Genomic DNA, 144,179 nt, shown 5'->3' with positions numbered 1-144,179 from the left:
TTGCAAATGCTGGAGGTCAGAGTCAAGAGTGTGATGCTGGAAAAGCACAGCAGGTCAGGCAGCATCCAAGGAGCAGGTGAATCGATGTTTCGGGCAAAAGCTCTTCACCAGAAATGAGGGCTGATAAGTGTCTGGATTCTCAGGAACTTCATCTTAAAAGGTGTGGTATGTGAGATAGTTGATGCATTGGCCTTAATTTTCCAAACTTCTTTGATTCAGGCAACATCCGGGAAGATAGAAGATGCCACTCCTTTATTAAAAAAGGGAGGGAGACAGAGAGCTGGAAACTACAAGCCTTTCAGCATAACATCTGTCGTAGGAAAAATGTTTGAAGCTGTTATAACAGGGATAATCAAAGTAAGCCATATTTCTATCTATCAGTGATAACCTTTCACCCCCTCACTTAACACAAATCTATTCAACTTTGCCTTAAAAATATTCAGTCCTCACTTGCACCTCCTTTTCAAGAAGAGAGTTCCAAAGGCTCATGATCCTTTGTAAGAAAATAAATTGCCTCATTTCTGTATTAAATGGGTGATCCCTGATTTTTGAACATAGAAGCCTAGATCTATATTCTCCCAAAAGAGGAACATTTCTCCAAATCTACCCTTTTCAGACCCCTCAGGAATTTACATATTTCAACCAAGTCACCTGTTCTGATCGCCAGGAAATACAAATCCAGCCTGTTCAATCCTTCCTCATAAGACAACCCTCCCACCTCAGATATTAGTCTGGTAAACTTTCTCTGACTCATATTCATCATTCCTTAAATAAAGAGACCAGAATTGTACACGATACTCTAGATGGGGTCTCCCAGTCATCTGCAGAACTGAAGCATAATCTCCATACTTTTGAATTTAATTCCCTTATGTTAACTGATAGCATTCTCTTGGATTTTTCAAATTACTTGCTGTACCTGTGAAATAACACCTTGTGATTCATGCACCAAGACTCCCAGATCTGTAATCTCTCACCACTGAGTGATTTTCTTTTTAAATCAAGGGGTCAATGTTAAAAAATTAGGAGATACCATTTATCATAGAATCCCTATAGTGTGGAAACAGGCCATTTGGCCCAGTGAGTCCACACCGACCCTCCAAAGACCATCCCAACCAGACTTCCCCCCCTCTACCCTATCCCTGCATTTCCCCATGGCCAAACCACCTATCCTGCACGTCCCTGGACACTATGGGCAATTGAGCATGCCCAATCCACCTAATCTGCACATCTTTGGACTATGGGAGGAAACCAGAGCACCCCCAGAGAAAATCTAGGCAGACATGGGGAGAACGTGCAAATTTCACAGAGTCTCCTGAGGCTAGAATTGAAGGCTGGTCCCTGGTGCTGTGAGGCAGCAGTGCTAACCACTGAGCCACCATGCTGCCCAAAAGGTGATTTAATTCAGAACTTTTTTGTCACATTCCTATTCATATTTCTTAGTGAACTCTCCTATTCTTTGAAATTTCAATGGATACGGGCATAACATGTACAAACTCAAAAGACAACATCTTTCTCTGAATTTCTTCTGCTGAATATTATGTAATTCTTAATTAAGGAAACAAAAAGCTGCACAGAGTATTCCAGATAGGACTTCACCAATGCCATGTAGCATAATTTCCCTGCATTTATATTCTCATAAATGACAACATTCACAATGCTTTCCGAATCACTTGTTATCTCTACATACTCACTCTTTATGATTCAGGTACCAGGAAACCCGGATCCTTGGAATGTGTTTTGCAATCTCTCTCCATTTAAGGAAGAATTTATATATTCTTCCTGCCACAATGGACAAGTTCATATCTTCCCATCCATCAGTTTTCTGGCCCAATCCCTTATCCTATCTATATCTATTTGCACACTTCTCAAGTCCTCTTCACAGCTATAGTCTCCTACCTTTCTTGAACAGAAGAGTTCATTCATGGTTTTCCAGTCTGGTGTTACCCTCCCCCAGAGCTTTGGAAAATTTATACCAATGCATCTATCATCTCAGCAAACATTTCCTTTCAGATCCTACTACGCAATCGATTACAACCTGAGAACTCATTCGCATTTAGTTCTTAATACAAAATATCATCTGTGTCATGTCAATACTCCCCATTATAATTTCTTTCATCTCAGTCTAACTTAGAGTCACAGCACAGAACAGATCCTTCGGTCCAACTCATCCATGCCGACCGGATACTCTACATTAATCTAGTTCCATTTGCCAGCATTTGGCCCATACGCCTTTAAATGCTTCCTATTCACTTACCCATCCTGATGCCTTTTAAATGTATTACCGTACCAACCACCACCACGTTCTCTGGCAGCTCATTCACCTCTGCATGGAAATATTGCCACTTAGGTCCCTTTTAAATCTTTCCCCCCTCACCTTAAATCTCTAGTTTCAGACTCCCCCACCCTGGGAAAAAACCTTGGCTATTCACCTTCTCCATGCCCCTCATAATGGCCAATTGACCTCACTTGCACATCTTTGGACTGTGGGAGTAAACCAGAGCATCTGGAGGAAACCCACCCAGACATGGGGAGAATGTGCAAACTCCACACAGACAGTTGCCCAAGGCAGGAATTGAACCTAGGTCCCTGGTGCTGTGAGGCAGCAGTGCTAACCACTGAGCCACCATGCCGCCCCAAATGGGTCAGTTTTTGTCCAGTATGTGCAGGTGGGTTTCCTGACACTGTATGTAGACAAGCCAACAAGAGACAAAGCCACACTGGATTTGGAACTGGGTAATGAACCAGGCCAGGTGTTAGATTCAGAGATAGGTAAGCACTTTGGTGACAGTGACCACAATTCAGTTTTTAAGATTAGATTACTTACAATGTAGAAACAGGCCCTTCGGCCCAACAAGACCACACCGACCCACCGAAGCACAACTCACCCAGACCCATTCCCCTACATTTACACCTTCACCTAACACTACGGGCAATTTAGCATGGCCAATTCACCTAACCTGCACATTTTTGGACTGTGGGAGGAAACCGGAGCACCCGGAGGAAACCCACGCAAACACAGGGAGAATGTGCAAACTCCACACAGACAGTCGCCTGAGGCGGGAATTGAACCCGGGTCTCTGGAGCTGTGAGGCAGCAGTGCTAACCACTGTGCCACCATTATGTTTACTTTAGTGATGGAAAGGGATAGGTGTAATTCCGCAAGGCATGAATTATAGCTGGGAAATTAGGCAGTATCTAGAATGCAATTTCTTCTCTAGCCTCTTGCAGTGTTCTTGGATATATCTGGTCAGGACAAGAAGATTTCTCGACTTTCTAATACGGCTAACTGCTCCTCTTCTGTGATATGTATTGTCCCAAGATATTACCACTAACTTCCCCAAGTTCCCAAATCTCCACAGTAAACACAGGAGAAATATTCAATGAGGACCTTGCCCATCTCCTGCAATACCACATATACACATCCACTTTGGTCCTTCAAGGGTCCTATTCTCTCTCTAGTTATTCTTTTCCTTTAATATACTTAAATAACCTCTTTAGGTTCACCCTAATTTTCTCAGCCAAGGCTATCTCGTGCCCCCTTTTCACCCTCCTGATTTCCATCTTCAGTAAATTCCTCTATTCCCTATATACCTCCAGAGATTCCCTACATCCCAACTGCCTATATCAAGCCATACCTACTTTTTTCGGGTCAAAGCCTCATTATCTCTTGTCATCCAAGGTTCCCTATTCCTGCCAACCTTCTCAGGAACATATAGACCTTGAATTCTAGCTGTCCCACTTTTAAAGGTCTCCTACTTGCTGGCAGTCCCTTTGCCTGCAAACAAACTACTCCAATCAACCCCTGCAAGCTCCTGTCTAATTCCATCAAAATTTGCCTTGCCCCAATTTAGAACTTGAACCTGTGGACCACTTGTTTTTCTCCAGAACTATTTTAAAATTAATAGAACTGGTCCCAAACTGCTCCCCCACTGTCACTTCAGTCATCTGTACTGCCCTATTTCCCAAGAGTGACAATAAAATCTCAGTGTAAAACCTACGTCTTCCTTGAAAAGATTCAAAATACTCAAATATTCACTGGGGAAGAAAATTCCAGACAAAACAAAATCTCCTCATCTCTGTATGTCCTGAGGACTGATCTCGAAACGTTAACTCTGATTTTTCTCCACAGATGCTGCCAGACCGGCAGAACTTTTCCAGCAATTTCTGGGATTTTTTTCATCATTTCATCTCCTTTTGAAATGGCAAACCTCTTATTTTTAAAGTGTCTTCTAATTCTAATCTCTGTAACAGATGTGGGGGAGTGGGGGGAACATTGCCTCAGATTTGAGTCTGTCAAGTCCCCTTGTCATGTGAGTTTTAAAATAAAGATGTCACTTGATTGGGGTAAGTGGAAGGCAGGGGAGTGACAGGAAATGGGACTTACTGCCAATTTAGTCCCAAACATCAGCGGAGAGGACAATCCCAAGCTTGCAGGATATGAGGTGTCAGCCTGAAATCTCCTGAAATAGTCAGATCTGGAAGGTTTCAGCAAAGAATCAGTCAAGCTATCTGCCAGAGGAAACTGTGGATATGGGTACAGTACAACATTTAAAAGACATTTGGAAAATTCATGAATAAGAAAGGTTTGGAGGGATATGGGCCAGCACAGGTAGGTAGGACTAGCTTAGTTTGGGAACCATGGTCAGCATGTACTAGTTGGATCGAAGGGTCTGTTTCTGCGTTGTATGACTGTGTGAAGTTGGGTGAGGTTACACAGGTGGAATTGGGTGGTCAGAGTCAAGGTCTTTGGAAGTTTCCCTTTGACAAAATGTAACACAATGATTGTGAACAGACACGTTAACTGACACACTTGCTGACACACACATTGACGCATTCACTGGCAAGGTCATTGACACTCACAGATACACTGGCTGACACACTCTCTGACACATTCATTGGCACACTCATTGACATATTCGCTGGCATACTCACTGATACACAATCTGACACATTCACTGACAAATTCACTGATACACACGGGCACACTCGCTGACAAACTGACACGCAATCTGACACATTCACTGCACAGTCGCTGATACACTCACTGACACATTCACACTAACACACACACACACTGACACACTCGCTGACACTCACTGACATGTACACAGGCATACCTCCTGCCACACTCACTGCTACATTTGCTGACACTGACTGTTCATTGATACACTCACTGGCATACTGTCATCACACTCACTGGCACACTCATTGGCACACAGATTGACACACAAGCTGACATATTCCCTGGCACACTCAGTGACACACTTGCTGACACATTCCCTGACACTCACTGGGTCCTGCACGCTGCTCTGTAACAGCATTCCTGGCCGAGCTTTTGCAAACAAATCCTTTTCCAACACAAACAGGGAAAGCCATCCATAAGCCAACAACTCCAAAAGAACTGGGACTAGTTCTCATGTGTCACTTGAGTTTATTGCCTGTGTGGCTTAAAAGGGCAATGCACACCAATGTGGGCCCCGGTTTAAAAACCAATTTGAAAGAAATGTCTTTCCTGAGGAACTTTACAGCTAATTCATTTCTTTTTCTCGAGTGCAATGTTGCAATGTAGGAAACAATGAGAGCCAATCTGTGCACAGTATCAATGATCAGATAATACCGGTTCAGTCAAGAGATAAATATATATCAAAAAAACAGTCCTTCTTCTAAATCATGTGATCTTTTAAATTCTCTCTTGGGTTTTTAACTGATTTAAACATCATACAACACCAGGTCACAGTAAACAGGGTTATTTGGAAGTGAAAAATGTGGTGCTGGAAAAACACAACAGGCCAGGCAGCATCCGAGGAGCAGGAGAATCGACGTTTCGGGCATAAGCCCTTCATCAGGAATGAGGCTGGTGTGCCAAGCATCTGCAGTCCTCACTTTCTCAGCCTTATTTGGAAGTACTAGCTTTCAGAGGGCTACTCCTTCATCAGGTAACTAGTAGGGCAGGATCATAAGGTACAGAATTTATAGCAAAAGATTACAGTGTCATGCAATTAAAATGATATATTGAATAAACCCAGATTGCTGTTCAGTCTTTCATCTTAGAATGGGTTGCAGGTTTCGGTTCATTAATATGTAAATTCAAGAACTTCTTTTAAGTCACATTCTCAAGATAATTTAAGGTTTTATAAAAAACAGTGACATCTCAGTTCAGACAATGTCTTGAAGGTATGCAGTTAGAGTCTGTCTGTATTCCAATTTGAGCCAGACTGGTTCTATTTTCAAATTAGGAATTTATAAAATGTTTTATAGATTGACTGCCTGCAGATTGTGTGCTTTTTGAGCAAACATATAATGTGTCTGCAAATACGATGCTGCAAATGCAAATCCACCCCATAGACCTATATCTATGTATGTGCATGTGAGGAAGGAAGAGAGAGAGAGAGAGTATGAGTGGTGTGAGACAGTGTGTGTTTGTGTGTGCTTGGTAGAGTGTGTAGCGGAGCGTGAAGGTTTATAAGCCTGTGAGAGGTTGTGTGCATGGGTGTGTGAGTGCAGAATGTATGTGCGTGATTCTGAGGGAAAGCTTGTGTCTGAGAATGTGTGAGTGTGCAAGAAAGTGTGTGCATGAGAGTGTATAGTGTAGTGGGGTCACCTGTAGTGTGTAGCCAAGTTCAGCATCTATGAGGACAGCCTCAACCAGGACCTTGGGTTCACATCATACCATGGCTGACCCCCACTGCACTACACACATACACACACACACACTGAGACACTCACGCAGACCCTGTCTCATATACACACACATACACCCCCATGCTCACACCCTCTCACAGTCTTATACTCCAACACACTCAACCAAGCACACATTCACACAAACACACACTCTCTCAATCACACTCACATTCACATGCATGCACTCACTGTCTTTCTCTTTTGCTCTCTCTCTCTCTCTCTCCCTCACATGCATGTGCGCACTCACGCAAGTCTATGGGATGAATTTGCATTTGCAGAATTGTATTTGCAGATACATTCTGTTTTTGCTCAAAAAGCACACAATCAGCAGGCAGTCAGTCCATTTAACATTTTATAAATTCCTACTATGGAAATAGAACCAGTCTGACTCAAGGATGGGATACAGACAGACTCTAACCTCACACCTCAATACATTGTCTGAGCTGAGATGTCACCTTTTTTTAATCAAACCTTAAGTTATCTCAAGAATGTGACTTAAAAGAAGTTCTGGGATTTGCATATTAATGAACCAAAATCCGCAACCCATTCTAAAACATGAAAGAGTTAACAGCAATCTAGGTTTATTCAATATGTCATTTTAATTGCAAGACATTTTGATCTTTTGCTATAAATTCTTATCTTATAATCCTGCCCTGAAAATGTGTTGCTGGAAAAGCGCAGCAGGTCAGGCAGCATCCAAGGAGCAGGAGAATCGACGTTTCGGGCTTGAGTCCTTCTCAGGAATCATACAATCCTGAATAATTATAATCCTGCCCCATTAGTTATGTGATGAAGGAGCAGTACTCTGAAAGCTAGTGCTTCCAAATAAACCTGTTGGGCTATACTAGACTTACAGTGTGGAAACAGGCCCTTCGGCCCAACAAGTCCACACCGACCCGCCGAAGCGAAACCCACCCATACCCCTACATTTACCCCTTACCTAACACTACGGGCAATTTAGCATGGCCAATTCACCTGACCCGCACATCTTTGGACTGTGGGAGGAAACAGGAGCACCCGGAGGAAACCCACGCTGACACGGGGAGAACGTGCAAACTCCACACAGTCAGTCGCCTGAGTCGGGAAATGAACCCGGATCTCAGGCGCTGTGAGGCAGCAGTGCTAACCACTGTGCCACCGTGCCGCCCACCAATAACCTGGTGCATAAATTTTAAACTTTGTTCACTCCGGTCCAACACCAGCAGCATCACGTCATGGTTTTTATCTGACTATCTGTGCAGCCCTAACTACATGAGAGTGTTGACCTACTTTCTGCTCATGTTCCTGCTGTTGGTCTTGAGTCTATAACCTTTGGTAACTCACAAGTGAGTCAGTTACTTAACCACATTCCGCACACGTTTGACATAAGCACTTTGAGCAGTTTAGTTTTATTTTCTCTTCTGCCTGACATGTCCTCTTTAAAGGACAGGGGCTCTGGTTACCTCTGGGCTGGGGTTAGTGCTGAGTAGATTGTGGGATCTACACCGTTGATGTAGGGTCAGGGTCTGTGGGCAGTGGAAAGAGGGGGCTGAGGGAACTGGCTTTGGGCAAGCGGTCCAAGAGCCAGAACCCAGCCACAAACTTGTTATTTCCTGTCAGGGAGGCAGTGGTGAAGGTACATTTAGTCGCAGAATACAAATGCAGCAATGTTTCACCGAGACAGAGTGAGAGACAAAACACACACAGATCTGTAGCGAGAGCCCTGCTTGGAAAACACTCCCTGCCAACAGATCTGGGGCTTGGGGTGGGGGGTGGAGAAGAGGGGCAAATAGTAGTCAGACCCACAAGGCTGTCCAACTCTGGGCTCTTGCTGTTCCTTTCCTGCCTAATCCAGCCTCCCCTTTCATTCCCAGGCCAGGAGGTTAGGAAAAATGAGACATCCCATGATATGTGGTCCAAAGATGTGCAGGTTAGGTGGATTGGCCATGCTAAATTGTCTGTAGTGTACAGGGATGTGCAGGTTAGGTGGGCTAGCCATGTGAAATACAGGGTTACAGGGATAGAGTGGGTCTGGATGGGATGCTCTTCAGAGAGTCACCGCAGACTGAATGGGCTGGACGGTCTCTTTCCACACTATTGTGATTCTGTGATTCTATGTATCAACAGCACATCCAATTCGACGTTTGCAGTTTTGAGTCTCATGTTCGATATCAGGTCACTTCTGTTGCAGCTGGGGCTGGAAGGGTTAATACTGAGGAGCCTAAAGCTCCGTCCTATATGACGGATTTGAAAGTAGAACAGTTTAGGATCTGGAAGGAGTGAGCGCTAATATCTGACCTCCCACAAAGTCTCTGTAAACAATGTCAATCACATCAACATAACCTGTGCGGCACAGTGGCCCAGAGCATCAGGGTCCCATGTTCGTCTCCACCCTCGGGCGACTGTCTGTGTGGAGTTTGCACATTCTCCCTCTGTGTGCATGGGTTTCCTGCGGGTGCTCCATTTTCCTCCCACAGTCCAAAGATGTGCAGTTCAGATGAATTGGCCATGCTACATTACCCATAGTGTTAGGTGCATTAGTCAGAGGGAAACAGTCTGGGTGGGTTACTCTTTGTCGGGTGGGTGTGGACTTGATAGGCTGAAGGGCCTGTTTCCACACTGTAGGGAAGGGAATCTAATCTAATCTGTTTTAAACTGTACATTAATAATAACATGAGACTCTTCTAGTTCGACCCCAGGAGTGGTTCTTCACATCAGCAGGGTCTGAACTTTCCTACATCAAAGTGGATGGTGACAGGAACCGTCACTGCGAGCTGCAGCTCTTACAGAGCACCAAGCTGGCCCTGCCCATACACCAGTATCCAGGAATGTGTCCACAGACACTCTCTCTTACACAAACACAGCAGGAGGCAATGGCCTAGTGCTATTATTGCTGGACTATTAATCTAGGGCACCTGGGTACGAATCTCACCAATGCAGACGGTGGTATTTGCAGTCAATAGAAAATAATTTGGAATTAAGAGTCTAATGATGACCATGAACCAAATGTTGAAAAATCCCATCTAGTTCACCTTTGCCCTTGAGGGAAGGAAATGGCCATCCTTACCTGGTTTGGCCTACACGTGACTCCAGACTCGCAGTAATGTGGTTGACTCTAAACTGCCCTCTGGGCAAGATCAGAAGTCACATGAGACCAGGTTATAGTCTAACAGGTTTATTTATTTACTGTTTGAAATCACAAGCTGCTCCTTCATCAGGTGAAGTGAGAGTGAAGCACACAGGCAGGTACTCGTGTGACTTGGCCAACATTGTCTATCTCATATGCTGCAGGCAAGGATGCCCCGAGGCATGGTACATTGGTGAGACCATGCAGATGCTATGACAATGGATGAATGGACCACCGTGCAACAATCGCCAGACAGGAGTGTTCCCTCCCAATCGGGGAACACTTCAACAGTCAAGGACATTCAGCCTCTGATCTTTGGGTAAGCACCCTCCAAGGTGGCCTTTGAGATACACAAAAATGCAGAATCGCTGAGCAGAAACTGATAGCCAAGTTCCATACCCATGAGGATGTCCTCAACAATGATCTTGGGTTCATGTCACATTACAGATAACCTCACCACACTTCTGTATTTGTAAAACCTTCCTTACTTTCCTGTTTTGACATCATCACCTTGATAACTTGTTATGATCTCTCTCAACCTTAACTAGTTAGTACAGTTTTGGATTACTTGTTACTTTAGTTAGACTCTTGACATGTGACTCTTATACATAGGATGTTATTTCCAGCCATTCCGTTTGTCTCCAGTACCACTTTATTTTTAATTATTTTGTAATTATCTCTCTGCCTCAATTAATCAGATTATGGTCATCCCTTCACTTGATATTCAGCTGTTGATACTTTTCTCACACAGTCTGACACTTTTACTCACCTGCAGAGACTTGCTATTCAGCCTATGGACATGCCACTCACACCATTTGTATAATCTTTTGATCTCTTTGCGTATAAATTCTGTTAAAAATCGCAACACCAGGTTATAGTCCAACAGGTTTATTTGGAAGCACTAGTTTTCGAGGCACTGCCTCTTTGCCAAGTAGTTGTGACGGTTGCCTGATGAAGGAGCAGCGCTCCGAAAGCTAGTACAGTGCTGACCCTGGAATCTGAATACCCTATTGTTCAAACAAGTCAGAATTCGAACAATTATTTCGAGAAAATTTTGACCTAAAATCTGAACACATTTTCAGAATCCAAACACCACGTACCATTCAGGTACGCACATTATTTGTTCAGTTCGTCCCCAAAGTAGTCTTGAAAGCATCTCTTGAGTGTCCATCACTAGTGTACCTCGTGATTTGTGCTGGTTTTTTAAATTATCATCCTTATGCATTCACCATTGTACCCAAGAAGAGCAGTGAAGCAAATAAGTGCATTCACCATTAACACTCCTCACTAAGGCAAATGAAGTTATTTTCATGTTAGTACATTCATTTCTTGCTTTTATTAAAAGTGTCTTGAAAATGTTTTTTTTTGGGTCCAGAAATGGATTAATTCACTTTCCGTTATTTCTTCTGGGGAAAATGGTTTCGGAATCCGAAGTTTTCGCAATCCGAACAGCCTCCTGGAATGAATTAAATTCGGATTCCGAGGCACCACTGTACTTCCAAATAAACCTGCTGGACTATAATATGCTGTTGTATGATTTTTTAACTTTGTACACCCCAGTGCAACACCAGTCTGGGTGCTTCCCTACATTTCACCTGGTGAAGGGGCTACACTCTGAAAGCTTGTGATTTCAAACAAACCTGTTGGACTTCGTTAGAGAGAAGGTGGTTGAGAGGTGACTTAATTGAGATGTAAGATAATCAGAGGGTTAGATCGGGTGGACATTGGCAGCCTTTATCCAAGGATGGTGATGGCTAGCATGAGGGGACATAGCTTCACATTGATGGGAGATAGATATAGGACAGACGTCAGATATAGTTTATTTACTCAGTGTGTATTAGGGGCATGGAACGCAGTGCCTGCAACAGTTGTGGACTCGCCAACTTTACGGGCATTTAAATGGTCATTGGATAGGCATATGGATGAGAATGGAATAGTGTAGTTTAGATGGGCTTCAGATTGGTTTCACAAGTTGGCACAACATTGAGGGCCAAAGGCGCTGTACTAAGCTGTAATGTTCTATGACTATAACCGGTGGAATGTGACTTCTGACCTTGCCCAACACAGGCACCTCGACATCATAGCCCTATGGGCAATTAGAGATGGGCAATAAATGCTGGCCTTACTTGTGATGCCCGCATCCTGTGAAGGAATTAGGAAAAATATACACCTCGTATATTTTATATACGAGGGGTATAGCTCCTTGAAAGTGGAGTCGCAGGTAGATAGGATAGTGAAAAAGGCCAATGGTATGCTTTCCTTTAATGCTCAGAGTATTGACTACAGGAGTTGGGAGGTCATGTTGCAGCTGTACAGGACAGTAATTAGGCCACTGTTGGAATATTGCATGCAATTCTGGTCTCCTTCCTATTGGAAAGATGTTGTGAAACCTGAAAGGGTTCAGAAAAGATTTACAAGGATGTTGCCAGGGTTGGAAGACCTGAGCTATAGGGAGAGCCTGAACAGGCTGGGGCTGTTTTCCCTGGAGCATCGGAGGCTGAGGGGTGACCTTATAGAGGTTTACAAAATTATGAGGGGCATGGATAGGATAAATAGACAAAGTCTGTTCCCTGGGGTCAGGGAGTCCAGAACCAGAGGGCATAGGTTTAGGGTGAGAGGGGAAAGATATAAAAGAGACCTAAGGGGCAACTTTTTCACGCAGAGCGTGGTACATGTATGGAATGAGCTGCCAGAGGATGTGGTGGAAGCTGGTACAATTGCAACATTTAAGAGGCATTTGGATGGGTATATGAATAGGAAGGATTTGGAGCGATATGGGCCGGGTGCTGGCAGGTGGGACTAGATTGGGTTGGGATATCTGGTTGGCATGGACGTGTTGGACCGAAGGGTCTGTTTCCATGCTGTACATCTCTATGACTCTATGATTTTATTATTCTGTGATTTATAAATAGGAGCGCTTTAAACTGCATGACTGTCTTTTTAAAGATGCCCTATTGTATGCTCCTCTAATGGATCAGCCAGCAACTGAACAATGTTAATGAGTTGAGTTTTCTGTCACTGACTTCAAGTGAACCCTTATAGCCCATTTTCTAAATAATGTCACTCCTACCACCTCCCCCTCTAACTTTCACAATCAAGTTTAATAGTTTCTCCTTTTGGCTTTGGGGTTGAAAAGCTGTGTTTTCCCTCTCCTCAGAACCAAGATCTGTAGAAAGAATGGCAGTGCAGAAGAGTCCATCATGTTCCTACTGGTTGGTGTACTGATCTTCAGCCAAATCCCACTTCCCAGCTCTTGGCCATAGCCCTTTCGCTTACAGCATCTCAAGTGAACTGAAGGTGCCCTTATCAGCATTATAGGCAGTGACTTCCTGATACCTGCCCATCCTCTGGGTGAAAAGGGTTCTCCTCAACTCCTGCTTCATCCTTCCTCTGATACACTTTTACCAATCAGTTTTAAAACAAGGTTAGGGTTAATCGAAACTCTACCACATCTGGAAGGAGGGGCAGATGGAAAAATACCCCAAGAGGGCCAGCACAGAAATGATGGGTGAAATGGTCTGTAAAAGATCAATAACTCTACTTTAAATCTATGACTCTTGGTTATTGCCCTCTGTGCCAGAGAACATTCCAGTTTCTATTTCCTCACTGTTTTATATAGTTCAATTAAATCTCCCACCGGTTACAATGATAAAAGCTATGCGAACCACGCTTGCCTCATCACTAACGTTAGCCGTTACTAATGACAACTTTTAGAAAATCTTTTCTGTAATCTCTCTGGTATGATCACATCCTTTTTCTAATAAGATGTTCACAACTCTCGGTAATCTCGCTAGGAACTCATTGGCTGACACATCTTCTGCACACAGTGTACCCTTCCTCTTTTCATGGGCAGTGCAGACAAAGAGGGTATTGAAAGTGTCAGTACTGCTCTTTCAGAATATTACGAGTCACCTTCTGCAAGACAGCAGAGATTGGGGCCTGTATTGTTGGAAACCAGGTACATTTGTTGTCAATCAACATGGTCTCACTTCTTCAAGCCTCAGTCAGTCACTGTCTCTATGTAATTCACTCAGCTGTCTTTATTTTCTTGCTTATGCAAACATTTCCAAGGCTGACCCCTTTTCTCAGAAGTTGATGTAAAGGTGCCAGGATGGACGCCAGTATGAACTTTCCATAATAATTTCCCAGCCCAAGAAATGATCTAAGCTCCTAGATAAACATGAGAGCTGAGTCACCTCTAATCTTCCAATGGGTGTAACCCGGTCTTGTCAGGTCTGTAGCCCAAGTAGGTCACTTAGGGCACCTGGAACACATTTCTTCCCTTCTTAGGTGTACGTCTGCCTTTGAAAAATGCCTCAGTATCAGCATGTTGTTTATGAGCCACAGACAGAGTGAGAGAGATTTTCAGCACAGAAACAGACCGTTTGGTCCAACTCATCCATGCCAATCAAATATCCAAATTGATCTAGTCCCATTTTGAAGATGACACCAAAATTGGAGGTGTAGTGGATAGCGAAGAGGGTTACCTCAGATTACAACAGGATCTTGACCAGATGGGCCAATGGGCTGAGAAGTGGCAGATGGAGTTTAATTCAGATAAATGTGAGGTGCTGCATTTTGGGAAAGCAAATCTTAGCAGGACTCATACACTTAATGGTAAGGTCCGAGGGAGTGTTGCTGAACAAAGACACCTTGGAGTGAAGTTCATAGCTCCTTGAAAGTGGAGTCGCAGGTAGATAGGATAGTGAAGAAGGTATTTGGTATGCTTTCCTTTATTGGTCAGAGTAGTGAGTACAAAAGTTGGGAGGTTATGTTGCAGCTGTACAGGACATTGGTAAGGCTACTGTTGGAATATTGCATGCAATTCTGGTCTCCTTCCTATCGGAAAGATGTTGTGAAGCTTGAAAGGGTTCAGAAAAGATTTACAAGGATGTTGCCAGGGTTGGAGGATTTGGGGCTGTTTTCCCTGGAGTGTTGGAGGCTGAGGGATGACGTTATAGAGGTTTACAAAATTATGAGGGGCATGGAGAGGGTAAATAGACAAAGTCTTTTTTCTGGGGTCGGGGAGTCCAGAACTAGAGGGCATATGTTTAGGGTGAGAGGGGAAAGATAAAAAAGAGACCTAAGGGGCAACTTTTTCATGCAGAGGGTGGTACATGTATGGAATGAGCTGCCAAAGGAAGTGGTGGAGGCTGGTAAAATTGCAACATTTAAGAGGCATTTGGATTGGTATACGAATAGGAAGGGTCGCTATCTCAATTAAATAAAAGCCCTTGTTAGAATGGCCGAAATCTCTGTACTTGTGTAATTCAAGAAGGGCTGCCATATTTTATGGAATAATTCAGTTTTTTGGTGCACCATGTTTGTAAGGAAGTCAAGGGGAATATATTCCATGATTAATCTGTGTCAATTCGAAAGTCCAGGAGGGCCCTCAGCCTCCCAGTTTACCAAAATATTTTTCCTTGCACAGAGAGAATGGAAAATAATCTCTTCCCATGCATATCCAGGAAGGGTAAGCTCGAAAAGCCCAAAAGGAGAGATACTGGATCCACTCTAATTTCCGTTCCCAAGATTTCTGTCAGAGCATTTGCTACTTTAGTCCAATGTCTATGGATCTTATGACAGGTCCATAAGCAATGTACAAGAGTGCCCACCTCTATTTTACATTTTGGGATACATTGGCGATGCTCCTGCCTTAAATTTTGCCAATCGGTCCGGTGCTATATGGGCCCTGTGAAGTATCTTCAACTGAATGGCCTGAGTTCTGTTGTAGATGGAGATTTTTCTGGCATTTTTCCAGATGTCATTCCACATTTCTATAGAGATTTCCAGCCCTAAATCCTGATCCAATGTTTTAAGTAGATTGTCCATATCTTCCGATACTTTATCATGTAATAAATGATAAAGCGTGCTGACCGAAGATACCCTCATTGGCCATAACACTCTATGTTCTCTGTCTGATCTATAAAGACTATCTAAAACATAGTTTTCTTCTGTATGTAATGTCGAATTTGGAAGTATCGAAAGAGATCACCATTAGGTAATCCAAATTTCTGATGCAGCTGTTCAAAAGACATCAGGACCCCTTCCTTAAACAGATCCCCTAAACAGGAGATACCCCTGGATCTCCAGAGTTTGAAAATGGCATCTGTAAGCCCCAGTTGAAACCCCCATGCCCTCACTATTGGAGTATAAGGGCATGTTTTATGTGAATTGCCTTCATTTTGCCGTATTATATTCCAAACTTTAATTATATTTAGTATTATAGGGTTTTTACATTGATCCGTGATGATTTTCCTCTTGTCTGAAAATAAGAGGTCAATAAGTGGGCATTTTATTTGAGAAGCCTCGATGTCCAGCCAGATTGATTGGAGGTCAGACAAGCCCCAATCGACTATGTAGCTTAATAGGGAACTGAACTGATATTTCCTAAAATCTGGAAAATCCAGTCCTCCCCTTGCCTGTGGAAGCTGTAGCTTCTTCAGCTTGATGAGGGGCCATTCTATGATTCCAGATGAAGGAACCCAGCCAGCCATATAATTTACGTAGTTCCAGCCTTGGCAGCATCATCAGAAGCATTCTCATAGGGTATAGAAGACGGGGCAGGATATTCATTTTACTTAGTGCGATTCTGCCTAACCAGGAAATTGGAAGGTCTCCCCATCGCTGGAGGCCCTGCCTTATCCTTTCCAGTAAATGCACATAGTTAGCCTTGTATAGCTGGCCAAATACTGGGGTGATAAAAATGCCTAAATATAAGAAACCCTCCAGGGACCACCGAAAGGGAAAGTAGGATCCGTTCGATAGGTAGAATATACTAGTGAGGCCGTCCATTGGCATAGCGTCAGATTTCGAAAACTTAATTTTATAGCCTGAAAATGAACTAAATACATTAATAACTTGGATTAAGCGAGGCATGGACAGCAGGGGATTACTGAGGAATAGGAGAACATCATCTGCATAAAGGGTAATTTTATGTTTACCTGTACCAATCCTCAGGGCTGTTATATTAGGGTCAGCCCATATAGCTTCTGCTAGTGGCTCGATTATCAGCGTAAATAGCAATGGTGAGAGACATCTCTGACGGCAGCCCCTATTCACACTGAAGCTATCCAAGCATAATCCATTGGTAATCGCAATTGCTTTTGGATCATTATACAGTGTTGAGACCCATTTGGCAAACACCTGTCCAACGCCAAATTTTTCCTATGTGTAAAACAAATATGACCATTCAACCCTATCAAATGCCTTTTCCGCGTCTAATGAGACTACTACTCCTGGTATCTTTCCCTGATGGCAGGCTTTAATCTCATTCAAAACCCTTCTAACATTATTGGATGATCTATGGCCCTTAATAAACCCCATCTGATCCACTTTCTAGCCTCAATGTTTTAGTAAGGATTTTAAAATCTACATTTAGCAAGGATATTGGTCTGTATGATGCGTAATCTTTTGGGTCCTTTCCTTTTTTGAGAATAAGAGAGATATTCGCCTCTCTCAAGTGAAGGCAGGAGACAGCTCTGACTGTATGAGTATTTATGCATGTCCATAAGTGGACCAGCCAATATTCCTGTAAATTCTTTACAGAATTCAGGTTGAAAGCCATCTGGGCCAGGTGCCTTACCGCTCTGAAGTTGCCTGATTGCGTCAAGTATTTCTTGGACTGTTAGGGGAACATTCAGGACCGATGCCTGTTCCGGAGTTAGGTCCGGAAAGGTCAAGTTTTTAAAAAATGACTGCATCCTCCTAGCTCTATCTTTGCAATCCTGCGATTTATATAAATCAGAATAAAATTTTCTAAAGATTATGTTAATCCTTTTATGATCATGAGTCAGAGTACCCGCATTTTCTTTGATAGATGTAATAGTTTAAGGGGCCTTTTTGTTTCTTTGCGAGAAATGGTAAGTATCTACCAGGTTTATCGCCAAACTTATATAACTTTTGTTTTGCAAATAATATTTCCCTCTTAGCCATTTGGGTAAGCGTGGTGTTCAGAGCTGTCCTAAGGGCCATAATCCTTTGTAACTTGATAATAGAAGGTCTGCCAGCATATGCTGTTTCAGCTGCTTTTAAGCGGAGCTTCAAGCAGACGCTGTTGTTCTCCCTTTAATTTTTTCTGGGTTGCCGAGTATGAAATGATCAAACCTCGTGCGGTTTGATGGTCTCCTACATCATTGATGGGTTGCTAGCCGTACCTGAGTTAATTCCTAAAAAAGTTTTAAATTCTTGAGAATTTCTTTACAAATTTACTATCTTTCATCAGGAAAGAATCCATACGCCAATGGCAGGGGGATGTCTCATTGGTCCTCGCCTTGATTTCCATATATACAGCAGCGTGATTAGGAATTGTTATATCTATTTTACAGGATGGTATGGAATTTTAAAAAATCAAGGGGGCAAAAAACATATCAATTCTGATGTGACATTTATGTGGATTGCAGTAAAAAGAAAAATCTGCCCTGTGGATGAAGACATCTCCATACATCTACTAGTGCTAATTCTTTGTTCAAACCCACCAATTGTCTGGATCTGGGGGATACTCCTGCAGTACTCTTGGGAATCCTATCTACTTCTGGGTCCACAATACAAACTATAGGGGGAAATTTTCATTGTATGACAAAGCACCGAGAGCCATCAATTTGGAGAAGGCTTCCATTATAAATTTAAAAGGATGTGGCGGGGTCAATACAGATTTAAGATCCCATATTCCTCTCCATTTATAAGGGCTTTAATCAGAATAAATCATCCAGATTTGTCTTTTATCTGATTTAGGATTTCGAAAGGGAGATTCTTCCGAATAAGGAGGACAACTCCCCTTCTGTTTGAGCTGAAGGAAGAAAAGAAAGCCTGATCAAATCCACCCTGTCATAATTTCAAGTGTTCTTTATCCAATAAGTGTGTCTCCTGCAGGAGAGCTATATCAACCCTTTCTTCCTCAAGGTTTGATAATATTTTCTTCCTTTTGATTGGTGAATTAGTCTCCTTGACATTCCAGGTACACCATTTAATTGACTGATTAACCATAATCGTTCGAGAAGAAATATCCCGAGCATAGAACATATAAAATTCACAAAAATAAAAGTTCTTTAATACACTCACATCAATATAATAAAAAAAACTATTTCTAAATTAAAAAAATATAAAACGCATTTAAACTGAGATTTTCCCCCTTGTTCGCAGGGAGCATCACTTCCTTTCCAAAAGCCCATCATATCCTCTCCCAACCAGTGCCCCACCCTTGACCTCGGCCCCCACGATAGAATAAAGAAAATTCAAATATACTACGAAGCTAGAGAGTTAACAGTGAGTACCCTCCCCCTCCCCGCCCCCACAGCCCCCACCTAGATATATTTGGTAATGTTAATACCATGTATGAACATATAACTATAAAATTACAGTCTCAACAAATAATAATTAAATATAGTATTATAAAATAACAGGGGAAAACAGCCCCGCTCTTAATTACAGAGATAAAATAGGATAAGGTAACCACCTCCCCCCACCTGCATTAACTAGACCTCCTGGTTTTATATATAAAATATGTATAAAAATAAAAAAAGGGGGAGAAAAATCGCCAACTGAAGAACAAATAAATAAACCCCTCTCCCCACACCTTGGAGATAATATTAAACAGTAAGGTGATGAAAGGAAAAAAAGGGGGGTAAACCAGGGTGAGGGGAGGGCATAACAACATCATTCACCACTCGAATTAACTCTAAGATAAATTGTGAGAGTGTCCAAAAACTCCTTGGCCTTCTCCGGCGATCCGAAGTTGTACGCGGACCGTTCATGGCTAAAGCATAGCGTCGCTGGGTAGCACAGGGAGTTCTGAATGTTTAAGTCCCTTAAACGTTTCTTCACTTCATCAAACGCCTTCCTCTTTCAGACCAAAGCTGGGAAAAAGTCCTGGAATAGCATTATCTTGAATCCTTTATAAATCATGGCTTGTGGGGATCTTTCCCAAGATTTCTGGAAGCTTCTAAGAGTATCTGCCTCTCCTTGTAGCTCTGCAGCCGGAACATGACTGGGTGGGGTGCTGGTTTGAGCTGGGCCCACGCACTGCAACCCAGTAGGCCCATTCCACCTCTACCTGGCCTGATCTAGCCTCCAGTTTTAACAGCTGTGGAAGCTCGAGGAATGCTGTAAGCTGGCCTTCCATTTCCCTTTCGGGAAGGCCCAGCAAATGAATATTTTTTCGAGGTCGTCGATGTAATTTTCTAAGGACTCAATGTTCGAATGTCCGGACCCGACCCACGGCCGATTCTGCTATAGTCTCGGCCTTTAGCTCCACCCCTCCGACTCGGCGCTCTATTTCCTCGATGTCTCGGTTGTGCTTTTGTAGCGCGGCCGAGAGTGAATTCCATCTGCTCCGTGACCCTTCGATGAAGGCGTCGATCTTCACGTTAAGTTTGGAAATTACTTCCACGAGGCTCGCCACCGTAGGTAAGTTCCCCGGGGCGGCTGCAGATGCCTCTGCTGCAGCTGGGGAGGATGGAGGAGGGGTTCCTGTGTGCTGAGAACTGTGGTAAGTGTGGTGGAGGCAGGTGGCCCACTTTGCCCAAGTCTTGGGAGGAGCACTATAGGCTCAGACTTGCTGGGTCACCACCATCTTGGATCTCCCCTCAATCCTGTTCTTGATAATCTCCAAATGCAGATTAACTCTCACTCAGAATTCCTTTCAATCATTTCTAACAGAGGTTAGACTGTAGTGGACAGTGAAGAAGGTTACCTCAGAGTACAACAGGATCTTGATCAGATGGGCCAATGGGCCGAGGGATGACACATGGAGTTAGATTAGATTAGATTACTTACAGTGTGGAAACAGGCCCTTCAGCCCAACAAGTCCACACGGACCCGCCGAAGCGTATACCACCCAGACCCATACTCCTACATTTACCCCTTCACCTAACACTACAGGAAATTTAGCATGGCCAATTCACCTAACCGGCACATTTTTGGATGGAGGGAGGAAACCGGAGCACCCGGAGGAAACCCACGCAGGCACGGGGAGAATGTGCAAACTCGACACAGAGTCGCCTGAGACAGGAGTTGAATTTAAATAAAGGTGAGGTGCTACATTTTGGAAAGGCAAATCATAGCAGGACATGTACACTTAATGGTAAGACCCTGGAGAGTGTTGGTGAACAAAGTGACCGGTGGAGTGCAAGTTGATAGTTCCTTGAAAGTGATGTCACAGATAAATAGGATAGTGAAGAAGGCAAATGGCATCCTTGCATTTATTGGTTAAAGCATTGAGTATGGGATTGGGAGGTTTTGTTGTGAATTTATAAGGCATTAGTTAGGCCACTATTGGAATACTGGGTTAGTGGTGCTGGAAGAGCACAGCAGTTCAGGCAGCATCCAAAGTGCAGCGAAATTGACGTTTCAGGCAAAAGCCCTTCATCAGGAATAAATTGCAAGCAATCCTGGTCTTCCTGCGAAACTTGAAAGGGTTCAGAAAAGGGTATATTGTGAAACTTGAAAGGGTTCAGAAAAGATTTACAAGGATGTTACCAGGGTTGGAGGGTTTGAGCTAGAGGGAGAGACCAAATAGGCTGGGGTTATTTTCCCTGGAGCGTCACAAGCTGAGGGGTGAACTTATAGAGGTTTATAAAATCACATGGAGCATGGATAGTGTGAATAGCCAAGGTCTTTACCCCACAGCCAGGGGAGGCCAAAACTAGATGGCAGAGATTTAAGGTGAGAGGGGAAAGATTTAAAAGGGACATAAGGACAACTTTTTCACGCAGAGGGTGGTGCATGTATGGAACAAGTTTTTGTTTTGAAGAGAAATTGGACAGACTGGGATTGTTTTCCTTAGAGCAGAGGAGATTGAGAGGGAACATGATTAAGATATAAAATATTATAAGGGGCATATAGACAGGAAGGATTTTTCCCTTTGATGAAAGATCAAGACCAAGACTATAGGTAAGGACAGAATGAGATGGGAGGGAGAAGATTTTTCATCCAAAGCTAGTAAGAATCTGGAACTCATTACCTGTGAGGGGGGAATAGAGGCAGAGACCTTAGCAATGTTTTAATTATTGAACTTACTGCAATAATTCATAAACTCAGAACATTTTAGTCCTTAGAGTACACTTGTGATGCTAAACACACAAAACAATGGGCCAAGTGTTGGAAAACGGGACGAGAATGGTTAGTTTGAGCGGCTTTTTCCTGTGCTGTAGATCTCTATTACTGTTTAACTCTACTGCAGCTCAGTGACAGAGGTTGATAACAACTCTGTGCTGAAAGTGATGCAGCTCCAATAGTTCCCACTGTTCCCAGTGCACATGTTATTGAGAATCATGGATTGCACAACAATTTAAGAGGAATGTCACAGCATTTGGAGCATGGCCCAGGGCAGTCTTGCCTGGCCCATCCATTTCTCTCACTTGTTGCAGGGGCTGGCAGGCTGTGGCTGAGATCAGCTGCATCAGTGAATATTCAAATCAGTGAATATCAGTTAGCTATTCAACCAAATGGACCATCACACCAATCTCTGATCTTTTATCACTCCTGCACCTCACACTACAGGCAGCACCAGGCAGTTTTAGGATCAGAGAGGGAACACCAATTGACATTTCTTACCTCAGTCAGAAGGTCCTGAGGGACAGGAAAATTGACATTTCGGGCAAAAGCACTTCATCAGGAATACAGGCAGAGAGCCTGAAGGGTGGAGAGATAAATGAGAAGAGGGTGGGGAGAAAGTAGCATAGAGTACAATAAGTGAAGGTGGGGATGAAGGTGATAGGTCAGAGAGGAGGGTGGGGTGGATAGGTGGAAAAGCAGATGGGCAGTAGGACAGGTCATCAGGACAGTGTTGAGCTAGAAGTTTGGAACTGGGGTGAGGTGGGGGAAAGGGGAAATGGGGAAATGAGGAAACTGGTGAAGTCCACATTGATGCCCTGGGGTTAAAGGGTTCAGAGGCGGAAGATGAGGCGTTCTTCCTCCAGGCGTCTGGTGGTGAGGGAGCGGCAGTGAAGAAGGCCCAGGACCTCCATGCCCTCAGCAAACTGGGAGGGGGAGTTGAAATGTTGGGCCACAGATTGGTTGATTGGTGCGGGCATCCCAGAGATGTTCCCTAAAAAGCGCTCTGCTAGGAGGCGTCCAGTCTCCCCAATCGCCAGCATGTGGCCCATATTGGGCAGCACGGTGGCACAGTAGTTACCACAGCTGCCTCACAGTGCCAGAGACCCGGGTTCAATTCCTTCCTCAGGCGATTGACTGTGTGGAGTTTGCACGTTCTCCCTGTGTCTGCGTGGGTTTCCTTTGGGTTTCTTCCCACAATCCAAAGATGTGCGGGTCAGGTGAATTGGCTACGCTAAATTGCCCATAGTTATGGGTGGGTTGCGCTTCGGTGGGTCGGTGTGGACTTGTCGGGCTGAAGGGCCTGTTTCCACACTGTTAGTAATCTAATCTCTAATCCAATGTACAGGAGACGGTATCGGGAGCAACGGATACAATAAATAGAACATAGAAGGATACAGCGCAGTACAGGCCCTTCGGCCCTCGATGTTGCGCCGACCGAATCCTACCTAACCTATACTAGCCCAATAACTTCCAAATGCCTATCCAATGCCCGCTTAAATGACCATAAAGAAGGAGAGTTCACCACTGATACGGGCAGGGCATTCCATGAACTCACAACCCGCTGTGTGAAGAATCTACCCCTAACATCTGTCCTATACCTACCACCCCTTAATTTAAAGCTATGTCCCCTAGTAACCCCTGACTCCATTAGCGGTAAAAGGTTCTTAGTATCTACCCTATCTAAACCCCTAATCATCTTATACACTTCTATCAGATCTCCCCTAAACCTTCTCTTCTCCAATGAGAACAGCCCCAAGTGCCTCAGCCTTTCCTCATAAGATTTTCCTACCATTCCAGGCAACATCCTGGTAAACCTCCTCTGCACTCGCTCTAAAGCTTCCACATCCTTCCTATAGTATGGCGACCAAAACTGCACACAATACTCCAGATGAGGCCGCACCAGAGTCTTATACAACTGCAACATGACCTCAGGACTCCGGAACTCAATTCCTCTGCCAATAAAGCCCAGTACACCATATGCCTTCCTCACAGCACTATTTACCTGGGTGGCAACTTTCAGAGATCTGTGTACATGGACACCAAGATCCCTCTGCTCATCCACACTACCAAGTAGCCTACCATTAGCCCAGTAATCCATCATCTTGTTATTCCTACCAAAGTGAACGACTTCGCACTTAGCTACATTGAATTCCATTTGCCACATTTCCGCCCAGCTCTGCAACTTATCTATATCCCGCTGTAACCTACCACTTCCTTCCTCACTATCCACAACTCCACCGACTTTTGTGTCATCCGCAAACTTGCTTACCCAGCTTTCAAGTCCTTCCTCTAGATCATTTATAAAGATAACAAAAAGCAATGGTCCCAAAACAGATCCTTGTGGTACACCGCTAGTAACTGCGCTCCAAGATGAACATAATCCATCAACCACTACCCTCTGTCTCCTTCCAGCCAGCCAATTCCTAATCCAAACCTCTAATGTATCCTCAATGCCATACCTCCGAAGTTTTAGCATTAGCCTACCATGGGGAACCTTATCGAACGCCTTACTAAAATCCATATACACAACATCTACTGCTTTACCCTCATCCACTTCCTTGGTCACCTTCTCAAAGAACTCAATAAGGTTTGTGAGGCACGACCTGCCCTTCACAAAACCATGCTGGCTATCCCTGATCACGTTATTCCTACCCAGATGTTCATAAATCTTATCCCTTACCATTCTCTCTAAGACTTTGCCCACCACTGAAGTCAGACTCACTGGCCTATAGTTGCTAGGGCTATCCCTACTCCCTTTCTTGAACAATGGGACCACATTCGCTATCCTCCAGTCCTCTGGTACTATTCCTGTTGACAACGACGACATAAAAATCCAGGCCAATGGCTCTGCTATCTCCTCCCTAGCTTCCCATAGGATCCTGGGGTAAATGCCATCAGGCCCAGGAGACTTATCTATATTCATCCTTTCCAATATTCCCAAAACCTCTTCCCTGCATATTTCCAGGGCATCCATTCTAATTATTTGTGATTCCATATTCACATCAGCAACAGTGTCCTGTTCCTGAGTGAATACTGAGGAAAAGTACTGATTTAATGTCTCTCCAATCTCCTCCGCCTCCACACACAACTTCCCACTACTATCCTTGACTGGACCGATACCTACCCTAGTCATCCTTTTATTCTTGACATACCTATAGAAAGCCTTTGGGTTTTCCCTAATCCTACCAGCTAAAGACTTTTCATGTCCCCTTCTCGCTTCTCTTAGCTCCCTCTTTAGCTCCTTCCTGGCTACCTTATAACACTCAATCGCCCCTACTGAACCTTCACGCCTCATCTTTACATATGCCGCCTTCTTCCCTTTCACAAGGGACTCCAATTCCTTACTAAACCACGGCTGCCTCACAAGGCCCTTTACACCATGCCTGACTGGTACATACCTATCGAGGACACGCAGTAGCTGCTCCTTGAACACTCCCCACATCTCATTAGTGTTCTTCTCTTGAAGCCTGTTTTTCCAATCCACACATCCTAAGTCATGCCTCACTGCATCATAATTTCCCTGCCCCCAGCTATAGCTCTTGCCCTGCGGCACACGATTATTGGTGGATGTGCAGGTAAAACTTTGATGGATGTGGAAAGCTCCTTTAGGGCTTTGGAGGTGAGGGGAGAGGTGTGGGTGCAGGTTTTGCAATTCCTGCGGTGGCAGGGGGAAGATACCAGGATTGGGAGGGGGGGGGGTGCGGTTGTTGGGGGGCATGGACCTGACCAGGTAGTCACGGAGGAAATGGTTTCCAGCATCTGCAGTCATTGTTTTCACCCAGAAGGTCCTGAGGCCAGGTCAGTTCTGAGTGAGTCCACACAGTGTTGTACCATCCTACAGTATTGAAATTCCTCAAATAAGCATGGCTCGGTAACAAAAACTGTAGGTACTTAGAAAATTGGGAGAGGCAAGGAGAACGTCCCAAAGCTGCCCCTCACACAAAGATCTATTGACCCAGAGTCAACTGCAGAAGCTTCAGACTGTGCTTGGATTTTATATGAGAAATGCTTCCCACTAGTGGCATGTTGAACCCACTCAATTCTGCCTCAGAAGGTTGCGGGTTCAAGTCTGACTTCATACAGGAGAAAGTGAGGACTGCAGATGCTGGAGATCAGAGCTTAAAAATGTGTTGCTGGAAAAGCACAGCAGGTCAGGCAGCATCAAAGGAACAGGAGAATCGACATTTCTGGCATAAGCCCTTCTTCAGGAAACCATACAGACTTGATCGCAGAGCATCAGACTGACACCTCAGTGCCTTACTGAGAGAGTTCTATGCTGTCAGAGGTGCCATCTAAGACATTAAACTGATGTGGTTTCTGCTCAATCAGGCTTGTGGAGTAGTATTTGAGGAACAGGTATGCTACAATTGCATTAAAAAACACCCTCTGGCAGCAGCTGTGGAGAAAGGAGCCGACCTAACAGCTCAAGACCAATTTCAGATCAGGTTTGAATCCTCCAGCACCCACAGTATTCTTTCTTCAAAGTATACCTATAGGAGACTCCGTGTTAAACTTGAAAGGGTTCAGAAAAGATTTACAAAAAGGACGTTGTCAGGGTTGGAGGGTTTGAGCTATAGGGAAAGGCTGAATAGTCCGGGAATATTTTCTCTGGGTGACCTTATAGAGGTTTGTAAAATCATGAGAAGAATGAATAAGTTGAACAGCCAAGGTCCTTTCCCCAGGGTAGGGGAGTGCAAAATTAAAGGGCATAAGTTTAAGGTGAGAGGGAAAAGATTTAAAAGGGACCTTAAATTATGCAGAGAGTGGTGTGTGTATGGAATGAGGAAGTGGTGAAGGCTGCTACAGTTACAACATTTAAAAGGTATCTGGATGGGTATATGAATAGGAAGGTTTTAGAGGGATATGGACCAAATGCTGGCGATGGGACTACATGAATTTAGGATATCTGGTCAGCATGGACAAGTTGGACTTGAAGGGTCTGTTCATATGGTATATCTCTCTATGGCTCCCAATCTTTTTGATATTTGACATCAAGGCTGAGTATCCTTTAATCTAGTCCTCTGGTTGGCACGTCACGGCTTTCTGGATTCCTGCTGTGTACAAATTGCCCATCATGATTCATGCCTTATGACATGGACTACATGTGAAAGAAGCCTCATGGGTGACCTAATGCTTTGGGAGATCTCATGAAACAACCAACTTGTACAGAGGTGTGCCCAGTGTGGTTTAACCTGGGAGAGCAACTCTTGGCACCTGTCTGGTTGGGACTCCAAGATCAATCACCAGCACTGACCCTCCCTTACGTACCCCCCAAACCAATCCCTGATCTAACCTAGCCCTAGGGGAGCCAAAGGGATATTAACACTGGCCCCACAACCACTGAGGGAAAGCAATCACCTCATTCCACCATTCAGTGATGCCTTATGAGAGTAATACAAGACATAGGGCAATGACCAAACATCATGAGGCGAGAATAGTGAGGCAAAGTGCAGACAAGTCTAACAGGTCAGGGCTCAGGTAGGAGGACAAAGAGTAGTGGTGTGGGTAAAGTGGAAAGATCAGGGTAAACCAAAAGGGTGAGGAACAAGGAGAGGAGACTCCAATGTTGCCCCATCTCATTCTTTTTACCTATATCCAAAACGCCAATGCCCTGTGCAGTACAATGGGCATATACGTTCACCTACCAATGGCCAAACATCCACGTGCCCTGAACTCCTCACCCTCCTGCAGCTCCTGGAACAAGCCTTACTCAACTTAACACAGCCTGAATCAGTGCCAATCGATGCCCAATTGCACTCATGCCACAACCCTTGAGACATTGTACAAATGTTCAGAGATGCTACACAAATGCAGAGGGCCGCCTTCTATTGTTTGCTTTAGCTGCTAGACCTGGCTCCTCGTTGACGTAAAAATTGTCATCATGTCTGTGTAGGGTGAAGTTTAGTCTCGGTTGCTGAGAATAATGGTCACTCTCCTTTACCAGTTGGTGTTCCATGGGAAGCTGGAGACCAGCTGTCTGCTGGCAGCTCAGCATAATGCAATGATGTGTCACAGCCTCCAAGAACAGTGTGTCCATTGGTAATGAGCATCTGAGTCATGCAGGGCCAGCTTCCAGACTCTCTGTGCAAATCCACCCATGTTGGCTAGTTTCAATGTGAATTTCTGTTAACACAGTCGCTGGGCAGAAGAATACGATAGCAAACACATTGGTTACACCCCATATCAGGTGACAGGTATTGACCAGAACAATGAGAGCACTTGGGATGGTTGAGGTCATCCTGTTCCCTTGTGATAATAATTGCTCAGCAGCTAAACCATCAAAGATGCTCTTTATGTTAGGTCTGGGAGGTTGTGTACACAGGAAATTGTGTTAATATCCAGTCTGCAAATCATCTGATATACCTCTCACAGAAAGGGGAATAAGACAGTCGGAAGTCCAACGTCTATAGAGGCCAAGTTTGATCATCCTAGGTCTACAGATGGTTGTATCAGTCTATTGTATAACTGGAACAGTCACCGTACTGTTTGGTAATAAACTGGCTTTTCAACAACTTGATCCTGAATCGTGAGAAATTATTTAACCATGTTTAAAAAAAATTCTTACCACACGCTCGCCAGACCATTCTGAATTTGTGACCTCCATGCACTTGTAATCTTTGCCATGAACCAAAAGAAATAAAATCAGCTCCGAATCACTCAATCCAAGTGACAACACGTGTGGTCATTAACACTATATCATTCAAACAAAGACACCAGCAGCACAAACAAGCCATTCACCCCCTTCAAGCTTTCTCTGCCACTCAGTATCATATAATCCCCTATCTCAATGCCACATTCACACTGTCTCCCCCTACCCTTGATGCCTTTAAAATCTAAAAAAAAATCCCATGTCTTTTCTGAATATTCAGTGATATGGCCTTTCTGTGGTAGCAACATCCCACAGGCTCACGGCCCTATGAGTGAAGGAATCTTTCCTCATCTCAGTCCTTATCCCATATCCCAAGACAATGTCGCCTGGTTTGAGACTCCCCTCACTCAGGGGACTCATCCTCCCTGTGTCCAGTAATATTGATAAATATTTCCTGTAAACTCTCAACCAGCCAAGAGCCTGATGAAAGGTCACCAACCTGAAACATTCACTCGGGTTCTCTCTCCAGAGTTTTTCTAGCATTTTCTGTGCTGTTTATTTCAGATTTGCAGTATCTGCACTATGTTGCCTTTCTACCATACAGACCACTCTCGCTGACCAGTACCATAGCCCACCAATCCCACTGAGCACAGCCAGGGACTGCCCACCAATCCCACTGAACAGTGCCACAGCCCACCCACCAATTCCATTGACCAGAGCCACTGCCTGCCCACCAATCCCACTGATCAATGACAGAGCCTGCCCACCAATCCCACTGATCAATGACAGAGCCCACCCACCTATCCCACTGATCACTGACCACAGCCACACCCGGTCCACCAAACCCACTGACCACAGCCAGGGCCCACCCATCACAGCCATCACCCACCCACCAATCCCACTGACCACAGCCAGGGCCTACCCATCACAGCCATCACCAACCCACCAATCCCACTGACCACAGCCACCACCCACCCACGAATCCCACTGACCACAGCCACCACCCACCCATCAATTCCACTGACCACAGCAACCACCCGCCCAATCCCACTGATCTGTGCCATAGCCCACCCACCAGAGCTACTGTTAGAGGTGAAACCAACTGGCCAAAGGAAAAGCAATTTAGCCAATCCCGCAACAAACCAGCCACTAATGGCGGAGTGGACTCGATGATCCGAATGGCCTTACTTCCACTCCTATGTCTTATGGTCTTAATCCCACACGGAATGAGCCGCTGATCTCTTGGGGGGCAGTTCAGATCAGGTGCTGGGAATTCCAACCTCAAAAGGGACATTCTGGAACATGGACTCCAAACTGAGAAGAGTGGGAAATGAGACAGGCCAAAACACCCAGTGCTACAATGTCAGGGGTACAGCCTTTCATAGAACATACAGCAGAGTACAGTACAGGCCCTTTGGCCCTTGATGTTATGCCAACCTTTTATCCTACTCTAAAGTATGTACCCTACATTTTACTATCATTCATGTGCCTACCCAAAAAAGAGTCGCTCAAATGTCCATAATGTCTCTGACTCTACTACCGCTGCTGGCAGAGCATTCCATGCATCCACCACACTGTGCAAAGAACCTACCTCTGACATCTCCCCTATACCTTCCTCCAATCACCTTAAAATTATGCCCCCTCAGGATAGCCATTTCTGCCCTAGGGAAAAGTCTCTGGCTATTTACTCTATCTATGCCTTTCATCAACTTGTACACCTCTACCAAGTCACCTCTCATCCTTCTTCACTCTAATAAGAAAAGCCCTAGCTCCCTCATAAAACTTGCCCTTCAGTCCAGGCAGCATCCTGGTAAATCTCCTCTGCACCCTCTCTAAAGCTTCCACATCCTTTCGATAATGAGGTGACCAAAACTAAAACACAATATTCCAAGTTTAGTCTAACCAGGGCTATACAGAGTTGCAGCATAACCTCACAACTCTTAAACACAATCCCCCTGCGAATGAAAGCCTATATACCATACACCTTCTGAATAACCCTACAATTTGGGTAGCAACTTTGAGGGATCTATTGACGTGGACTGCAAGATCCCTCTGTTCCTCCACACTGCCAAGAATCCTGCCTTTAACCCTATAATCTGCATTCAAATTTAACCTTCCAAAATGAATCACTTCACATTTTTCCAGATCGAACTCCATCTGCCACTTCTCAGCTCAGCTCTGCATCCTGTCAATGTCCTGTTGCAACTTACAACTGCCTTCCACACTATTTACCATGCCACCAACCTATGCATCATCAGCAAACTTACTAACCCACGCTTTCACTTCCTTATCCAAATTGCTTATAAAAATCAAAAAGAGCAGAGGTCCCAGAACACATCCCTGAGGAACACCACTGGTCACCGAGCTCCAGACTAAATACTTTCCACCTACTACCACCACCCTCTGTCTTCTATGAGCCAGCCAGCCAATTCTGTATCTAGACAGCCAAATTTCCCTGTATCTCATGCCTCCTTACTTTCTGAATGAGCCTACCATGGGGAATCTTATCAAACACTGTGCTAAAATTCACATACACCACATCTACTCTGTTTTGCCACATCCTCAAAGAATTCAATAAGGCTTGTGAGACATAACCTGCCCTTCACAAAGCCATGCCGACTAACTGTCTCTAATCAAGTTATACTTTGAAATAATCATAAATCCTGTGTCTCAGAATCCTCTCCAATAATGTGGTCACCACCATTGTAAGACTAACTGGTCTGTAATTCCCAGGATTATCCCTATTCCCTTTCTTGAACAATTTGTCATCTTCCAATCATCTGGTACTACTCCAGTGCACAGTGAGGACTCAAAGATCATTGCCCAAAGGCACAAGTAATCTCTTCCCTCTATTCCCGTAGTGACCTTGGATATATCCTGTCTGGCCCAGGGACTTACCTATCATGTTTTCAAAATTTCCAGCACATCCTTCTTCTTAACACCAACCTGCTCGAGCATAAAAAGCCTGTTTCACACTGTCCTCCCCCCCTCACTAGTGAAGCAAAGCATGCATTAAAGGAGCTCCCCTACCTCCTCTGACTCCAGGCACAAGTTTGATTCACTACCCCTATTCAGCCTAATCCTCACTCTGGTCATCCACTTGTTCCTACATAAGTTGTATAACACCTTGGAGTTTTTCTTAATGCTACCCACCAAGATATTTTCACATCCCCTCCATCTTTCTTAAGTCCTAAGTTTCAGATAAGATGTTCAACAGAGATCTAGTCTGCTTGAGGTGTATGTGAAAGAACCTAAAAATAATTTTCAGAGCAGGGAGTTCCCAATAACCTGGCCAATATTTATCCCTCAGACAACACTTACTTGTTGTTTAGCTGTGGGAGTTTGCTCTGTTGAACTTGGCTGCTATATCACACATGAGAACATGGACTACAGTTCAAACAACACTTCAATGGTTACAGCATCTGAACACATCCGGAGGTCGTGAAAGGCACTATATAGAACATCCTGAGGACTGGTTACCATCAGCAGAAACTGAACTGGAAACAATTGTGGCTACAAGAGGTCAGAAATTCTGCAGGGGAAAATTCAATTCCTGACTCCCTGGAGCCTGCCCCCTCCCCCTCCCCATTCAGAAGACACAAGTTAAGAGTGAGATGGAGTACGCCTCACTGGATGAAATTAGCTCTAACACAGAGCTAGAAGGATAAGGGCAGCAGATATGTAGGAACACCATCTCCTGCAAATTTCCCTTCAAACTACTTACCATTCTTACTTGGAAATATATCACCATCCCTTCACTGTTGCGGAGTCAAATCCTGGAATTCACTGCCTAAGGGCACTGTGGGTCAACTGACAGCATGTGGACTGCAACTGGTTCAAGATGGCAACTCACCCCATCTTCTCAAGGGGCAACTAGGGATGGGCAATAAATGCTGGCCCAACAAGTAACGCATACAGAACATTAACAGAAATTATAAAAAGCACTTTCTGCTTTTTATAATAACTTAAATACAACATGATATTCAGGGGGCAAAGTCAGGAAGAAATTCTTCACAGAAAAAGAGTGGTGGATGGTTTGAGCTGCCAGACGGATTCGGCCCACAGAGGTCTGGTCTTGTTCTACAGTGTAAAGGCTGCTCTCAGGTTAGGTTATCCCTATTCTGAGTCTGCCACACCTCTGTCCCTGCCTTATCTAAGAGTGATTACTGTCAAACTCCCAGGAGCTCCAACTAACTTTATTTTTAAAACACCGATGCATAGAACAGTGATCTCTGTAATGTAGTTTGTTAGTACCTCTCTCCCCAGAACAGTGATAGTATGCGATGCTGACGTCAGAATTATATTACTACCATTGGCACATTCATTCGCATTCTACTGCAGAGGAAAATGGCACTTCTCCTGCCCCACACCATCCCCGCCAATCTCCAACAAAAGGTTACCCATGTTTGGGAGGAGTTGGGGCTGAACCACCAAGATGCAAGCTGGGATGAATTTGTTGAGTCAGAAAATCGAGTGAAGCTGCAGGGATTTAAGTATCAGATAAGGCCATAAAGGGAAAGGAGAAGTAGGCCATTCAAGCCTGCTCCACCATTCAGTGAGATCGTGTCTTGCTGTGGCAAACCATGATCCGACAGGAGGGCTCAGAAGAAGCTTGGATGGGCTGAACGGCTTCTTCGTGTCAACATCTGCCTCAAAAAGCTCAAGGGGTAAATCAGGGTCAGGTCATGATGGGAAATAATTAAGGCTGAGTGGAACTAAAGTGGTTTGAGTGACCCCCAGAAAGTGGCATCACTAGGACAGACATTAAACAGGGGCTGACTCAAACCTGAACGGAATGGTGTGGCCGAGATGAGCAGCTCCTAGGGAAGTCAGTGTAAGTAAGGTTCACCATTTAAAAGTAATCATAAATTGAGAGCTCGGCCAATGAACCGAATCCAAAGTGAGAGCTGGTGGAGAAGGGACCACACTGTCCTCAGCAGTCTTCTCTCAAGTCACTCCATGACTGTGCAACATTATCCACTGTCACAGGAATGGAGATGAATTGAAAGGGGAACAGTGAAGAGGCACACAATGGAAATCTGAAATAAAGAGAGAGAACACTCAGCAAATCTGGCAGCATCATTTCAAGTTCATGGTCTTCTACCAGAACTTCCAGACGTCAAGAGACGCATGATATTTAGGCGAAGAGTGGGTGAGAAGAGACAAGAAAACAGCAGGGAAGGGTTCTGGGCAGCAGCAATTGACACAATACACTGATGGGCACCACAAAGTGAAAGCAGTCACTTAGAAACTTGCCACAAACATGGGTGATGTATCTAAGAGTAAAAAATGAGGTCTGCAGATGCTGGAGATCACAGCTGAAAATGTGTTGCTGGTCAAAGCACAGCAGGCCAGGCAGCATCTCAGGAATAGAGAATTCGACGTTTCAAGCATAAGCCCTTCATCAGGAATGAGAGAGAGCTTGGCTACTCTCTCTCATTCCTGATGAAGGGCTTATGCTCGAAACGTCGAATTCTCCATTCCTGAGATGCTGCCTGGCCTGCTGTGCTTTGACCAGCAACACATTTTCAGCTGATGTATCTAAGATTCAGGTACAATCACAACATGAACACAGAAGCATCAGATCTCAGGCCTGTGCTGAGATCGTTGAACTAAACTGGTCAAAAAAGGTACAGAGCTCCTTGCGCCACCATCTTTGGACATGGTGAGTGGGAAACAGCAGAGTTCCCCGCTCCCCAACCAACCGAGTTGAATTGTAAATACTCCGACCCACTCAGTGCCATCAGTGACGGCACCCCAGGTTCCCTTGCGGTGCCTCCCACAGTCAGTCAAACTGCTTGCCTCCAGCCAGTGATTTGGCTCCTAGGTGGCAAGAGATTACCCAGATGGAGTTACCAGAAGGAAGCTAGTGGCAGGATCAATAAGGAGGAAGGAAAGAAGGGAAGAGACATGGGGAGGGCAAGGAGGAGAAAAGGGGGCGAGAGAGAGACTGTACTGGAGGGTGGCTCAGTGGTTAGCACTGCTGCCTCAGCGCCAGGGAGCTGGGTTCAATTCCAGCCTCAGGTCTGTATGGAGTTCGCACATGCTCCCCATGTCTGTGGGGGTTTCCTCTAGGTGCTCCAGTGAATTGGTCGTTAGGTGTATTAGTCAGTGGTAAATATACAGTAAGGGTTTGGATGGGTTACTCTTCAGAAGGTTGGTGTGGACTTGTTGGGCCGAAGGGCCTGTTTCCATACTGTAGTGAATCTAATTTAAAAAGGGGTAAATGAAAGGTGGTGGGGAATCTGAAGCGCAGGAGGAAGGCAGATAAAATACAAAACAAAGTGTTTATGGGATAAAGACAGGGAAATCAAATTCAGAATAAGATGTTCAGCTATAATCTCCTCGAACATGAGAGCTAACTCAATGGGCAAATGGCTGACTTCTACCACTAAATTTTCTGGGTTTTGGAGCGAGGTTGGATAGTCAAATTCAAACAGCTCTCAAATCAAACTGGGGTTGGGGAACTGATTGGGACTTCTGTTTCAACACACACAGCATATCCTGACCACACTGCCTCAGAAATATTTGCTGTGTGTGACTTTAAAGTTATTAGATTAGATTACTTACAGTGTGGAAACAGGCCCTTCGGCCCAACAAGTCCACACCGACCCGCCGAAGCGCAACCCACCCACACCCCTACATATACCCCTTACCGAACACTACTGGCAATTTAGCATGGCCAATTCACCTGACCCACACATCTTTGGACTGTGGGAGGAAACCGGAGCACCCGGAGGAAACCCACGCAGACACAGGGAGAACGTGCAAACTCCACACAGTCAGTCACCTGAGGCGGGAATTGAACCCAGGTCCCTGGCGCTGTGAGGCAGCAGTGCTAACCACTGTGCCACCGTGCTGCCCATGGTACCCCACCTCCCACAGTGATCCCACCCCCTGCCCCCAGCCTTCACAATTGCTTTTTTAACCAACACTGAGGTCTAGACTAACATTCTGGACAATTCATTCAAATCCTACCTCAGCCACCAAGTTCAAACAATAAGCAATAATCTAGAATTGCAAGCTAGTCCCCGTGAGGAATTACCATCAGTTAGTATAAAAAGCCAGCTGGTTCACTAATGTCCATTTGTGGGGAAGGCAATCTGCTACCCTTACCCAGTTTGGCCTCCTTGCGATTCCAGACACACTGCAGTGTGGCTGACTCCTAACTGCCATCTGAAATGGCCCCCAGCAATCGGCCAACAAATACTGGCCTCACCGCCATCCACGTCCCTTGAAAGAATAGCTTCGTGATTTTCAGAAAGCACACCAGCTCTCATTTGAAATACCCGCAAGCCTGTATTGTAAGGAGAAACAGGCTGACTTGCCCTTTTTAAATTCGGTCTTGGATTCCCATTGTTTCAGTCTGGCTGCTTGGCAGAAGCTGCTCCCTTACTGAGAGGGTGGACTGGCTTTTCCAAATTATGTTTGATGCATGCAGGGATCTGTCATGGCAATGGAATTAAGCAGAAGTCAACTCCTGCTGCCCTCTGCCTTGGCAGGAGCTGCTGCCAGGAATATGCACGCCTGAAAAGCCACGAGATCCAAGTTAAATCTTTCAACAGTTTCTCCATTACTGGTTTCTATCACAATGACACATTATTTTTGCTGTCTTTTAAAAGAAAAGACACAGCATTATTATTAGTTTATAACAAGATCGCCCAGGCATTATAACCGGCTTCGAAATAGATCACTGTTCTTTCATCCTGTGGCTCAACACCATCCAGGATGAAGCAGCTCACTTGTCACCCATGTATCCACACCCTCCACTACAAACACTCAGTAGCAATAGTGCACACTGTCTACAAGATGTACTGCAGAAATTCACCAAGGGTCCTGAGATAACATGTTCCAAAACCTCAACCTTCTAGAGGGACAAAGGCAGCAGACGCATGTTAACACCATCCTCTGCACATTCTCCTCCAAACCACACGTGGACCACAGTGGTTCACGGCAGCAGCTCACCACCATCTTTTCAGCATGCTGGTTCAGTGATTAGCACTGCTGGCTCATGGCACCAGGGACCCAAGATTCCTGCCTCAGGTGTGCAATTTGCATTCTCCCAGTGTCTGAGTGGGCTTCCTCCCACAGTCCAAAGATGTGCAGGTTAGGTGGATTGGCTGTGTTAAATCACACAGTGTGTAGAGATGTCCAGGCTAACTGTGGGAAATAAAAAGTTACAGGGGCAGGTCTGGGTGGGATGTTCTTCAGAGGTTCAGTGTAGACTCAATGGACCAAATGGCCTGCTTCCGCACTGGTGGGATTCTAAGATTCTCCAGGGCAACAAGGGACAGGCAATAAATGTTGGTGTAGCCATGATGAGCACACCGTATAAAAGAATCTTTTTTTAAACAAAACACAGTCAGTTAGCATTAAGGAACCTTGATCACAGTATTTGCTCTGAAACTTAAGTATCTTGGTGAAGGAATAGCTCAGGAGGAATTACTGTGTGAATGATATATACACTAGCCGGACTCTTGCAATTCAAAACGAAGGACCAACAGGTTCATTTCCAAGAGTTTATTCATTTTCCATGCATTTGGGAGCTAAGCACCCTCACTTGCCCTCACTAAGCTCCAGTCCCTTGCCTGCCCTCAGTCCATTGGCCCATTCTTTCTCCCCTCACTAGAATTCATCCTTCTAGTATCTTATCCCCATTCCAACACCACACTGCTTTACTCACCCCCACCATGACCCCTGGTTAGCTCAGCTTAGCTGAACTGAAGAACATAAGGGATCATTAGGACAGGTAACAGGAAGCAGAGAGTGGGAAAGGGGGGAGATGGAAGTAGCTTCATGTTTGGGATGTTCGATGTCGAAAAATCTCCAGCGGAGCATTTGTCACTTTTTCTCACACTGAGCTGAATTTGTTGTAAAGAATTTTTGCATTTTTTTTAAATCATGGGATATGGTCATTTCCAATTAGACCAATATTCATACCCATCCCCACTTATAGAGGGAGCACATAGGCCTAGAGTCACCTAAAGGCCAGACCGTAGAGTCGGAGAGATAGACAGCACGAAAACAGACCCTGCGGTCCAACTCATTCACGCCGACCAGTCCCATTTGCCAGCATTTGGCACATATCGCTCTAAACCCTTCCTATTCATATACCCATCAATTTGGGTTTTACAGGTTGTAATTGTACCAGCCTGCACTACCTTCCTCTGGCAGCTCACTCCAAACCCACACCATCCTTAGCGTGAAACAGTTGTCCCTTAGGTCCCTTTTAAATCTTTCCCCTCACCCTAAAACGATGTGTTCTAGTTCTGAACCCCAGGGAAAAAATTATTGTTGATTTACTCTATCTATGCCCCTCAATTTTATAAATCTCTACAAGGACACCCCTCCGCTATCAACGTTCCGGGAAAACAGCCCCAGCCTATTCAGCCTCTCCCTATAGCTCAGGCAGGGAGGACAGACTTCCTTCTGCTGATTCCTTTTAAAGACTTCTACATCTGGTTGAATCCTTGCGCACTATATTAGTGTGCTCAAGTGCCATTGTGTGCGCATGTATGCACACAAATGCAGAAATGCATAAAAGTAAGCGAGGGAGTTAGAGAGAATTAGAGTTATTGTCACATGTACTCAAATATTAGAACACAGGAGTACAATGTACGAAGTCACCATTCACTGGAGCCATCTTGATTTCAAATTCATTCTTTTATTTCTCCTGTGGATTTTTAAAATTAAGAGCCAAAAGAAAAAAAAAGTCTAGATTTTAACATTCTTGGCCTGTAGTGCCACACAGCCTGCGAGCTTCAATTCAGAGAGCAGGAATGGAGAACTGTGGGAGACGGTCATCACTGCAGTTGTGTCCTGTCCCCTGGTGAAACCTAGGAGGTATTACTTTCAGTCCAGTCACTGATAGCGTGACCATAATAGGAACCCATCACCATTCACCCACAGCCCCTCAACAGAAGACCTTAATCCACAGACACAGAGAGAGAAAAACATACCATCAGAGAGTCAACAATCAGGAACCGGGTAATAACTTACAGCTGCTACCATCAGAACACAGGCGGGCGAGAGTCGGGGCAATAAAAAAAACTTCATCACAAAGGATTAAAGACAGCTCACTGACACGCAGATCAGAGCAGAGCCTGCTGTTTTACGACTTACGCAGAATTTCTTAACCAGGACTTATTTTAAACAAAAATAACTTCCGAAATCTGCCAAAGTTTTGCCAGGGTTGTCGACTATATTAAATATCTGCAATATCCTTTCAGTTCCCCAGCAGGGGGATAGGCCTGCAGGATAACAGCCCTGAGGGATGCTTTCTGTCCTGTGTGAAAGCTATTGCAATCAGGGCACCAGAGAACTTCTTCAAAGTTGCTGAAATGCTGACTTCTCCACCTCCTGTTGCTGCCTGGCTTGCTGTGTTCTTCCAGCCTCCTACCTGTCCACCTTTGGAACAACAGAAGCTAACGAGTTGAGAGAGGGGGAAAGGGGAGGGGGGAAAAGAGTGCAGGACTTTGCACATTTCTCCCCCAGTATTACCATGAACTCCTCCAGAATGCAGATTTCTTTTCAAACAAATTCACTCACAGGCCCATTCCTAATTGCCTGGGGTTGTTCAGAGCAGGCTGGGACATCTTCTGTCATTAAATTGCTCACCAACGTGCAATGACCCAGCTTCTTTGGCACAGGAAAACATCTCATGATACTTCATGGCCAATGATCAAGAGCTTGGATAATGAGGCACCTTGCAAAGGAGCAGTAAAGGGAAGAGGATGAACATTTTAAAATGGAGGCATTTGGGAGCAGAGGGGTTACAGGTGGATGTCTGGTGAGAGTCAGGACGTGGCCAGCAGTTTCAGATAAGTTTGGTTTTTCGGTGCAAGGATAGGATATCAGCCAAGAGACGCAGAAACAGCTATGCTCACACAAGGAGTGATGTGGTCAGTTTTGGCAACAGAAGAAATCTTACATTCAGAAAATCAACTTGAACAGTATTGGCACATAGTCTGGTTCAGCGCAAGTATGGGGCCAGGGAGCAAAATGGAGTTGGAGGTGAGGAAACTACATCCCATTAAGTCAAAGGAGAGAGGTTTGAAGATTAAATAAAAGGACGACCCTATTAATCATAGAATGGTATTAGCACAGGAGACCACCACTGGGTCCATGTGAGAGCAGGCCTGTTCTTAGAGATATTTAAACCCTTATCCTCACCTTTTCTACACTAGCCCTGCCAATATTCTCTCTACAGGCATCTGTCCAACACTCCATTGAAAGCCAAGGTTGAACCTGCCTGCAGCCCTCTCTCAAGGCAGTATATTGTCAATCCTAACCACTCACTGTGTTAAAACTATTCCTCACGTAGCTGTTGCTTCCTTTACTACTTCTGTTTTACATTTGTTCTTGGGGTGTGGGTGTCACTGGTAAGGTCAGCATTTTTTGTCCACCCTGTTTGCCCTTGAGAAGGTGACACAGCTTGCAAATCTATGGTCCTCCATCCTTCCAAAAGAAAAAGGGTTCTTCGCCCATTTACTCTATCCAGACCCTACATGATTTTGAGCTCTTCTACCCAACTCCCTCCTAATCTTCAATTCTCCAGGGAAAACAGTGTGGAAAGCATATCAACCCTCCAAAAGGCATCCCAACCAGAGCCATACCCTCTTACCTTATTCTTACATTTCTCATGGCTAATGTACCCAGCCTGGACACCATGGGGAATTTAGCATGGCCAATCTGGGTTACTACCTGTGGGTGTAACCCAGAGGAAACCCACGCAGACACAGAATGTGCAAACTCCATACAGACAGCCACCCAAGGCTAAAATCAAATCCAGCTCCCTGGCGCTGAGACACAGCAGTGCTAATCACCATCATGGCCAATCCACCTAACTGCACATACTTGGACTCGGACTTGATAGCCTCTCCAACCTAACAACTTGACTCATGTTCCTCATGCCTGGATCCAGTCTTGTAAATTTTTCTGCCCTTTCCAAATACCTTCCCATTCACCCTTAAGCAGTGTCTAATATTGTACAGAATACTCTCGCACATATCAAACCAGTGTTTTCCCACAAGTTTATCATAAATCACATTGGTTCATAGAGTACAAAAACAATTTAACAAATCCAGATTTTGTATGAATTCAAAATGTTGGAGGAATTCAGCAGGGCTGTCAATATCTGTGGGGAGAGAAACAGAGTTAACGTATTGAGCCCAATATGGCCCTTGGTCAGTTCTGAAATCTTGCAATCTAAAATACCAGAGGTATTCAGGTAAAACTCTTCCGGGCATGCCCTGGGACATAGCTCCTGCAGTGCAGCATCCCTGCAATAGGGGTAGGCCATTCAGCCCCTTTAGTCTGCTGCAACATTTAAATATGATTATAATAAAAAAATTGCATTTTTTTTTATTCATGACTGGATGAGGGCGTCACTGGCCAGGTAGCATTCATTACCCATCCCTCAATTCCCAGAGGACAATCAAGATCAACCACTTTCCTTCAGGTCTGGAATCACATGGAGACTAGGTAAAAACAATGACTGCAGATGCTGGAAACCAGATTCTGGATTAGTGGTGCTGGAAGAGCACAGCAGTTCATGCAGCATCCAAGGAGCAGCGAAATCAACGTTTTGGAAAGGCCTTTTGCACGAAACGTCAATTTCGCTGCTCCTTGGATGCTGCCTGAACTGCTGTGCTCTTCCAGCACCACTAATGCAGAATCACATGTACACTAGACCAGGTAAGGATGGCAGTTTCATTCCCTAAAGAACATTAGTAAACTACATGTTTTTTTTCAAAAATCGACTCATTAGGCTTAATTCCAATTCCACCAATTGCTATGGTGGGATTTGAATCCTAGCCCCAGGAACATTTTCTGGGTCACTGGATTAACAGTCCAGCAATAATACCACTAAGCCTTATGGATTGACCATAAAAATTGGCCCATTCTTTCCAGGGATTTGCAGTCTAGATGGGTTAGCTATGGGAATAGGGTTGATAGGGGGCTCGATCTAGGTAGGATGCTCTTCAGAGGGTTGGTGCAGACTCAGTAGGCCAAATGGCCTCTTTCTGTACTGTAGGGATTCTATGATTCCACACTTTTATACTTAATATGATCAGATTGGTGGCAGGGGTAAGCTACTGTTTTATACTACGCAGTGTGAAGTACACAAATTTGGTCCACTCAGTTAGACCCATTTGTGCCACAGTATTGCCTCCGCTAGTGACTGACATTATTCCCTCGCACAGAACCCTGTTCTTCATTAGCAAAAGGAATACGTCCACATACTGCAACCTTTTCAATGTGAAAGGACTATAGAAACAGCTAAGCCTCTGCTGTATCCTCAGGACAATGCCGTTGCCCAGTTTGAGCATCTTACCTGGTTTGAACTGAATCAGTTAACTAAGATCAACAGTTAACATCTCTTGCTGTATAACCATAGTCCAATCAACCAGCTTTGTTGTTATTTCTAAGCTAAAATTGGCTTTCTTGTGTTTCAGTCCTGACGCAAACGCGATGACTTCATGTCTCTTTTTTTAGCAATGTCTTCATATAAAACTGCTAAAGCAGTGGGCATGCACTCCAGACCTTTGTGATGGTAATTTAGTAAACAGTGGGAACCATTTCATGACAAAGTTAAGTGTCCAACAATGTTTTTTTTTCAAATTCAAAATGCTCAGCAGTGTTTCAGCTGAATGAACAGGCAGAGAGCTGAGGCTTCCACATCAAAAAGAGAGAAAACAGAATGCTTACAGACCAGTTCCCCAAGAGTTAAGGAAGGAGGACAAATCTTTTTCTCTTTCAGTGAGAGATAAACATATGCATGTTGCAACACATAACAAATCAAGAGTTGCAAATAGGCATTCACCCAAAGTGTTAACAGAGGTTGTATCCTTTGTTATTCTAGGAAATGATGTACAGTCTTACAGTAAACACAGATCATAAACACTTTTGTACTCATTTTTACCTGTTATTAAAAATAAACAAATTTGGTGGTTTACCAGCATGTCTCATCACACAAAAATGCATTTCATTGCACTGCCTCTGCAGTCTTGAAAAAGCACAAGATTACATCATTTGAACTAGAAGTTCCGCGGTTAAAAAAACACACTCCAGGTCGCCACAGACACAAGGTCACTTAGAGACGTTTACAGGCAACAAAGAATCAGGGACAGGATTCAGAATAAAAGCCCACACATGGTGAGTACGTTAAATTTAATTTATTATTGTGCGCCTTGGAAACAGCTTAAGATAGGAAATTGTACACAGATTGTTATATTACCTTCAAAAAGGACAACTCTGGAATTCTGAGCAACACAGAGGCAGAAAACACATGGAAACATGCAGTTGAGAAAATGGTCCACATTGTCAAGGCCAAAACAAATACAAATGCGCACTTTAATGGTCTAAAACAACTTGCATACATCCATAAAATGATCCACAACAAGGAGTGAAGAGAACAATGTTTTAGTGAAAACCTTCAACACATGGATCACAATTGACAATTCCTGGTGCTTCCACATACAGACCAAGATGTGGGGCAAGCTCCTGCACAACACAGGATAAACACACAAGTCTGGCAGTATATGCGGGGTTCAGGCACATACCTGAACGGACGCTGAGCGCAGACTCTCCATCAGAAGTGACCTCCAGAGTGCACTGGGCACAGACTGCTTTCAACATTGGACAGTTCAGAGAGGTTACTCCAAATGTCAACATGTCCTCTCTTCTTCTCAGTGACCTTGTGCACTGCAAAGTCCTCAGTTTTTAATGTGGATTTTTCTAGAATTTACCATTTTCTCCCTCTTCCCCACTGTCTGAAGGAAGCAATTCAGACAACAGCCTCAGGCAAGTATCTCGGAGAGGTCTCTCAACACAGTTCAAAAGCTGGCCAGAAATCACCACAATCTGACAAGAGTGCCCTGCTCGTGTCGATCACAAAATACCCTGAGCCACAAACCCTCTGCCTGGGCGTAGCCCAAAGCCCCCCTCTAGCACCTCAGCTCATAAACCTTGCCCACTCTACCTCTCCCCTAAAAAAAAAGTGTAACCAACTAGCAACTGGACCACTCCAGACTGTTCTTCAATATCTGAGGATGGATTATGTAGCGATGGAAAGTGAGACAAGAAATGTGGCACTTAGGTGATGGTGCAAACAGGGTTGGCACCAGAAAGATACCAGTTCTTGTTATTAGAAACTGCAGGGAACCACATGGATTTGTAACCATCAATACCCAGGCAGCACAGGGCTTGCAATGCCTCTTCAGTGACCTCCAGCATCTAAAGGCATGGACCAGGGAAATACATCAAAGTAAGTAAAGGAAGGTTATTGCCCTGAAGACACTGAAGAGTGCGATGGATACTCACTCCCAGCACCCATCTCTCTCACTCAAACAGCAAAAGATTGTGGAGATGGTCTGCGATTTCATTAGACAGCATGACAGAATGGACTGCTTCACTACATGGAGGAGTGTGTCACAATCCTGAAGACAACAGACTAAGCTGAAAATATTTACTGAGCTTTTCCAGAGCCAACTCAAACAGCTTTTCAATGCCTTTTACTGTACAAGGTCAGGTCATAGTTAAAGTAGACTGAAATATAAAAGCATATCTCACACACAGCATTGTGATACCATGTGTTTTTTTTTGATAGTGTATTTGCAGGCAGATCAGGTTATAGAACGGCTTCTTAAAACACTCAAAACTCCACTCAAGGCCAAAACTTTGTGGGCAGGCCTCTCGCAATTCAACTTCGCACAATTCTACTGTACTTGCACTTAATATGGTATAGTCCTAACAGGAGCTGAAAATGTGTTGCTGGAAAAGCACTGCAGGTCAGGCAGCATCCAAGGAGCAGGAGAATCGACGTTTTGGACATTCCTGAAGAAGGGCTCATGCCCGAAACGTCGATTCTCCTGCTCCTTGGATGCTGACTGACTTGCTGCGCTTTTCCAGCAACACATTTTCAGCTCTGATCTCCAGCATCTGCAGTCCTCACTTTCTCCTTGTCCTAACAGGAACCAATATCATAAAATATTTTAAAATGTTTTAAAATATTTTAGCTCTCACTTTTCTAAATAGAAACTTAGACCCTTTAACTTTACAAACTCTTAACTCTGACAACTCAAATGCAGTGGGGATCCCACTTGTACCAGAGTTTCAATTCAGACATGACTTTGTTGACAGTGCCTCCTGATTCCAATACACGCTGCGCAAATTCATTTTATCAGTACGATGAGATTAAACGGCCTTGAACTGAGACTTGAAACTGGACAGTGGGACAGCTGTCAATAAGTAGCTGCAGCTCTGCAGCATCTCAATAAGTAATGTCGCCCCAGAAGGGATACACACAGCAGCACAAGTCTCAGTCAGAATGCAGGTGACTGGACAGATCCACATCCAGACACTATATAGCTATCAGCAAACAATTAGCTTTGTGCACATAATTTGCATTACGCAACTACCCTCCACTCCACACAGGAGAGAATTAACCCTCCTTTTGTGGGCAGGCATCATTGGAAAGCACTTTTTTTTTTAAATGGACTCTGTAGTGCACACAGTTTAAACAGATTCCATGGAATAAATAACCATTTGCTGTACGATACGGCTGCTAGGCTTGCGGCTACTAGGCTTGCTGAGTCCATCACCAACTCCAGTTCATTGACCAACATTAGCATCCATCTCACACAGAGGGCAGTAAACGGCCTTGTGAAGTGACGCCTTGCATGATTTGTTTACAACGGAGAAACAGGCTTCCCAGACGATGCCTGGACTTGTAGGAAAACCAGTAACAGAAACCTAGAAAGCCAATAAAAAGCAGACATACGATGTTCAGCCCTGACAACAAAGGGTATACTGGCCTCAGATTTATACAGCACAGTTTCACCAGCATATTAGCAGGGCTAAAAGGATTGAGTTGAATAGACTAAGTCCACAGGACAAAAGATTAAGGATGATGCAGTTGAAGTCTTTAAGATTATAGAAGTATCATGTAAACAAAGTTAATCTCCCAATTACCCAGGATGTAAATAAACCATGGAACAGATTTGCAAGAAGGAATAACTTACAGACTGATTATTTTTGGGAGTACAGCAAGACTACTAATGACTACACAGCTCCTGTTTACCAACACACTGATCCAGTTCATTCTCGTTGGGTAGAAGGAGAAGATTATTGTCAGAGAGAGGCAGAAGCCAGGGGAGGAGAGGATTTAGCAGAGAATGCTTTTCACACACTGAATAATGATTGAAGCTTCCAGCAACAGCCGTCTGGTCAACTCTATGTCATTTCCTATCCAGCCAATGGAATATGGGGAAGACAAAGATTTCGATGCCTCCAAGTTATTGAATTAAAATAATTAAATAACAAGATAATCTCACAACAACGTACCCTTCATATGTAAAAAGTAAAAATCAGAGAAAACATTCCTCCTTACTATACACCTGCCAACCATTTAATCAGTTATTTGGAGAAAGGATTTCCATTTCCTGTCTCTTCAAACCATTCTGCTTTGCACTGACACTGGGGATATGCCTTCGCCGATCTTGGTATTTCACCGGAAGGCTTTGGTTATCGTTCACTGCACACAACCAACTGGAATCACCACACAAGATCCTGGCAGCACCTCGATCAGACGCTGTAGTCAGTTTACCAAGAGGGTGTCCTCATAAGTGGTCATCCTGTGGAGAGGGAGGGAGGATAAGCAGGTTTTCAAACCAAGACTCTGCCACACAAAAGACAGCTCCCGAAGCCACACAGAACAACCAGTCACTATTCCCAATCATTTTGGGAGCAACGCTGAACCAAATCAAGGCCTACCAATCACAGCGTGGAATCCCCTCTCAAAGTGTATTATGGGTCTTCCTACAGCACAAGAAAGTAGCTCAGCACTATCTCCTCAAGGGCAATAAATGCTGGCTCAGCCAGTAATACCCACGTTCCACAAATGAATAAAAAAAGTCTCCCAACCCCCTCTGGTTTCGTTACAGATCTTGGTTAATATTTGAGTGCGAGACTGATTGGGAATACCAGCTTCAATGAATTTTACGGCCCCTTGGTGATCATAGACAATCATATAAGTATGGGAAAGATCATACAGCCGATCTTGTTACTTTAAGCATTCTTTAGAAGGGTTCTTCACCAACTGGCCTACCTTGCTACCAACCATTCATTCTGCCCATGAATGGGCACTTGTTGAGACACATTGGAACAATGGAGATCTGGTTTGATGGGGCAGTTACAGTGGTACTGAGCCTTCAATTCTCCGATTAATGCCACTCGAAAAAGGACTGCTATCCATTCTGTGGGCTTCAATCTGGCATTAACTGCGTTAGGGAAGGGTATATCCCAGTGTGCAGACAGGGGGTACCTTGCAAGGCTCAAAAGGTTAAAATATGAGCACAGATTACATGAATACAACTTGCATACCCCAGGATACAGAGAAACAGATACAGAGAGCTGATGTTGAGGTGTAAATGATGTTACGGGGCAGAGAAAAACAGGCAAGAGGGCAACCTTCAAATTAGGCCGAGTGGTGTAGTGAGGATATACTGATTCATATGCAGGCTGGTGGCAATCAGGAATCCTCTCTCCCAGCAGTTGTGTAGACTGGGAATGAATTAAAAGATTAAAGACTGCAGCTATGAGATTGTTGATATACAGGTCATGGAGGGATATCAAAGGCAGATGGATGAGAGTATCAACCAAATCAGCCAAGCATGAAAAGAACAGACCAAACAAGATTGAGGGGCTGAATTAACCATTTGAGAACTCCTATTGTTGGTTTGAGCCCTCACTGGCCCAGTCCTCTTCCCCTCAGAATGGGGATGCAGCGAGGCCTGCAGTACTCCTCACAGGGCAGCTGTATAGAAACAACACTCTCACCGTCTCAGACTTTACCTGTCGCAGCAGCAGAAAAAGGAGCAAACCGAACTTTCCATTTCACGGAACTTGCCAGAGTTTGGAGCGTCTGTGCACTCAGCGATGAATTCACGCAGCTCCAGGGGATGGACCCCACTGATTCCATGGTGCTGAAATAAAAACAACATGCTAGGGAGAGGAGACAGTAACACCAAGGAGGCTGGGGACAGGGGGAAGACAGTAAAACCAGGCACAATGGAATTACCACCAATGTCTCAGTCAATATTTACCCCTTAATCAACATATTTAAAATGGGATATCACATGGTTACATATGGAATGCTGCTGTGTTCAAACTGACTGCTGGTTTCAGGTATTAGTGCTTTGGAATGTGCTAAGGTCACTGCAACATTTGGTTCTATGACGACAGAGTTGGTGAACATCGAGACGTTACTGAGACAGTGCACTGAGGGCAGCAGCACCATCAGTTTCCGGAGGAGTAGTCACCAGTCAACGATCATGCCCGATGTGACAATGCCTTCACAAGACAGAGTCTATCCACACCAGCTCCGCTCTATCCCACCAGTGACACTCTGCATCCAGGGGCTTCGGGACAATCCAGCCAAGGGATATTTGTCTAGGACGAGAGCCAGCCCCTGAAGTTTTAACCCTACGTGGGGAACAGCAACAAGTGAAAAGCCAGTGTGCGCATGGTAAGATTACACAATATTGTAGCAGAATGAAGGTAGGTAGGTGGTGGCCAGGGATTATAGGAACTCCAATGCTCTCCTGTCAAAAACAATTCAGAAACCTCTCTGACCCATGTAGCACTGATGGAGTTATTGTCACATTACAAACCATTGCAATATGACACTTCATCAGGAGTTAAGAAGCTGGTTTGTTTTTGCTGTTTCCATTAGCCTGTGCCCCAGCACACTGAAAATTCTCCCAGAATGTCAGTAATTTTTACTTGTACACAGAATATATCCACAAACGTCCTGGTAAAGGTGCATATTGGCACAAATGCAATTATCCAGTTTAACAGTGGCTGTCACCCTTTATAACAGCTACAATCCACTGCCTTTCCTTAGTCTGTACCCAGCCACAGCACTGAAGTTGGTATGGAGTGCTTTTATAAAAGAAAGAATATATAAGTAACAATACACAAAATTAAATCAAAACAGTATTTCACTGTAGAGGCAGACCATTCAATCCAACCAGTTCACACTCCATGTCTACCCTCACCCCATCATTCCTACTATCCATATGCTTCATTAGCCTCCTACAAAAGGTGTTTAAATGTTGCATTTCACCGAATCAACCTCTAGGTAGCCCAGTTATTACTAACCTTTATGGCTTCATACGAGCCAGTGATGAGGGCGATGAAGAGACTGAGGACCATGTAGATGAAGAGGCTGATAAAGGTGTACAGGTACAACTGGCTGAATAGCCACACCAGCGTACTTTTCTGTCGCATGTGAGAGAACGTCACAAACATGTCGTCCCCATTGATGAGTGAAAACAAACATTCCGAAACCATCGACAGTGTGCGAAACTGCAAAACAGACGGGAGAAACGTAAGTGCAATTTCAATGTAACACTCCTGCTTCAGCATTGCTCAGATAGAAATGCACCCCCCATGGGGGCTCTCACTCCACTTCACTGTAGTCCAAACACACAGGGGGTCTTACCCCCCATCCCCCGCTTACACTCAGGGACTCTCACCGCCCCCTCCAACACTGTGACCCAAACACACTCGCACAAAGTATGGTCTGCCTCCTATTGTGTGAACTCTGGCTCAATGGAAGAGTCTGAAAATAAGAGACGTTGAATGATCAACATTCACTGAGCAGCTTAACAGGAAAGGTGGACAGAGGGCCAGTTGTGGGAGGCAGGTTGTGCAATGGGAGAGGGGGGTGGGGTTTGAAGGTGAGGACAGCCAAGGTCAAATAGAAGGGGTAAAGTGGAGGATTGATGGTTTGGAGAGGGAAGCTCTGAAGATAGAGCACCTAACAATCCATGGAGTGAAGTCAAAAGTCTGAGTGCTTGAAACAATAAGGACAGGAGTGATAGATCAGCAGGATGGAGGAATACACTGCACTTCAAGACAGTGCAGATAGGGCACCTAAGGCTCATTTCTGCTAATTCCTCCTTTCATTTTGCTGCAAGAAGGGAGACTTCATCCTGTACCCAACCTTACCGGAGGCTAAGAGAACTGGAATATATTCAGCAGTGAGGGACTACAGTTCAATGGTTAACACCCACAGGAACATCGGAATTAACAGCAGGAATAGGAAATTCAGGCCTTCGACCCTGCTCCGCCATTTAAGGCAATGATTGATCTCAGCCTGGTCTCAACTCCACTTTCCTGTCTGCTCCCCATAGCATGTTAACCCTTTTTTCATCAGAAATATATCAATTTCTTTCTTGAATCTGTTGATTGCTTCTGCCTCCACTGTGCTCCGAGGCAGTGACTTCCACAGATTCACAACCAAGAGCAGCAGCTTCGCCACATTTCAGTTTTGAACCCACCTGTTCTCACTCTATATCTATACCCTCTTGCTCGAGATTAAGAGAGAATTTCCTTTTATTTCCTTTAGCATTTTATATACCTCAATCAGATCACACCTCCCCACCCCATTCTTCTGAACTCCAACGAGTACAAGCCCAAGCTATTCAACCACTCCTCATATGAGAGCCTTTTCATCCCTGGAATTAACCTGGTGAACCCAATCTGAGCCACAACAATGTTGATTCAAGAGTCATCCCAGATATTTAAAAAACAAAACCCCAAGCTGACAGCATTACTACAGACATGTACCACTCGAATGTTAATCTGAGGTCTGCCTTGTCCTCTCCAGTGTTTCTGAGATCACTATTTGAAGAACAGTAGAACTCTCTCCCAGTATCCTGGCTAACAATCATCTTTCACACAGCATTTCACACTAAAATAGAAGAGCTAGCCATTTATCACAGCTTGTAGTGTACAATTTGACTGCTGCGTTACTTTGTTTAAAGTAAGCTCTAAAGGTACTGTGGTGCCTTTAAAAAGCAGAAGAGGTTGCGTAACTCACTAAGAAATGCATCTCTTTCTAGATACCCGGGTCTCACCCATGCCACTGTGCCTCCACCTACCTTGTCATGATAAGGTCCCAGCACTATCCACCCACAGAAGCAATAACCCATGTAAATGACGGCCACGCAGCAGCAGAAGCGGATCACGTTGGGGAAAGCCGCTCGGAGAGTTACAATGAGGATCTGTGAAAAAAGCAGCGTCAGGTCAGTAATCAGAGTAAAGAGTACACCATACAGCAACATAGACCTTGACAATAAACATGCACTTCAAGAAGAATTACAACTGTGTGTAGCAATTATCACAGAGGGGCAATATTTAAAAAAAAAGGAAGTTCAGGTTGAGTTAGAGGACTGAAAGACAGATATTAAAGAAGGGGGACAGGGAGAAAGACTAGACATTACAGCCACCATACAACTTGAAGGTTAAATTGGCCTAACAGGAAGTAATACAGGTGCTAAAAAGGTTAAACGAGGATAGATTTCATAGGCGTTGGAGAAGGTTGGGGGTGACCTAATTATTCAAGAATTTCATAGAATCATGGAATCCCTACAATGCGGAAACAAGCCATTCAACTCATTGGGCCCATAATTCTCATCGAGAGAGCTTCCCATCCAGACCATACCCTATCCCTGTAACTCCACATTTCCCAAGGGAATCCACCCCAGCCTGCATATTTGGACCGTGGGAGGAAACCCTTGCAGACACAGAGAATGTGCAAACTCCACAAAGACAGTCACCCAAGAGTGGAATCAAACCCAGGTCACTAGCACTGTGAAGCAGCAATGCTAACCACTGCGATGAATTTCGGGACGGCGGGGGAGGCAGACAGAAAGAAAGACTTTGTCTTCTGATGAGGGTCTAGAGGAAGGCCATAACTGTTAATTAGAGTTAGACTGCTCAGGGTGACATCAGGAAGCACTTCATTAACGCAAACTGATGTGAAAATCTAGAACTCATGCCATCCTCCTGCACTACAATGCTGTTGAAACTGAAGACAACAGAGATTGACAGGTTTCTGTTCAAGATATAGGACTACAGTCAGGTCGAACACGACAGTTCCGTTCTTGTGTAATTCTGCATTAAGGAAATCACATAATAACAGCACAATTTAAATTAATGGGACTGAAATTGCATTATAACCAATGCACACTTTAAACATTCACAGTATAGTAAGTATCCCCCAACTCATCGAGTTAGAGCAAATTTGTGTTAACGAAACGTGCATTATAACATAACGACCTGCTTGCAAGGTACATGAGGTTAAAATACCGATACAACCTAATTTAACAACAGAAAGAAAACTTTCAAGGTGACAGTTGAAATTTCACTATTTTCTGTGGTGAGGCACAATACTTACATTGTACTTCTGAAAGAAACTCAAATAGCGAATAACTCCAACCCAAACCAACAGGGTTGAGGTTCCCAGTAAAATACTGCACACGTCGTAGGATGCAAAATTCTGTAAAAGAAACCCAGGGAATGGAATGGATGAGATTTGTTAAGATATGGATATATGTTAACATAAGATATATGTTAAGATAAGCTTATAAAATCAAAGGCTTACATTATTGTTAAATTTTATTAAGTTTGATTGTTATTAAACTGAAGCCAAGCCTGCATTCTCAGCTCATAATAAATCACATAGCATTATTTCCGAAAAGAGCAGGGGAGTATCCTATTTATCATTCAACCACCAGATCCGTTGAATTAGCTGGTGAGGTTGTACAGGACAATGGTGAGGCCTCTTCTAGAGTACTGTGCACAATTCTGGTGGCCCTGTTATAGGAAGGGTATTATTAAGTTGGGGAGGATTCAGGAAAGATTTACCAGGATGTTGCTGGGTATGGAAGGTTTGAGCTATCAGAAAGCTGGATAGGCTGGGATAGGGTTTTTTGACTGGGTGTAGCAAGTTGAGAGGTGACTTTATAGAGGTTTTAAGGTCATGAAGGGTATAGATAGGGTTAATGGCTGTTGTCATCTTTTCCCTAGGATGGGGGATTTTAAGACTTAAAGGGCACATTAAGGTGAGAGGAGCGAGATTTAAAGAAAAAGAAATGAGGGTCAAATACTTTACACAGAAAGTGGTTCGCATGTGGAATGAACTTCCTGCAGAAGTGGTGGGTGTGACCACAATTACAATATTTAAAAGATATTTGGATAAGTTGTAAAAGATAGTTGGATAAGTTTGAATAGCAAAAGCTTGGAGGAGACAGGTGGGGATTTGGGATTAGTTTAGTTTGGGATTATGTTCGGTATGAACTGATTGGACTGATGGGTCGGTTTCCGTGTGGTATGAGTGTATGACTCTACCTACCATTGTGCTGCTGGTGGTGTGTTGTAATGTATAAATGGCCACTGTATTTTCCACATTACAACAGTGGCAACCCTCCAAAAGTAGTTCATTGGCAGTAAAGCACTCTGGGTCACTCCCAAGGTTGTGAAAGCTGGCATTTAAATTAAGGTTTATTAACAGACAACGTAACTGTATACAGCATCTCCAGTGTGTTGGGCTTAGCAGTCAGTAGTCACACCTCAGCATTTGAGCATTTCTCAGGACACAAATGAATAAACTTGTACTTATCACATCTCCTGGGCTTGTGCAAAAGGTTTAATAGCCAATGAATCACCAGTTATTGCCCCAGACTCTTGCACAGCAACCTTTCAGCACCAGCAGGGCAAAACTAATTAGAATTAGAATCCCTACTGTGGGGAAACTTGGGCCCAACAAGTCCACACCAACCTTCCGAAAAGTACCCCATCCTGACCCAGTCCCCTACATTTACCTGACTAATGTACCTAACCTATACATCCCTGAACGCTACGGGCAATTTAGCATAGCCAATTCACCTGACCTGCACATCTTTGGATTGTGGGAGGAAATCGGAGCACCTAGAGGAAATCCACGCAGACACGGGAAGAATGTGCAATCTCCACACAGATAAATGAGCAGTCTTTGACAGGCAGGTCACCAGAAGACTTTAAATAATGTCATGGGAATTTTTTTTAAAACAGCCATCTGAACCTTCAGATGCAGTCCTCAGCTTAACATGTGCGTAGGGAAGGTACATTAGTCAGGGGTAAAGGGTTGAGGAATGGATTTGGGTGGGTTAATCTTCGGTGAATCAGTGTGGAATTGTAGGGCCGAATGGCCTGTTTCCATACTGTAGGGATACTATTCTATGAAATAAAAATAGCTGTGCATTTACTGCTAAGGTACTGAATATCAAGCTAGTCAGAGATTACAGTGAGAGAAAAGAGGAATATGTAAGGGAGGAGGATGGTTAAAGGACTGCAGGAGTGAGTGTGCTGCAATGGGGCTGAGAATGAAGGGATGGTATGCCTAGTGCAAAAGGACAGGGATGCGATGGTGTAAATACCAGGAGTAATTGCATGCTTGTTAGCAATTGAAAATGAGAGATCTTCTGTTGAACTGTGGAAATCTGTTCAGTGCAGAATGACTTCTAGTATTGGAAGTGGCCTTGGGTACTCTTTTGTTGTCCTATAAATGCTAGCAGTTTTCTATTGTGCTTTTTCCATCACCTGATTCATACTTGGAGCATTCTGGATTCCAAATCTCTGTCAGACTCTGACCTATGTGGGTAAATTGAGACCAGGACTCTGTGGTGTCATGATCGATGCTGCCACTCAGTGGAACTACTTGGTACTGTACTGGTACTGCAAAGTACAGTGCAATAGAGATTTACAGTACCTTAAATATGTTGAAACATCCAAATGTGATGGTACCTCTCAAAGTTTATTGCTTCTGGGGTGCAGTCATTGATTTGTGGTGAAGCTTAGCAGTTGTCCTTGGGTAGCAAGTGAAAAGAATAACTATTTAACTTGCTGTGTTTGTTCAGGGAGCAACGCTGACCAAGGATGCATCTCTTAATAGGGCAATGCAATTCTTTCTACCCCTTGTAACAGGGAGACATTAGGATTTAGAAACATGACTGGCCTCTCTCCCCATGCTACATGCCCACAGAATCTGACTAGACTGGATCAATTGGCAGCTCTCTGGCATGGGTTGAATGATGGCAGATTGAACCCCAGCATAGAATGAGGCCGTATGGCCCACTGAGACCACTCTGGTTCTCTGAACAACCCAGATAGTCCCATTCCCTGCTCTATTTTTGTAATCCTGCAAGTTTATTTCCCCTGAGTATAGATCCAACCCAGGCCATCATTTCAATAAATAATCAGAAGTGTTTTTCTACTGATGAGACACTATCAGCAATTTAGCATGGCCAATCCACCTAATCTGCACATTTTTGGATTGTGGGAGAAACCCATCCAGACACGGAGAGAATGTATAAACTCCACACAGACTGTTGCCCAAAACTGGAATCAAACCCAGGTCCCTGGCAGTGCAAGACAGCAGTGCTAACCACAGTGCTAAGGGGTAGTTCTGTCAATCAACGTGGGAGGGCCATACTCTTCCCTTGTGGATCGGCTTTGGTGGAATTCTAACTGTGCATGTAATAGGTCACTGCTGAGCAAGGTCAGGGACCAGTCAGAGCACCCAAGACAAATGGCACAACCTCCTTTACCTTGGACTCAATTCCGATCTTCATGATTGTTCCCACAAAGGTGAAAACGTCACTGATGATCAGCAGAACATACCAGCCGTTGAGAAACTCCATGCGAGTAGCAGGTGACACCTCCTTCCCATGTTTCAACCGGAAGAATTTCCCAAATTCCTGGAGAAAAGAGAGAGATAGGGAAAATGTACTGTTTCGTTCTGGGATCAATGGTTTGAAGATCGCTGGGCCTGCCAGACTCTAGCATCATCACTGACAACAGAACGAGAATGGAGTGTGGATAAGATTTGCACACTTTTTTTGGGGGGTGTTGAAAGAGGATTAATGGAGGGACTGTGGAGATGGGAGAAAGAAAGAGATGGAATGCTCCAAGCAGAGCTACATCCTGTCTCAGGTAGGAATATCCCCATCATGCCTCTCCAGCTGTTATTAGTTCACCCTCAAAATGCTTTTCTCGATAGTTAATACAAACCCTTCAATCTTTTTATTATCTCAGTTTGAGGAGCAGTTTGGAGTGCCTTATTTGTATCTTTTGCTGGTTGCTCTATATTCTTCCTGGATTTTGGAGATCAAACTGCACACTTGACTCAATCAGTACAGTAGGATATAAAAAGTTTTAAATTTATGAATTTTCTCTTCAAATATGAAACAATAACTTCTGACTATTTACATTTATTTCTATCCATCCTACGCTGGTGAAGACCTGCCTGCATTGATTCAAGTTTTAAAGTCTGACTGTCAGCAAGTGCTTTTCCTCCATTCACAGAACAAAGGAAAAAAAAACACCTGACACAACAGAACCGCAATTTCAAGCTTAGTGAGGCAGAATGGGATGAGACCGGCATGGGGCATAACCACAAGAGTTCAGTCAAATAGGCCAATACTGTGCTCACCGAACTGGAGTAAAAGTCATTCTTAATCCCATGGGGCTGCCTAAGACTACTGTGCTATACATTATGTAACTGCATAACTCATGAACATTTTAACCACATTTTGCTTCTTTAAAAACTTGCTGGAATACAGTTTGTTTTGAAATCCTTCATTCAAACTTTGCCATTTTCAAAAGCTCCTGTGGAAATAAAAAGCAAATCTCAGGCATTCTGAGGATCTTACTGCTGATATATATATCCTTTCAGAAGCTCCTACACAACAGAATTTGCACAGGCTGTGTAGGTGAGCATGGTGAGAGAGAACAGAGACAGGGCTGAGCTTCATAGGTGACAATGACATGTAGTAATGTTGCAATGTCTCTGGGACACAGTTTATAATCTCACCAAGGCAACTGGTGGAATTTAAATTCAAATAAATAAATAAGGAATTGAAAGCTAGCCTCAGGAATGGGGACCATGAAACTACTTCACCCTTTGTTGCACAAACACATCTGGTTAACAAATGTCCTTTGGAGGAAGGAATTCTGCCATCCTTACCTAGTCAAGGCTACATCCAATTCCAGGAGAAAGTGAAGACTGCAGATGCTGGAGATCAGAGCTGAAAATGTGTTGCTGGAAAAGCGCAGCAGGTCAGGCAGCATCCAAGGAACAGGAGATTCAGCAACACATTTTCAGCTACATCTAATTCCAGACCCACAGCCATGTGATTGACTCTTGACTGCCCACTGGATGGCTGAGCCAACTCAATTCATGGGAAATGAGAGAAAGGGCAACAAAGACCAGCCTTGCCAAAGATATCCATGAAACAATACTCCTTCACTAAGACATGTATCCCTATACCTTCTCAATCATCTTATTTAGTACATCTGTTTCCTTGAGAAATGTGTGGATATGCACACCAACATCTCTCTGACCTTCAGTACTTCCCAGTCCTCCCCAAGTGCAGTAACTCTCAATTTTCGGGATTGAATTCCATTTGCCACTGCCCTCTGACCAGTTACTACCCTCTTGACATTTCAAGCATGGAGGGTGGTGAGGGTGTTGCATGTTTAGAATGAGCAGCCAGAGGAAGTAGGCGGATACAATTACAACATTTCAATGGCCTCTGAATGGGATTATAACTAGGAAGGGTTAAACATAGAACAGCTTCAGGCCTCGATGTTGCGCTGACCTTTTACCCTATTCTAAGATCAAACAAACCTAGATTAGATTAGACTTACAGTGTGGAAACAGGCCCTTCGGCCCAACAAGTCCACACCGACCCGCCGAAGCGCAACCCACCCATACCCCTACATTTACCCCTTACCTAACACTACGGGCAATTTAGCTTGGCCAATTCACCTGACCCGCACATCTTTGGACTGTGGGAGGAAACCGGAGCACCCGGAGGAAACCCACGCAGACACGGGGAGAACATGCAAACTCCACACAGTCAGTCGCCTGAGTCGGGAATTGAACCCAGGTCTACAGGCGCTGTGAGGCAGCAGTGCTAACCACTGTGCCACCGTGCCTACATACCCTTCATTTTACTAATAACCATGCACCTATCCTAGAGTCACTTAAACGTCCCTAACATATCTGACTCTACCACCACTGTTGGCATTGCATTCCATGGACTCACCACTCGGTGTAATGAATATCTGATATCTCCCCTAATTACCTTAAAATTATGCTCCCTCGTGACAGACATTTCTGTCCTGGGAAAACGTTGCTGGCTATTCATTGTACCTAGATCTCTCATCATCTTGTACACCTCTCACCCTTCTTCGCTCCAATGAGAAAAGCCCTAGCTCCCTCAACTTTTCTTCATAAGACATGCCCTCCAGTCCAGGTAGTATCCTGGTAAATCTCCTCTGCACCCTCTTTAAAGCATCCACATCCTTCCTATAATGAGCAAACAGAACTGTACACAATATACCAAGTGTAGCCTAGCCAGGGTTTTTATAGAGCTGCAGCATAACCTCGCAGCTCTTAAATTCAATCCCTCTACTAAGAGAGCCAATATACTATACACCTTCTTAACAACCCTATCAACTGAGGTGGCAACATTGAGGAATCTTTGTATGTGGACCCCAATCCCTCTGTTCCTCCACACTGCCAAGAATCCTGCCTTTAATCCTATAATCTGCATTCAAATTTGACCTTCCAAAATGAATCACTTCACACTTTTCCAGGTTGAACTCCATCTGCCACTTCTGCATCCTGGCAATGTTCAGTTGCAACTAACAACAGCCCTCCACACCATCCATAACACCAAACTTTGTGTCATCAGTAAACTTACAAAGTCCCTCATCCTTTTATTTCATTTATAAAAATCAAACAGCAAATGCCCCAGAACAGATCCCTGCAGAATACCACTGGTCACCAAGCTCCAGGCTAAATACATTCCATCTACTACCACCCTCTGTCATTGGGCCAGCCAATTCTGTATCCAGAGAGCCAAATTTCTCTGCATCCTATGCCTCTGTATTTTGAATGAGCCCACCATGGGGAACTTTATCAAACACCTTGTTAAAATCCATTTACACCACTACCACGCCTTCAAAAGTGTTTCGTCACAACCTCAAAGAATTTAATAAGGTTTTGAGGCATAACCTGCCCCTCTCAAATCCAGGCTGACTATCTCTAATCAAGGCATACTTTTCCAAATAATCACATTCTCTCCAATACTTTGCCCACCACTGACCTAGGACCGACTGGTCTGTAATTCCCAGGTTATCCCGATTCCCTTTCTTGAACAAGGAAGTAACATTTGCCACCCTCCCATCACCTAGTAGTACTCCAGTGGATAGTGAGAACGCAAAGATCACCGTCAATAGTGCAACATTCTCTTCCCACACTTCCAGTAATAACTGAGTATATTCCAACTTGCCCAGGGGACTTATCTTTCCTCCTGTTTTTCAATATTTCCAGCAAATCCTCCTCCTTAACATCAACCTGTTCGAGAATATCAACCTATTACACGCTGTCCTCACAAAAGACAAGGTCCCTCTCACTAGTGAATACTGAAGCAAAGTATTCATTAAGGACCTCCACTACCTCGTCCGACTCCATGCACAAGTTCCCTCTGCTATCCCCCATTGGCCCTACCCTCACGGTGACTAACCACATTCCTTGTCAACCAAGGTTTCTTCACCCTACCATCCCTTCCTTGCCTCAGTGTGACAAACCTATTTTGCACTCGCAAGTGTTTCCTAAACAACCTCTACATTTCTGTTGTGCTTTTCCCAGAGAATATCTGCTCCCAATTTATGCTCTACAGTTCCTGCCTAGTAACACTGTAATTCCTCTTCTCCACCCACCCCCTCCCCCGCCCAATTAAATACTTTCCCATACTGCCTGATTCTATCCCTCTCCATGACGACAGTAAAGTTCAGGGAGATGTGATCACTATCACTGAAATGCTTTCCCACTGAGAGATTTGACACCTGACCTGGTTCATTGGCAAGCACCAAATCCAATATGGTCTCCCCTCTAGTCAGCCGATCTACATACTGAGTCAGGAATCCTTCCTGGACACCTGACAAAAAGTGCTCCATCCAAACTATTTGTATTAAGGAAGCACCAATCAATATTAGGAAAGTTGAAGTCACCCATAACAACCACCCTGTTATTTCTGCACCTTTCCATAATCTGCCCCCCAATCTACTCCTCTGTGATGGTGTTGCTATTGCAGGCCTATAGAAAACTCCCAATAGGATACTCCTTTCCTGTTTCTGACTTCCAGATGTACAGACTGTGTAAACAAACCCGCCTCAACAAACTGCCTTTCTGCAGCTACGATATGGTCCCTGATTAGCAATGCCACTCCCCCACCTCTTACATCCTTCCTTATTCCTTTTAAAACATCGAAACCCCAGAATATCCATCAACGATTCCTGCACTTGTGATATCCAAGTCTCCTTAATGGCCACAAAATAATTGTTCCAAGTACTGGCCCATGCTCCAAATTAAACACCTTTATTCTTGACACTTCTTGCATTAAAATATACACACTTCAACCCATCACACTGACTGCAAATTTGTCTAATCAACTGTCTATCCGCCTTCACAGACTCTCTGCATGCTGTATCTGCCTGTGCACCAGCTACCCACCCTTTGATCTTTAGCTCGGGTCCCCAACCCCCTGCCAAACTAGTTCAAACCCTCCTGAAGAGCTCTAGCAAACTTCCCATCCACAATATTAGTACCCCTCTAGTTCAGGTGCAATCTGGTTTACAGGGATATGGGCTAAATGCTGGTAAATGGAACTAGATTAATTTTGAGTTGGACTGAAGAGTCTATTTGCGCTGTACAACTATGACTCTATCCTTCAAACTATTACTATATGAACAATGTGTCATCCGCAAACAACTTCATCATCGCTCTTCAGTTAAATCCAAATCATTAATGCCCACCACAAACAGCAAAAGCCCCCATCCCAAGCTTTGTGGGAAGTAAACTTCCAGTCACAGAAAAATTCTTGTACATTTACAGATTACCTCTATATCCCTAATGGACCCTTCGTATTCGCCTGGTCTTTGTATATAAGTAACTTTTTTAAACTCTCAGGGTTTTCCTTTATTCAACTCTCCTATTTTCTCATGCACTCGCTTTGCTTTCCTTTTCAAGCTATCCCCAACTTTTTACCCTTCTCTGGGGACTGTGCCATATTGAGCCCTCACTTGTGTTGCCATAACCTCCAAGGCTGGAAAATGGAATTAGTGTACATAGACCTTTATTGACTCAGAGGCTGGTAGAATTATGAAATGTGCTGCCTGTGAGGGGGTGGAAGCAGGTACTCTTGTAACATTTAAGCAGCATCTGGACGAGCAGTTAAAATGACAGTGCTTAGAGGACAATGGACCAAGTGTAAGTATATAGGATTAGTACAGTTTGTTGGTCAGCACAGACATGGTGGGTTGAAGGGCCCGTTTCTATGCTGAATGACTCAAAGGCTGAGTAAGCAGCCTTGCACAAGTGTCACAAACAGGATCACCCTATATACGTGAGCTGGTAGTGCTCGTGTTTATTACAGGGCCAGAAACTGGGGGAGATGGTTCTGCCTCTCAGGGCACCATCTTTGTACAACAGAAAGATCAAACATATAACAGTACAGCACACTTACACGCCCCTCAATCCAGGATGTTGTGCTGAACATGATGCCAAATTAAACCAATCCCTTTCATCTGCCGTTTATCCATATACCTCCATTCTTTGTTTATTCATGCGCAGGTCAGGCAGCATCCAAGGAACAGGAAATTCGACGTTTTGGGCACAAGCCCGAAACGTCGAATTTCCTGTTCCTCGGATGTTGCCTGACCTGCTGCGCCTCTCCAGCAACACATTTTCAGCTCTGATCTCCAGCATCTGCAGACCTCACTTTTTCCTTTGTTTATTCATGCACCTATCTAAAAAGGCCCCTTAAACGCCCCTATCGTATCTGCCTCTACCCCCACTCTAGCAGCACATTCTAACACCTACCACTGTGCAAAAACAAATTGTCCCCTCACACCACCTTTGAACTTTGCCTCTCTCACCTTAAATGCATGCCCTCTCGTAATAGACATTTCAACTCTGGGAAAGATTCTAACCTCATCTATTCATCTCAATTTTGTAAACTATTATTAGTTCTCCCCTCACCCTCTGCACTCGAGTTTTTCTAGCCTCTCCTTATAGTTTATACCCTCTAATCTAGGCAGCATCCATTGTCTACCTGACAATGTAGATAATTGCTGAAAATGTGTTGCTGGAAAAGCGCAGCAGGAGAACTGACGTTTCGGGCATGAGCCCTTCTTCAGGAATGAAGAAGGACTCATGCCCAGAACGTCGATTCTCCTGCTCCTTGGATGTTGCCTGACCTGCTGCACTTTTCCAGCAACACATTTTCAGCTCTGATCTCCAGCATCTGCAGTCCTCACTTTCTCCTCCAATGTAGATAATTGCCCAATTATGTCCTGTACATTAAAAAGCAGGACAAATCCAACCCAGCCAATTAATGCACCATCAGTGTCTCCGTGATCATCAATAAAGTGATGGAAGGTGTCATCAACATTGCCATCAGGCAGCACCCGCTCAGCAATGCCCATTTTGTGTTCCACCAGGTGCACTAGCTCCTGACCTCATTACAGCCTTAGTTCAAACACAAACAAAATGCTGAATTCCAGAGGTGAGGTGAGAGTGACAACCATTTACATCAATGCTGCATTTGACTGAGTGTGACATTAAGGAGCCCGAGCAAACTCTCTGGTGGTTGGAGCCGTACCTGACATATAGGAAGACGGTTATAGTTGTAGGAGGTCAGTCATCTCAGCTCTACGGGAGTTCCTTAGGGTAGTGCCCTAGGCCCAACTAGCTTCAGCTGCTTCATCAATAACCTTCCCCTCCATAAGGTCAAAGATTGTTCACCCATGATTGCACAACGTTCAGCACCATTCACAATTCCTCGTATCTACTTGCATGGCCACTTTCAGGGCGCTATGGACTTGAACCCCAATATCCCTCTATAGATCAATGCTGTTCAGAGTCCTGCCATTAACATACTTCCCCTTAACATTTGATCATCCAAAATGCAACACCACACTTAACCAGATTAAATCCATCTGCTATTTCTCCACCATATATCTGATCTATATCCCGTTGCATCCTTTGACAGCCTTCTACATTATCCACAATTCTACTGATCTTTGTATCATCTGCAAACTTGCTAACCCACCCATCTAGGTTTTCAAACGTAAATATACTCACATGTTGCAGCATGAGTCCTCGGATAACTGATCTCGTGCACAGGGCAAATGAAAGCATACACAACAAAATAATAAAAATGTCAAAGATCAATCGTCCAGCGTCGTTATTAGCTGCATTTTGGGGGAAATGGAGAGAAAAATATAGTCTTTAAATATACAGAGTGGGGGGAGGGTGAATTAAACCACTGCAGAAATCTTGGGCAATCAGGACAATGCACAGCCTTTCAACCTTCCCACTATTTCAACTGGCATAGGCTGTTTGTTATGTTCCCTTGGATGTTGCATTGAATTCCAAATGGTAGCGTTAACAATCAGGTGAATAATTCACACTCATACTGAGCTAGTGACAACAAATTAAACACCCAGTTACAACCATACATCCAGATAAATTCAGGTGTCATAGGAGGCCACCATTTAGTCAATTTATCTGGTATGAGCTTTTCAGTATGAGCTCTGCAATTAGCCCCATTCCCAACAAGTTTTCGAATATTTAAAATTATTATACAAAATAAAAACTATTGAACCAGTTTCCACCATCCGGGTAGGTAGAAGAAAAAGCGGTGCGTGCCTGGAGGCATGATTGGAACCAGGCTAAGGTGTGGGGCCAGTTCCTGGGTGTTTAGGTGGATTAATGAGTGTCAAACAATAAGCAGACAGGCACATCATAATGTTAAACAGCTCATGCAATGGAAGCTACCCTGCAAGAAGTCAATCCACAATCAGGCATGATTTCTGGGAAAAACTGTTTAACAAAGAACATGATAGGTATTAAATGTTCTCAGAACAATATTCAGTAATTAGATTACTTACAGTGTGGAAACAGGCCCTTCGGCCCAACAAGTCCACACTGACCCGCCGAAGCACAACTCACCCACACCCCTATATTTACCCCTTATCTAACACTAGGGCAATTTAGCATGGCCAATTCACCTGACCCGCACACCTTTGGACTGTGGGAGGAAACTGGAGTACCCGGAAAAAACCCATGCAGACACGGGGAGAATGTGCAAACTCCACACAGTCAGTTGCCTGAGTCGGGAATTGAACCCAGATCTCTGGCGCTGTGCGGCAGCAGTGCTAACCACTGTGCCACCGTGCCGCCCACAACATACTGATGCTACTGCAATGTTGCACTTTCAGGGGCCCTAACTTTCATTCATTTGACTGAGGTACAGTTAGCGCTCCCTTCAGGTACATGAAGTACTTTCCATATTACACAGTGAGAACACACAGATGTGGATTGTCTGCAAAGCACTTTGCAATTCAGGACGGTGACATAAAATTGTAAGTCTGCCCTAGTCTCCAGCTCAGTTTTGGCTGGGAGATAGCAACAGGGTCCCTATCAACATCAGGGATTAGTTTGAGATTATTATTGGGCTTTTGAGAGCGCGCAACAAGCCAACAGCATGCAACAGATCAGGAGAGACAGAGTGGCTCTGGCAGGGGTTGGGGGGGGGGGGGGGGGGGGGGGGGATGTAGGAATAGTAGAATTCCTGGCCATTACAAATGGCTTTGCAATTGAAAGTGCATCCCATTAGGGCTCATCTGCAGAATCACATTCCAACAATACAGGTGGTATGTCACCTCTGTGGGCACCTTGTCTCACAGCCAACCACTCCTTCGTAGCCTTGGTTCAACTGTGGGGTGTAACAAAGTGTCAGCCCATCCTGAGAATTTGTTTACAACTATTATTAGTATGGATAGTTTAACTGAATCAAGGCAGAACACCAGAGGCCAGAGGAGGTGACAGTATAGCCTTTAGGCCTGTGCTTAGTGTACTACAATAACTAACATTTGTATGTCTGCAGTGTAACAAAATGCCCCATGGTACTTGTCATCAGAGCTATAAAAGTCACGTGATCAATACATGTTTGAAGGTGTGCCTTGTGCACAGGTGCAATGTGCCAGGTCATTCCCAAACTAATCCCATTGTCCAACTCATTTTCCTTTGATATGTGTCAATCCCAAACCTAATCCCGATGTCCTGTGCTCTCCCCTTAATCCCAAAGCCCCACTATCTCCCAACTGATTGTATATCAGACAGGCCTTCAGGACTCTCCATTGGATATCCTTACCATATCCAAAAACACTGGGATCAACACATTCATTAATAACCACATCATTATCCAGGGTGATCTTTATCCGGCCACTGTGCGCTTTATTATCAAACAGGATCTGAAAGGGAACAGAAATAGTTAGTCACCACCTGCTTTGTGCTCTGAACACCACAATCCCCAGTGTCATAAGATACAAGAGCAGAATTAAGCCAGTTGGCCCATCAAGTTTGCTCTGCCACGTGATTATGGCTGATGTCGGTTTGAGAAACATTCTCTTCCTTCTACCCGCAATGTTTGATCCCCTCACCAACCAACCTACCTTTGTCTTAAACACACAAATCAGTTGGCCTCCATAGGCTTCTGCAGCAATGAATTCCACAGATTCACAACCACCTGACTGAAGGAATTTCTCCTGATCAAAGGGTCTATTTCCGTGCTGTACGACTCTCGGTTCTAAAGGAGCCTTTCACTCGGAATCTGTGTGACAGGTTGTGATAAGACCCTCAACTCTCTTAGCATCTTCCCCATGACCATTCTATCAAGGCCTCTCAGCAAGTTTCAATTAGATCCCCTGTTTATTCTTCTAAACTCCATCAAGTAGAGACTTAAGAGTCCACAACCATTCCTCATTTGACAAGCAACAGCATCACCTGTGTCATGCAGCTACTGGGGTTACAGATCCCATCATGCTCCAGGCTGCCCTTCCACGCTACTGAAGAGTCCAAACAGTGAACATAGATGGCTGCTTAACTGCAAGGAGCATCACAGCTAGTCCTGAACTTGTCCTTTTGTTCTTGCTTTTTGTGACAGCTAGAATGATGACAGGACATCGCTGGACAGGAGTAGACAGAAGGAAAATTAGCTTCTTCTAAGCTCCTCCACAGATTCAGAATGGCAGGCACCCATAGTAGCCCCAGCTGATAGTAGTAAACTCCTCCGAGTGGAATTAAACCTGCAGCCAGTCTGGGTGATCAGTCCCACGCTACACAGCACAATTACCACTGAATGAATGGAGGGGTTACAAATGATCAACTGCTTTTTAAAGAAAATGACTTGGGACAGAGCGGCCATTTGGCCCAACTAGACAATGCTAGTGTTTGCACACCACTTGAGCAACTTCCCATGCTTCACCTAACTTGTAGTATCATTCCCTCATACGTATTTAGCCCCCTTAAGTAAATCTGCACTGTTCAACTCGACTCGTACCTTGATCTCACCTTTAACAATGTAAAAACGTTTCTTTCAAATTCCTGATTTATTCCTTGGTAACCACCATGGCTTCCAATTTTGCTCTTCCCACAAGTGGGAACATTCTCTTCGTCTCCACTCCAATGAAACCTTCTGAAATTTTAAAGATCTGTAATACATCAGACCTTCTATTTCTCACTACAAGAGGAAAGACAGCTTAATCTATTTCTGATCATTCTAACATTGGGATTGGTCAATGGGTCCACAGTGACACATTAACTCAGAAACAGAAATACGGCAGTATGACAAAATACAAAGGATTTTTTGTTCCCTAAAATACTTTTCTCAATTCTGGTGATGCTGTTCAGGCCAGCAATTACTACTTATTCCTGACTGCCCTTGAGAAGGCACTGATGAGTGGTCTTCTCAAACCACTGCAGTCCTAGGAAAGTCAGTAGACAGACCCAAGTTCAGCTAATGGCTGTGCCTCCAAGTCAAGATTAGCTCCTTCCTGTTCATCCTATCATATGGCTGGATGAATTAATTCTTCCACAAGTTAACATGCAAGTGAGCTTAATATTAGGCAAGCCACTTGAAGGGAGAGGAACAGGCCATTTACAAAAACAAGAATGAGGATTGTACTTACTAGAATCTGAAACGTGTAACAATCTGGGATTTCATGGTTGATAATGGTCTGAATGTTAATTGCCTTCAGTTTAAACCTTATGGAGACATCTATCAGCCTGAGAACACAAATTCAGAATAGGTTTTAACAGGTTGCCTGCAACAGTACAATTTGCCATTCCCTATCTGTCAATTTTCGCAGTGATTAGACAAAATCTTCAAAATCATGGTCAAATGTTGTCCCAGCTCAACACAGGGGCACAGAGTGCAAAACTGGTCAGCACCTTAGGAAACTGACTATGAATGGCAAGGCATAGACTGCATGGACCATCATCACTAAACTAATAACAATTACAGATCAGATCTGAGGCATGACCTGACATAGAATGCACTGCCCAAAATAGACACAATGGAACTTTTGAAAACGAATTGGGAAACAGAGTCAGAAATGCACAGCATAGAAACAGACCCTTCGGTCCAACCCATCCATACTGAGCAGATATCCCAACCCAATCTAGTCCCACCTACCAGCACACACAGCCCATATCCCTCCAAACCCTTTCTATTCACAAACCCATCCAAATGTCTTTTAAATGTTGCAATTGTACCAGCCTCCACCACGTCCTCTGGCAGCTCATTCCATATGCGTACCACCCTCCGTGTGGAAAGAGTTGCCCCTTAGGTCTCTTTTATATCTTTCCCCTCTCACCCTAAACCTATGCCCTCTAGTTTGGACTCCCCTACCCCATGGAAAAGACTTTGTCCACTTATTCTATCCATGCCCTCATGATTTTGTAAACCTCTATAAGGTCACCCCTCAAACTCTGACACTCCAGGAAAAACAGCCCCACACACAAAGCCATGTTGACTATCCCTAATCAGTCCTTGCCTTTCCAAATACATGTACATCCTGTCCCTTAGGATGCTCTCCACCAACTTGCCCACTTGAAAGGTTGGCACAGAAATCAGGAAAGAGCAGAGTTGTGGAACAAACAGGTTCTTTTGAAGTGCTGGCAAAATCGGAATGCCTTATTTTTATGATGTCAACTTGCATCAGGTGAACATTAAGAGAGAGTGAAACAACTAGCAGAAAGTTAAATGTAATCATGTCCAATTAACTCTTCCCTCACCTCTTCTGAGCGCTCACAAGGGATTGCACCTCCCTTCTGTTGACAAAATCTTGGGTATCCCAGCAAAGAGTAATTATCAGACAACTCTGGATGTTTCAACACAAGTGGCTCGACATGACATGTACACATGGGCACATAAATCTGGAGTAGGCCAATTAGCTCGTTGAACCTGCTCCACCATTTGATAAGATAATGGCTGATCTGTTTGTGGCTTCAACTCCACATTCCTAACTACATATCTTTCAACTCTCTCATTTGTCAAGAATCTACCTACCTTAGCTGCCTTAAACAGTCAATGACCCAGTTCCTCCAGCGTTCTCTGGGCTAGGCATTTCACAGATTCATGACCAAATATTTCTCTTCCTTTCCATCTTACATGTCAGATCCCTTCTTTTAAAATTGTCCCTGGTTCTGGCCTCTTCCACATGAGGAAACATCCTTTTAGTGAACATTTTAGTGAGATCACTTCTTATTCTTCCATGCTCTAATGGATAGAGGCTGATCCTGTCTGACCTTCCCTCATAGGTTTATTCCATCACAGAAGTCAATTGAATGGACCTTTTTGGAACTGTTTCAAATGCAGTTCCATTAGAACTGGACCAGTAACGTTCCAGTTTGAGGCTCCATTAAACAGTGTGTCTCTGGCCAATTAATTTTTTTTAATATAAGTAATTATACTTGGAGTCATAGGGATAAACAGCATAGAAACAGACCCTTTGGTCAAACTCGTCCATGCCAACCAGATATCCTAAACTAATCTAGTCCCATTTTGCCAGCATTTTGTCTATATCTCTCTAAACCCTTTCTACTCTCGACTCCCCCAATCCAGGGAAAATACCTTGTCTATTTATCCTATCCATGCTCCTCCATGATTTTATAAACTTCTATTGTCACCCCTCAGCCTCCGATGCTCCAGGGAAAACAGCCCCAGCCTATTCAGCCTCTCCCTATAGCTCAAACCTCCAACCCTGTCAACATCTTTGTAAGTCTTTTCTGAACACTTCCAAGTTTCACAACATCCTTCTGCAAGAAGGGAGACCAGAACTGTACACAGTCGTCCAAACGTGGCGTAACCAATGTACTGTATAGCCACAACATGATCTCCCAACATCTATACTTAATGTTCTGATCAATAAAGGAGAGCAGACCAATTGCCTTCGTCCCTATCCTATCTACCTGAGACTCCACCTTCAAGCAACTGTGAACTTGCACTCCAAGGTCTGTTTAAAGTCATAGAGATGTACAGCATGGAAACAGACCCTTCGGTCCAACACGTCCAGATATCCCAACCCAATCTAGCCCTTCCTGCCAGCACCCGGCCCATATCCCTCCAAACCTTTCCTATTCATATACCCATCCAAATGCCTCTTAAATGTTGCAATTGTACCAGCCTCCACCACATCCTTTGACAGCTCATTCCATACACTTACTACCCTCTGCGTGAAAAAGTTGCCCCTTAGGTCTCTTTTATAGCTTTCCTCTCTCACCCTAAACCTATGTCCTCTAGTTCTGGACTCCCCAACCCAAGGGAAAAGAGTTTGTCTATTTATCCTATCCATGCCCCTCATGATTTTGTAAATCTCGGTCACCCCTCAGCCTCCGACAATCCAGGGAAAACAGCCCCAGCCTGTTCAGCCTCTCCCTGCAGCTCAGATCCTCCAACCCTGGCAACATCCTTGTAAATCTTTTCTGAAACCATTCAAGTTTTGCAACATCTTTCCGATAGGAAGGAGACCAGAATTGCACGCAATATTCCAACAGTGGTCTAACCAATGTCCTGTACAGCTGCAATACGACCTCCCAACTCCTGTACTCAATACTCTGACCAATAGAGGAAAGCATACCAAACGCATTCTTCACTATCTTATCTACCTGCGACTCCACTTTCAAGGAGCTATGAACCTGCACTCCAAGGTCTCTTTGTTCAGCAACACTGCCTAGGATCTTACCATTAAGTGTTTAAGTCCTGCTAAGATGCGCTTTCTCAAAATGCAGCACCTCGCATTTATCTGAATTAAACTCCATCTGCCACTTCTCAGCCCATTGGCCCATCTGGTCCAGATCCTGTTGTAACCTGAGGTAACCCTCTTCGTTGTCCACTACACCCCCAATTTTGGTGTCATCTGCAAACTAACTAACTGTGCCTCTTACGCTCACATCCAAATCATTTATGAAAATGACAAAAAGTAGAGGGCCCAGCATCGATCCTTGAGGCACTCCACTGGTCACAGGCCTCCAGTCTGAAAAACAACCCTCCACCACCACCCTCGGTCTTCTACCTTTGAGCCAGTTCTGTATCCAAATGGCTAGTTCTCCCTGTATTCCATGAGATTTAACCTTGCTAATCAGTCTCTCATGGGGAATCTTGTCGAACGCCTTACTGAAGTCCATATCAATCACATCTACTGCTCTGCACTCATCAATCTTCTTTGTTACTTCTTCAAAAAACTCAACCAGGCTTGAGAGACATGATTTCCCACGCACAAAGCCATGTTGACGATCCCTAATCAGTCCTTGCCTTTCCAAATATATGTACATCCTGTCTCTCAGGATTCCCTCCAACAACTTGCCCACTACCGAGGTCAGGCTCACCGGTCTATAGTTCCCTGGCTTGTCTTTACTGCCCTTCTTAAACAGTGGCACCACGTTTGCCAACCTCCAGTCTTCCGGCACCTCATCTGTGACTATCGATGATACAAATATTTCAGCAAGAGGCCCAGCGATCACTTCTCTAGCTTCCCATAGAGTTCTTGGGTACACCTGATCAGGTTCTGGGAATTTATTCACCTTTAACCTTTTCAAGACATCCAGCATTCCACCTGCGTAATCTGGACATTTTGCAAGATGTCACCATCTATTTCCCTACAATCTACATCTTTCATATCCTTTTTCACAGTAAATACTGAAACAAAATATTCATTTAGTATCTCCCCCATTTTTTGTGGCTCCACACAAAGGCCACCTTGCTGACCTTTGAGGGGCCCTATTCTCTCCTTAGTTACCCTTTTGTCCTTAATATATTTGTAAAAGCACTTTGGATTCTCCTTAATTCTAGTTGTCAAAGCTATCTCATGTCCCCGTTTTGCCCTCCTGTTTTCCCTCAAGTATACTTTTACTTTCTTTACACTCTTCTGAGGATTCACCCAATCTATCCTATCTATATGCTTCCTTTTTCTTAACCAAACTCTCAATTTCTTTAGTCATTCAGCATTCCTTATACCTACCAGCCTTCTTTCATCCTGACAGGAATATACTTTCTCTGGATTCTTGTTATCTCATTTCTGAAGGCTTCCCATTTTCCAGCCATCCCTTTACCTGCGAACATCTGCCTCCAATCAGCTTTCGGAAGTTCTTGCTTAATACCGTCAAAATTGTCCTTTCTCCAATTTAGAACTTCAACAACATGTGCAGCAACATTCCCTAGGACCTTACCATTTAGTATATAAGCCCTGCCCCGATTTGCTTTTCCAAACGCAGGACCTCGACTTACCTAAATTAAACTCCATCTACCACTCCTTGGCTCATTGGCCCATCTGATCAAGAGCTTTGCATATATGCATACCAATTAGGAGTAAACCACTGGTCTTTCCAGGCTCCTCTTCCTTCACTAGGATCATGGCTAATCCTGTTATGGCCTCAACTCTACATTCCTACCTATCCCCAACAATCTTCACTTTCTTCCTGGCCCTCAATAGGGTATAGGACCCCTCTTATCCTTACTACTCCAATCAGCCCACACGTCTCTCACTCATGTCTGGTGCCTAGAACAGAAATGCACTGAAGTTTTCCAACTACGAATGCACCCCACACCACACCCTCACTCACTTGTCCCAGTTTAACACAACACACCAAGGTCTGAAGTAGGTACTGCTCCAGTTTGCTTCACACAGGGCAGTTCTCATTAGTAAGTCTCTGAGGGCTGCAACAATTACTTTAACATAGAACATTATCATGGAATATTGTAGCTGGTCAGGATGAAACAAGAGCAATGGTGCACTCAACATCTGGGCTCACCCAGTTTCCGAACAGCTGTATAAATCCAGGCTAAGTTGGAGTTGGGTCAAAGGCTAGAGCCCTGTACAGAAGGGGTTAAGTATGGATGGATCAAGGCACATAGCAACTAATTAAAAAGGTTTCATTCGAATTATTTTATGAGATAGTTGGCATTGTGTTACATTTCACAGTGAATGCGTTGTCAGCCTTAGAGAGATACTCATTATCCCAATCACAGTAGGTGACCCGAGGGTGCAACAATTGTATACTCTACCTCACTTTGGTCACTTGAAGCATGACACTCTACTGAAAGCTCCTTTGCTGTAACCTAACAGGTTAAAAACCTGCCTGGATACTTGTGTGCCTGGGAAATGTACCTTTCATGCAAGATAGTTAGTTGTAAGAAAGGTTTGATGATGTTACACAGTGCACATGGATACACACAAGCTAAAACAGATTATTTGGACCAAACAGACTCGCAGTATTTGCCCTCCAAGGGAGCAAATAATCTTAAAATTTTGCATTTGTTGCCACATGAACTACAGGAGGCACACTCAGGCCACACAGTCGCACAGTAATGACCAGTGGAAAGCAGTTGGTGTTATAGAACATATTACAGTGCAGTACAGGCTCTTCAGCCCTCAATGTTGCACCGATCAGTGAAACCAATCTGAAGCCCATCTCACCTTCCATTATCATCCATATGTTTAATGATACATCTTTCAATAAGTATTGTAATTGGTCTTCAAAAAACATGCTCATGATATTATCACTACATCCTGAGGTTACCAAAGATCTGTCTCCAGCTTACCTCGAATCACCTGAAACAGGACACTACTGGGAACAGTAGTTGTCGTAACCTCTAGGTTATTCACTACCTGACTACAGACCTTGGAGACTTCAGCTACTTGCTTTGTTGAATCTATAGTGATGTAGTGGCAGAGTCTCCCATTACAAATGATAGGCTTGCTATCCAACTTAATAACCGCACTGGCTGTTACAAATATGCTGTTTGCACATTCTCCCCGTGTCTGCGTGGGTTTCCTCCGGGTGCTCCGGTTTCCTCCCACAGTCCAAAGATGTGCAGTTCAGGTGAATTGGCAACGCTAAATTGCCCGTAGTGTTAGGTAAAAGGGGTAAATGTAGGGGAATGGGTGGGTTGCGCTTCGGCGGGTCGGTGTGGACTGGTTGGGCCGAAGGGCCTATTTCCACAGTAAGTAATCTAATCTAATCTAATCTATATAAAAAAAAGCAGGAAAGAAAGGAACCAGCAGGATGGCTGGATACTGGCCGCAAGAGACAATTCTCCCATTTCCAACAGAATATTAGCGCTACAATGACAATGTCAACAGCACTAACTTCCAATTTAAGTGTTTTGGCAGGAGATACACTGCAGTCATGATCATATGGGCAGGTGATAACCTAGTGCTATTATCAAGAGTCGATTATTTCAGAGATCTACGTAATGTTCTAGGGAACTGGGTGGTGGAATTTGAATTCAATAAAAATTTGAAATTAAGAGTCTAATGATGACCATGAAACCATTGTTGTCAGGAAAATCCTTCTAACTCATTAATGTCCTTTAGAGAAGGAAATCTGCCATCCTTACCCGGTCTGGCCTACATGTGACTCCAGACCCACAGCAATACAGTTGATTCTTAACTGCTTTCTGAGCAATTAGGGATGGGCAATAAATAATGAGCTGGCCAGCAACGTCATCATTCCCTGAATGAATTAAAAATAAAATTTACCTCCACCCAAATCTCATCTGCCTTTACCCAAAATTTTCTTGAATCTGGTCACAATCTTTGCCTTGACAACGAACCTAGGAAGAAAATCCTTAGCTGTGTGGCTCTGTGAAGAAATTTCTCATGTCCTGAGTTTGAACTCTGAGTTTAGATTCAATTTGATTAGATCCCCTACAATGTGCCCAACAAATCCACACTGACCTTCAAAGTAATCCACCTTGACGCATTTCCCTACATTTACCTCCGACAAATTCATCTAACACTACGGCTAATTTAGCATGGCCAATTCACCTAACCTGAACATCTTTTGGAATGTGGGAGGAAACCGGAGCACCTAGAGGCACAGGGAGAATGTGCAAACTCCACACAGTCACCCGAGCAGTGCTAAACCACCACTGAGTCACCATGCCATCCTGGTTTCTATGGCCCACCTGGTTGTACCTACACTGAGTCATCCTTTGATTTGAAATTCTGCCCTATCACACAGTAATCTGACAGGCTGGAATGGTAAAAGTCAATTTCAGGCCCTTCCTCCTATAGAGCTCCTCAAACCAGGCAACATCATTGAAAACCTACATTACACCCTCTAAAACCTCAGTGCCATCCTATTGTTCAGTGTTATTCTAATTCCATTTTATACACAATCATCTTTAATTCTTGATGTGAACAATGCTACTCAATTATCAAACAAGCTGGACTGAATAAAACAATCTCAATCGTCAGTTTTAAAAGAAGGACAGCCTTACTTGTAGAATTTTAATGTGATATTCTTGTATTGCGGTGTTTCTCTGGGATTGATGTGAAAAGAGGGACTCACATATACACACTCTGAAAGAAAAATGTTAGAAATTCACTGCATGAGTGCCTCTAGTTTCATCCATCAGGTTAATTAATCTTTTTAAAAAAAATACATGTGCAGAACAACCCTGATTATACGAATATCAATTACCTGAATTTCGGATTATCCAACCAAGATCTCAAGGACCCATAAGAAAGCTATCCATTATCTGAACAATCCGTTATCCGAACTCTCAGTTATCTGAACAAAATACTCCCGTCCATTTCATTCGGATAATTGAGGTTGTTCTGTATATAGTCTAACCAACCTATTCAGAGATCTTATGACACACCACTGGAGCAGGTGGCAATTGAACCCAGGCCTCCTAGCCCAGAGGTAGGGACACTACCACTGTGCTGCAAGAGAATGCTCTGAAATACCAGGGAATCATATCCTTTTTCTAACCAACCTGTCAGACATGCAAATGCACAGTTCTGAATCAAGTGGGACTTGATTCACAGGCTTCCTGGGCCAGAAGAAGGGGCATTATTACTGTACTACAAGAGTTCTCTGATTGCAAAGTCAATGACCTGAAACATGATCATGTGATACAGCTCTGGAGCAGGTGGGACTTAAACTGGCTCTCCTGCTCCAGAGGTAGTGACATTATTGAACCCAATTGCACCACAAGAGCCCACTTAATGAATCTTAATAATACTGAGGTTAAGTAGAAATACAACAAAGTGCTCACTGGTACGACAGGTCTTGCACAACTGATTGGTTCGTGTGCATAATTGTCTGTCAAAACAATATGAATTAGTTTAATTTTGATTTTTTTTATATAGGTTGGCTCAATAGATAGTCATATTGCCCAGAAACAGACTTCAGTTCAAACAGTCCATGCCAACCTTAATTCCAAAGTAAAGGAGCCCCACCTGCCTGCACTTGCTCCACATCCCTCAAAATATTTCTTATTCATGTACTTAGGGAGAAAGTGAGGACTGCAGATCAGAGCTGAAAATGTGTTGCTGGAAAAGCACAGCAGGTCAGGCAGCATCCAAGGAGCAGGAGAATGATGTTTCGGGCATGAGTCCTTCTTCAGGAAAGTTCCCTGAAGGGCTCATACCCGAAACGTCGATTCTCGTGCTCCTTGGATGCTGCCTGACCCACTGTGCTTTTCCAGCAACACATTTTCAGCGCTATTCATGTACTTATCCAAAGTCTTTTAAACGTTGTAACTGTACCTACATCCACCGCTTCCTATGCAAGTTCATTCCACATGAACCACTCGCTGGGTAAAAATATTGCCCCTCATGTCTTTTTAAAATCTTCCTCCTCTCACTTTAAAAACACGCCTCCTAGTCTTAAAAGCCCCCATCCGAGGGAAAAGACACTTTACCTATACTTTCAATTTTATAAATCTCTATAAGGCCACCACTCAGCCTCCTCCGCTCCATTGAAAAAAAAAGGTCTCTGCCTATCCCTGAATCTCAAACCCTCCACTCACAGCAATATTCCAGATAATCTTTTCTGAACCCTCTCCAGGTTAATAATATCCTTCCTATAATAGGGCAATTAGAACTGGATACAGTACACCAGAAAAGGCCTTACCAATGTCCTGTACATCCTATCAGCCAATGACTTCTCATGTTCCTCCTGGCTCCTCTTAGTATCTCTTTAGGTCCTTCCTGGCTAACTTGTAACTCTCAAGCACCCTAACTGAGCCATCACCTGCACCTCCACACACATCATTTACTGGATCCGCTGCACCCAATGTGGCCTCCTACACATTGGGGAGACAGGCCGCCTACTTGCGGAATGTTTCAGAGAACACCTCTGGGACACCTGCACCAACCAACCCAACCACCCCGTGGCTGAACACTAACTCCCCCTCTCACTCCGCCAAGGACATGCAGGTCCTTGGCCTCCTCCATCACCAGTCCATAGCAACACGATGCCTGGAGGAAGAGCACCTCATCTTCCGCCTAGAAACCCTCCAACCACAAGGGATGAATGCAGATTTCTCATTTCTCCTCCCCCCACCTTTTCTCAGTCCCAACCCTCAGACTCAGCACCGCCTTCTTGACCTGCAATCTTCTTCCCGACCTCTCCGCCCCCACCCCCTATATGGCCTATCCCCCTCACCTTAACCTCCTTCCACCTATCTTATTCCCAACGCCCCTCCCCCAAGTCCCTCCTCCCTACCTTTTATCTTAGCCTGCTTAGCACACCCTCATTCCTGAAGAAGGGTTTATGCCCGAAACATCAATTCTCCTGCTGCTTTGATGCTGCCTGATCTGATGCACTTTTCCATCAACACTTTTTAAGCCATCATACCTCATCTTAACATAAGCCTTCTTCTTCCTCTTGACAAGAGATTCAACTTCCTTAGTAAACCACGGCTCCCGCGCCCAATAATGTCTTCCCCACCTGACTGGTACAAACTTAAGGATCAGCTACTCATTTCAATTGTGCCCATCCCCTGCAGTTTCCTCCCCCATCCATACATCCTAAATCTTGCCTAATCACATTGTAATTTCCTTCTCCACCCCAACTATAACTCTTGCTCTGCTGTATACACCTATCTCTTTCCATAGCTAAAGTAAGCATAACTGAATTGTGGTCTGGATCACCAAAGTGCTCACCTACCACCAAATCTAACAACTGACCAAGTTCATTATCCGGTACCAAATTTAATGTGGCTTCACCCCTTGTTGGCCTGTCTACATATTGTGTCAGGAAACTCTCCTGCACACACTGGACAAAAACTGACCCATCTAAAATACTTGAACTATAGTATTCCCAGTCAATATTTGGAAAGTTGAAGTCCCCCATAAAAACTACACTGTCACTCTCACTCCTATTGAGAATTCTGGTAAGCATTGGCTCCTAACACAAGTTACAGCTTCTAACACAAACTACCACTTAATATTTTAGGCCCATCAATCAAACAGATAATACTGAGTATCCAATACAGGTCTGACAACAGCTGAAAGGGGAGGCTAGTAGCCTTCAATCTCAATTTTAATTTTAGGGGTCCCAGCCCAAACATGAAGCCTTTCTTCAGCACTCAGTGATGCCTTGGTAATCACTCGGTGATTCCATTCAAGATTAAACTGCCCCATCCAAAAACTGAACTTGCCTCACCACCGCTAGGGGGCCAGCACAGTGTTCCCAGCCTGAATCTACTAATGATTTGGATGTGAGCATAAGAGGTATAGTCAGTAAGTTTGCAGATGACACCAAAACTGGAAGTGTAGTGGACACTGAAGATTACCTCAGATTACAATGGGATCTTGATCAGATGGGCCAATGGGCTGAGAAGTGGCAGATGGAGTTTAATTTAGCTAAATGTGAGGTGCTGCATTTTGGGAAAGCAAGTCTTAGCAGGACTTAAACACTTAATGGTAAGGTCCATGGAAGTGTTGCTGAACAAAGAGACCTTGGAGCACAGGTTCATAGCTCCTTGAAAGTGAAGCTGCAGGTAGATAGGATAGTGAAGGCGACATTTGGTATGCTTTCCTTTATTGGTCAGAGTATGGAGGACAGGAGTTGGGGGGTCATGTTGCAGCTGTACAGGACATTGGTTAGGCCACTTTTGGAATAGTGTGCACAATTCTGGTCTCCTTCCTATCAGAAAGATATTGTGAAACTTGAAAGGGTTCAGAAAAAATTTAGAAGGATGTTGCCAGGATTGGAGCATTTAAGCTATAGGGGGAGGTTGAATAGGATGGGCTATTTTCCCTGTAGCATCGGAGGGTGAGGGGTTACCTTCTAAAAGGTTTACAAAACCATGATAGATAAATAGACAAAATCTCCTCCCTGGGTTGGAGGAGTCCAGAATTAGAGGATATAGGTTTAGGTGAGAGGGAAAAGATATAAAAGAGACCTAAGGGGCAATGTTTTCACACAGAGGGTTATATATGTAGGGAGTGAGCTGTCAGAGGAAGTGGAGGAGGCTAGTACAATTGCAACATTTAAAAGACATTTGGATGGTTTATAAATAAGAAGGGTTTGGAGGGATATGGGCCAGGTGTTGGCAGGTGGGACAAGATTGGGTTGGGATATCTGGTCGACATGGACAAGTTGGACTGAAGGGTCTGTTTCTGTGCTGTACATCTCTCTGACTCTACTTAGTGTATGACAGTAACAGTGCCCCTAAACTACCTCTCACCAATGACTCTATTTAAAACTCAAAGTCCAAATTCAATTCTGCTCTATTTGGGTAAGATGCTCTTTGGAGAGCTAGTGTGGACTTGTTGGGCCAAATGGCCTGTTTCTACACTTCAGGGATTCTAGGATTCTCTGAAAATACACCCCTACAACCCCATCAGCGTCAGACACACATGGGTTGGGGTTGCATCTTGGGAGTTTGTACTGCCTGGGGAAAGTGCAATGGTGCTCACCACTTGATCAGTGCTGTAGTTGAACAGCGAGACAGCATGGCAAGGAGAAACTACAGGCTCAATCCAGCCCATCACATTGCTGCACACTGACTTACCCATCAGCAATGTGCCCTGACCTCGTCTCGTCCACTCTAGCATGGTTGAGGGCATTCACTTTGAGACTGGTTACCAAGTCAAAAGCACTATGCAATTGCAGTTGACTCACTTAGAACTGATTTCTACTTTTATAAAACCTGGAGTTCTATATGGTCTCCACCCTCCCACTGGGATATGATGCCTCACTGCAAGGATTCTTTGTAACTACAGTGACAGACCAAATTAAATTTGTGTAGTTGGAGATGGATTAAACTAAATTACAGCATAGAAAAGCTACCCTTTCCCAGAAAGAAGGCCTTTTCCACTGTCCCAGCTCTATGGGCAAACAAGATTGTCAGTGATCCACCAGAAACTTTCCATAATCTAGTGCAATCTCAGGTCTGCCCATTGCACTTGCTGCGATGGTAATATAACCAAATTAGAGTCTGAATACAATACTACATGGAAACAGACCCTTCGGTCCAATTAGTCCAAGCCAACCAGCTATCCCAATCTGACCTAGTCTCGTTCACGATGATTTGGCCCATTTCCCTCCGGACCCTTCCCTCTTTATGTACCCATTCAGACGTCTTTTAAATGTTGTAACTATATCAGCCTCCACCACTTCCTCTATCAGCTCACTCCATACATGCACTATCCTCTGCATGAATAAGTTGCCCCTTAGGTCCCTTTTAAATCTTTCCCTTCTCACCTTAAACCTACGCCTTCTAATTCTGGATTCATCTACCTTAGGAAAAAGACCTTGACTATTCACTGTATCCATGCCCTTCATCATTTTATAAACCTTTTTAAAGGTCATCCCTCACTTTGACTGGCCAACAAGTTCCAATGGTTTAAAACTAGTACTTACCACCGAAACCACACATGAAGGGGCTCTGAATGTACACAGGACCTTGGGACACAAGTCAGTACCACAGGGAGGGAGTGAGACAGCTACATCAACACTGACTGCAAGAGATGGTGTCTCACATTTTGTAGCTGTCACATCCCCTTAACGATCTGCAGGGTTCAAGTTAGGATTGAGAGAGAAACCTCACCACTCATTTCAATGGGACAAGTGTAACTGTACTCAAGGCTTGAAAATATCTGAGGTGTTGCAGTTTGTTAATCAATGTCACTTCCCCCAACATACTGCTTGGGCAGCAACCAACCCAGGGCTGCTCCTACAGCAGCACCTAAACCCATCACTTCCACCATCAAGGTGGTATGGGGAACTGCAATCTCATTAGACCACTTTCAGGTCAGAGTTCCTCAAGTCACACACCATGCCAATGTCGACATGTCTCTGCCCCTTTATTAGGGGTGGATTAAATCCTGGAACTATTCTCACAGCAGGCAGGTGAAAGAAGAGCTTTCCATTTGTGTGTTCCCCATTGAGGGCACATGAATCTCTCACCTGTTATCACCCATGGATTGATGTTGAAGGTGTCGTTTGCTGGATTGATGCTGCCTTTCTTGTAAAAGCGCTGGCAGAGCTGCAGTGCAGTGCGATTCTCATCACCACCGAACACATAGGCGTACCGTCCCAAAGTCATGTTTTGCAGAGCCAGGTACTACAAGGAAGATAAAGTATCTGACTTCAGCCACCCTGTAGTTGCTCGAGGTCCACCCAGCCAATGCAGGACCAAGCTACTGCACTGTAAAGGACATTGAGCAATGTGACAGGACACAGCCAAACAGCAGGGACACAAACAGCAATTCTGAATTACATCATAAGCACACAGAGGTAGGAGTTGCAGAATCATACCAGGGAAGGTTTGATGAAAAACTAAGAAACTTATATTCCGACAGCAGATTTCACAAGCCCAGGATTTTCTTGAGCGCTTTGCAGTGGTGGAGTATTATAAAATTGTTATTGCTGCAAAGCAGGAAACCCAGACGTCTACGTGCATTGGAAGATCCCACAAACAGCAATGACCAACTCAATATGCCTTAGTGATCGGCGTGTAGATAATCACTGGCCAAGAGTTGGGGTTCACTGGCTACTTTGAAACAGAGCCACATGTACCAAAGGAGCCAGACAAGCCCAATGGTTTAACACTGTACAACTGTGTACAGCCTGTGATATCTACTGATGTCTCAGATTGGGACTGCAGCCATACATATGTTCTTCTCCTGTCCCCACTATCTCAATGGTGCTGGCTCTCTCCTCAGTTTTTGAACAATTCCACTCCACACCTACCAGCAATCACTGGATAAAGACTGGAGATAGGAAACAGAGCATACTTATTCTGGCTCGAAGTTAGCTATGTTGCCTGAGTTCACCCAGTCCTTTAGACAATATCCCAATCCCTTTGCCTCACCACTGATAGCTCCACTTTCAGCTACAAATGCCACCACCTCTGGAATTCTCTGCTTAATGCTTCACCCAAAGCCACTTCCTTAGCCAAATCTTTGTCCAGTCCTTGCAATTCATTCACAAAGCCTTGGCCTTCTTGCCCCATTTTTGCCAGTTTGCCTTTAATGCATTCATCAAATAAACAGTTCAAAGGAATGGGGGTTTGAGTGGAGCATGTAAAACCACAAAGTTCAGCATCTCCCAGAGATACAGGATGGACACTCAACAGCAATATAACTAAAAGATTAAGCGATAACACTTTGAGCCACCATTATGTGCATCACCAATATAGAGGCACAACAAAAACCTCAATAACAAGTGTGATTAATCACTTGCTTTCAGTGATACTGATTGAGGAGGGAACATACCAGGACTCTGGAGAGATTTCTATGGGGCTTCCAAATTCTGATGAGAGATTAGTTTATTGAAAAGATCCAACTTAACAGAAATGCTGAAGGCACCCTCAACCACTTCCTTCCATACTATACTCAGTTTATAGGCCCTCAAGAGCTGGGGTGAAATTTGAACCCTCAACCTTGCAACCCCAGGCGTAATAAGCTGAAACTGTTTAAATCGTAACATTGCAGAAGGAAGCCAGTAATTTTGCATTAAGTGTCTTGGGGTAGGCGGTGGCTCAGGAAAAATGTCCAGGATTCCAGCTCTGATTATTCAATTTGACATGCAATGGCATAATCCCACTTTCAACATCCTTTGGGTTACCAATGATTAGAAACTCAACTGGACTTGCCACATAAACACAGTGGCTACAATAGCAAGTTAGAGGCTAGAAATATTACAGCAAGTAACTTACCCCCCGACTCCCCTAGGCCTTTCCACCATCTATAAGGCACAAGTCAGGACTGTCATGGAATACTCCCCACTTGTTGGGTGGGTGCAGCTCCAACAGTCAAGAAACTAGACACCAACAGCCAAGAAACTAATAATCCTGGTGCAGCTAATGATGTCCACTTCCCAGATGAATTAAAAACTGCATCACTAGAAGGGCATTTGTGAAAACTAGGGGAAAAGAACTGGATCATACACAGTAGGGCTGAATGCTAAAGAGGAGCAAACAGCAGAGCAGGATTTTATTGGGTAAAGGATTTAAGATTTCTCTCAGGGCAATTGGTATAACATACAAGATATAGCAAGTTAGAACTTCCATTCTTCTTTCAGAATGCCAGAAAATTCTGCTTTTCATTCGTGTTCATTTAATTACCATCTCTCATCCAGGAATGTACACCTTGAAGCTCTGCTGTACTTTCTGAAGGCATTGTTTGCTTGCATCTTCTCCCTCATTCACCTTTATTGCCCCCCTCTGGCTCTCTAAGACTAGTTCTTGTCATTGAACTGCTTTTGCCTCCCAACCCATTTCTCTCATTCACTTTTCTTACTCCTCCCGCAACATCTATTTGCCACCCAGGTAAATAGTGCTGTGAGGAAGGCATATGGTGTACTGGGCTTTATTGGCAGAGGAATTGAGTTCCGGAGTCCTGAGGTCATGTTGCAGTTGTATAAGACTCTGGTGCGGCCTCATCTGGAGTATTGTGTGCAGTTTTGGTCGCCATACTATAGGAAGGATGTGGAAGCTTTAGAACGAGTGCAGAGGAGGTTTACCAGGATGTTGCCTGGAATGGTAGGAAAATCTTATGAGGAAAGGCTGAGGCACTTGGGGCTGTTCTCATTGGAGAAGAGAAGGTTTAGGGGAGATCTGATAGAAGTGTATAAGATGATTAGGGGTTTAGATAGGGTAGATACTAAGAACCTTTTACCGCTAATGGAGTCAGGTGTTACTAGGGGACATAGCTTTAAATTAAGGGGTGGTAGGTATAGGACAGATGTTAGGGGTAGATTCTTCACACAGCGGGTTGTGAGTTCATGGAACGCCCTGCCCGTATCAGTGGTGAACTCTCCTTCTTTATGGTCATTTAAGCGGGCACTGGATAGGCATTTGGAAGTTATTGGGCTAGTATAGGTTAGGTAGGATTCGGTCGGCGCAACATCGAGGGCCGAAGGGCCTGTACTGCGCTGTATCCTTCTATGTTCTATGTTCTATCTATTACATTTTCGTCTTTCTCCAGTTCTGATGAGGGGTCATGGACTTGAAATGGTAATTCCTGTTCTCTCTCTACAAATGCCGTTGAATATTCCCAGCGTTTTCTTTCTTGAAAGAAATTACTTGGTCATTGCTGTTTGAAAGAGCTTGGTGCATGCAAACTGACTGCCCATTTCTCACAGGGAAAGTTATTATCCTTGAAAAATTACTTAATTGTCTGCATCATGATTAAGGATGCCCTAAGCTCATAAAAGACAATCTATACAAGTGAGTTCCTTCTTTCAATAAGATTCAAACTTATGTGCTATTATTTTACAATATGGCATATTTATCCAGTTCAAACTACATGCTGAAATAGCAGTTTGACTCGATAAGCATGGGTTGCCACTAGAAAGTTCAATTTGACAGGTTTACAGAAAGAGTAAACTGTAAAGTATTCAAACCATAAAAAGAGGAAGTATGACAGCCATTAACCTGCTCAACTGTGTAGAAAATAGAATCGTAGACATCCTTCTGTGTATACAGAGCGTAAGAATCATCCGACCCATCTGTGTAATCCTTCAGGAAGAGGTGCTTAAATGTCATTGTGTTTTCTTCTGTAAAATCTACCACCATTTGGTTACTCAATCCAAACAGGATCAACTGTGGAAAACAATTAGCAAGTGGCATCAGTCTCTAAACATTAACATGCTGGCCTGGTAAAAGGGCTCCCTGTCATTTGGCATTCTAGCTTAGATTATAGAACAGTTGACAGCATTCCTGCCTGAGCTAGATGTTTGTGGGTCCAAATTCCATTCTCAGAGCTTCAGTACGAAACTAAAGGCTGACACACCATTGTAGTGTAGCGTTGCACTGTCAGAAAGCCACCTTTCTGATGTGGCATTTAACCGAGCTCCCCTTCTGTCTTCTCTCATGTAGATTGAAGGACAGTTTTCTTTTTTACCAAAGAACAGGGAGAACTCCTGAGTTCCTCCATTAGCTTTTCATCTTCCAAACCTGCATCACAAAACCAGGATTATCTGGTCACTACCACACTGGTCCTTTCCCAACAGTACGATACCAAATGGACTACAGCAGTTCAGGAAGGGCAACTGGGGACAGCCAATAAGCACAGACTCAGCTATCAGCACCCAATTCCATGAATGAATTTTTACAAAGTGGATCTTGACTTGTTACGTACATTATAATAGTGACTACACTTCAAAAGTATATAATTAGCTGTAAAGTGCTTTGGGATGCCCTGTAGTCACAAAAGACCATATGTACCAAGTGGGACAATGCCTAGTAGTACAATGCCTAGTAGTTTCACTACTGAACTATTAATGCAGAGACCCAGGAAATGCTCTGGGACCCAGGTTCAAGTCCCTCCGTGGGATATGGTGGAATTTGATTTTAATTTTTAAAAAAACTGAAATGACATCTCTAATCATGGCCATGAATCCATTGTCAATTGTCAGAAAAACCTATCGAATTCACTAATGAACTTTAGGGAAGGCAACTGTTGTCCTTACCTGGTTTGGTCTCCATGCCACCCTAGACCAGGTAATCAATGTGGTTGAATTTTGCCTACTCTTTGGGCAGTTAGGGGTAAATGCTGGTTTGGCCAGCGTCATCCACATCCCATGAATGAATTTTTAAAATCTTATTTTTCTTTAAAGGGACCAAATATGCACAGATTTGGTATTCTTCATTGTGATGCTTGACCATGGCAGGAAGGTTAGCTGTTGGGCAATGATCCTGTACTCCACTAACGAATGCAAGGAAATTGTTGTACACATTAGTGGTGTTATGAAGAAGTAGGTGTGCAGTGTACCTTTAAGAGAGCAAAAGCTGGCACAGATCTAGGAAAGCACAGAGTATGCTGAAAAATTTTAAAATATAACATTTGGCTGTGAAACAAATAGCTGAGCTGTTGCTGTGGTACATAACAAATTTGAATTTGGCCAATCAGATTAAATTATGCCACAAGGTACCAAATCCAATCAAATTTGAATTTTACTGTTTTGACAGCATCAAACCAAGAGACAATCTGATGTTTTGGGCTATAAAAATCAGACATTTTGAACGGTTAGCCAGGGTAGCAAAGAGCATCAACAAACACAGACAGCCCATAGAATTGCACTGTGAAAGATACCTGTTCAGATGAAATTTGTACAGAAAACTGAAAAAAAAGACCCATAAGAAACCTAGAGGAAGATATAGAGGAGAATCAACACAGCTGACTGGTTTTGAAATTTGAATTTTTGTAAAACCTAACCAGGGGGTTTTACCAGATTACTAGAGTGTTGTAGAGTGCCTGGTAGATAAATTGATCAGGCAAAAGAGGTTTACAGCTGTTGTTCAACGTTTTTTTCTTGGAGTTAAAGAATAAATTGTTAATTTTTTCTTTAAATAGTGGGATTTGGTATTCTTTGTCACTCATACCTTAACAGATTATGAGGCGAGGTGAGCTTTTCTGGGTTTACCCCATGTCATAACAGTAAGAATGATAAGTTTTGGAATCATAAGTTTTAAAGCTCTACAGAGAAAATGTAAAAGGTTAGGTGGAAGATTTTAAAAACCTTTGAAGTAGCAATCTCTGGCTTACTCCCAATGCCAAACTTGGATAAAAGCAACACGATAAATGGCTGAAGAGGTGGTGCATTGTTCAAGAATTCAGGTTTTTGGACAACTCTTTTGGGACAGAAAAACCCTGCTCAAAAAGGATGGGTCTAACCCGAACTAGACAGGAACCAATATCTTACCAGGGAGATTTGCTTGTTTCATTAGCGTGACATTGTACTGATAGACAGGCAAGCACATAGAACATTACAGGCCCTTCGGCCTTTAATGTTGCGCCGAACTGTGATACCAATCTGAAGCTCATCGAACCTAAAGCATCCGAAGGGAAGGAGAATTGATGTTTTGGGCATGAATTCTCATCAGGGCCAGAAATATCGATGCTCCCGATTCTTGGATGTTGCCAAACCTGCTGTTCTTTCCCAGCACCCCACTCAACTCTGATCTCCAGAATCTGCAGTCCTCACTTTCTCCTATTCCACTTTCATCCATATTTGTATCCAATGACCTTTTAAATGCCCGTAAAGTTGGCTAGTCTACTACTGGTGCAGGGAGGGCATAAAGAAATGTCCTCAGACATCTGTCCTATATCTATCACCCCTCAATTTAAAGCTATGCCCCTTTGCGCTGACCATCACCATCTGAGGAAAAAGGCTCTCACTGCCCAACCTATCTAGCCCTCTGACCATCTTATATGTTTTTCAATTAAGTCACCCCTCACCTTCTGCTCTCTAAATGAAAACAGCCTCAGCCTTTCCTCATAAGACTTTCCCTCCATACCAGGCAATATCCTAGTAAAATCTCCTCTGAACCTTTTTCAAAGCTTCCATATCCTCCCTATGACCAAAACGGAATCCCAACTGCGGCCGTACCAGAGTTTTGTATAGCTGCAACATGACCTAATGGCTCTGAAACGGAATCCCTCTGCCAATAAAAGCCAATACACCGTATGTGTTCTTAAAAACCTTACCAACCTTGGTGGTAACTTTAGGGATCTATGCATATGGACACCATGATCTCTCTGCTCATCTACACTACCAAGAATCTTACCATTAGCCCAATACTCTGCATTCCTATTGTTCTTTCCAAAGTGAATCACCTCACTTTTCTACATTAAACTCCATTTACTACCTCTCAGTCCAGCTCTGCAGCTTATCTATGTCCCTCTGTAACCTACAACATCCTTCAACACTATCCACAACTCCACTAACCTCAGTGTCATCTGCAGGTTTATTAACCCATCCTTCCACATCCCCATCCAGGTCCTTCAGAAAAATGACAAACAGCAGTGGACCTAAAACAGACCCTTGCAGTATACCGCTAGTAACTGGACTCCACGATGAACACCTCCCATTAATTGCCATCTTCTTTCAGCTACCAATTTCTGATCCAAATTGCTAAATCACCCTCAATCCCATGCCTCTATTTTGTGCAATAGCCTACCACGGGGAACCTTATCAAACGCCTTATTGAAATCAGTGTACACCACACCAACCACTTTACCCTCATCCACCTGTTTGGGGACCTTCTCAAAGAACTCAATAAGGTTTGTGAGGCACAACCTACCTTTCACAAAACCGTGTTGACTATCCCTAATTAACGTATTCCTATCGAGATGATCTCTCTCTTATAACCCCTCCCAACACTTTACCCACAACCAAAGTAAGGCTCACTGGTCTATAATTACCAGGGTTGTCTCTCCGCCCCTTCTTGAGCAATGAGACATTTGCTGTCCTCCAGGCTTATGGCACTATTCCTGTAGAAAAGACAACAAAGATCAAAGCCAAAGGCTCTGCAATCTCCTCCCTGGCTTCACAGAGAATCCTCGGATAAATCCCATCCTGCCCAGGGGACTTATCTATCTTCACACTTTCCAGAATTGCTGACACCACCTCTTTGTGAACCTCAACCCTGTCTAGTCTAGTAGACTGTATCTCAGTATTTTCCTTGACAATATTGTCTTTTTCCAGTGTGAATATTGACAAAAAAAATTCATTTAGCATTTCTCTCATCTCCTCTATTTCCACACACAACTTCCCACTACTGTTCCGATTTAGCCGTAATCTTAGTCTCATGATTCTTTTATTCCTGACATACCTATAGAAAGCTTAGGGTTTTTCTTTGATCCTAGCTGCCAACGCCTTCTCGTGTCCCCTCCTGGATCTTAGCTCTCTCTTTAGGTCCTTCCTGGTTAACTTGCACTATCTCAAGTACTTCATGTCTCATCCTTATATAAGCCTCCATCTTCCTCTTGACAAGAGGTTCAACTTCTTTAGTAAACCATAGCTGCCTCACTCGACCACTTCCTCCCTGCCTGACAGGTACATACTTATCAAGGACATGTAGTAGCTGTTCCCTGAATAAACTCCACATTTCAATTGTGTCAATCCCCTGCAGTTTCCTCCACCATCCTATGCACCTCAAATCTTGCCTAATTGCATCATAATTGCCTCTTCCCCCCCCCCCAGCTATAACTCTTGCCTGCAGTATGTACCTACCACTTTCCATCACTCAAGTAAACATAACCAAATTGTGGTCACTAGTACCAAAGTGCTCAAATCTAACACCTGACATGGTTCCTTACCTAGTAACAAACCCAACACGGCCTCACCCCTTGTTGGCCTGACTACCTACTGTGTTAGAGGAATTATAAGCAGCAGTGTAAATAGAAAGATTGATGAGAAGGTTCTGAATATGAGTAGTCGAAAAGCGTGGCGCAGGAAAAGCACAGCAGGTCAGGCAATACCTGAGGGGAGTCGACCTGTTGAGCATAAGCCCTTCATCAGTAAGATGAAGGACTTATGCCTGACATGTCAACTCTCCTGCTCCTTCAGTGTTGACTGACCTGTGCTTTTCCGGTGCCACACTTTTCGACTCTGATCGCCAGCATCTGCAGTCCCCACTTTCTCCTCTGAATGCGAGAGCTCATTAATTAGAAAAGACGAGAGTCAGAGTATGTAATAACTCTGAAGAACTAAATTGCATTTATTTTAATACAAGATAAGACCGCATGAAGTCAGGGAATGTTTAAGAACATGGGATTGGGACATCACCACTATTAAGTGGTGTAGACATCAGCTAGCCACAAAAAGACACGACCCTCTCTCCCGCGTAGCCCTACACAAGGATTCGACTGGGCCAACACATCTATCCTGGTTAAAAATCTCACAACACCAGGTTATAGTCCAACAGGTTTAATTGGAAGCACGCTAGTTTTCGGAGTGACGCTCCTTCATCAGGTGATTGTAGAGGGCTCGATCATAACACAGAATTTGTAGCAAAAATTTGCAGTGTGATGTAACTGAAATTATACATTTAAAAATTGATTGTCTGTTAAGTCTTTCATCTGTTAGAATACAGTGATAGTTTCACTTCTTTCATGTGTAAATCACAAAACCTTTAAAAGTTGCATTCTCTGGTTAGCTGTTAATAATGGTGATAGCTAGACAATATGTTGAAGGTGTTAGCCCCCTGTGTTCTCTGTCTATGACCTGATGTTTAGATTGATTCTAATCTAAAAAGTGAGATAAGAGTTTTACATAAATTAATGCAGTTTTTGAGCTCAGAGTTCTACATGAATGTATGCAGTTTTTGAGCAAAGTGCAATGTAACTCTGCAAGTACAAATTCACCCCACAAAATATATGTGTGCATGTGGATCTTTGTCTGTGTGTGTGTCTGTCTGTCTGGGGTGGGGGTTGAATGTGAGAAAGTGTGTGTGAGTGTGTGTGAGTGTGTGTGTGTGAGTGAGGGGGGGGGGGGGGGGGGGCGGTGGAGGTGGTGTAGTGATGATGTCCCAATCCCATGTTCTTAAACATGCCCTGACTTCATGCGGTCTTACCTGTAAGGTCCATTGTATTAAAATAAATGCTATTTAGTTTTTCAGAGTTACTACATACTCTGACTCTCGTCTTTTCTAATTAATGAGCTCTCCTCACATTCAGAGGAGAAAGTGAGGACTGCAGATGCTGGAGATCAGAGTCGAAAAGCGTGGCACTGGAAAAGCACAGGTCAGTCAACACTGAAGGAGCAGGAGAATTGACATGAAGAAGGGCTTATGCCTGACCTGCTGTGCTTTTCCTGCGCCACGCTTTTCGACTACTCATATTCAGAACCTTCTCATCAATCTTTCTATTTACACTGCTGCTTATAATTCCTCTAACACAGTAGGTAGTCAGGCCAACAAGGGTGAGGCCGTGTTGGGTTTGATACTGGGTAACGAACCATGCCAGATGTTAGATTTGGAGGTAGCCACAAAAAGACTTGACCCTCTCTCCCTCGTAGCCCTACACACGGATGAAAAAAAACCCACCAATTCGACTGGGACAGGCTAAGCCAGAGAATTCCTACAGGCCTGGCACTCCAACCACAACGCCATAAACAAACACAGACCTAGATACCATCTATCAACCCCTCCGAAAATAAACAGGAAATGACATCACCGCAAACCCCAGGAACCCCATCACGGACAAACATAAATAGAAAGCAGGAGACAACAGCTTCACTTCACTTGGAGGTCGCCACTGATGATGTTACCTAGCCAGGCAATGAAACGTCTCGATATCAAACCTGAAGGTCATTGAGCAAAGCTACACCCTAAACCTCAACCTGAGCTACAAACCTTCACAAACCTTTAATCAATGTGTGGATGATACTGGAGGAGGAGCAAAACATGACCTTTTGAGCAAGGTAGGGCAGGTGGCTGAAGTAAAAGTGGTGGAACACTTTGGGTCTCGCAATCATAATTCTATTAATTTCAAAACGGTTATGGAAACGGATAACCCTTCCATAAAAGCTAATTTGGTTAATTGGAATAAGGCAAATTTTAATGATATGAGACAAGATCTTTTAAAAGTTGATTGAAGTAGACTGTTTGCAGGTAAAAGGACATCTGACAAGTGCAAGGCTTTCAAGAGCATGATGATAAGAATTCAGAGGCATTACCTTCCCGTTACAGTGCAGGGTAAGGCTGGTAAGATTAAGGAACAATGGATGAATAAATATATTGAGGTTTTAGTCAATAATGAAAAAAAAATCTTATTTTAGATAAAGACAACTGGGTTCTCTCGAATCTCTTAATCAGTGTATAGAGTGTAGAGGGTACATGAGATTGTATTGGATTATCCTTAACCTTATCTGCCAAAGAGATTCTAGAAAACATCAAGAACAAGAGGGTAACTAGAGAGACGGGCAGGAGCCCTTAAAGATCAAGGCGGTCATCTTCGTGTTGAACATCAAAAGATTGGAAAAGTATTAAATGAATATGTTGTGTCAGTTTTTTACTGTGGAGAAAATGGATTCTAAAGAATGCAGGGAAATAAACTTTGGTATTTTAAAAACAGTTCATATTACAAGAGAGGACATTTGGGAGGTTTAAGAGAATATCTCAGTGGATAAATCTCCAGGACCTGATGGAATGTATCCCAGAATATTATGTGAAGTAAGGGAGGAAATTGAGAGACTCCTTGCAGAAATATTTGCACATCTATAGTAATGGGTGAGGTGACAGATGACTGGAGGGTGAATAATGTTGTGCCTTTGTTGAAGAAAGGTTTAAGGAGAAACTAGAGAACTATAGACCCGAGAGTCTGACTTCAATTGTGAATAAATTGTTGGAGGTGATTTTAAAAGATAGGATTTATGGACACAGAGAGGCAAAAATTGCTTAAGGATAGTCAGCATTATTTTGAGAGGGGAAAATAGTGTTGCATGACTTGATTGAGTTTTTGAGGAAATTACCTAAAGGTTTGAGGGGAGCAGAGCAGTAGACATTGTTCACTTGAACTTAAGTAAAGCCTTCGACAAGGTTCCACATTAGACTAATAAATAAAGTTAGGTCACGTGGTATTCAGAGTGAGCTTGCCAATTGTATACATAATTGGCTCAACAGCAGGAGGCAGAGAGTAATGGCAGCGGGCAATGTTTTTTGGACTGAAGGCCTGTTCACGAGAATGTTCCACAAAAAATAGTTCTAAGTCCCCTTTCGTTTGTAATTTTATATAAATAGTTTGGATGAGAACGTGGTTAATAAGTTTGCAGGTGTGTATAGCAGACAGTGAAGAAGGTTTTCTAAGATTACAATGGTATCTTGTTCAAATGGGTTAATGGGCTGAAAAACGGCAGATGCCGAGTTCAATCTGAATAATTACAAGGTACTGCATTTGGTACAACAAGCAAGGGTTGGGCTTATACAATTAAAGGTAAGGCCTCAGGTAGTGTTGCAGAACAAAGGAACCTGGTGGTTCAGGTACACATTTCTTTGAAGTTTGTGTCACATATTTATAGAGTGGTGAAAAAAGGCATTTAACATGTTTGGTGTCATTGCTTAGTCCTTTGAGTAGGGGAGTTGGGAAGTCATGTTGAGATTGTACAGGACATTGGCGAGGCCTTTTGTGGAATGGCGTGTGCAGTTCTAGCTACTGTCATAGGAAGGATATTAAGCTGTAGAGGGTTCAGAACAGATTGACCAGGCCACTGCCAGGATTAAAAGATTTGAGTTATAAGGAGAGGCTGGAGAGGTTGGGACTTTTTTCACTGGAGCAGAGGAAACTGAGGGACAACCTTATAGAAATTTATAACATAGTAAGCCGCACAGGTAGGGTTAATGGTAGTTGGCTTTTCCCTAGGATAGGGGATTTAAAGAGTGGAGGTCTCATTTTTAAGGTGAGAGGAGAGAGATTTTAAAAAAAAGACATAGGCTTTTTTTTAAAAAAAACAAGACGGTGGTACGCATTGAGTCAGCTGTAGTGTGGAAACAGACCCTTCGGTCCAACTCATCCATGCTAATCAAACATTTTAAATTATTCTGGTCCCATTTGGCAGCTATTGGCCCATATCCCTCTAAACCCTTCCTATTCACATACCCATCTAGATGCCTTTTAAATGTTGTAATTGCACCTGCCTCCACCACTTCCTCTGGCAACTCATTCCATACATGCATGAAGAAGTTGCCCCTTAGGTCTCTTTTAAATCTTTCCCCTCTCACCATAAACCTATGCCCTCTAGTTCTGGACTCCCCCAAGCCAAGAAAAAGATTTTGTCTATATACCCTCTCCATACACCTCAAGTTTACAAACAACTATAAAGTCGTCTCTCAGCCTCTGACGCCCCAGCATCAGCCTCTCCCTGTAGCTCAAACCCCCAACTTTGGCAACATCCTTCTAAATCTTTTCTAAACCCTTTCAAATTACACAACATCCTTCCTATAGAAGTGAGATCAGAATTGCACACAATATTGCAAAAGTAGTCTAACCAATAACAGATGCAACAGGACCTCCCAACTCCTGTATTCAATGCTTTGACCTCTGCTTGGCAAAGGGGGCATTACTTCTGGAGCCTGACTCTTCAGTACCATTGAACATTTTGTCTAAAATTACTTGTGAAACGTATTCATTGTTACCTTGTGGAGTCCAGCATGTTTTCAAAGTTAACGACGAGGTGAATTAATCAGATTAATTTTGAAACCGCTAACTATGATAAAGGTGGCCCGTGGATGTCCGCCTCTCTTTGTCTGACACAGCGCGATGACAAGTCCAACCAGTCCGTGCTGAACATAATCCCAAATTAAACTAGTCCCACCTGCCTGCTCATGGCCCCATATCTCCCCAAACCTTTCCTATTCATGTACTTATCCAAACGTTTCTTGAATGTTGCTACTGCACCCATATCTACCACTTCCTCTGCATGTTCATTCCACATGACAGGAAGTGGTGGATACAGGTACAATTACAACGTTCAAGAAAAGCGTGAATAAGTACATGAATTGGAAGGTTTGGAGGGAATATGGGCCAGGAGCAGGCAGGTGGGACTAATTTAGTTTGGAATTCTGTTTGGCATGGACTGTTGGACCAAATGGTCTGTATGACTTTATAACAGCACACAATAAATCAGTGCTGCCTGAACTAGCTTCCCCACTATGACCCTATTTTGCGACTAGAAAATTGTTGTTGCCCTTCAGTGGAGAACAGAGATATCATGCAGTAAGGGCCAAGAATGCAGGAGAGTAGCTGTTTTAATTCAGTCCACAGCGGCTATTGTTGCCCGAGCTCGCAACCCCTAACTTTGGGAAGCCCTGCAAGATTTGCGTCATCACCCTGAGCCAGAGAGAGGCAGACATTCAGGGGTCAACTTTATCATAATCAATAGATTCAAAGTTAATGATTTAATTCACCTCATCGTTATCTTTGAGAACACGCTGTAACCAAAGTAGTGGATGCGTACTCCACAAGGCAACATTGAATACTTTTTACAAGTACTTTTGTATAAAAGGTTCAATAGTAATAAAGGCTCCAGAACTAACTGCATCCTTCACTAAACAGAGACATGGGAACATCAATGCCTGCAAGTTCCCCTCACACCATCCCGATTTGAAACAATATCACTGTTTCTTCACCATCACTGGGTCAACTGGAATTACCTCACTGCTGTGTCCTTAAGTCTCTCAGATTGTAATCATTCAAGAAAGCAACCCACCACCATTTCTCAAGCAGCAACTTGGTTTGAGCAACAAATGCTGGCCTTGTAGGTATTGCCTACATCCCATGAAAGAATTTTTTAAATCTCAAATGATCATTTCTATTGATCAGCATAAATTACCACAAGCAATAGATTCTCTATTTATAGCAGAAAACTATAGCAGACACTGCCAGAGCCAGGAGCAGTTTAGTTTTGCAAACCACTGTTTTTAAACACCCAGTTACGGCACTTTGACACATTGCCAAAATGTCTCAAAAGGGATTCTGATGCTAAATTACATTCTCAGTGCGGGGTCTATGGTAACAACTACGATACGGTCCTAACAAAGGTGCCCATTTTACAGGGTAAACTATCAGATACAGGAATGGAATGGAGAGGGATCGGGCAATGGGCGACGTAACTGGTGAGATCAGTGACAAACAGCCCTGCCAATCACAATGGATTTATTTCAATAAAAAGCTCTGGGAGTTCTGCCAGGTACCTTGTCATTATCCTGTTGCCAGTAGCTGAGAAGTGGGAACAGCAAACAGCCGATAGTAACTGCAACTGGCCATTGAATCAGAAGACAATTAGGACTTGTGTTCCTGCTCCTTCTAATTCACAAAAAACTCCAAAACGGTTACGTTTGAAGATTTACTGGGGTTTCTGCTAGACAGCTCCAGGGATGATAGCTCCAACTTATTCAGGCTTTTCCTATATGTCAAACACTCCAACCCTGGTAACATCCTTGTAAATCTTTTCTGAGCCCTTTCAAACTTAACAACATCCTTTCTACAGCAGGGGAGACCAGAATTGAACTTGTTGTAGAAGAAATTCAACAAAACTCAATAAATTAATCCCAGGATTAATTAAGTAGGATTGCTTATGAGGAGATTTGAAACTGGTCTGAAATTTAGAATTGGAGGGGATCTGATTGAGACACACAGGTCTTACAGGGGTCGCCAAGATGGATGCAGCAAGAATACTTCTCATTGAGGCCCAGTCTCAGAATAATGGATAAGCCCTTTAGGACTGAAATGAGGAATTCCTTAATTCTGAGGGAATTTTCAGAATTCTCTACCCCAGAAGGTTATAGAAACTTAATTATTGGCAATGTTCAAAACATGGATTGATATATATTGAAATATTAAAAATATTAAGTGATGGGAATAGTTGGAAAAATGGCATTGAGGTAGAAAAATCAATCAATGTAGTTGAATGATGGAGCAAGTTTGCTGGGCCCAATGGCTGCCTCGTTTTTCCTGTAACAATGTGTCTTTGAGTGGAAGAGGTTGCAGGTTTGGAAGGCACTTTTGAAGGAAGGTAGGTGAATTGCTTCTGTAGCCTCAGTCCAGCAGTGGCCAATATTTCTCCAAGAAGAGGGGCTAGTATTTGTGGAAGCAGTGTTGCAAGGAGCAATAGGACATGATGTCAGTGGCGACTAGAGAGTTAACTGTCGTGTGGGCACGTTGCTCTGTCATTGAGCCGTACAGGCAAATGTGTTTATTTAACAAACATCCAACATATTTAATAAATAAGTAATTAAACTAAACAATCAGAACATCATTTACTGGTATTTCCTCTTACCATTTTACCAATATGCACAATAAAGGTGAAAGTTCATATACATATTGTGTAACACGCTGCACCACTGTCAGAGAAATTAGCCCAATAAAGCAGAGATCACAAAACACAGATCGAAGTGAAATTAGCAAACCGTTTATTAACACAGCAATATCGCGGAAGAGAAATTGACTAAGCTGAAACAGCGCAGGGTAGCCGAAACACTTCCCCGAGCTGAGAATCAAGCCGGGTTTTATAGGAATACTGTACAATGATGCTAATAAAAATAGGGAAAAGACAATGTATTTGATAATAAGTAATCCAATTACGATGGTGATAATCACTATGCAGTATCAGAAGAATGTCCTGATTGTAGATACAATGTAGCTTCCTGGCAGCATCAAACAGTTTTTAATAGGATCAGGAGATTCCAGCTCTCTTTGAGGGTAGATGAGAATGTCCCTTTTAAGGCAGGTATTGTGAGCGAGGTATTCTGGTACCTCCCTGCCTGTCACTGGGGTACGAGACTGCCCTTAGGGTTTTGGGACATTTGTGTTGATTGGGTCCAGAAAGCTTATTGTCAGTTTGTCTTGGGAAGTGTATTCTCTGGTCTGTGAATGACTATGGTCATGTCTGGTTTCTCTTGTCAGCTTGTTTGGTCAATGCTGAGGCATTCTGGGTGTTTCTTGTATGGTTTGGACAATTCTGGTCTCCCCTGCTGTAGAAAGGATGTTGTTAAGTTTGAAAGGGCTCAAAAGATTTACAAGAATGTTACCAGGGTTGGAGTTTTTGACATATAGGAAAAGCCTGAATAAGTTGGAGTTATCATCCCTGGAGCATCAGAGGGTGAGGAGTGTCCTTATAAAGGGTTATAAAATCATGAGAGACATTGATAGGTAAATAGCCAAGGTCTTTTTCCCAGGGTAGTGGAGTCCAAAACTAGGAAACATGGATTTAAGGTGGAGTGGGGAGTTGGGGTGGGCGGGGAAGAGAGAGATTTAATAGGTACCTGAGGGACCTATGCAGAGGGTGGTGTAATATTGGAATGAGTTGGCGATGGTGGCTGGTACCATTACAACAGTTAAAAGGCATTTAGATGGATACATGAATAGGAGCGGTTTAGATGGATATGAGCCAAATGCTAGCAAATGAGACAAGCTTAATTTAGGATATTTGGTCAGTATGGATGCTTTGGACTGAAGTGTCTGTTTCCGTGCTTTATGACTATAAATTTACCCTTCCTTAGGTAAAGAGGCCAAATCAGTACACAATACATCAGGTGGGGTAAATCAATTTTCTACACAACTGCAACAAGGCACCTTCACTCTTGTGCTCAATACAAATTTGCAATAACAAAGACCAACACACTACAGTCCTGTTAATTTCTTGTTGCACCTATAGTTAGCTTTCAGTGACATCTGAACAAGGTCACCAGGTTCCTTTGGACATCAACATTGCCTAATCTCTGACGACAAAGATATACCCGTATTTCTGTTTTGGTTATCAAAGTTGATAACTTCACATTCTTCCACGTTAAATTCCATCTGACACATTCTTGCCCATTCACTCAGCCAGTCTAAGTCCCCTTGAAACTCCTTTGCTTCCTGTTCACAATTCTCATTCCTACCTAGCTCTGTATCATCAATAAACTTGAAAATATTGTAAATTTGGTGCCTACTTGCAAAGTTTGGGAATAGCTGGGGGCACAGCCACAGATCCTGGAGGTTGTCACCTGCCAACCTATAGAATACCTGTTTATCTGACTGTCTTTTATCCAGCAGTTCTCAAATCATGCCTTTATACTATTCTCAATCCCACACACCTTAATTTTGCTTCGTAACGTGTATGAGATCTTATCGAAAACCTCCTGAAAATCCAAATACACTACATCCATTGGCTCAGTCTTATCTACTGTTAGTCACAGCTTCAAAAGATCTCCAACAGATTGATCAGATTTCCCCTTTTCATAAATCCACACTGATGGTTTAACCCTACTTTTTTCTAAGTGTCTAGTTTATAAATAATTTCCAGCATTTTCCCTGCTGCTGTCAGGCTGACATGTCTCGTTCCCAGGTTTCTGTCACCTCCTGTCATATAGAGTTGGGTTACACTTGTTTCTCTCCAGTATGCAGGAACCAATTCGAAAGATGACCCCCATGCATCTGTTACCTCTACAGCCACCGCATTCAATGTAACATATCAGGACCACAGAATTTCACAACTTTCAGATCCATTAACTGCTCTTTCTAACCCGTACTACTTTCTTATGAATACCAATTCCTCCCAGTTCTTTGCTGCTCGTGAAGATGTTGTTGCATCTCCCTTGTGAAGGCAGAGATAAAGCAATTGCTTGTGTTTCTGTCATTTTCCTATTCTCAGTTAGAAATTCCCCTGGCTCTGACCACATTGGTCTGGATGGAATCTTTTCCTTTTTCCAGCCAGTGTGGATTTTTTTTGGTAATTTACCTCCATATTCCATTTTTCCTTTCTTTATCAATTCCTTGGTCCTTTTGCACTGAATTCTGAATGCATTGCAGGGGCATGCATGCAATTTCTCCTCCAAACCACACCAACCTGACTTGGAACTTCACCAAAGAGGAAAAATGCTGGAAATCTCTCCCTCATACTCTGGGTGTACCTCCACCCTGTTGACTGCAACAGTTCAAGGCGGAGGCCCACAACCACTTTCTTGAGCAATTAAGGTGGGGAAGTAAATGCTCATCTCACTAGTAATACTCACAGGCAAAACATAAAATACAGCATCCAGTCCCACACAGGGCAGCACACCTGAAACAGCACTTACAAGATTGGTGTGCTTATCCAAATAAGCTTACATCTGCCAGAGAACTGTACAACAGAGCTCCATCAGATTAATCATCGGGACCAAGTCTCCTCAGCTGGGTGTAAAAAATCCTTGAACACTATTTCAAAGGGCAGGAGGCAAGTTCTCACCAGAATCTGCAGCATTTAGCAATCATCTAAGAGATAAAAGCAAATTGCCTGGTTGTGACCACACATTGCTGTCTGCAGGAATTTGCTTGGCACATAGTGACTGCTTTGATTCTCACATTGCAACGGTCACTACCAATCACTGGACGCAAAGGGCTTTGAGTTTGAAAACGTCACCACAGAAATGCAATGCTTTCTTCAAACTCCTTTTTTAGAATTAACAACATAATTAATTCCTAGTGATGAGAACAGAACATTCAGTGAACTAGAGTCTCAATTTCAGGACCGAAACTCATTTCCTTGATCCCTATAATCAAAAAATTGAATATCGCAAGCTTGCCTCCCTTGCTCAGAATATTTGAGTATAGGAGTTGGGACATCATGCTGAGATTGTACAGGTCATTGTTGAGGCCTCTTATGGAGTAACGTGTTTTGTTCTGGTCACCCTGTTATAGGAAGGATATTATTAAGCTGGGAAGGGTTCAGAAAAGATTTACCAGGATGTTACTGGAAGGTTTGAACTATAAAGAATAACTTGAACTTTTTCCACTGGAGCATAGGAGGTTGAAAGGCGACCTTATATGGTTTATACAATAATGAGAGGTATAGATAGGGTTAATAGCAGGCATCCTTTTAAGGTGAGAGGACAGAGATCTAAAAGAGATATAAATGGCAAGTTTTTTTTCTACACAGCGAGTGGTTCGCACGTGGAATGAACTTCCAGAAGAAAGGGCCGATGTTGACAGTTACAATATTTAAGTCATTTGGGTAAGTACATGAATTGGAAAAGTTGGGAGGGATATGGGCCAGGAGTAGGCATATGGGACTAGAGTCAGAGAAACATGGAAACAGACCTTTTGGTCCAACTTGTCCAGGCCAACCAGATATCCTAAACTAATCTACTCCCATTTGCCAGCATTTGACCCATACCCCTCTAAATCCTTCCTATTCATAAACCCATCCAAATGACTTTCAGATGTTGTAACTGCATCAGGTTCCACCACTTCCTCTGGAAGCTCATTACACACACACACACACACACAAATCCTGCATGAAGAAGATACTCCCCGGGTCCCTTTTAAAATCTTTCCCCTCTCACCCTAAACCTATGCCCTCTAGTTCTGGGCTCCCCCACCCCAGGGAAAACACCTTGGATATTTACCCTATCCATGCATTTCATGATTTTATAAGACTCTAAAAAGGTCACGCTTAAGCCTCTGATGCTCCAGGGAAAACCACCCCAGACAATTTAGCCTCTCCCTATAGCTCAAACTCTCCAATCTTGGCAACTTTCTTGTAATCTTTTCTGAACCCTTTCAAGTTTCACAACACCCTTCTGCTGGAAGTGAGACGAGAGTTGCACACAGTATTCCAAAAGTGGCCTAATCAATGTCCTGTACAGATGCAAGATGACCTCCCAACTCCTATATTCAATGCTCTGACCAACAAAGGGAAGTATACAAAATACCTTCTTCACTATACTCCTCCTCCAAGGAACTATGAACTTGCACTCCAAGGTCTCCTTGTTCAGCAACACTCCCCAGGACCTTACCATTAAATGTGTAAGTCCTGCTTTGATTTGAGGCTTGTGGGTTGAGGCTTAGAGATAAATGGCAGGGGGCGGGATTTGGGGAAAGATAGCTGAGAAAGCAATAGGTAATGAAGGTGAAGGAGAAGGTAATAGGTCAAAGGGAGGAGTGATGGTCAGGCCTGGAGGGCGTTGCCAAGTTGGAGGCTTGGAACTAGGATAATGTGGGAAGAGGGGAAATAAGGAAAGAGGGGAAATCCACATTGATCCCGTGTGGTTGCAGAGTCCCAAGGCTGAATATGAGGCGTTCCTTCTCCAGGTGTCGGGAGGCGGCCCAGAACCTACATGTCCTTGGTGGAGTGGGGGGGGGGGGGGAGAAAGAGTTGAGGTGCTCAGTCACGGGGCAGTGGGGTCGGTGGGTGTAGGTGTCCCAGAGATGTTCGCTGAAACAATCTGCAAGGCAGTGTCCTGTCTCCCCGATATAGAGGAGACCACACCGGGTGCAATGGATGCAGCAGACGACATTGGTAGGAGGTACAGGTAAATTTATGACATATGGAAATATCCCTTGGGGCCTTGTACAGAGGTGAGAAGAGTGGTGTGGGCACAGGTTTTGCACTTCCTGCATTGGCAGGGAGAGGTGCCAGGAGTGGGGTGTCGACCGGCGGAGGGTGTGGACCTAATGAGGGGGTCATGGAGGGAATGGTCTTTTCAGAACCCCTGGTGGGGTGGGGAAGGAAATGTATCTCTGGTGGTGGGGTCCGTTTGGAGATGGCTAAAGTGTGGGAAGGATGATGCGATGTATACGGAGGTTGGGGGTGGGGAGATTCTGTCCTTGTATTGGGAGGAGTGGGGTTCAAGGGCGAAGGTGCATCAAGTAGAGGAGATGTGCTGGAGGGCATCAACCACGTGAGAAGGGAAGTTGCAATTGTGGAAGGAGGCGACCAGCTGGGATTTTGTGGTGGAATTGGTCATCCTGGATACAGATGCAGCTGAGGAATTGGGGATAAGGGATAGCATTTTTACAGGAGGTAGGGTGGGAGGTGGTGTAGTCTAGGTAGCTGTGGGAGTTGGACTTGTCTGTGGTTAGTTGGTCACCAAAGACGGTGATAGAGGGGTTCAGGAAGGGGAGGGAGGTGTCCAAGATGGTCCAGGTGAATTTGAGGTTGGGGTGGAAGGTGTTGGTAAACTTGATGAATCTCCTTGTGGGAGGACAAGGCGGCACCGATACAGTTATCGATGTAGCAGAGGGACAGGTGGGGGATGGTGCCAGGGCAACTCTGGAAGATGGAGTGTTTCACATATCCGACAAACAGGTACAGCTGGGTCCCACGCGGGTGCCCATAGCTACGCCTTTGGTTTGGAGGAAGTAGGAGGATTGTAAGGAGTTGTTGAGGGTGAGGACCAATGCAGCCAGATGGATGAGGGTGTCAGTGGAAGGGTACTGTTTGGGATGGCATGAGAGGAAGAAACGGAGAGCTTGGAGGTCTTTGTCGTGGTGGATCGATGTGTACAGGGACTGGATGTCCATGGTGAATATGAGGCATTGGGGGCTGAGGAAACGAAAACCTTGGAGGTAGTGAAGGGCATGCGTGGTGTCACTAACATAGGTGAGGAGCTCCAGGACTAAAGGGGGCAGGATGGTGTCGACGTAGGAAGAGGGGAGTTCGGTGGGACAGGCGCAGGCTGAGACAATGAGTCAACGGGGGTAGTCAGCCAACACCACACTCCTGGTACCTTTCTCTGCCACTGCAGGTGGTGAAAAACCTACGTCCACACCACTCCCCTCACCTCTGTCCAAGGCTCCAAGGGATCCTTCCACATGTCATAAATTTACCTGCACCTCTATCAATGTCATCTACTGCATCCGTTGCACCCAGTCTCCTCTCCGTCAGGGAAACAGGACCCCACCCCTTGCGGACTGTTTCAGAGAACATCTCTGGGACATCCGCACCCACCAATCCCACCGCCCCATGACTGAGCACCTCAACTCCCCCTCCCACTCCTTCAAGGACATGCAGATCCTGGGTCTCCTCCACTACCACCAACCACCCGCCTGGAGGAGGAACACCTCATATTCATCTTTGGGACTCTGCAACCACACGGGATCAATGTGGATTTCAACAGCTTCCTCATTTCCCCTCTCCCCACATTATCCCAGTTCCAAGCCTCCAACTTGGCACTACCCTCCAGACTTGTCAATCACTCCCCTCTCTGACCTATTACTTTCTCCCTCACCTTCATCCACCTATCACTCTCTCAGCTACTTTTCCCCAAACCCCACCCCTTGCCATTTATCCCTCAGCCCTGAACCACAAGCCTCTTTCCTGATGAAGGGCCTTTGCTCGAAATCTCAATTTTTCTGCTCCTCGGATGCTGCCTGACCTGCTGTGCTTTTCTAGCACTAGATATCAACTCTGATCTCCAGCATCTGCAGTCCTCACTTTCTCCGTGTTTGATTTTCCTTTCCAAAATGCAGTATCTCACATTTCAGGACTGAACGTGCTGTTTCCATGCTGGGAGACTCTAAGACGATGACTCTATGTGGGCATCGTTGGCCTGGCTGGCATTTCATTGCTGATTCAGAGTGCTGCCTTGTTCTGGGCCAGCTGCAGTCTAGATCATGACAGATGTTCTTTTATACACTCGTGGTATGTGGATTTATTCCTAGTAACCTTCAGGAGGGAAATTCCAGAACTTTGACTCGTTGATGGTGAAGAAACTTCAAATACCTGTCCAAATCAGAACTATATATGACAGTGAAGGGAATGTCAAGTCTCATCCTAAATGGAGTAAATAAAATCTATAAACTTGTTCATCTCATCAATGTACAGACAAATAGCAATCTCAGTTAGAATAGCTTTTGATAAAGTCCTGCAACGGAGATGGATAGCAAAGCTAAGAGTCCATAGGATCCAAGGAAATTTAGCAAATTAGATCTGCATTCGTTGCAGTGGCAGGAAGCAGAGCGATGGTTGAGGAGCGCTTATCAAACTGAAAGTCTGTCTCCAGTGGGATCCCACAGAGGTCGGTTTTAGGTGGTTTGTGGTTTATATAAATGATTTAAATTGATCAAGACTCCTACATTTAAGTAAGTGTGCAGATGATACAAAAATTGGTGGGGTGATAAAGATGGAGGAAGGCCACCTTAGACTACAAGAAAATAAAAAGAGGCTGACTAGTGGCAAATAGTATTCAAGCTGGATAAATATGATGTGCTACATTTGGGCAGAACAAATAAGGCAAGCAAAAATACGAAGAATGGTAGGATTCTGGGCAGCACCGAGAATCAGAGCGCCCACGGAGTGCACATATGTTGGTCCCTTAAGGTTATCAGATGCATCAAGTGGTTAAGAGGTTATCAAAAATCACAGAGGGACCTTGATCAAATGGGGAAGTGGGTGGAGGATTGGCAAATACAATCCAACACAAATAAATGTGAGGTGTTGCACTTTGGAAAGTCAAACCAAGGTAGGACTTAATACAGTAAATGGTAAGATCCTGAGAAGTGTTGTAGAACTGAGACACCTAGGAGTACAAGTACATAGTTCTTTGAAAGCAGCATCACAGGTCGACAGGGTGAAGGCATTTCACATGCTGACATTCATCGGTCAAGGCTTTGAGTATAGAAGTTGGCATATTACAGTTGTATAAGTAGTTGATGAGGCCACACTTGGAGCATTGTGAATAGTTTTGGTCACCCTGTTATAGGAAAGACGTAGTTAAACTGGAAAGAGTGCAAAGATGATTTACGAGAATGTTGCCAAGACTAGTATGCCTGGGTTATAGGGAGAGGTTGGCCAGGATAGGCCTTTATTCCTTGGAATATAGGAGAAATGAGGAGTGACCTTATTGAGGTGTATAAAATCACGAGGGATATAGATAGGATGAATGCATACATATAGTCTTTTTCCCAGGGATGGTGAATTGAAAACTAGAGGGCATAGATTTAAGACGAGAGGGGAAAGATTTAAGACAGACCTGATGGGCAATTTCTTCACAGAGAGAGTGATGTGTATATGGAATGGGCTGCCAGAGAAAACAATTACTGAATAGATTCATGGTTTAGAGGGATATGGACCAAATGCAGGCAATTGAAACGAGCTGAGTTTGGGCCAAGGGCCTGTTTCCATGCTGTATTATTTTATGAAGGCATACGGGATACTTGCGTTTATTAGCAGAGGCACAGAGTTTAAGAGCAGATGGGTTATGCTGGAAGATGTTGGTTTGGCCACAGCTAGAGTATGTATGGAGTTCTGGAATCCACATTATAGGGGGATTAGATTAGATTAGATTACTTACAGTGGAAACAGGCCCTTCGGCCCAACAAGTCCACACCGACCCGCCGAAGCGCAACCCACCCGTACCCCTACATTTACCCCTTACCTAACACTACGGGCAATTTAGCATGGCCAATTCACCTGACCAGCACATCTTTGGACTGTGGGAGGAAACCGGAGCACCCGGAGGAAACCCACGCAGACACGGGGAGAACGTGCAAACTCCGTACAGTCAGTCGCCTGAGGCAGAAATTGAACCCGGGTCTCTGGCACTGTGAGGCAGCAGTGCTAACCACTGTGCCACCGTGGTTAGCACTGTGGATGTGGTAGCACTGGAGATTTACCAAGATGTTGCCTGGGCTAGAAGTTTCAATGACAGAGTGGATGTTTACCATGAAGCACAGGAGACAAAGGGGACATGACAATTATTAGGGGCGTAGATAGGGCAGACAGGAAGAACCTTTTCCCCTTGATGGAGGGATCAACGACCAGAGGACATAGTTTTTAAGGTAAGGATGGGATGTTCAGAGGAACTGCAAGGAAAAACTTTTTCCACCCAGAGGGTGGTGGGAATTTGGAGCTCACTGCCATAAGGGTGATACAGACAGAAACCTCCATGTTTAATAACTATTTAGGTGTGCATGAGGCATGCAAAACTATGGGTGTTGGAAAATGGGATTAGAATGCTATTTAGTTGGTTTTGACCAGTGGGAATGCAACAGACCTTTTTCTGTGCTATATATTTCTATAATGACGACTCCAACAGTGAACATCCTTCAATAAATTCTGTCATGGGATGTTGACGTCACTGGCAAGGCCAAATTATTTGCCTACTCCTAATTGCCCTTGAGGGTCATTAAGAGTCAGTCCCATAGCTGTGGGTCTGGTGTCACATGTAGGTCAGATTGGTCAAGATTGGCAGATTTTCTTCCTAAAATGAACCAGATGGGTATTTATGACAATTTATTCATGGTCACTATTACAGGACTTCAGATTTTTTTGTTTCTTAAATGAATTGAATTTAAATTCTAGCAAAGGTGAGATCTAAAGTCACATCCCTGCAGTATTATCCTGGGTATCTGCATTACTAAAGCATTGAGGTTATCCCTCTTTATCATCACTAGCTCAATAGTCCAACCTGCGTCAATCTCTCTCAGTGGATTTCTCCAAGGTTACTCCTTACCTGCACTGTGACTACGATGAGCTTCAATATCTGCACAATAAGTTTGAAGGGTTTCCGGCCTTTCGCTCGGAATTTGTCGCAGGGACTCATGAAGAAATATTTTAGTTTCCTCCTCAGTTCTTCCTCTTGTCCCTGGCACAGGTGGGTAGGCTGAGGGCCCACAACATGGACACTGTCCTGGGAGCCATAGCTGTTCACCGGAGTCAGTAGCTTCGCACTTTCTGAACAGAGAGAAGAAAAATGCCAAATAGGATCTAGTGTTACACTTTCAGTCAAACACTAAATATTAGCCTTTGTCATTAAGTCCAACTCCCAGCCTGACATAATGGCATTCAAAAAGGTGCTGGAAGCAGAAACATTGAATATTTTTAAGACAGAGATGGGCATAGTGGCGATACCTGTCCATCTTCTTTCCCACCTATCTGCTCCGCCCTCCTCTCTGACCTATCACCATTACGCCCATCTCCGTCTACCTATCGCACTCAGCTACCTCCACCCCAGCCCCACCTCTCCCCCTCATATCTCTCCACCCCCTCAGCTCACAAGCCACATTTCTGACGAAAGGCTCTTGCTCAAAACATTGATTCCCCTGCTCCTTGGATGCTGCCTGATCTGCTGTGCTTTTCCAGCACCCCACTCACGACATGGAATAATCATAAGTGACGATCTAATTAAATGGCAGAGCAGACTAGACGAGACTAAGCTTATCCCTATCACAATTTGTGCCTCCCTTTTGCTCAGAGGAAACTATTCCAAGATATCACCACTACTTCACCTTGTGCCATAAGCCATGTCACAACAGTACAAACCATATGGCTTTCTCAAGGCACTAACTACACCTCACGCGTATGTGAATCCAAAGCACCTTCTTCAGATGAAGAGTTAAAGATGGAGGGCTTCCACTTGAGGAGAGGTTCCCTAATCGACACTCCTTCCTCAGCAACTACCAGCATCTGGTTACTCAATGTACTACTACTTGAGAATCATTATTGGCACAACCATGAAAGAAACAGCTCACACATTGGGTCCACTGTACCGTCTTCAAGATAAGGAGCAGTAAGAGATCATGGAGCTGACTGTGCAATGCTTGTAGATGTGCTCATTGCCCCTCAGATATTCTACTTTAACAAAATAAAACTACTTTGCTTGCAAAAAAAACAAACAGGAGGGCGAGTCAGCCATTCAGCTCCTGCAGCCTGCCCCACCACTCAATAAGATCATTTACTCACCTTCACTCTCTCACTCTCAATCCAATGGCATTGAAATTTCTGTCACTCAGTTTGAGTAGTATTTTTTTTAAGTTAAGTTTTTTTTATTGAAAAAATAGATTTTTAACATTACAAATACAAAACAATATAATTCAAAACAGTACAAAAAACACAAGTAACAAAAACCCCAACGCACCGTCATGTACAAATGTATAAACATATAGAAAAATATAGAATAAAAAACCAAACTAGCTATTTAACCAAATAACCAACAAATTAATAAATAGCAATAAGTCAGCTCAGCCAAACACTCATGTTCATGGTTCCTCCTCCCCAGATATTGGTCTCAGAAAACACAAAATGTTACGGACTACATAAAAGCCCTTGTTAGTGTGGCAGATAAATCAGTGTCCAAATATTCCAAGAAGGTCTGCCACATCTTATAAAAATTCTCAGTTTTGTGATGGACCATACTTGTGAGACAAATCCAAGGGAATATGCTCCATAACACTCTTCCGCCAATCCAACTGGCCCAGGGGATTTTCGGATACCCAACCTAGCAAAATATTCTTTCTTGCACAGAACGTGAGAATACTGAAAAACTTTTTCTTATGCGCATCTGCAGGGAACACACTGGGCAGGCCCAGAGGAGAGAGATCGGGTCCTTCTCCATCCTTCCACTCAAAATCCTCTCCAATGAAGCCTACCACAAGACCAGAGTGCTTGTGCACTTGGAACATGTTGAAGAGACCCCTGGTTTAAATTTTGACAAACTGTCTGGAGCCAAGTGGACTCTCTGGAGAATCTTCAACTGTAAAGCATAGGTCCTATTGCAAATTGAGATCTTTCTTGCATTTCCCAAAGTATCTTCCCATGCCTCTGAGGAAACTTCAACACCCTGCTCTCTCTCCACACCCTGCAGAGTCAGTCAAATTCATCTGAGGGGTCACTCCCCAATTGATGATGTAAAGTACTGACAGAAGGTGTATTCTTAGCACTGAGCACACCCCTCTCTGTCGGATTTGTAGGGATCAGTCAAAAGTGAAGCTTTTTTTGAATAAAGTCCCTAACTTGAGAAAAAATGAAAGAGGTCCCTATTAGAAAGCTCATATTTCCGTATCAACTGATCGAAGGACATCATTACGTCTCCCTCAAATAAATTGCCCAAGCAAGACACACTCTAGCTGCCCAATGTTTGAATCCTGAATCCATTATCCCCGGTTGAAAACCAAGCATACCGACAAAAGGTGTAAAAGAAGATGTTTTGCCAATACTGTCTTCCCTCTGCCGAATTGCCCTCCATGCCTTAACAGCATTGAAGACTATTGGGTTATGGCAATATTCCCTCATTTTGCCCAAAAACAGAAAACTGGTAAGGGGACACATTGCCTGGGAGGCTTCCATATCTAACCATTTTGGATGTAGGTTGGCTCGCTGAGCTGAAAGGTTCATTTCCAGATGTTTCATTACCTTAACAGTGGACCTCATGTGAAGCAATGCTAAAAATTCCTGCTTTCTATTTATCTGTTTGGGTTTCCTTGGGCTGGTGATGTCATTTCCAGTGAAGACACTTCCTGTTCCTTTTCTCAGGAGGGTGGTGGATGGGGTCTAACGATGTGTTTGCTGATGGCATTCCAACCAGAACTCTATACTTCTAGGAATTCTCGTGCATGTCTTTGTTTGGCTTGTCCTAGGATGGATGTATTGTCCCAGTCAAAGTGGTGTCCTTCCTCATCCGTTTGTCAGGACACGAGAGAGAGAGGGTCATTTGTCTAGTTGGTGTTCATGTATCCTGGTGGCTAGTTTTCTGCCTGTTTGTCCAATGTAGATTAGATTACTTACAGTGTGGAAACACCGACCCACCGAAGCGCAGCCCACCCAGACCGATGCCCCTACGTTACCTCTTCACCTAACACTACGTGCAATTTAGCTTGGCCAATTCACCTGTGGGAGGAAACCGGAGCACCCAGAGGAAACCCACGCAGACACGGGGAGAATGCGCAAACTCCACACAGAGTTGCCTGAGGCAGGAATTGAACTCAGGTCTCTGGTGCTGTGAGGCAGCAGTGCTAACCAGTGCCACCATGCCGCCTACTGTAGTATTTGTTTTTAAAGAGACAGAGAGGATTTTAAAGTCCACATTTAAAAGTGAAATGGGCATGTGTGAAGCTGAGTCCTCCAGGACCTTCCCTTTTTTAAGAATAACTGAAATATTGACCACACTCAGATGGCTGAAAATGTGTTGCTGGAAAAGCGCAGCAGGTCAGGCAGCATCCAAGGAACAGGAGATTTCGACATTTCGGGCATAAGCCCTTCTTCAGGAAGGGTAACAGATGGCAACAGACAATCATGACTGTATGAATCATTAAACATATTGAGCATCGAGCCTGGCAGTATGTTTATAAATTCCATATAGAATTCACTATGAAGCCCATCAGGACCAGGTGCCTTTCCACTCTGTAGATACCTCATAGCATCCTGCACTTCTTGCTCTGATAAGGGAGCATTGAGAAAGGACTCTTGTTCGGGGGTCATGCCCGATCCTTAAAAAAATTCCATTACGGCCCATCCTCCTCACAACCCTTAGATTGGTATAACTTAGAGTAAAATCTCTGGAATGTCACTTTTTTTTTTAAAAAGAGTCACGTGTTAGGTTCCCAGACCCTTCCCTAATCACCGTAATGCCTTGAGGGGCACTCCTTTTCCTAGCGAGATATGCTAAATATTTGCCTGGCCCATCACCATATTTTAAGATATTCAGCATTTGTTTTCCATGAATATTTGGGACTTAAATCAAAACTGAAACTGTTTCCTGTGCTTTAGCAACTGAAGAGGTATGGTTGTTTTCTTGCTGTTCCAGATTTTTGCAATACGTTTCCTGACAGCTTTCACAGTAGCCAGGTATCAATTTGTTACAGGAAAATAATTTTTGAATAACCCTGAATGGGGTGTCCTGAGGGTTTGATTTTAGGACCATTGATTGTTGTTTATAGTTGTAATGCCTTAACAACTTAGAAGTTTATGGATTATATAAAACTCGATAATGTCATAAATAGTGAACAGAGTAACAGACTTCAAGAATTCAAATAATGTTGAAATAGGCAGACACGATTTAGTGTAGTTAAATACGTGACTGTCTATACTGATAAATACTTGGCATGGAAGGGATGAGGGAAGAAATGCAAAGATACTTTCAGCAGCTAACATCCTCTCTTGGAGTTTCTCCATTCACAGGTAAAGCACATCTTCAGACCACCTCCCACCCCTCCACAACCTGATCCAACAGATTCAATCAGCTCCCCAGTCATGAGCATGAAAAGTGAAGCAGCGAACAACAATCAAGGTCTGTAGACTTTTTGTCAGTGGCCTTCCTATGGACATTAAACCACTTGAGCTTTACCTTATCTTTCGATCATTTACAGTTATGATGGTTCATTGACCAAGCTAACATCAAAACGGCCAGTTGGCTTTGTTACATTTAACAGCAAAGCGAGAGCAGACTCAGCAAAGAATGCTGCATTCACTGAGCCTGCAGTTGCAGCTGCTGCACTGCACACTCAGAGGCACTGGTGTCCTCCATTTGAAGCATCTTCGGAAGGATGGAAGTCTCGTCAGTTTTGTTAAGTATTTAACCGGCACTATCCAAGAAATCAGATTTCTCCATGGAGTGATGAACAAAGACAGACTGAATTTTGCTTTCAGATTGGACATTACTAAAAGGAGATTTTGGAGACCTAGCTCGTTTCCACTCAACTTGGAGGGGATGGAGTGGTCACTATGGATTTAAAAACTTTACTAGTGAATTTTTTTCACATGGGACTATTCTTCAAACTAATTACTGTAACGGACTAGTAATTTTTGTTATAATCACTGCATGTTGTGTATCAGTAACTTTCTTAAGTACTGGCTGTCAGAGTCTTACGAAAGCTGGTAGTGCCATGCAGTGGTTATCACGAAATAATAAAGGAGGGAATAAGTATGTGTGTAGGATATAAGCAGGCAGGGAAAGAGCTAAGTTCTGAGTTTTGTTAAACAAGAGGTTCAGCTGAGCATGACTCAGATCAGATAATAACTTAGTTACCAATGGATGCTGCTGAAGGCAAGGGTAATGGGTTAACAAGGTGGAAAAGCATTCATTATATAGAGCCATGTAACAAAGATGAGGTAGCACTCAGTATATAATGTCAGTTAACAAGGTGAAATATATTCGTTGAGTGAAACTAGTGATTCATTGTGTAACAGCAGATGGATTAATCTTTACTGTTGATACTCACTGATTGTAACGGTCACCCAATTAATATGTATATTGCCTTATCTGGATGCTCCTCCCTGTAAAATTACTACATAGATCATTGAGAAACTGCTGTTCCAGAGAAGACTGTGAACTCATCTCCCTTTGCACATGGTTGATCATTCTCTCTCCCTTCAGGGCCCGGAATAAAGATGAAGGAAGTAAACTATACAGTGTCTCTGAACATTTTGCTTCAACTGAGGGGGGATCTGTATGATACCTCAAGCAATACTCGTCACAAACAAACATCCCAAGTTGTGTCATAATGTATTTTGGAAGCCAAAGCACACAAGCAGGCAAAAGGGTACTCTAATATAAAGAATAATACACAAAGATTTTCTTAGACACTGTACTAGCACAGGGCACAAGTATTAACTGCATACCTAAAGCTAACATTTGATTAGTTATCATGTTACTCTAAAGTTGATCACATCGATACTAATGAGGAAACTGTGGATTAATTTTTAGTCACAAGAACAATTATGGTAATCAAATTCCCTCCTACTATGTAGGCATCTTAAATTACATCCTGTCCGTGAACAGATTTAAGAACCTGATTACATGTAGTCAGTTCCACAACAATCATAAATATGTACATAACAAGACATCAGGATCTCCTGTCTTTTGACTGCACTTAGCGTCAAGTCGGAGCACAAAGTCAGGCCAAGGCTGGAGCTCAGCTGTGAAGCCCACCATGTTCAATATGCTGTTGTCACTGTATTCAGGCTGTCATACAAAGAACCCGCAGAATCTCAAGGGGAATGAATGGAGATAGTGATATACCATTAATATCACTGCATTAGGAATTGACAGTCCCAGGGTTCGAATCCCATCACAGTCCCTGGTGAAATTTAAATTCAATAAATAAATCTGGAACTGGAAGTTATGGTCACCATCACTAGCTAAAAACAAAACCATCTGGTTCATTCATGTCCTTTAGGGAAGACATCTGCTGTCCTTATCCACTTTAGCTGACAAGAGGGCTCCAGACCCAGAGCAATGTAACTAACTCTTCTTGCCCACTGATATCAGTGCATCAGCAGTCCATTTGGCCTATCACGTCCACACCAGCTCTCCGAAGATCATCCCATCCAGACCCAACCCTCCTAACTTATTCCTGTAAGCCTACATTTCCCATGGCTAATCTACCAAGCCTGCACATCCCTGGACACTATGGGCAATTTTGCATGGCTAATTCACCTAACTTGCACATCTTTGAATTGTGGGAGGAAACCAGAGCAACTGGAGGAAACCCATGCAGATACAGGGAGAACGTTCAAATTCCACATGGACAGTCACCTGAAGGGTGGAATCAAACCCAGTTCCTGGTGCCAGGAGGTACCAGTGCTAACCACTGAGCCAATGTGATACCCATAATCACTGAAGCAAAGTCCCTCGTGTTGCACCAGATGACTAAGGTGATAAGCTGGACATAAGGCACAGTGAAAAGCCTAATTTTATTGGTAACCTTGGAGAAACAGGCATTGGAATAGTATTATGAAAAAACAACTTCCTTAGGAACTAGAAATCAAAATCCAAACTTTGGAACATTGAGTTGACATCCATTATTGGCTGTGCAACCTTCTGACACACTGGTGGTCATGATAGGTGCGTTATAAATTCAGTGCTCCTCTTATTCCCTATAGACTGCAAACCACCTTTGCCCACTGTACCTCTTGATGGGTAGTTGAATCAAGGAAGACAGTACAGTCAAAATCAGATTATGCTGGTTTGACGATGCTGTTGGAGGGATAAACACTGGAGTAGATCGTGGGAAAAGAACATCCGTGTGTTTCTTCCAAACATGGATCCTTTATGCGCACCAGAGTGAGCAGACACCAACATACCTCAGACAATGAGGTGCTGGAATGCGGTTCGAGTTATGCAGTTATATCTGTGGAATGAAAATTAGTGGATTGGTGTGGGAAGGAGTGGAGCACAAGCTGCTGAATTCAGACCCCATGGGCTGCCCAGAAGAGAAGACTCGCGCAGTTTAATAATTGGCAGCCGCTGTGCATGCTACAATTCCAGGGACCAAGAAATTATCTGAGACCTTCCTGCTGTCACTCAGTCCACAAGAATACTTGAGGGAGAGAATGGACATGAGTTAAGATACCATCCTCCCAATTAGCAACCCTATGTTTCATCTTTCGAGGATTAATTGGTTTTAAATTAGGGAGTAAATATTGGGATGAACAGGCTTCCAGATGCATGGGATAGGCTCAAGGTGTTATCAGATTTCATCCTGTTCACTATATGTGAATAATGAGGCAGAGACAAAAGAAATCGAGAACAGCAATTTAGCTGCAAACCACCTCACACAATCACATGCTGCAGGTCATGTGCAAAGCTGCTTTGGCTTTAAGTTCCTGTCTCAAAGGGAAAGCTGATTCATTCTGAATAGCAGCAGCTTCTTCACATAATACAAACATACATAAAAGCTGAAAGTTTCTTCCCACTTTGGCTAAACTTAGCCAAAAATTCGCACTCAACCAGAAGCCTTCCAATTCTGCTCTGCTTTGTCAAAATACTCTGGGTAAGGCTACCTTCCACTGCTTAGGTCTCAAACACAGGGCTCCTAAAAAAAAATGTTGCCCTGAAGCAGTTCAGCGCAGAATTTCTGACTAGGCTCTTTGGAAGTTCCTGCTGTATTTTTAGAGGTGGAGAAACTGAGGACTGCAGATGCTACAGATCAGAGTCAAAACATGTGGTACTGGAGGAGCACAGCTGATCAGACAGCATCTGAGGAGGAGAGTCAACATTTCAAGGAGAGCTTATGCTCGAAACGTTGACTATCGTGCTCCTCAGATGCTGCCTGACCGGCTGTGCTTTCCAGCACCAATATTTTAAAACATGCTTTATAAAGGGCAAGCTGTTGTTACGCAGCTCACTGCCCCAATAGCTGTTCAAATCCTTCAATGTTGTTGGACAAGGATATCAGGATAAAGAAAGAAACAGATGGAGGTGCAGAAAGTCAGAATAGAACAGGCTGGAGACCCCTGTTCCTGTTTCTCAGGTGTGTTGTCCTCCTCATTAAGGCAGACCATGCAACTCATACATCCCCCTAAATACCCCCGTGAAAAATACCAATTGTACACAGACTCCATCCATACACACACGGAGGAGACAACTGCAAGACTAATTCCTCCACCACCGTCCCCAAACCCAAACCACTCAACACCTACAGAAACAACATCTCATCTTCTGCCATAGAACCCTGCAACCACACGGGATTAGTGTGGATTTCACCAGTTTCCTTATTTCCCCTCCTCCCCTATCTCCCAGGCCCAAGCCTCCAACTTGGCACCACCCTCTTGACCAACGTCTTTCGCATCTATCTATTCCACTGTCCTCTCTGACCTATCACGTTTGTCCCTACCTTATTCTACCTATTGCATTCTCAGCTACCTTCCCCCCACCACCCAGCCACATCCCCATCCCATGTATTTCTCAGCCCCTCCAGTCCATAGGCCTCATTCCTGATGAAGGGCTTACATCTGAAATATTGATTCTTCTGCTCCAGGGATGCTGCCTGACCTGCTGTGCTTTTCCAGCACCACACACTTGACTCTGATCTCCAGCATTTGCAGTCTTCACTTTCTCCTCATTCCTTTACCATCCAAACATAACATTTTGTTCACCCAGTGAGCTTAGCTGCTTCCAATAGATGCCTGAAATCAACTGACTGCATGGGAGTTGGGGGTAGGACAAGGATGACTTCACACAGAACGCAGAAAAATAAGAGACAAGATACCCTGAACAATCAGAAATGCCATAATCAAAATGTTAACTTTTCACACAACACAGCCATTCTACAACTGAAAGCACTTCACACAGGACATCAAGAGGAGAGCCCAAGACATCAAAACTGAGCAAGGGGAGACAGGGGAAGTCAGGGGAAAGAGGCAGGAGGAGAGCCCTTCTAGGTAACCACACACTGCTGGTGAAGGACAGCGACTTCCAGCTGTGGGAAATAACTTGATTTCCACCCAAACCTTGGCAGAGATTACCCCCCCCACCACCAAACTCACCTGCCTCAGACTCAAACTCCACACTCTCACTCACATGACCATTTGGATTTGCTCTTCAACTCCTGAAATCACACTCCTACACCCTCAGCAGCTGACCCCCCCATCCCACACACATCATCCTCAGCCTTACCATCAGATCCTACACACTCATCTCTGTCCCACCTTCACCTTCTGCTGCAGCCTCCTCATTGCATCCCTCACCTTCACCGATTCACTTCACCGCACCCCCGGACCGTTCCGCCTCGCCCCCCTCAACCTCACCCGCAAACCCTCCCCCCCAGACCCTTTAAGCCTCACTGCGGGCCGGCACTAATTAAACAAACAACCAAGGATGCTGGAAATCAGACACATAACCAGGGATCAGTGTAAGATTCTGCGGGGCCCCGAGTTTCTCCGGTGTCTAGTTTACCGGCTCCTACCTGACGGCCGGCTCTCGGTGTCCATGGTACCATCTGCAGGTAGACCGCACACGCAGCCTCACTCTGACACCTACAACCAGCTCCAACACCGGACGCTCTCACTCCCACAGCCGGGGTCTCCTGAGGCCCAGGTCGCCATCAACCCGTGACCGAGGAGGGCCCGCCCCCAGTACGTCAATCACATTAGGACACGCCCCACACACGTCAATCACATTAGGACGCACGCCGCCCACTGCCCGGCAAACCAGGACCCGCCCCTTTCACGTCAATCAGATTGGGCCACGCCCCTTCACGATTCCTGATGATGACTTTATACTCGAAATTTCGACTTTCCTGGTCCTCAGATGCTGCCTGACCAACTGTAATGTTCCAGCACCACACCATTTGCCTTTTGTTTGCCACACGGCATGTATTAATAGTCCTGTTTCTTGGCACCTCTTAAGTGAGTTTGCAATAGGTGCTGGTTAATCTCAGCAGGTCTGGCAGCATGTGGAGAGAAACAGAGTCGAGATTATGTTGCTAGAAAAGCATAACAGGTCAGGCAGCATCCGAGGAGCAGGAGAGTCTACGCTTAGGGCAAAAGCCCTCCATCAGACCTCACTTTCACCCTGTGGAGAGAAAGAGTCTGACTATTCGCATTTTTACGTGTTTCATACCTCAAACAGCAAATATTTTTAAGAGTTCCAATTTCACATTTATTTAGTATAACTGTAACAGGTAACCATTTAGGGATCAGCTAAAGGTACCTTTAGGGATCAGCTGTAAATTCACAGTTTAGGACAGCTTCTGAATGCAGGGTAAACAATCAATTTGTCTATTTAAGACCAAACTGACTTTTTGTACCAGGTATCATTCACCTTTGAGAATTCAGGTCAGCAATTATCATTTCTCCTGAGGTATGTATTTCTTGGTCATTTACAGCATATTGTGGGCTAGAACATAACAGGGAGAAACAGAAATAAGCCATTCAACCCATCACGCCTGCTTCACCATTCAATGAGATTGTGGATGATCCCATAATTCTCAACTCTACTTTTACGCCTTACCCCCAGAACAATTGATCGACTTCTAAGACCACAGAAGTCAGAATAAAAGGGCTGTGTAAGCTATACAGCTGAATTGTTTTGTAAATGCCATGATTTCTTTACATGCACTTTGCAAACACAAGTTGATTTTCACATGATTCATTTATCCTGAGAATCTGGGATGGCTCAGCTACCTTAGGGAACCGATGATTGATTCCACCCTCAGGTGACTCTGCCTGTCTGAAGTTTATACATTGTGTGTATAAACTTGTCTGTGTGGGTTTCCTCTGGGTGCTCGAGTTTCCTCTCACAGTCAAATAGGTGGATTGGCATTGCTAAATTGTCCCCTAACGTCCATGGATGTACAAGATAGATGGATTAGCCATGGGAAATGCAAGGTTACAGAGATAGGGTGGGGACTGGGGCTGGATAGGACACTCTTCAGAGGGCCGATGTGGATTCAATGGGCTAAATAGCCTGCTTCAATACTGTAGAGTTTCTATGAATCTGTTCTGGCCATTGGTTCACTTACCACCTACAGCATGCAGCGACAATGAAAAAAAGACAAATCCTACATTGACATAGTACCTTTCACATGTCCAAAACTGCTTTACAGCCATTGGGTTCTCAAAACTGGTCCAATATAGGCATTGGATTTTCATTGTAAACTTTTCTCCATGTTTCACTCTGAGCTATCTCATACAATTTCAATACTGTTGATGTTCACAATGTACATTTTTTATAAGGCACACTGCCTGAGGGATTCTGCCAGGCCTCCAGCCCCTCAGCTGAAAGGCCTTAGACAGCAACCTTTCCTGATTGTCCTGCTGCAGCAGCTATCCCAAGCTTCAGTTCTTCTGTCAGCAGGTAGTCCTGGTCCTAAAACCTGCATTCATATGTCATCTTATTAAATCGTAGAATCTGTATAGTGTGGAAGGAGACTGCTGCTCATTTAGCTTGGACGTGGTTGAGTTGGGCTAGATGGCCTAAGTCATTCAGAATTCTCTTGTGACAAGAGAATGGGATGATGGCTGGATTTCTGTTTAATTGTTGCAAATGGATGCAGGCACTGTGGGATGAAATGTCAGGACCCACGATGTGTGATGGACCATTGCAAACTAGGTTACTGATTCACTCTGTACACGGCTTATAATAGACTTAACCACTGCCCTTTCCTCTGGTTAATTATCTGGCTTTATCTTGGTGCTTTTGTGAGGACTGTTTGAAGTGTGATGAAGTTGTAGGTGATATTGAAATTATGTTGTTTTCAGAAGTAGTGTCTTCTTGATCAAGTAAATGCAGATGTAATTGTAAATTTTTCAGAATGTGCCCACTCGTCCCTGGCACAGATACCCAGGCTCCAGCACCTCTCACTGGCAGTTTAGACTAACATTGTTCAATCATTTCACTTCATTGCTTAGATGTCATGTGCTCTATCTCCCCTGCTATTGTTAAAATAGAACCCAATTACAATCCTGCTATGAAATAATTATATTGAACAACATCACTCAGCCAGGTAGGAGAAAGTCATACAGAAACAGGATGTTCAGCCCACCCTACGTATGCTGACAAACAAACCAAACTACACTAAACCCATTTACTTGCACTTGGTCCATAGCCTACTATGCTGTGGCATTTTAATTACAGGTCGTTCTACTATAACAAGACAGTTGCGTTCCATAATAACCTCGCACTCTAGAAAATCACACTGTGGAAACTCACTATAGAAAATCCTACTGTACATGATTGCTAATAGAAAATCACTATACCTATTCAGTAGAAAGTTCACTTTATCCAAATGACATCCACAATTAGTCAATTGCATTATAGCGAATTTGCATAGATGAAATGTGCATTATTACAGAATGACCTGAACTCGATCTGTGTCTGTCATAATTTTGTATATTAATTAGATCCCATGTCAACTTACTCCAAGGAGAACAAATCTAGCCTATCCAGTCTCTCAGTGCAGACTTTCCACCCCAGGCAACATCCTGATGAATCTTCTCTGTCCCCTCTCCAATGCAATCACATCCTACTGATCATGTAGTGACCAGAACTGCACAGTACTCCATCTGTGGCTTGACCAACGTTTTATTGAGTTGTAACAAGATTTCCTTGCTCCTATATTCTATGCCCTGTCTAATGAAGGCAAGTATCCAGTATGCCTTCTTCACCACTCTGTTTACCTGTGCTGACACCTTCAGGGATCTATGGTTTGCACATCAGCATCCATTTGTCCCTCAGTACTCCCTAGAGATCTACAATTCATCTGTACATCTTTCTCTTATCAGATCTACCAAAATATACCACCTCTCACTTAACAGGATTAAATCCCATTTACCATTGCTCTGCCCAATTCTTCTACTTCTTCCACAGAACAGGAAGGATCTTCTGCACTTTTCTCAGTTGCAAACCAATTGCATCTTTCCCCTACACACAAATTTACTGTCACCATGGACATATGGTGTAAATTACAGAACATGTTTGAGAGGGATCAGGCAGTCACTGAATACTTTCCTGCCAAATTAACAAGATTGCAAAACGTTATCACAACAAAATTTATACTTCCTGGTTTATTGAATAGTTGCAGTGGGAATCACCTGCAGAGCACAGACGAACTAATGTGCCATTGTATCGTTACATTGATGATGATCCATCCTACAAATATGCAATGATAATTATATCCAGACGTCATCAGTAGGAATCATCATTTAACAAGACCCTCTCTATGCAAAATCGTTTGATGAATCTTGGAAATGGAAAAATAACATGGGTGGTTGATAGCAGATGGTTAAGGTTAGGGGGGTGGGGATGGTTGAAACACCAGAAAATAGGAGAGTGCGAGGATCCATAATTTTTCTTCTGGGCCCTGTTATCATTCAGGGCTCCACACCAACTTTCAATCACAAGTGGTTCCACCCACACACCAATAACTCTTGGTCATGATCCCATGTACATCTTTACCTTATTAGATTTCCGAAAATGCATCACCTCACACTAATCAGGATTGAATTCCATCTGCCATTTCACTATTAACAATACCACTATCAATTTTTGTGTCATCTGCAAACCTACTAAGTATACTTCTATATTCTCATCCAAGTCGTTAAATTACATAACAGCAAAGGCCCTAACACCATTGATCATAGGCTACCAACCTCAAAAACTACCCTCCATAACCTTTTGCCTATTTGCAAGCCAATTTTAGATCCATTTTATCAACTTGCTTTTGGGTCCCATGGGATCTTACCTTTTAGACTAGGCTTCCATGTGGGACCTTGTAAACTGGCCTTATTGAAGTCCATGTAAATCATATCAACTGTACTATCAATATATTTAGACAACTTCCCAAAAACTCTAAAATTAGTCAGACAATAAATTAGTCTAACAAATTTGTGCTGACTTTCCACAATTAATCCTGTCCCTCAGAATTTTTTCGAATAAATTCTCTACCGCTGATGTCTGATTAACTACCTGGTCTGTAATTACCTGGCCTATTCCTGCTACACGTCTTGAACAAAGGGGCTAGGGAGTATAAACCAGGTTGAAAGGAAGTAGTTAGGTGCTTTTTCCAATTAAGTGGAAATGACATGTTTTCAATCTTTGACATTTGAGAAAAATGCTGAAAAATGTGAGTTTATAATTAAATGGCATCTTCTGAGACAGCAACAGGTGATATCAGCCCCCAAGTGTCCAGATAATTTGAAAAATGGTGCAAGGTTTCTGAGAACGAGTCCCTGCAAAGAATCCCTCATGCCAACATCCAGGAAGTTACCATTGACCAGAAACTGGAAGAATTAGCCATTGAAATACAGTGGCTACAAGAAAAGGTTGGGAAGTGGGGTGTCAAATACTGTTCCTGACTCCCCAAAGCCTGTCCACCATCTACAAGGCACAAATCAGTACTGTGATGGAATACTTCCCATTTACCTGGATGGGTGCAACTCCAACAATACTTGATAAGCTGGCAGGGCAAAACAGACTGCTTGATTGACATCCACAAATCTTCAGTCACCACCATCAAAGCTCTATAACAGCAGTGTGCACTATTTACAGAATACACGACAGAAATTCACTGAGGCTCCTTAGGAAACTGATGACCACCTAAAAAGACAACGGAATCGGGTCACAGATCTAGTTGTCTTCCATCCTGACTTGGAAACATATCACTGTTCCCTCATTGTCACTGTGTCAAAATCCTGGAATTCCCTCCTAAAGTGCATTGTGGGTCAACCCACAGCACATGGACTGCAGTGGATCAAGGAGGCAGCTCACCATCACCTTCTGAATGGCAATTAGGGACAGGCAATAAATACTGGCTCATTCAGGAGCACCTATAGCCCATGAATCAATAAAAACTTCCAGCAAGTAGAATCAGCCACATTGCAAGCTTGAACCATGATCTTAAATCGGTTGTTAGTGTAGCTGAAGGCATACAGAATGATGACAAAGAAAAACTGCTCCCATTCACTGGTAATGGGAACACTGACAATAGCTCACTGCAGTGGATAGTACCCCTGCCCCTGCCAGAAAGTCTGGATTCCAGTTTCACTCCAGGTTTGGACAGCCAAGGAAGGTGCATTCATGACATAGACCAACAGGTTGAGTATCAACTTGAAAATCCAAATTTCCACGGGCAGGCAGTAATGATTGCTGCTCTGTTATGTGTTAGAATGAATGTTGGGCCCTCTATCATTAGCTATTGTTCCTAGCTGTAAAATATATGTTAAACCGTTCATTGCCACAATGATCCACATTCCTTTGGGGGCGGCACAGTGGCTAGTACTGCTGCCTCCCAGCACCAGGATCCCAGGTTCAATTCCAGCCTCAGGCAACTGCCTGTGTGGAATTTGCACATTCTCCGTGTCTGCACGGGTTTCTTCCAGATGCACTGGTTTCCTCCCACAGTCCAAAGATGTGCAGGTCAGGTTAATTGGCGATGCTAAATTGCCCATAGTTTTAGGTGCACTAGTCAGAAGGAAATGGGTCTGGGTGGGTTGCTTCCCGGAGGGTTGGTGTGGACTGTTTGGGCCGAAAGGCCTGTTTCCACGCTGTAGGGAATCTAATCTAACCTAAATGAACACTACTCGGGCCCAGAATAAGGGGGAAGATCAGCACTCAATCAGCAGGGCTAAATTGTCAGCGGAAAGGGTTACAGCTCCAAAGTTTGTAATTTCAGTCTACAGGAAGGTCATGTAAGGGAGCTTTCTTTTACATACACACAGCAGTGAACGAGAGCATTTTGCTTTGGCGAACTTTGGAAGAAGGGGAGAAAAGGAATTGACTGAAGCAAGCCTGGGAGGGTAGGGATCTCCCCTGACATAGCCACTTTGCCAATTCTCAAAGAGTGGAAAGCTGTGGGTGGTTCTGGTAGATTCAGCTGGGCATCCAAATCCAAATCTACACAAGCCAGAAGCAAGAAAAGCAATATCATTTTGTAAATAAGAATAGATGCCCAAGGGTTGAGAGATCAGGGGAATTGACTAGAGGAAGACAGAGGGACTTTTAAAATAAGCTTTTTTTCTCCGAAAACCCTCCCTGGTTTTTGCTGCTATGCTTCTCCTGATCACTAGATTGATCCCAGAAATGAGAAGTATGTCATATGATGAGAGATTGAACAGTTTATCATCTGGAATTTAGAAAAATGAGGGGAGATCAAAGTGAGGTATTCAAGATGATAAACGATATAGATAAAATAGATGTGAAGTGGATGTTTCCACTCGTGAACTCAATGAGCTAAATTTTACATGTTGGGATTCTACGGAGACAAAGACCCAGGGTGCAGGTACATAGCTCAATTTAAAACAGGGATGTGGAGTAATTTCTTCAATGGTTAATACATTTGTGGAATTCTTTAGCACAGAGAGGGCTGCCAAGGTTGGATCGCTAAATATAATCAAATAGATAGAAGTAGATTTTTAATCAGTAAGGGGATCAAGGGCTATGAAGAAAAGACTTGATGATTATCACATCAATCATAACCTTATTAAATGTGGAACAGACTCCAAGGACGATCAGCTTCCTTCTGCTCCTATATCGTTATGCAATAAGACTGACGAGATTGCTCCACAGACACAAGTGCCAAATAGTTTCCTTCTGCACTGCAACGACTGTGTCACCAGTACCCAGAGACATCCTGAGGTGATGAAAGGCACTAAAGAAAGGCAGTCTCTTACTTTGATGTTCAGCTCAGCATAGTGTATTGAGGTTAAGCAAAGAAGGGTTAAGCTTGATCAAGCAAGGGATAGTGTTATTTCTGGTAGGGAGGTTATGGGTTAGGAATTGCTTCTGTTTCCATAGTGCTAAAACAACCCAGTAACCCAGCAGCACAGTGCCTTAGTGGTTAGCACTGCTGCCTCACAGTGCAAGGACCCTATTTCAATTTTACCCCCGAGCAACTGTGTGTGGAATTTGCATTCTTGGTCTGCGTGGGTTCCCTTCGGGTTCTCAGGTTACCTTCAACAGTCCAAAGCTATGCGGGTTCGGTGGATTAGCCATTCTAAATTGCCCAATGTATCCATGGATGTGCAGGCTAGATGGGTTAACCATGGTAAATATAGGACTCCAGAGATTTTGGGGAGGGTGTGTGCGCGTGTGGTATGTTCTCTAGGTGATCGGTGTGGACTTGATGGACTCAATTCCATATTGCAGAGATTCTATTGGAACAGAAAAAGCTGGGGTGCAGGTACATAGTTCCTTGAAATGGCGTCACAGGCAGACAGGGTGGTGAGGAAAACATTGGGACATCCATGTTACAGCTGTATGGGAGATTGGTAAGGAGCACATTCGGAGTACTACCCAAAATGTTTTGGTCCATCTTATTTTGGACAATCTTGCATTCAGAGGGGGATTTTGGTGCTCAAAAGATTAGTTGATATTCCTGTAACTATACCATTGAGGAAAAACTAGCCACAAAATTAGAGGAAGAGAGCTACCCAGAGGCAAAAACTCAAACAGGCAAAGAATTGGAGCCTTGATTAGATAAACAAATGATTTCACTGTGCTGATGATAACCTCTTAGATTTTACACACTTTTTAGAGGGAGAGGCTTTTCTCTGCAGCACACACCGACTTGGAACTGAAACTACCAGGGAGTTAAACATCAGCTACACCCATTTTAATCACAAATTATGAGACAGCCCATTCTCTTCACATCAATTTATTTTGTTTATTGGATTTATTGAAATAATATACACAGTTGTTCATAGTTCTTTTTCTGCTTGGGCTGGGTTCAAGTAAAAGGATTAACTTCACATGGAGATCGGACAAATGAACCACCTCAACATAACACTGGGAAACAAACCCTCAACTCAGACACTCAACCATCTCACAATTCTTCAATGAAGGAAGAGAAACAAAGCAATCTATTGTCAAATATGAGTGGTTTCAGGTATGCAGTGCCAGTAAACACTCCCAGGACAGGGACAACAGAGGGTTAGATACAGAGTACAGGTCCATCTACTACTTTAAACCAGAAGTGAAGCTCCCTCTACACTTGGAACACCCTCAGCACAGGTATGCCATGGGGTTGACACAGTGTACAGTTTCCTGTACACTGTCCCCAAACATTCTCCTCCAGCAGCCCCACCTCCCCACCATACAAATACTCCCAGAGCAATTACACACAGGGTTAAACAGAGAAAGAAGATTCCTCCACAATGTCCCTGTGAGACAAGAACAGCCCTAGATGCAGTTTGCCAATTTCCAGAAATATCCCATATCCCACATTCAGTGGTCCTTTTCAGGGGATTAAAACTGAAATCTGTAAAATCCTGTCCCACTGTTCATGCTAACTATTACCAAGGTGAGAAAAATTCCTAAATCGAGGCAGCCTCGAGAGTTTTGCCACCATCTCTGCAATCTGATTTTATAACTGGTAACTTTTCCATACAAGTTCAGATAGTGCAAACACTCGGAAGAGCTGGCCTTCTTTCAGATATGATTTGTATCGGTCAGGTCCCACAGCACAGGGGAGGCTACTGCAGGACAGAGCCAGGAACAGAGGCCTGATCATAGCAGAATCTTGGAAGTTGGAAAGCTCAGTGAGGGCTGAAGGCAAGATTATTTCAATGTTACAACAGGTAGCAAACATTCACTGGTTTGAGAAGGGCAGGATGGTGGATGGTGTGGTAAGAGAAAGGGGAGGGTTGAGGGCTGAGGGCACCTAAACAGGGCAGAGTGAGTTCGGGCGGAAGCTTAGCGTCCATCCAGAGCTTTATCTCGCGCGATGACCGACTCGTCAAACTTGATCATCAGCGTGGTGCCCTTGTGCCAGTGAGCAGTGACCTTGGCAGGGAAGCCACTGTAAGATAGAATGGCCTCCACGATGCCCGCAGTGAAAGAGGCACAGTTTAGCGTGCTGTTCTCCTTGGGCACTGAGATGTAAGCGTTGATGAGGGGCTCCTTCTCAATGATGTAGTAGGTCTTGTCGTCATCATTGGCCTGCTCCAGTTTGTCAGCCTCCTTGCCGAACAGTGCCTTCCATACGTTGACCTTGATGAAGAGCAGCATGTTGATGACTTTGGTCTCACGCTTGCCATTTTTCTCACGCATCACCAGCACATCCAGGATACGCATGCCGACCTGCTGACCCAGCTCAGACAGCTTGTTCTGCAGCTCTGACACAGAGTACACCCGGTTCTGACAGTATTGCACAATCTCGGAGAAGAGGAGAGCAAATGCACTCAGGCTGACCTCAGTCTTTGGACGAGTTAGCGAGCGCTCCAGGATGGGAGACTTGCCCCTGGTGAAGCGCGTGTCCATGTCGAATCTTTGGAAAAACAAAGAGGAAATATAATCCCAGTTGCTGCATCCAAGCAGTTCTTAGCTGTCATCATCATGTATGTATTTTGACACAGTGGGCCATTTGGCCTATCAAGCCCGTGTTTCCCTGTACAGCAATTCACTCAAGTCCAACCCCCAATTCTATCCCAGAGCCCAATACGTTTCCTTTTGAAGTCATAGAATAGAATAAGAATCCTTAATGGTGCAGAAAGAGGCCATTTAATCCACACCAACCCTCTGACCCAGACTTAGCCCTCTCACCCACCCTATACCAGTAAACCCTACATTTCCCATGGCTAACCAACTAGCTTACATAACCCCTGACACTATGGAGAATTTAACGTGGCCAATCCACCTAACCCTCACATCTTTAGACTGTAGATGGAAACCCGATTACCCAATGGAAACCCATGCAGACATGCAGGTCTTGGGCACCTGCCATTAATTTCTCTTTTGCTATCTAACCCTAACATTCACGCCCTTTACATCCAGGATTCTCCAGTCTCAGCCCCACTCTGTTTTTACAGGAACATATTTACCCTGTAATCTGATTATTATCCCTTGATTGTTTTCCACTGGTTTGACACTGATTTATCTGTAAGTAGCTGCTCCCAGTCTACCTGGGCTAAATCATTCCTTATCCTTGTAAAATTAACCTTTCCCCATTTTAGAGCTTGAATTCCTGGCCTATCCTTACCCTTTTCCATAACTAGCCGAAATCTAACTGAATTATGGTCACTATCTCCAAAATGATCACCCCTGTTGATACATCTTCCACCTACCTGGGCTCATTTCCCAATGTTAAGTTCAGAACTGTTTTGGGCTTTCTACATACTGGCTAAAAACACTGAAAAAGTGTTATTCCTTCCTCACCTTATAAGTAGAACTGTCCAGTTAATATTTGGGCCCTTAAAATTTTATACAATATGGGCTGTTCACCCTCCCCACTTCAGAATGCCCAGCTGCTGTTCACTGACATCCTTGACCCCGCCATCCAGAAGGCAACATACCTATCATCCTGGCGTCACGTCACAGAGGTACCCATCTATTCTCCTTATTAATGAGTCCCCAACCACTACTGTCTTTCTACATCTCTTTCCCCCTCCATGAACAGCAGACCATGCTCAGTGGTCCCCATTGAGGAACTAACACAGTAAAACAGCTTTTAAACAAGATGCATTCAGAAGACTCCTTCGCTCCCTGCTTCGTCTCCTCCTCCTCACTAGCACCCATTCCTTCACTGCCTGTTTTTTCTTAGAGAGCGATCATATCCCGAGATGTGCCAGCTACAAACCTCTCCGTCTCCTGAGCAGACCCTAGAGCAAACTGCTGTTCAAGCAAACACGAAGATTGGTGGAGTTTGTGGGTAGTGTGGAGGGCTCATGTAGGTTGCAACAGGACATTGACAAGATGCAGATCTAGACAAAGTGGCAAATGGAGTTCAACCTGGAAAAGTGAAGTCATTCACTTTGGACTGTCGAATTTGAATGGAGAATACAGGGTTAAAGGTAGGATTCTTGGCAGTGTGGAGGAACATAGGGATCTTGCGGTCCACATCCATAGATCCCTCAAAGTTGCCACCCAGGTTGATAAGGAGTATGGTGCGTTGGCTTTCATTAGCAGTGGGACTGAGTTTAAGAGCTGCGAGGTTATGCTGCAGCTCTGCAGAGTCCTGGCTAGACCACCCACTTGGAATATTGTGCTCAGTTCTGTTTGACTCATTATAGGAAAGATGTGGAAGCTTTAGAGAGGGTGTCGACAAGATTTATCATGATGCTGCCTGGACTGGAGGGCCTATCTTATGAAGGAAGGCTAAGGGAGATAGGGCTTTTCTCATTGGAGCAAAGGATGAGGGGTGACTTGATTAAGGCATACAAGATGTTGAGAGTTAAAAAAAAAAATCACACAACACCAGGTTATAGTCCAACAGGTTTAATTGGAAGCACTAGCTTTCGGAGCACCGTTCCTTCATCAGGTCGTTGTGGAGGACATAATTGTAAGACACATAATTTGGAGCAAAAGTTTACAGTGTGATGTAAATGAAATTATACATTGAAAAATACCTTGATTATCTGTTAGAATGACCATGATAGTTTCACCCCTTTCATACGTAAATCACAGAACTTTTTTAAATTACTTGCTCAGGTTAATTGTAACAATTGATGTCAGTGCAGGTAAGATGTTGAGATGTTGAAGGCATTAGCCCCCTGTGTTCCCTGTTTGTGCCATAATGTTTAGATTGATTCTAATCTAAAAAGTGCGTTAAAAAGTGCTACACAGATTCATGCAGTTTTTGAGCAAAATACAACATAATTCTGCAAGTATAAATTCATCCCACAAATGTATATGTGTATGTGTGCATGTGGTTTTGTGTGTATGGTCTGGGATGGGGATTTGAGTGTGTCTGTGAGAGTATGTGTGTGTGTGAGTGTAAAGTGGTCTAAGTCTGTGAGAGGGTGCATGTGAGAGTGTGGGAACATGTGTGTCTATAGGAGTGGGTGTGTGTGTCTGTGTCTGGGGTGGGGGGTTGTGAATGTCTGTGAGAGAGAATGTATGTGTGTGTGAGCATAAAGTGGTCTAAGTCTATGAGGGGGTGCATGTGAGAGTGTGGGAGTGTGTGCGTCTGTAGGGGTGTGGGTGTGTGTGTGTGTCTGTGTCTGGGGTGGGGGGGTTGTGAGTGTCTGTGAGAGAGTGTATGTGTGTGTGTGAGTGTAATGTAGTCTAAGTCTGTGAAAGGGTGCATGTGAGAGTGTGGGTCTGTAGGAGGGAGTGAGTGTCTGAGTGTGTGTCTGTGCGTAGGAGTGCCTGTGAGCGTGTGTGTGCGTGTAGGAGTGTCTGTGTGTGTGTATAGTGCAATGGTGGTCACCTCTGCTCTATCAGCCAAGCAGAGGCTGATAGCTAAGTTTGGTACGTATAGGGAGGGCTTCAACTGGGACCTTGGTTTCAAGTCACACGACAGGTGATCACCATTGCACTATACACATACACACATACAGAAGCAGTCCTACACACAGACACCCACACACTCCCACACTCACATGCACCCTCTCACAGACTTAGACGACTTTACACTCACACACACATATACACTCTCTCACAGACACTCACAACTCCCACCCTAGACACACAAAAACCCACATGCACACATACAATATACACTTGTGGGGTGAATTTGTACTTGCAGAGTTACATTGTACTTTGCTCAAAAACTGCATGAGTCTGCTAACGCACTTTTTTGATTAGAATCAGTCTAAACATTATGGCACAGACAGGGAATACAGGGGTCTAACACCTTCAGCATCTCAACATCTTATCTGCGCTGACACCAATTGTTACAGTTAACCTGAGAATGTAACTTTTTAAAAAAAAGTTTTGAGAGTTACATATGCAAGAAGTGAAAACTATCATGGTCAGTCTAACAGATGACAGACTTAAACAATCAAGGTTTTTTTTCAATGTATAATTTCATTTATATCACACTGTAAAATTTTGCTACAAATTCTGTGTCTTACAATTGCGTACTCCACAACAACACAATGAAGGAGCAGCGCTCCGAAAGCTAGTGCTTCCAATTAAACCTGTTGGACTATAACCTGGTGTTGTGTAATTTTTAACTTTGTACACCCCAGTCCAACACCGGCATCTCCAAAAGATGTTGAGAGGCATAGGTAGAGTAGATAGACAGAGACAGTTCCCCATAGCAGAAAGGGGTATAATTTTAAGGGAATTGAAGGAAAGTTTAGGTGAGATGTCAGAGGTACAAGTTTTACACAGAGTGTGGTGGATACGTGGAATGCACTGCCAGCAGTGATAGTAGAGTCAGATACATTAAGGACATTTAAGCGACTCTTGGAAAGGCACATGGAAGTTAGTAAAATGAAGGTTAGTCTGAGTAGGATAAAACGCCAGCACAACTTCGAGGCAAAGGGCCTGCACTTAACTGTTCTATGTTCTAAACCCCTGGATTCAAATTGCTCCAGCTGGAGACACTTTCCAGACACATAGTTGGCCAGGTCTCCAGAAGCATCTAGGATTTCCCACATACAGTAAAGCAGGATGCACAAATCAGGATCTTCCCAGACATACTTTAACTAAAGGGAATATTTGCTTTTCATTACTCTTACTTCTACTTAAATACAGCCGAGAAAAATCTTATCCTTGTTTGTCCAGAGTCAAACTCATTACTGAACTGTCTGCTTCTCTCTAAGGGTCCTCAGTTCACCTGCTCCTCCTTATCACAGGATCCTTACATCACCTTCTCACCTCCAATGAGGGGAGCAACACTGAGGGAAAAGTTGCTTGTCAAAAGTGCTGTCTTTGGATGAGAATCTAATCCATGGCCCAATCTGCTATCAAATGCCATTGTCACACTGCTGCTCATGGGACTTAGCTGAAAGTTAACTGGTCACTGCGTTGCTACATTATAACAGGACAGAATTACCAGATTGGCTCTCAGTCAAGCCAGGTCAGCCTCAGGCTCTGAAAGGTACACCATCCTGAAGGAAAAGCGATGAAAGCATTTATTGATGTAAACAAGATACAAGGAGCAGCACAGTAACACCCTCAAACTCCCTCCCACACATACGTACCCAAGCCCCTGTCCCCCGGTCCCTTTCTTCATACCCAATCCCTCTCCCTGTCTCCTCCAAGAGTTCCCGCACCCACTCCTCCTGATCCCTCCCTCGACATAACCCTCTTCTCACAATCTCATCACTTCTCTCCCCGACTCCTTCCTTCTCTCTTTCCTCACTAATATACAGTTATTTATAATATTTACCTTTTGAACCTACAGAATATTTTCTCTCCCTTCGCCGCGATGACGGACAGTTACCGGGTCACGGGTCACGGCCCACCCTCGCCCATTCATTTCCGGGTTTCCGTGGCTCCGCCCGCTCGCCGTGTTCTCTCCTCTGATTGGATAGGCGGTGCCAACGCTTCCATCAATTGGGAGGAGCCTTTAAGTTGGTGGTGCTGCCACCTTTCGGCAGGTCCCAGCAAGTTCCCCTCACAGACCAGCTGTTTACCCAGAGGGTACTGCCCTCCTTTCAACCAGATATCAGGACTAGGGGCAGAATGGGCTGAGAGGCTGCTCCATATCCACATCAGATCAAAACCAAGAGGAGGTCTGAGGCAGAGAGAAACTCCGGTCTGCATGGAAGCCCATCTGCGGTCCACTACCTAATGACACCCTTCAGGCAGAGCCCAACATAGGAACAAGATTCAAACCCATCGAGCCTCCCTGGTTATTCGAGAAATTGACTGACCATCCCCTTGTGGGATATAGGTAAATTAATGTTACTTCTGCAATTCTGCAATTATAATTACTGATATAAAAATAAGTGAACTCACATCAGTGTGTAATTGTTTCAGCCAAGAGCTGATTCAACAACAATGGAAACCATGTGGAGGAAATGCATAATTGTTTTTTTGTATTAGCTAAAAATGTATGCAAGAAAGAAACGGGACTGTAAGACAATGGTAGATAATACAGCCCCTAGATAAAATGCTGTGAAGAGAGGCAGTTAAACTAGATATGCTTGTATAAACAGTAGGTATCAACATTTGTTTCCCACTTTTACAGAAACACAGGAACAAACCCCAATTAAAAGGGCTTAGTGATAAGATGCTGTGAGGGGCAGCACAGATGGAAGGAGTAGATCATGGTAAGGCAAGGATGTGCTCAAGGCAGGATGAGGTCAAATGGCCTTGTGAGAAGAAGAATAAGCATTTTTGTCACAGACAAGGCCATATAAGACAAGAGATAAACAGGAGTAATGGGTATCGGTCTTAGGGAAGTGGAGGATGTGAACAGGAGGGGAAACAATGAAATAAGAAAAAAAATGTAAGAACCAAATTATATAAATATCGAGTATTTGTTGAATTCAGTGTGTTTTGTCCCTGCCTTGTGGCCATCACACCCACTTGCAAGCGTAAAATAAATGACACTACTGATTCAGATCTTGTCTCGGACTGAAATTATTGCAGTGAGTGAGCTTTGTTTCTCACAATTGGGGGCTCGTCTGGGATGTTCTTCCATCGCCTGGGGGAGTGGCTGGCCCTGTACACTGGGAAGACGCGTCCCGTTCCCCATTGAGGAGCGGTCTTGTGTCCCGGTTTGGTCCGTTCCCTTGGGCGACTGGTACGAATCCCACAAGAGAGACATCTGAATCAGATGGTGAGGGGAGGTTGATGGAAAATATGTCAAAAAGGGGCCAGGCAACTCTGTACACAGACCTAAGTAAGAAAATTGACTTGTAAGTATTGCCTTGGTGGCCGGGATTGAGCTTTAGTAGTTAATAAGGGACTAACGAAGGAACTCAATATGGGTTGTGCCGTGGGTAAGGGAAAAGCCTCCGGGAAAACAGAAGAGGAACAAGGCAATGGAAATGGAGGTGGGGTCCCTTACAACATACCTCCAGAAGGTCCGTTGGGCAGGATGTTGTGGAATTGAATAAGTAATACTTGTACAAGGAAAAAAGATGATTAAATATTGTTGCTTTGTATGGACTAAGGAATCCATTCTTCGTCCCGCCGTCTTCTGGCCAAAGTACAGGTCGGACGAAGACTGGGTTTGTAAATATCTGAATTTATATGTCAATATGTGAGAGAGAGAGAATGAAAAGAATGTACAGCTGGTAGAAAGTTTAACCCTTTGTGATTTGGTTTGAATGCACATTTGTTTGTTGGTGATTGAATGTTTGAGTTTTATTCCCTGGAGCTTGAGTTCCAGGACTGTTTTGAATCTGATTTTTATTATGGAAACTTAACATGATTTCTTTTAAGGTTAAGGATTCTATAGAGATTATGAAAAAAAAACTCCTGTTCTTTTTACAGGTCATGACTGCCAGTTTCTAACTAATCTCTTTATCTTTACATAAAAGCGATTTATGGAGGACAGTTGAAGTTTCAGTTCAACATTAGATTGTGGTAAAAACGAAACTCCTATGGTTTATATCTGTGACCTTGGATTCGGCCATTGTTCATGTATTAGAAGTTTTTTTAACTTGAATAGACAAATTATTTTAAGGCAGCTTTGATTATTTCACGACCTATAGTATTGTAATTGAGCAATGATTGGTCAGGACTACTTAAGAAAACTAATTTTGGATTTAAATTAAGGGACTAAAACTGGGTGTTACAGTGGATTTCAAAATTGGGAACTGTATGCATTTACATTTTAAATATGAAATACTGAATAAATGAATGTAAATACATAAATATATTTACAAGTTAGGAACAGGCTTTAAAGTTAGTCAAGTATGAATTGATGAATTGGTGTTTGAAGTTATGGAGAGCTAGAAATATTGCAATATTTCTTTAAAAAAAGAAAAAGGGGGAGAATGTAATGACTTATCCCCTTCAGGGGTACCAATCCGGGACAAAGAGATTGGGTTTGTAAGTGCCCCCCCCCCTCACCAGTGGGGAGGTCAGAACATTTAAAAAGGAAATGAAGGTCCTGGTTGAGGATCCGGTAGGGTTGTCTGAACAAATTGATCAATGTTTGGGGCCCAGTCTGTATACATGGGCTGAGTTAATGTCTATTTTGAATATACTATTTACTGGGGAGGAAAGGGGACTTATACGGGGAGCAGCCATTAAAATATGGGACAGGGAACACCCGATTGGAGATGGGGATGCTGGATAGGTGAGATGAAGTTTCCCCTCAGAGACCCCCAGTGGGAAAATCAAAACCCGGAGCATAGAGAAGAAATGAGGGAATTGAAAGACCTGATTCTGAAAGGAATAGGAGAGGCAGTTCTGTAGTCACAGAATCTGACTAAAGCCTTTGAAGTTAGACAGGAGAAAGGTGAGACTCCTTCAGCTTTCTTCCAAAGATTAAGAGACTCAATGCGGAAGTATTCTGGAATGAACCCTGAGGACCCAGTGGCACAGGGTGTTTTGAAAGTACATTTTGTGACAAAGGCATGGCCAGACATACAGAGAAAGATACAGAAGATAGAAGGGTGGAGTGAAAAACCATTAGATGAATTGTTAAGAGAGGCACAGAAAGTGTTTGTAAAGAGAGAGGATGAGAGACAAAAACAGAAGGTGAAAATGATGGTAACTACAGTTGATGAGGTAGTTAAGAAAAGAATGGAACCAATATTGAGCAACCGGAGCAGCGGGTGGCATCATGTAGAGCAGAGAGGAAAGGGGAGAGGGAGAGGACAAGGGGGAGCAATTGATAGAGGGTTTGAGCAACAGGGGCAGAGATGGAGGTCTCCATAGGATGGATGCTATTATTGTGGAAAGATAGGGCATTTTAGGCGGGAGTGTCCTGATCTACAAAGGGAAGAAAGGGCGATTCCGCTTATGAATTTTGATGAAGTTATAGGGGTATCAGGGGTTCCTGTCTTCAGGGACCCACCAGGAATCCTTGAAATAAATTTAAAAAGGAAAGGGGACATTGTCTGTGAGCGACAATATCCCATTTCTATAGAAGATAAACGAGGACTGCAGCCAGTAATTGAGGGACTGATTAGAGATTAAATAAGATCCCTCATGACCACAAATGGTTTAGTGTGATAGATTTAAAGGATGCCTTCTGGGCTTGTCCTTTGGTGAAGGAAAGATTTAGGGGCGGCAAAAACAGCAGATGGGCATTGGATGTTACCCGATGGAAGGGAAATGTTGAACGAAATGATGATGTGAGAGATTATGGCTGTCCTACGCTAAGGCAGTCATTGGGGAGTAGAAACAATGTGTGATTTAGCTCTTAGGGAATATGGATGTAAAGGAATATATACAATTGCTAAACAAATATGTGAGGGATGTATAATATGCAGAAAGGTAAATAAAAAAGTCTTGAGAAAACAGACCCCAGGAGGAAGACACCCAGGATTGAGACCCTTTCAGAGTATACAAGTAGATTATACTGAATTACCAAGAGTAGGGAGACTAAAATATATGTTGGTCATAGTAGATCATTTATCCGGTTGGGTTGAGGCATACCCCCTAGCTACTGCCACTGCGAGTGGGGTGTTTAAAACAATATTGGAGCACATAATTCCCCGATATGGGCTAGTAAACCGTATAGATCCTGACCAAGGAACTCATTTTACCTCTAAAGTATTACAAAGGGTAATGAAAGGGCTGGGAATCTCCTGGGAATTCCATACTCCATGGCACCCACCATCATCAGGAAGGGTTGAGAGAATGAACCAAACACTCAAACGACAGTTCTCTAAATTAATAATAGAAACCAGACTTCCTTGGACCAAATGTTTACCTATAGCTCTCTTGTGAGTACGAACAGCCCCAAGGAAAGATTTGGGACTATCCCCCTATGGAATCTTATTTGGATTACCTTATCTGGGAACGAATGGAGAATTGCCAATTCCCGAAACTAAAGATTTGTTCTTAAACAAGTATATACTGGGCTTGTCCTCCTCTTTGTCTTTCCTCAGGAAACAGGGTTTATTGGCACAGACTCCACCCCTTGAATTCACCGTTCATCCCATCTAGTCGGGAGATTGGATCTTAGTAAAATCATGGACAGAGACTAAATTACAGCTGGACTGGGAAGGGCCGTACCAGGCTCTTTTAACGACTGAAATGGCATTAAGGACGGCGGAGAAAGGCTGGACTCACTACACTCGGATCAAAGGGCCAGTGGAATCTCCAGTTGAGGAAGAGGTCTGGACAGCTGAATCAACGCAAGACCCGCTGAAACTCAGACTAAAGAGACTTTGAGTAACTGATTATACAGTGGCGACATGAGCGCGGGATTATTTCTGTAGGATTGTATATTAAGTCGTTTTGTGCTTCAGCATGATGTTTAGAGTACTGGGAATGCTTAGAGTTATGATGCTAGCTCTCTTAGTATTGGGATTTTGTCAAATATCATTTTCATATGTGTTATTAATGGTTCCTGAGTCTGATAATCTACAAGTAATAGATGCTGATGCATGCAGTTTAGTAAATTGTGGGGATGTAGATAATCAGGGACAGTACCGCAGCTCAGAGATACATCTTGAGTCCTATGGGGATGGCCTTGAGAATGGTACTTGGTATAATGGTATCGTCACAGTACACCAGACCCCCTTCCAACCAGCTCGCGATTGTCCAGATAAAAAGTGTAACCCAATATACCTGACAATAAAGAAGACCACATGGCACGAAGCAATTCTGGTGGGGGGAGGGAGGGGGGAGGGGGCACCTATGAGATACAATTAAATGAAACATTTGGGATAGAAATGAAAGCAAATGGGAAGGATTTCTCTGGCTGTTGTTTCGAATTAGCGTAGGACAGGGAAAACAGGCAGAATTACTGGATAATGAGATACAACGTTTCACCCCTCCCGCTGATCCTAAAGTAGTAAAAATTATAGAGATAAAGGACTTGAAACAGACTATCAAAATAGAAACTGGGTACGGGGATGCAAATGCCTGGGTTGAATGGGTAAAGTATATTGTAAAAAGTCTGAACAAAAGCAATTGCTTATGCATGTGCCTCCGGTAGGCCAGTGGCCCAGGTGGTTCCCTTTCCGCTCGGATGGAAGCGAGACAGGAAGGGCATGAAATGTATGATAGCCCTGTATCAGGATGAGACTGCATGGAATGATAGGAATTGTACCTCCCTATCTCTGATGTTCCCTCCCTTGGAGAAGAAAGATGTACAAGTTCCCCCCACATTTTCCGCCACAGTTGGAAATCACACGTCTTGTGTGCGTAGACGAGGCACAAGTCGGTCTAGAGATTTGGGGGGAGCTGAAATTATGTACAGAGATTAAAAATGTTACCGAAATGGAGAAGGGAGGGAACTACTCAGCACTAAAGGTTCCCCGAGCGGATCTGTACTGGTACTGTGGAGGCAAAATATTGAGACCCACCCTACCTCCGGATTGGAGAGGGATATGTGCAATTGTACAATTGGCAATTCCATTTACCCTGGCATTTGAGAAGGAAAAGATAGTAGGGAAAAAGGGAAGGGATAAGAGATCACTGTTAGACACTTCTTTTGATGACAGGATTTATCTCGATTTGGTAGGAGTCCCTAGGGAGTACCTGATGAGTTCAAGGCTCGTAACCAGATTGCAGCAGGCTTTGAGTAAGCTCTCTTTTGGTGGGTAACAATTTATAAAAATGTGGATTGGATAAATTACATTTTCTATAATCAACAGCGATTTATAAATTATACAAGAGATGCGGTTAAAGGAATATCAGAACAGCTTGATGCGACAAGTAGGATGGCATGGGAGAACAGAATGGCCCTTGATATGATTTTAGCAGAAAAAGGGTGTGTGTGTGTGATGTTAGGAGGAAGCTGTTGTACCTTTATTCCTAATAACACTGCACCTGATGGTTCAATTACTCGGGCCTTAAGGGGATTGACTACCTTAGCAGAGGAACTGGCTGAGAATTCAGGAGTAGACACATCTCTCACGGAATGGCTTGAATCCTGGTTTGGAAGGTGAAAGGAGGTGGTAGTTTCCATCCTTACTTCCCTGATAGTAGTAGTCGGGGTATTGGTAGCCATTGGCTGTTGTATCATACCCTGAATACGAGGGCTCACCCAAAGACTGATTGAGACAGCCTTGATGAAACAGATGCCCCTAAAAGGAAATTAGACAGAGGAACTTTATCGACTAAATAATGAGGGGATGAGTGAGACCAAGATGGATGAAATCTCCGGAATGATGCTTGCGAATTTCGGGGGCAATGCTTAAAAGAAAAATGCAGAAGATAACAAATGGTAATTAAAGAAAAAGGGGAAATTGTGGGATATAGGTAAATTAATGTTACTTCTGCAATTCTGCAATTATAATTACTGATATAAAAATAAGTGAACTCACATCAGTGTGTAATTGTTTCAGCCAAGAGCTGAGCCAACAACAATGGAAACTTATGTGGAGGAAATGCATAATTGTTTTTTTGTATTAGCTAAAAATGTTTGCAAGAAAGAAACGGGATTGTAAGACAATGGTAGATAATACAGGCACTAGATAAAATGCTGTGAAGAGAGGCAGTTAAACTAGATATGCCTGTATAAACAGTAGGTATCAACATTTGTTTCCCACTTTTACAGAAACACAGGAACAAACCCCAATTAAAAGGGCTTAGTGATAAGATGCTGTGAGGGGCAGCACAGATGGAAGGAGTAGATAATGGTAAGGCAAGGATGTGCTCAAGACAGGATGAGGTCAAATGGCCTTGTGAGAACAGGAATAAGCATTTTTGTCACAGACAAGGCCATATAAAACAAGAGATAAACAGGAGTAATGGGTATCGATCTTAGGGAAGTGGAGGATGTGAACAGGAGGGGAAACAATGAAATAAGAAAAAAATGTAAGAACCAAATTATATAAATATCGAGTATTTGTTGAATTCAGTGTGTTTTGTCCCTGCCTTGTGGACCCACTTGCAAGTGTAAAATAAATGACACTACTGATTCAGATCTTGTCTCGGACTGAAATTATTGTAGTGAGTGAGCTTTGTTTCTCACACCCTCAACACCACTTTCCTGCACTATTTCCTCATGTCTTATTGGTCATTCATTTGCAGAAACTTATCAGTCTCTGACTTGTACCTGCTCAATGATTGAACTGCTACAGCCCTCTGAGATAAAGAACTCACCCTCTTGATTGAAAAAATTATCCTCATCTCAATCCCATATACTCCAAATTCTGTTCTGAACATTTTGATTTTTTCAGTGTTCCCAATGCCTTTCTGTATTTTATACAATGCACCACAGACACAACTAAGGTATAGAAGTCAATCAGATTTCACACAGACCCAGCTCTTCATCTCTCTCCTCCAATGCCCCAACTGTAACATCTACATTGTAAGAGAGCCCTCTCTGCCAATCTCTGGATTAGTAATGCTATGGTGGCTCAGTGGTTACCACTGTTGCCTCACAGCATCAGGCACCCAGGTTCAATTCCAGCCTTGGAGTCTGTGTGGAGTTTGCACATTCTACCCGTCAGGGTTTCCTCCAGGTGCTCCGGTTTCCTCCCACAATCCAAACATGTGCAGGTTAGGTGAATTGGCCATGCTAAATTGCCCATAGTGTTCAGGGGTGTGTGGTCAAGGGGAATGGGACTGGGTGGGTTACTCTTCAGGGGTTAGGTAAGGACTTGCGCTGAATGGCCTGTTTCCACAGTGTAGGGATTCCATGGTTCTAATCATGGCAGTTACAGAATTCTGTTATTCAGACATTCGTCCAGTATGAACAATCCAGAGGTTCTGAATTCAGAGATGTGTGGGATTGGCTGATGTAGTTGTAATGTCATTGGAATAACAACGCAGAGGTTGCTGATCATTGCCCCGAGTTGTGTGTTTAAATCCCATACTAGCAGCTGGTGGAATTTAAACTCAATTAATAAAAGAAAGGTTGAAATGCGTTCATAAATTGGAAGAAATTTTCTATCCTTGTACAGACTGCATTAATACAAATTAGGTCTCCCCAATTCATGCTGTTTAGTTTAAACATGGAATGGATTGGAGGAACATAGATCAGCAGATTCTACAAGACTTTCCCTTTTCACAGATTACGCCTTGTTCCTCAATCATATGTTCCTTCATCTCATTATAGAATCATACAGTATAGAATCCACCTTCTCCCCAAATCTGTCATCCCAAGGATCAACCTTCTCCGCAAATCCCTCATTTCATTGCCCACCTTCCTTCCCAAATCCCTCATCCCAATGATCCACTTTTTCTACAAATCCAATTTCAAGACCTCAATCCTACTACCCAAATACCCCTGAGTGTGGCATCAAGAAGCATTGGCAAAATTAGAGCCAATAGGAATCAGATGGGAAACTGTCCACTGGTTGGAATTGTTGGAGCTCGGTCATCTCAGCTTCAGGACATGTTTAGGTTGGACAGGATGTTGGTGAGACCTCTTCTGGAGTACTGTGTGCAACTCTGGTTGCCCTATTATAGGATGGATATTATTAAGGTGGAGTGGGTTCAGAAGAGATTTAGCAGTATGTGGCTAGGAATGGAGGGTTTGAGTTTGGGACTTTTTTCACTGGAGTATAGGAGGTTGAAGGAGGATCTTATACAGATGTTAAAATTCATGAGGGGTATAGATAAGGTGAATGTCAGGTGTCTTTTCCCTAGGGTTGGGGATTTCCAGACTAGTGGGCATATTTTCAGGTGAGAGGGGAAAGATTTAGAAAAGACATGAGGGATAACTGTTTTACACAGAGAGTGGTTCATATGTGGAGTGAAATTCCAGAGGAAGTAGTAGATGCAGATAAGTTACAACATTTAAAAGACAGATAAGTACACGAAAAGGAAAGGTTTGAGGGATGTAGGCCAAGCACAGGTAGATGGGACTGGTTTAGTTTGGTATTATGGTTGTTGCGGATTGGTTGGACCGAAGAGTCTATTTCAATACAGTATGACTCTATGAATCTATCTCTGCAGGGTTTCCTTAGGACAGTGTCCTAGGCCCAACCATTTAAAATTGCTTCATCAATGATCTTCCCTCCATTATAAGGTCAGAAGTAGGGATGTTTGCTGATGATTGCACTATATTCAGTATTATTTTCAAACTCAGATACTGAAGCAGTCTGTCAAAAAGTAGCAAGATCTGAACAATATCCTGGTATGGGATGACAACTGACAAGTTATATTCACACCAAACATAAGTCAGGGAAAGACCACCTCCGTCAAAAGAGAATCCAATCATCACCCCTTGCTAAGTCTTGGGGGTCTCACAAGCCAGACCCCCTCAAAAAATTTCAAGAAGGTAGCCCAGATCCTAACTTTTCTAGTTGTTTTAAGCTGGTGAAAAGTGTTATGTACCAGGAGTGATTACAGCTGGCCCAACCACTGAGTTTTAAACAAAACAGAATTTATTTAAATACGAACAAAATAAAACAGAATATTGAATAACTTATCTGAAAACCCAATCGACTCTATCACAACTTAACAATGCTGCTCCAAATACTTGCAACATTCCCATAAACACCTCCTTGTCATCAACATGGAGCTGTTCCTTTGGTCCAGCGAGCTGGATTCCTGGGTTCCCAGCTAACTAACTTGACCAGCACCTACAAACAAAACTGCTTGCTAAAACCAAAACAAACCAGAATTGGCCACTCCCCTTTCATTGTACAAGTGTTTCTTTAAAACTTGAAAACCTTTTGGCTGAGGCAGTATCTGTTAGCAAAATCAAACTGGCCCAAAAACTCATATAAACCAGACACATCGGAACTTCTGCGTTTATGACCCCTCTCAAGAAGAACCAAGGACAGAATAATCTTGTCAAAGACACAGCACTTTTACACCCTTGATGTTCAATAATATCACTGTTGCTAAATCCTTCACCTTCAACATGCCAGAGGATTCTACTAACCAGAGACTGAACTGGGCTAATCGTATCAATACTATGATTAAGGGAGCAGGTCAGAGACTGGGAATTCCATGGCAAGACTGCCCAAAGCCTCTCCAGCATCCAAGAAAAAGGTAGGATTTTACTGGGATAGTCTCCACTTGTCTGGATGAGTGCAACACTAATAGTGTTCGAAAAGCTTAACACTATTCAAGACAAAGTAGAACCGTCCCCCATCACCTCAATATCACACCTTCCACCACTAATGCACAGTGACAGCAGTGTGTACCATCGTCACTCACAGCAATTCTTCAAGCCTCTTCCAATATCATCTTCCAAACCCACTTCTATCTAGCATGCGACGGGTAACAGATACCTGGGAACACCATCTTCTGCAAGTCCCCCTCCACAGACCATCCTGGCATGGAAATATATCACTGTTCCTTCAGTGTCGCTAGGTTAAAATCCTGGAACTTATTCCCTAACTGCAGCAATCAAGAAGGAAATTCATCATCATGTTCTCAAAGGCAGTTAGGGATGGGCAACAAATGATGAGCTAGCTAGCGACATCCGCACCCCATGGAGAATATAGGAAGCATGCTTAGTAAGTTTGTAGATGACACCAAAATTGGCAGTGTAGCGAACAGTAAAAAAGAGTTATTTCACAGTACAACAGGATTTTGATCAACTGGGCCAGTGGGATGAGGAGTAGCAGATGGACTTTCATTTCGACAAATGCAAGCCATTGCATCTCCATAAGACAACACAGGGCAGGATTTACATGGTTAATGGGGATGTTGGAGATTGTTGTTGAACAGAGAGAGCTAGGGGTGCAGGTCCTTGAAAGTCATGCCACAAGTAGACAATTTGGTGAAGAAGGAGTTTGGTACACTTGCCTTCATCAGACAGAGCATTGAGTACAGGAGTTGGGACGTCATGTCACAGCTGTCAAGCACATTGGTGAGGCCACTTATGGGGTATTGCATACAATTCTGGTTGCCCTGCTATAAGAAGCAGATTATTAAATTGGAGAGGGCCCAGAACAGGCTGGGACTACTCAGGGGGAACAAGAACAAAGAACAAAAAGCCTTACAGCACAGGAACAGCGCCTTCAGCCCTCCAGGCCGAGGTCAATCCAAATCTTCTATCTAAACAGTCACATATTTCCTAAGGGTCTGTATCCCTTTGCTCCCTGCCCATTTATGTATCTGTCTAGATATATCTTAAATGTATCATTCCTGCCCCTACCCCTTCACTGGCAATGCATTTCAGACACCCACCACTTTCTGCATAAAGACCTTTCCACGTATATCTCCCCAAAACCTTTCCCCTCTCACTTTGAACTCATGACCCCCTAGTAATTGAGTCCTCCATTCTGGGAAAAAGTTTCTTACTATCCACCCTGTCTATACCTCTCATGATTTTGTAGGCCTCAGTCAGGTTCCCCCTCAACCTCCTTGTTTCCAATGAAAATAATCCTAATCTATTCAACCTCTCTTCATAGCTAGCATCCTCCATACCAGGCAACATCCTGGTGAACCTCCTCTACACCCACTCCAAAGCATCCACATCCATTTGGTAATGTGGTGACCAGAACTGTGTGCAGTGTTCCAAATGTGGCTGAACCAGTTTTACACGACTGTAACATGACCTGCCAACTCTTGAACTCAATACCACATCTGATGAAGGAAAGCATGCGTATGCCTTCTTGACCACTCTACTGATCTGTGTTGCCACCTTCAGGGAATAATGGACCTGAACACCCAGATCAACCAGAATTTCTCTAGATCTATTTTCCCCAGGACTTTCCTCCATTTACTGTATAGTTTGCTCTTGAATTGCATCTTCCAAAATGCATCACCTCGCATTTGTCTGATTTGAACTCTACCTGTCATTTCTTTCCTCAACTCTCCAATCTATCGATATTCTGCTGTATTCTCTGACAGTCCCCTTCACTATCTGCTACTCCACAAATCTTAGTGTCATTTGCAAACTTACTAATGAGGCAACCTGCACCTTCCTCCAAATCATTTATGTATATCACAAATAGCAGTGGTCCCAGCACAGATCCCTGTGGGACACTGCTGGTCACAGGTCTCCACTTTGAGAAGCTCCCTTCCATTATTACTGTCTGTCTCCTGTTGCACAACCAGTTGTCTATCCACCTAGCTAGAACACCCTTGACCCCATGTGACTTCATCTTCTTCATCAGCCTACCAACTGCCTTACTAAATTCCATGTATATGACATCTACATCCCTCATCAATCAACTTTGTCACCTTTTCAAAGAATTCTGCCGGAACCTCTGTCATTAGTACAGTCAGGGCTTGGAAGGCGATGCGTCAGAGTGAGGATTGTTTATCTAAGACTTCGCCACTTACACCTATAGTTGGTATGCCAGGGTTCCGACCAGGGATGATTGACTCAAGGTTCAAACTATGGGCAGCAAGAGGAGTTTCTAGTTTGTGAGACTTGTTTGAGGGGGAGGTTATGATGTCTTTTGAGCCACTGAGCTACAAATATGGGTTACCCAGCAGAGATCTTTTCTGATACAGAGAAGTTGTTGCTACGTTCTACAAGCACCCTTTCAGTTAGTGCCCTCTATCGCCCGCTGGGTGCAGGGCCTGGCAGGATATTAACCGGTTATGTGAGGTCTGGGAGCAAGAGCTAGGAGTGGAGATCTCTTCTGAAACATGGGAAAACATATGGGAGAATACTCAAAAGATCTCAATCTGTAATAGAACATGCACTACGCAGTCAAAAGTTCTGCACAGGGCTCACCTAGCAGAAGTGGTGAAGTTTAAAAAAGGGGCATTTTCAATGTGCCCCAAATGTAAAATAAGTGTAGGTACTCTTACCCATTGCTTCTGGACATTCCTCAGGCTCCGTGTTTATTGGAGCACTGTGGCGGTAGAAATATGGAGGGTACTGAGGACTGAAGTCAAAGTGGACCCGATATCTCTCCTCTTAGGTCTACCAAATTTACCATCTTTAGACGGGCATGGGAAGAAACTATTTAATATTCTTGCATACTGTGCACGGAAGAATATTCTGATGAATTGGGTGTCTGAGAACCCAACAGGCTTGCTGGGATGGCAGAAATTAATTATGGAGCACATTTTATGGTGCACCATACAAACATGGTGCACCACACAACAGACCATTTTTATAAGACATGGCAGCCCTACTTGAGTTATTTGGAAACAGATTTGACAGTTGTCTTAACTAGGATGTTTGTTTAACCAGGATGATTAGATTTGTGAAGCCCTGAGCCCTGGAGGAGGTCTCCTGAGTTAATACGGGTGTAAATACAATGCTCCCATTCCTCTCTTGGGAGCTTTGCGCCGAGCATAGCTGTTCCGTATTCTGTGTTCTTTTCTGTTTTTTTTGCTTTTCTTTCTTTTTTTGGTGTTGCTTTGCACAGTGTTAGGGTTTGTTTTGGCAAGTAGTTGCATTGTTTTTGTGTTTGTTTTCTTTTTATTTCCGGATATTAGAGGTTAGGTGACAGTAGTTGTATTGTTTTTGTGTTTGTTTTCTTTTTATTTCTGGATATTCGTTATTGATTGTATTTTCAATAATTTTATATGTTTGTAAAGTTAAAAAACTTGGTTAATAAATATATTTACAAAAAAAAAGAATTCTATTAGGTTTATAAGACATGACCTTCCCTGCACAAAACCATGCTGCCTATCACTGATAAGCCCATTTTCTTCCAAACGGGTACATATC

General features: G+C 43.7%; 2 protein-coding genes and 1 long non-coding RNA gene across 6 annotated transcripts; 1 reads left to right on the top strand and 2 right to left on the bottom strand.

The window, feature by feature from the left end:
- Positions 1-42,601: 42,601 nt before the first annotated feature.
- mcoln1a (mucolipin TRP cation channel 1a) lies at positions 42,602-115,508 on the bottom strand. Of its 2 annotated transcripts, XM_060854932.1 has the most exons (14): positions 115,353-115,508; positions 105,404-105,624; positions 83,363-83,530; positions 79,891-80,047; positions 73,961-74,042; positions 66,366-66,462; positions 64,550-64,649; positions 62,476-62,585; positions 54,869-55,018; positions 51,679-51,780; positions 50,381-50,503; positions 48,594-48,800; positions 47,286-47,416; positions 42,602-46,066 (listed from the first exon to the last, which is right to left on the bottom strand). In XM_060854932.1, exons 1-14 carry the CDS (start codon positions 115,375-115,377, stop codon positions 46,030-46,032), a joined length of 1,710 nt encoding a protein of 569 aa, XP_060710915.1. In that variant the 5' UTR covers positions 115,378-115,508; the 3' UTR covers positions 42,602-46,029. The 2 variants fall into 2 exon arrangements, with proteins under 2 accessions (XP_060710915.1, XP_060710916.1); XM_060854933.1 differs by lacking the exon at positions 83,363-83,530.
- An 8,015-nt stretch (positions 115,509-123,523) lies between these two features.
- trappc5 (trafficking protein particle complex subunit 5) lies at positions 123,524-130,030 on the bottom strand. 3 transcript variants are annotated; one of them, XM_060855006.1, is made up of 3 exons: positions 129,942-130,030; positions 129,606-129,660; positions 123,524-125,150 (listed from the first exon to the last, which is right to left on the bottom strand). In XM_060855006.1, the coding sequence occupies exon 3, from the start codon at positions 125,141-125,143 to the stop codon at positions 124,577-124,579; it is 567 nt and encodes a 188-aa protein (XP_060710989.1). In that variant the 5' UTR covers positions 125,144-125,150; positions 129,606-129,660; positions 129,942-130,030; the 3' UTR covers positions 123,524-124,576. The 3 variants fall into 3 exon arrangements, with proteins under 3 accessions (XP_060710989.1, XP_060710988.1, XP_060710990.1); XM_060855005.1 differs by lacking the exon at positions 129,606-129,660; XM_060855007.1 differs by lacking the exon at positions 129,606-129,660 and having other exon boundaries at positions 129,955-130,024.
- A 132-nt stretch (positions 130,031-130,162) lies between these two features.
- Positions 130,163-137,559, top strand: LOC132835926 (uncharacterized). The gene is made up of 2 exons (XR_009647313.1): positions 130,163-130,448; positions 134,572-137,559. It is a non-coding gene; the product is annotated as an uncharacterized LOC132835926 (long non-coding RNA).
- The last annotated feature ends 6,620 nt before the right edge of the window (positions 137,560-144,179 follow it).

This window comes from Hemiscyllium ocellatum, chromosome 45 (genome assembly GCF_020745735.1).
Source record: "Hemiscyllium ocellatum isolate sHemOce1 chromosome 45, sHemOce1.pat.X.cur, whole genome shotgun sequence".
Lineage (NCBI taxonomy): Eukaryota > Metazoa > Chordata > Chondrichthyes > Orectolobiformes > Hemiscylliidae > Hemiscyllium > Hemiscyllium ocellatum.
Note: the sequence above shows the minus strand (reverse complement) of the source record. Positions and strands in the feature narration are given on the sequence as shown.

Excerpts from the sequence above, each read along its gene's own strand:
- mcoln1a (XM_060854932.1), bottom strand. The coding sequence starts at position 115,377 with ATGGACACCGAGAGCCGGCCGTCAG. Across the intron at positions 62,586-64,549 it reads TCCCAGTGTTTTTGGATATG|CTAATAACGACGCTGGACGA; the intron begins GTAAGGATATCC and ends CCCAAAATGCAG. Across the intron at positions 51,781-54,868 it reads AGATCGGAATTGAGTCCAAG|AATTTTGCATCCTACGACGT; the intron begins GTAAAGGAGGTT and ends TTTCTTTTACAG.
- trappc5 (XM_060855006.1), bottom strand. The coding sequence starts at position 125,143 with ATGGACACGCGCTTCACCAGGGGCAAGTCTCCCATCCTGGAGCGCTCG.